Source organism: Lontra canadensis, unplaced genomic scaffold, assembly GCF_010015895.1.
Source record: "Lontra canadensis isolate GAN:19392208 unplaced genomic scaffold, GSC_riverotter_1.0 scaffold188, whole genome shotgun sequence".
Taxonomy (NCBI): domain Eukaryota; kingdom Metazoa; phylum Chordata; class Mammalia; order Carnivora; family Mustelidae; genus Lontra; species Lontra canadensis.
The window spans coordinates 1-139,598 of record NW_022631182.1 but is presented as its reverse complement, the minus strand read 5'-3'; the positions used below and the strand labels follow the sequence as shown (position 1 = coordinate 139,598).

Below are 139,598 nucleotides of genomic sequence, written 5' to 3'. Positions count from 1 at the left end.
GCCCAAAGCCAATCCAAGTCTTCCAAGGGATTGTCTCGTCAGAGCTGGTGGAAGACACTGTTTCTCTCCACGGTGGTTGTTAGGAACCTGGGAGTCTGGGAAAAGGAAGGACCCCATTTTCTGCCACAGGGGAAGCACCTGTCTTCAGAGCAAGGTCAAGCAGGGATGTGCAACATCAAGGGCAGGAGAGACTCTTCAGGATCCATGACTGAGCCTGTCTCTTCAATGGATTTCCCGGGACATTTGCCGATTAATTGGATTTTTGTTTACATTAGTCTAAGCTATGTTTATGTTATTTGCAACTAAAAAAAAAATCGATGAATACAAAGATTTCCACACATCCCAAAACAAAGCTGTGGCTTAAATCCATGGCACGTTGGTTGAGGGGCCAAAGGAACCGGAATGGGTTGCTTCTCTCTCCTATTGATAATCAGGGCCCCAAATTTGCATTATGACAGTGTTTGCAACTATTCTCCCCTAATCTTTTAGGAATCTGCTCAGGGGTATCCAATGATTAAGTAAGAAGATAATATGCATGCAGAGAGGGTTGTTTTAAATAGCATCTTTTAAAATTTTTGTTAAGATTTCTTGGGGGGGACACAATGAAAGGACCTAAAGAGAAAAGCAAGCTGGCTTGCTCTGACTTAAGGGCTTAGGAATGGGAAAGACCCAGGTATGAGGCTATAGGACCAAGCCAGGGTGCCAGGATACATAGCAGGAGCTTGGAGGCAACCCTGGGAGCAAATCTTGACCCACTGGTCAATGCCAAAGAGGCTTATACGTAGTATGGCCCCCCACGTGTGCCTCCACGTGTTGCTAGTGCTATTGTTCTTACTGGATTAAGAACACCCTGGTTCTGCACTTCATGAATGGGGACCTATAGAAGCAGCCAGAATGAGACCAGAATCCCTTGCCTTGTGGGCAAGTAACTTATTTTTTCCAGTCTCTGGTTCCTTACTAAAATAGAGATAATTTGTCTCTCAGGATCTTTGTAATATCGAAGATAATGCATATAAAATTGGCAGTGAATAAGTTATTGCTATCATCATTTTATTGTTCAACAGCATTTTAGGAAAGTTATAGCATTACCATAATGTATAAAAAGCATGGCTAAATCCAAGCAAATATGGGTGCCCATCACCAACACAGTGTCTTCATTTTGGTTTTCATTCAACTACAAGTAACAGATACCCAACTGGCAGGATCTTAAACAATTAAAGGTGTTTTGTTTTTGTTTTGTTTTGTTTTCTGTAATGAGATATCTAGAGTAGGTGGTTTCTGGCATTGTTCCAACTGCTCAGAGATGACACAAATGACCCAGGCTCACTCTTTCTGCTCTGGCATCATTACCATGCTTCTTGGTCCCCCGTGGGTGTAACCTCACCATCTCAAGTGGGCAGCTATAACTCAAAGCAAGAGAGAAAGGACAAGGGCAGACCTGGTCACATCTTTCCTTCCCATCAGGAGAGCAAAAGCTTTCCCAGAACCACGCTTCTACTTCTGGATGCTTTTGTGTTGGCGTGTGCATGCAGGCATGTGTGTGTGTGTGTGTGCACATGTGTGTGTGTGTGTACTGGCCAGAAAAGTATCACAGAGTTCCTCTTAGCTGCAGGAGAAGCTGGGAAAGTGATCACTTGTCTTTTTCAGCTCCTCTGTGGATTGCACCAAGGGAAAAGGGGAAGAGAATGGATGGTGGGAGGCTGGCCAGCGCATCTGCCCCACCCTGGAGGTAAGCAGATGAATTAGTGTGCTGCTTTGGAGGGCCATTTGGTAGTATTCTATTGAATTTAAAATGCACATACCCTTCAAACCCAGGGATTCTATTTCTTTGGAATTCTCCTGGAGACAGAGTGGCAGATGTTGCCTTCTCAAGTAGCTTGGGAAATGAGGATCAGAGCGGTATCATTGTAATCATGAAACAAATTGGGGGGGAGAAAAAAAAACTAAGTGTCTATCAACACGGGAGTGATGAAGTGTGAGATACTGAAACCATGGGATGCCATCCACTATCAGAGAAAATGTCATAGACCTTGAAGGACTGACAGGGACAGAGCTCAAAGTCATGCCCTCAACCAGAAAATATAACCCGCAAAATGACAGGCACAATGATCACATATGTATAGAAGAACCAAAAAAGAACCCTACCCTCATTTCAATTTTAAAAATGCCGTGTTCCAGAGAAACGTGGAAGAGATACCACCAAGCTGATCAGAGTCATTTATTTGTGGGAGAGGATGAGGTTGGGAATGTGGAGAGCACACATTCCCTCTGTTTGTGTTATTTGCATTTAACAATAAGGATGACTTCCGGTAGTATTTGTGTCATTTTTTAAATTATGGTACGTATTTCACAGAGCGAAATTTCAAACAACCACTGAAAACAAAGATTAGAAGCCATCTAGAAAACAGGTGCCTTGTCGTTGGAGGAAATCCTTGCCCATCCTTCCTGAGAACCTTGCTTTGGAGGAAGAGCTGCCTTGCGGGGGGAGGGGGATGCAAGGCAAAGGATTCCAAGGGGCTTCCAAGTTTCTGTGCTTCTGTCGTTCTCCAATAAGGAAATCTGAGCACAAGGAAATTTGCCATTGAGAGTTATTTGCTGATCCAGTGGAGGGCAAGGACAGGGAGAAGGATCTCAAGTTGGATTAAAGAGTGGCCTCCCCCACCTTCACTTTGGCCATGGGCCTCCAGACCAGATGTTTTCTGGAGAAGCCTCTGCAGCAACTGGAGATGGGGAGTTTTTGCTGCCAGAAAACATTCGAGAAGAGCCTGCCTGGCTGAGAGCACAGAGGACATCTGGCCAGGTGGCTGTGAGTGTGGCCTAGCCCTGCACCAACAGAGCTGCAGGCAAAGCTGGCCAGCAGGACCAGCAGCCTCCAGGAGGCTTCTAGTGGGTTCTTTCCCCCCCTCCCCTGCTTCTCTTTTCCCACATTCCAAATCCTCCCCAGGCAAGAGTTTTCAAGAAGCAGCCAGACTATGCCTTCTAATAACAGATGACGGTGGACAGAGCAAACGATGCCAGCATCCCCCTCCCCAGGCCCAGAGCAGGCTCCAGACCTTGGGAGCCGTGGGGCTCCGTCCACAGGAGCCAGTCAGTCCTCTGTCCTGGAGACGGGTCAGCTGGGCACAGCCCCTGAAGGCTGCCCCGTGTCCGGCCTCCCAGGCGCCAGTCCTGGCCTCAGAGCCTGCCAGGTGTGACTCAGGAAAGTCACTCAAGGAGACTGACGATGTGGAGAAGAAGCAGGCAACAAAGCCGGGGAGGGCTGCTTTCTGGGCTCGGAGGCAGATGGAGCGCCTAGGGAATCAGGCTGAGAAAACCAACAAACATCCAACAAACCAAGAGTTCTCCAGCAGCAACAACACCAAGAAGGGAAGGTGCAAGTGAGTGTTTCAACATTTTCATAATAAAATTGGGAAATTTTCACAATAAAATGAACAAAACAGCCCCCCATCACAGCACGCTGGTGTGTCCGTGTGCGTGCAGTTTCTCTGGCCTGGAAGGCCCTTCCCCTCATACTCCGTGCGTAAACCCCGCAGGTGACACATGGCCCCCTTGGAATGCCACTTTCTCTAGGAAGCCTTCCCTGCGGCCTCCTCCTTCTGCCCCCACCCGGAAGAACCAATCACGGGTTTCCCTGGGTTCTTATCTCATTTTGCTCGCACCGTTTTGATAGCCGCGGTTCCGTTCTCATTTATAAAACAGTGACCTGCATGCTGATCCCATCAGCCACCCTGAGAGCGCCTTTGAAGTCGGGACCGCCATTCATTCATCTCTCTACCTTACACGTGGTCTAGGACAACGGGAACCATCATTGGATAAAGAGATCAATCATTCATTCCTTTTATACATCTCTGTGGGGCATCGGAATATAACGGGCCTCGTGCTAGGCGGTAATATTAACAAGATAAATAAGACGGTGAACTCGTTGGCCTCTTAAGGTCTACAGCCTGGGAGGAGAAGGCAGCCATATAAACGGATCATTCTAGGGAAGGGCTGTTGGTGCAATCATGCGGAGTATGCACAAGGTGGGAGGGGGCTGTGACGGAGAGAAGGTTCAGTTCTACCCCAGCGAGCTTAGGAAAGTCTGCAAGACAGAGGGGATGCTAATTTGGTACCTTAGTTCAGGTCTGCGCAAAAAGAACAAGAGTCATGGATTCACTGGGGCAGGGAGCAGAGGGTGTAAGGAAGAGCCCTCAGACCACAGGGCAGGCCTGACACCAGTGAGAAAAAGAGGAAGGGGTAGAAGAGCTTCGGACATCAGGTTAGTTTCACGGAAGGTGTGGCCAGACCAACGAGGAGTCCCTGAGCCGAAGCTGCCTGCTGGAGGACTTTCACATCTCGGTGGACGGGGCTGCCTTCATGACCCACTGTGCCCTGCTGTTGGCCGGGAGCAGCCCACAGGACTCATGGCCTTGGCATGAACATGGTGGTCACTGCTAAGGGCCACACCCGTGATGCCCCTGCCACAGCAGAGACGACTGACACATCTTTATATGTAAGTATCAGCAGGCATACAGGTGAGGGTATGTGGGAGAAGACAGAAGGCAAAAAATGCTCCAGGACGATGGTTCCGCATAAGCAAAGACCCCAAAGCATGGAACGGGGTGGCTCATTCATGGCCTGTAAGAGTTGGGCATGAACGCGGTGTCGGCTGGGAGCGTGGGGAGGGATGAGGAAGTGAGAGACGAGGCAGGCTGGGTGGCAGCAGCTCCAGCTTAGAGGGGGGTGGTGAGGAGTCACTGAAGATCAGGAGGTCTTGGAGCAGATCAGGGCTTGCAAGGAGGCTCTGGCCACCACGTGGAAGAGAGTTCAGAGGAGGCAGGCTGGAGAGGAGGCGCTGGCAAACGTTTGCGAGTGACGTACTAAGGAGGTAGATGGGGAGAAGGAGAGGGAGAGAGGGATGCATGAGTGGAGGGACGGAAGAGCAAATGCAAGCGGTCAGGTGCAAGCCGGCGGTGCCTGTCCCTCAGAGACTCCGCTGTATTCAAGTCCCTGCCCCCTGCTCCGAGGCGAGATGGAAACGAAGCTGTGACTCGGACTCCTTGCCACCCAACAGTTCCCATTAAGTGAAAATATGCCCTGATGTATTACCCAGGAGGGAAAAAACCTCTCCCCAACGTCTTGCTCTGCAGAAATGCAGGAACACGTGCCCTCCAATGCTGGCCAGTTTAAGCAGGCATGAACACGACTCCATTCCCAGTCGGAGCACGAATCCCCAGGAGGCGAGGCCATCCTTTCTCACTCCATTCATTTTCAGGGCCAGATGGTGTTTGCCTCATTGACTTTCACTGCTGATGTCGCCTTGTTTGCTGAGTTTTCACAGGTTGCTACGTTTCGTTTATTGCAATCCATTCTTCCACTTGCCCCACTTTGGCTCCCTGTGTCACGTTCATCACGATGGCAGGGAGACAAGAGGGGCTCCCAGCAGGCAGACACCTTCAGGGAGCAGGCCGGATCTAGTTTCCGCAGCTCAGCGCCCAGCCCCCACTCGACCCAACCCCACCTTCCCGCTCTGCAAAACACGGTGGTGGGAGCCCTAACACCGGTAAATGCAGGTTTTTGTTTTTGTTTGTTGATGTTTTTTGGTTTTTTTTTTTTCTTAAACACCGCTAATTAAGTAAGATGGCCAGGCCACCAGTAACAGCCGTGATCAAAAGGATGATTTCCGGTCCAATCTCCTTCCTCTGGCCAAGCTCTCTATTACCATCTTGTATAAAACAGAGTCTAAAAAGCAACGTCAAGGATGTTCCCCACCCAGGTGCTCCGTTTGGTCTGCAGCAAGGACAGTCAGTGTATACACCGGCTCATGTGGGGCCCCAGACCTCAAGCGCCTACCCTGAAATCCAGAGGCTCAATCCTCTTTCTGGTCAAACAACCAACAAACTTCCAACGAACAAAGAGTTCTCCAGCAGCAGCAATACCGAGAAGGGAAGGCGCAAGCAAGGCATGTTCTACCTTCTGCTAGAAGCCATGTTTCCAGCAGTCCTGTTACATCTACCCTCTGTCCACTTGCGCCTCGTTGTTACCTTGATTTGGTCTGAGTTCCCTTGACTATTAGGTGTTTCTGTTCCACTTTTTTCACCACCTCAGATCCTCAAGAGTGGGAACAGAGGCTCTTTCCTCCTTTTGTGTCTCCAAGTGTCTGGGGAATGGCAGGTCGCCAGTATACGATCGCACGCGACTTGCAAGGCCTGGCTTCTGTTTCTCCTCTAGGTCTGCTCTGAGTTCTCAGGCCAGCCTCTGACCCTGTCCCTCCATGGAAAGACCAGCTTCTGCTCGCCCACATGCCTTTTTGGGTGGGGCTCCAATGTGTGTGACCTGTGAAGTGTTCTGAGATCTTAAAAAGAAATAGGATAGTTGGACACCTGGGTAGCTCAGCTCAGGTCATGATCCTGGAATCCCCAGATCCAGTCCTGCACGGGGCTCCCCGCTCAGCAGGGAATCTGTTTCTCCCTCTCCTCCCCGCTCAGGCTCTCTCTCTCTCAGAGAAATATATAAAATTAAAAAGTGTTAAAAAAAAAAGAAAGAAAGAAAGAAAGAAAGAAAGAAAGAAAGAAAGAAAAATAGAACACAGAGACTCATCGTCATTTTCAGAAGTGACCAACACTGGAAAAAAAAAATTCCTGTCTTCCATTTTTCTTCCATTTTCAGCATTCTTGTACACCCTGGTCCTTCTTACTTGGCTCTGCCACTTGCCTTTCTCAGCCCTCCTCCCTGCAAGTCTTTGTGACATTATGCAGCTATCTCACACTTGACTTTAATTGACTCTAAGCGTATTGTTCAAAATCTCTTACTGAAGAACCCACGGTCCCCTGGGCCCTGAGACTGCGCTTCGGTGGCGGTGGCGGTGGTGGTGGTATGTGTGCGGATGTTAGCAGAACTCAGAGAAAGAAACAATCCAGCAAATGCCAACTGGCAGCCCCTCTGGATCAATAATATTAACGATTTCAGAGACTTCCAGAGAGTGATTGCCAGCTCTTTTGGCTTTTTTCAATTCCATTATCACTATTACAAGGACACCCTAAGGCCCTTTTACTTAAAGTCATGACAAAATGCCCCGAGTGAGAGTGCTGTCGAGTTCTGTCTGTAGGGGCTACAACCTCAACGTTTCTTAGGGGGGTGAGTGGTGGAGGCCAGGCTTGACCTTAATCTGGGGTCAAGGTTTCAGAGGGAGGGATGGCACCATCTTCTGAGAGCTCACTGCTTGGCTAGAACCCATGTGACCACTTGCTCTGCCTCACCCTGAGAATTTCCTCTTGCCTTTATGAACACGTGCTTAAAGAGACCTGGGGGCTCCCTGGCAAAACGAGGTGGTGTTTAAATGCCCAGTCTCTGGCCCAGACATTCTGGTTCCACACTCTGCTCTGCCATTTATTGGCTGTGTGCTCCTCTCAAGGCCCTCCATGCCTTGGGGCCTGGTCCCCTGTTCCATGGGGTGTGGCAGTGGGAGGGCCTAATGATGAATGACAGCTGAGAATCCAGGCTGGTCCTTCACTGTGGGGGCAGGGGAGCCTGAGGCAGGGCATATGATCCAAGTGAGAAGACGAAGGCCTGAGAAATCTATGGAAGTCATTTATTCTTTCATCCAACTGGCACACGTTTCTTGAGGGCCTGCTCTGGGTCAGGCCTTAGGTTCTGACTCCAGGTTCCAGACCAGTGCTACCCAATAGACATTTCATGTGAGCGACATATGAGCTTCAAACTTTCTATTAGCCACATGAGAAAAGTAAAAGGAAACAGGTGAAATTAATTTTGATGATCTATTTTAGTCAACCCACGATACCAAAGGTATTATCATTTCAACATGTAATCAATACATAGAGTCCGAACAAGGTACCTTATGTTTTCATTTTCATCCTGACACTTGGAAATCCCGCGTGTCTTACTCTTGCGGCACGTCTCAGACGATGGCGACACAGGCTTTGACATCTGAAGACCTGCACTTGGACACAGCGACGGCTAACATTCATTGAGTTCTCATTAGACGAGAGACATTGGGCTAAGCACTTCCCATACATTCAATAATGGCCTCCCACAACACAGCTAATAGGTACTGCTTCACTGAGAATGACAAAAAATGGAGGCTCAGAAACTAGAAGTTGCTCCAAACCATATGGCTCCTGAGTGCTGAGCCAGGGAACCCGGTCCGTCTGACGCCATGTACTTGGGCATGAATTTACCATCCCATTTACTGTGTCCCTTTGGGCCAGTTAGCGCATGTGAATCTGTTAACAGCATGCGGCTGCTTCTAGCTCGCAGGGCCATTGTGAGGGATGAAAGAGGACTGTTGAAGGGGGCATGAGTCACTTAATCTCCCTCACTTGGGACAGCCAGAACAGTCAAAGCCCTTCGGGTCCTCCAATTTACATGAAAACTACCCATACACTAACAGGCAGAAATTCCGTGTCAGCCTTTTTGGGGCCTCTTGGTGCCCTTGGTCATGGAGTTCTAAAAGGACATCGCCCTGGCCCCATGGCCACCTGCCGCAGTCCCCGTGTGTCCTGCGGTGCTGTGGAGTGCTGGGCTTCCCCCAGCGCTCGGCTCACCCTGAAGTCGACCCGAGCTAACACTACAAGACACCACCCTCCACGGTGGGCTTTTCAAGCCACAGCTCAGGGGCAGCATGTGAACTTAAAATTTCAAACTTCGGATCCCACATAAAAAAATCACATTAAAAATCTTTCCACGTAAAAATTTAGATTTATAGTTTCTCTCAAAAAAAAAAAGAAAAAAATGAGGACACTCAGTCCCTAGTCCCACAAGACTACCACTGAGTAGCAGCTGTCCCTTTCAGAGGGGGGCATGTGTCACCACAGGCCACCGTCCTCACCACTCCCTACTGATTCCTGGCACCAAAGAAGATGAGAGTTTTCATTTATCATCACATGTTCGCCATCACTTTAACTGTGGAGACCCAGCTGTCCATGTCCGGGTCTCTGCAAGCTGCGAGTCCCCTAAGGCCGGCGGCTCTACCCTTCCCCCGCACACTGGCACACCGGCACACCGGCTACACCTGCCTGGTCCCCCGGCCCGGGCCTTCAGCTGCACACACAGCCCCTCTCCTCCCCCGGCGCTGTGCCAGGGATTCAGCCTTCCATCCCTGCAGAACCTGCAAAATCGCAGCTTCCTTCCAGTTCTGAAGAGCCTTTAAAACACTGAGCATGTGGTCAGTTCTCCAATGATACCACGAGTATGTGAACGCATCTCTATGGGGGCTGACTGGAAAAACCCCGGTGGTCCACATCTCCTCTGCAGGGAGTGGGGGGAGCAACCACGGTGCCTCACTGAGTTGTCCTCCGAAGGAGACCGCGGAGGGAACATGCGAACAGCATGTATTCGGAAACCAGGCCACCTAAACCTGAACTTGACTCCCAGCCCTCCCTACGTGTGTGAACTTAGGACAGTGACTGGGTGCCTGTGGACCTCGCACTCCCATAGGGGACCGCTGAGGTAGAAGGTGCTTGCATTGGTCTGTCCCTGGAAGGCAGCGCCCTTGTTCTCACAACAAGGCAGATCGGGTGACCTGCTGTACTATCGCACATGGGAGGCACAGACAAATTGTTACTGTCTTCTCTCCTAGTACCATCGCCCCTGAATGCCAACTCCAGGAAAGGCTTGTTTTAGTTTTGAGTTTTATCTCAGAGCAGGGAGGAAAGGCACCTCATTGCTTTCTTACACTAGGAAATATTCACGGCGGTCAGCAAGGAGACAGGCCCAACCGAAAGTCCCCGCCCGTGTCCTCTGTGTGGGCCCAGCAACGAGGGAGAGGTGGACCGCAGGGTACGGACACTCGGACCCTTTGGGCAAAGAGAGGCCCAGGCCTGTCTCCACATGTGAACACACATAAGGCGGCAGCCTGGTGTGGTGCCCAGAGACACCCACCGAGTTCAGGCTACCGCGGGCGAGGGGGAGCTGGGCAAAGGGGCTCTCCCACGCACACTCTAGAGGGAGACTAGAGGGATTCCGCCCTGCAGACGGAACACAGGTGCCAACACGAACGGCAGGCTAAGCACAGTGAGGGACCAAGGTCAGGGGCACCCAGGGGAGCAGGTTGCAAAGGGGATTCAGGAAGCCTGGAGGTCTGGGTCCGAGGTGTCCCAGTGCCACCGACTAGCGGAATGACCTTAGTTAGGTGAACCCTCCGCTCTGCTCTGCCTCCTCAGCCACGAGGGAATGGAGTAGGTGTCCTCTACTGTCCCTCTGGCTGTGACACTCTGTGCCCGTTCCCTGGTCTTCCATACTCGAGTCGCCATGCTTGCTGTGTGTTCTGTCTGCCTCGGTCCTGGCAGAGGCATGGGGTCATCTCCCCAAGAAAGAATTAGGTCTGTAAGGTCAGGGGCTCCTTCGAATCGCAGACCCAAAATGGGCTCAGTAGAAGCTCCCCTCCCCCGCCCCCCCACGGTGGCAGCTGGCACTCCACTCTTCTGTATTTATTCATTGATCCACCCCCCTTTTCCTCAATAACAGTACATACTCGTCACATGTAACATGGAACGGGCACTAGGGAGAATGTGTAAGACAACCTGGGACATAAAATCCAGCAACTCATCCACAGGACATGACCCCGGAGCTCTGCGAACTGGCGTGTCAACGCATCCTGTCATGTCCTTGCTTCAGAATACACGTCATGGCTACCCCACGCCACCCTACCTTCATGAGGCAGGTGGGTGCAAGGGGGACCAGACGACCTGGCCAACCTAGTGCCATCAAAAGCACCAGGCTCTCCACTCGCTTCCTCCAGCCGGAGCCACCGTCCCTGTCCGTGCTACACTCATCCTCCCTCCGTAGCGGCCGGTGGACGGTCTGTCACCAGGGCATTTCCAGAGACTCTCCCTCCGAGGCCCGTGTTGTGGGCTCTGGTGTCAGGAGCCTTCTCTGCTTTTCCCAGAAGCCTGCGTGGCCTCCCACTGATGGAGGCCGATAATAAATGAGTTCATTACCCTGGCTGCTGGGGCCCATGACAGCCCATCTGCTGGCGTGATTAATTAAAACTTTGGCGAAGGAAGTGCCATCTCAGGGCCGGCAAGTAATTCACTGGAGCAACTTCGAGCCCGTCGTTTCTGACCGATGCCTGAAAGGGAGTGGGGTCTTGGGTCAGTTCTGTCGCCTTCCTCTCCTTTGTGTTCCCCGCAGTCTCCTCCTCCATAAGCCCCCCGCTCATTAAGGTGAGGCAGATCTCGGATTCTCCAAGTGGGGCAGGGAGGCCATTTCCTGAGAAATGGATTTTTGCACTCCTCCAAGGAGCGGAGAGTATTGGGTTTTGACAAGAGGGTTTCACGCTCTCTTCTCTTGACCTGTGTGTTCGGGGACGTTCTCGTCCGTGTCTCTGTCTGTCCTGCCGACTGCGTGGGAAGCAAGTCTGCAAGGTAAGGCCTCGGGCCCAAGCAGAGCTCTTCAGCCCGCGGCACCAGAAGTCTGCATTTGGGGGGATGTTAGTGGCTTCCTGCTCAGAAATAACACTGCCCCTTTGGTCCCCGATTATCTGTGATAATGGTCTGCTTCCCTCCACGTCAGAACCCAGAGAAGGTGTCTCGGACTCCGAGAACGAACCCCACTGCCTCTGGGACAGAGGCACCAGACTTCTTTTTTGGTGGAGCCCACAGGTCCTGCGATATCGGACTGAGATCCAACCTGGGCTTCTCGCTTGAATGAAGCCATAGTACGTACCGATTTGCGCCCTCACAACCCAGAGCAACCTGTTGCCTTTGGTCCACTAAAATTCTGCGTCTAGTTTCTCTGTTTCTTCCCCCATGTCTGAGGCCCCAGTGCTCTCCCACTACCCCTGAGACAAAATTTGCTTGGGATCTATCATTCACTCCAAGATAGAAACAGCTGGTAACAGTTTAAACCATTATCTCTGTTAGGAGCGTCTCCATTTTTAAGGACCAAAAGCATGAGCTGTGGTAATGAGACAGGTGCACTTTCAGAAAAGGAACCCGAGAATGGAGGGAGGGAGCCTTGGACTCTTTTGAACCTGCTAGGAATGAACTTTCATTCTCGAAAACACATTAAAACAGTCCCTCTGTTTTTCTATATCCTCAACGGTATTCTCCCTCAAATGGGTGTCATTTCACCATAATATTACCAGGAAGAAAGGGGGGTGGCTGGGTCCCTCCTCTCGATGGCCTGTCATGTGAGCCTCACCTACTCTCAGGAACAAAGATGGAGATGTCCTAGAAATGACCTTGAATTATATATTCAACTGCTTCCGGTCAGTGTTTGTGCTTTTTGCTACTTCAAAGAGAAAAGGACATGGCTGAGGGGCAGGGTGTGGGTCTGGGCTGAAACGAACCGTGAGTATGATGAGGGAAGGTGGGCAGGAAGCCGGGGTCACCCATGTGGGACACTTGGACTCACTGAGAGATGGCTTCAGAGGTCCAGTTTTGCCTTCCCTACAGGGTCACTGTGGGATTGTAAGGAAAAGTCCCGAGCTCTCTGCATCTGTATCTTTTACGTGTCTGTTTGCCTCCTTGTATGGAAATGGGGTGACAATCAGGGAAATGGCATGTGATCCAAGGGCTGAATTTTAACAGTGGAGACCTGTTCCTTTGTTTCAAAGTCTCAGGGGCTCCCTGAGAATAGTGAAGGTGCTCAGTCTTGGATACTAGGATATTTGTCAGTTTTATTTATTGATATGTCTAGAACAGTGCCTGGCACACGGTAGGGACTCCATAAATCTTTGTGGGGGAAATGAATGAAAATCAGCTAGGAAGTACCCTTCAAGCCTTCAGGTACTCCAGTGTTTTTGAACTTTGTAAAGTCACGGAGCTCTATGATCAGGCAGTATCTTGCGCGTCCTCCTAGTAAAGAAAGCGGAGAAGGAGCTACTCTGGTTCAAGTGTGTGTGGGAGGAGGGAGTTCCCTCTCCCGCCTCCCATTCTGAGTTTACAGGTAAGAAACTTGGGGCCAACAGACAGCGTGACCTGTGGAGCTAGCTCCAGACCCAGGGGCTCCTCTCCTCCCCTGGTGACTTCCCCACTACTCTGAGGCTGCCAGGCTGCCTGGGGGCGTGGGGTGGGGGGTGGGGGGCGGAGGTACCCTGCCTGGCCACCAGGGATCTTTTCAACTGGAACAGCTCCACCACTAGCTGTCATATAGGTTAAGCTTCTACGCAGGCTTTCATTTGAGGGGAAGGATTACAACACTTAAAAAAGAAAATCATTGCTGGGGAACCAAAGTTGGGGGCAGACAGTATTGAAACAGAGGTTGGTTTCCCTTTACTGTAATAGGACTCTCAAGAAGTCAGAACAGACATGCCCGAGGCAGGGACTAGACAAGCACTCTCCCCTCTGCTTTCTTTAGGTGTGTGTGGGGTTGTTTTATTCTGTCTGGGGAGGAGAATACTCTTGCCTCCCTGGCCAGGACTTAATTAGGTCAGAGAAAGGGAAGAGGAAAGGAGAGGCCGGGAAGGAAGGAGACAAAGGAAGAATCCCGACCTTGTGCCCTCCTGCTCTGAGATACACGAGACCGAAAGCCTCCAAGCTACCTAAGGCGCAACCAGCCAGCCCACTGCCAGCGTCCTTCAGGCAGATATCTAGAGGCAAATATTGCCAAGAGTAGGAGGAAAACAGCAGTTTGGTGCCCAAACTCGGCCACATGTGGAATCAGTTGGTGATCTTTATGCACAAGGATGCCTGGCTCCTGAATTCGAATTCAATCAGCGGGTCCATGACCTGGGCCATGGGGTTTCTAAGAGCTCCCGGGTGGGTCTATGTAGAGCAAAGTTTGGGGCCCACTGCCGGGGGAGCAGGGATCTGTAGCCCTGCCCGAAGCTTCCCCAGTGAGCAGCCCCTGTGATTCTTACCCCACTTCTCACGAAGCGTGGACCCCAGGGGACAGGACTCCAGACAGGACGGAGTGCACAGAGGTGGGCCGGCAGCCCCGTGCTTATTCTGCTCCACAGGCCGCAGGGAAAGGTAGAGAAGGGTGACGCATAGGCAAGAGCTTTGCAGAGGTGGCAGATTGTAAGCGTGTCCCTGAAAGGGGGGGGGAAGGTCAGAGAAGGTTGTGGCTGAGGTAGGAGGGAGAGGGACAGGTGTGTCAAGGTGGAAGAGTGAGCAGCCAGGTGGCCCGGTGAGAGGAGGAAAGGAAAGAGGCTGGGGGACAAGCTAACTCCACCTGGCACGTGCACAGAACGGCGCAGAGGGGCACATGCCCTTGACACCGGCCGTGGTTCCCCACCATGTCAGGACCCAAGGGGGAGGGGAGAGATGGACTTCCACTGCCACGTGGCTGTTGGTGGCTGCCCGAGGGATGAGCTCTCGGCCACCCCTCCTCCCCACTTCCTGGGGGCCTGTCTGGACCCTCACTCTCTCCCTGAAGGCTTTCCAGTGGCTGCCCACCAGTTCTCCCTGCACTGTCCCCATCCTTGCTGCACGCCACTGGGCTGCACTTCTCTTTTCCAAGACGGCATTTTCCCACCACTGCCCATCATTGTTCATCATGCATCCCCAGCCAAACCAAACCTTCCTGAACTGGCCTGAACCCTGCCCCGCTCTTCCCTCTTTACTAGATTCTGTCCTATTCGTGGTCCGGCTGAAACGCCACCAACTCCAGAAAGTGTCCCCGCTTACCAAGACTGAACATCATGTCTCCTTCAGAGCCCTTAGAGCTCTCTGGGGTCCCTTCTGCAGCCTTTCTCAGCGGGCAGATTCTGGCTGTCCATGAACTTCTTCAGGACTAGCAGTGCCCTGTCCCGTTCTAGTCTCCTGGGGGTGCAGGGCTGTTTTGGAGACCATGGGTGCTTAGTGCATGTTCACTAAACTGAATATCGAAGACAAGGATCCTAGGACACAGGTCAGGGAGAGGGCATGCATGGGGACCTGCTTGTAGGGTAGCCGGAATGTCAAGACAGGCACCCCTCTTGCCAGATGCAGTCCTGGGTAAGATCTCACACGATGCGCAGAAGAGCGAACGTGAAGGGACAGGGCCACAGGGCTGGGACTAGATACTGACTGGATGACTGTCTCCCTCACGTACAAATCCGTGAACCACAGGACATGAACCCATGTGCACGGCAATCACCGCCAGCATTTATCGAACACTTCGGCTCACATTCACGTTCTCAATAAACCCTTCACAATGGCAGATCCTTCATAATCCAGCCTTCTGACCCCTTCCACTCACACAAGACGCACAAATATTACCTCCCCATTGAGCGAGAATAGCAAACTCATGAGTGTATGCACACGCCTTTTTTTTTTTTTTTAACATACAGACTAAACTTCCTGAGTGCCTTCTGTCCTTCAGGTGCTGTCTAGATAGCTGACAGACACAAAAACACACTCCCCAAAGGCCCCGCTCACACATGCCTCTGTGTGTATCCGACTCAACCCACCTCCTCTCCGCACCACGCTGTTCTTTCCTGTTGACTCCACGTCTGTCCCCTGCAGACATCATACCCAACCTTAGTGGCTCTTATGGGTTGAATCTGGTTTCCCACAAAAGCGAGGTTAAAGTCTAATTCCCAGTACTTCAAAATGTGATCTTATTTGGAAGTAGGGTTGTTGCTGGTGTAATTAAGATAAAGTCCTATTGAAGAACAGTGGGCTCCTCACCCAAGGACTGGTCCCTGATAACAAGACGCTCTCAGAAATGAACGCAGTGGCACAGCAAGGGAATGTGTGCAAGGACGTGTGCCTGCGGGCACAGGCATATACCTGTAGGTGTAGTGCGTGAGTGCACGTGTGTGTGGTGCCTGTTAAGTCAGGAACTGTTGTCGCCCCTCTTCCTTCCTTCTCTCTCTCTCTCTCTCTCTCTCACACTCACACACACACACACACACACACACGCACACACCTTTCAGTCCTAAAACTCTGAATGTCGCCTTGGCCTAAACTATTAATTAAAGCCGTGTTCTCCCTTGCCTCCCTTTGCCAGGGGGCCCATAGCAGCTCAAGAGTGGTGCTTAAATCCCTATCGGGACACTAACCAAAATAGCCTATAAAAGGCATCCAACCCTGAAGCTGTTGGAGGACCCAGGGCCCACGGAGCTTGAGATGGGGGAGGAAAGTCGTTAAACCAAGGAGCCAAGTGACACATTGTGATGTGACCAACCTACTGAGGTGCCAAGACTTGAAACACATAACACACACATGTGTACACACGTCTCTGCCCATCTAGAACCCAAGCTGCCCTTTCTCTGAGGGAGCTTCCCATTCCTCGTCTTCTGCTCCCACACTCCTGGAGAAGCAGCTGTCCATTCTATAGGAGGAAGCAGACGGCGTGCCAGGGGATGACCCTAGACCACAGAGCAAGGGGAGGACAGAGATGGAGTCGTTTCTCTGAACATTGTCACTGATCCACACAGGACTGGGGTGCCCAGTAGTGCAAGAGCCGGGCATTTGAAAGCCGGACAGATGCTGGTGTAGAGGAGGAATATAAAATTGGAGAGGCTGGTTATGGGGAGTATGTACTGTGCACTTACCATGTGCCAAGCATCCGTGGGGGTCATCCTCCTTCAGCCTGGCAGTGCGGGACCACAAACCCTGTCTGATGGTTCAGAAACCAGGGCTAAGAGCCCGTGAGTAACAGGGCCACAGTCTTAAGACCAGGTGGTGGTAGAGGCAAGATCTGAAATGTCGTCAGTCTGATGTGGGGCTCAGCTCTTACTCGTGACTTCTGGTAGAAATTAAATTCTAGAGGGAAGACGGATGGAAAAGGACTTGTGAAATCACCGAATGCCCAGACTGCAGGCGCATGAAGCCCTGGACGACAAAATTGAAATCCCAGGTCTGTATGCTTTCCTCCCTGGCTCTCCAGGTCCCACAGGTGCCCGCCTTGGGCTGGTGGCTGACACAGGCGGGACAGCAGCACCCTTTCAGGGCACTCACCCACGCCCTGGTGCAGGGACAGCACAGGTGGTGAGGGGCATGGCATGCCCCCCAGTGGGCCCTAGGGATGGAGATCCAGGAGAGGCCTGGGTGTAGTGGCAGGCGGCAGGGCCAGCTGCAGCTCTATCCAGAGACCTCTGCAGACTCTCTCTCTGGCTATCACACAGGATGGGGTGTGTATGCGTGTGTGACCAGGAGGCTGGGAGGCCTGAAAGGGAACAATGGCTTACTCTGTGCAGAGTGTGACTTCAGTGAATGGAGTTTAAATCTCAAAGCCACCAGTGGCCATCCATCTAGCAAAATGGAAATCTAGAAGGTACAGCAACTTCTCTTGAGTTCAGAGCTAGTAGTTGGAAGGAGCTGGATGATAGAAACTTCTGGTTGGCTCACTGTTCTCTTCCCACCTTCTTTCCTGCTTTGAATAGGAACAAGGGGAGGAAAAGGCCTCAAGAACCGAGGTCTCTCCCAAGACGCTCCTGAGCCACAGAACCACCCACAGCCACTGGCTAGTGCCAGCCTTCTCGTAAGCAGAGAAAATAAAGCCTAATTTTAAGCCAGTGCTAGCTGGGATTCCCAACACTTACAGTCCGAAGTTCTCCAGACTGTTCTGTGAAGCGCACATCTGTGCTATGATGTCAGTGAGGGGAGCAAGGGACAGGTCCTTTATTCACCGCTCCCAAGAGAAGATTTTAATATTGTAAGAAGTGGTATACAGCCTAAAGAAGACACTGTTGTTTTTTCCCTTTCTTAACATAATTAATGGTATTTTGGATTTGAAGAAATACTGTATTTGAAAAGATCTCATGCAATGGACTGCTGGACCCATCAGGCTTCTGGGTCCCCAGAGATCTTGTTGCCTCTAAGTTGTCCAAACCGAATGGACAGTGGGATGGGAAGGTGAGTCTTTATTTCTGGGATGAGTCCACACATCTGTTTAAACAAGGCCCTAGCAATCCTCCTGCTGCCTTGAGAACGAGGTCCTTTTGAAAGGAAAACTTAAGCCATTTATGCCAAAATATTTATGCTACCAGTGATAAAACTTTTTTCAAATTGTCTTTGAACCTATGATACATCCTTTTGGATACCTGAGGTGTGGTCTCCAACTTTTGAGAGTATAGTTGATGTTTGAAAACACTGAAAAGTCACCTCTGGCCAAACCCTGTGAATAAGGATCAAAACAGGGCAGATGGTTTGCTCTAAGTGGGTGACGAAAATGAGCACGTTGCCTCCCAAGATGACTTTGAAGAACACCAGAAGTCTAGCCCTTTGCTTCTTTCTTGAGTCCCTACCCACCACCATTGGCTCTGGACAATCTGCAAACATTTGCTCCTCAGTGTCCCAGCTTTTTCCCCTTGTAGGACCTGGAGGCACAACTATCTTGGTTTGGAATTATTACTATGCTTAAATTTTTATTTAAATTCAATTTAGTTAACATGCAGTACACTATTAGTTTCAGGGGTAGAATTAGTGATTCATCAGTTCCATGTAACACCCAGTGCCCATCATATCCCATGCCCTTCTTAATGCCCATCACCCCGTTACCCCATCTCCCCAGCCACCTTCCCTCCAGCCACCCTCAGTTTGTTCCCTTGGTTTAAGTCTCTTATAGTTTGCCTCCCTCTGTTTTTACCTTATTTTTCCTTCCCTCCACCTATGTTCATGTTGTTTCTTAAATTCCACATGTGTGAAATCATACGGTATTTGTCTTTCTCTGGCTGATTTCACTTAACATCATACCCTCCAGTTCCATCCATGCAAGTGGCAAGATTTTTCTTTCTGATGGCTGAGTAATATTCCACTGAGTGTGTGTGTCTGTATACATACCCCATCTTCTTCATCCATTCATCTTTCGATGGGCACCTGAGCTCCTTCCATTGTTGGCTGTTGTGGACGTTGCTGCTATAAACACTGGGGTGCACGTGCCCCTTCGGATCACTGTTTGTATCCTTTGGGTAAATACCCAGTAGTGCAATTACTGGGTCGTACGGTAGCTCTATTTTAATTTTTTAAGGAAACTCCACGCTGTTTTTCTGAGTGACTACACTGGTTTGCATCCCCACTAACAGCGTAAGAGTGTTCCCCTTTCTCCGCATCTTCGCCAACACCTGTTGTTTCCTGACTTATTAATGGTTTGGAATGATTTTTCCTCTTTTAGTAAAAAAAAAAAAGCCAGAAGTAGACTAGTATTTCTATGTTACTTCTCACAGATCTCATTCCTCAGCTTTCTGTCTGGTCCAAGTTAGACTCTCACCCTCTCAGAAGTGAGTACGTTCTCTTCCACTTACTTCATGGGGAAAACGTTGTGATGCAGGCCACGGGAAGTTGGGGTTGACAAAGATGGTTCTTGGGTGTTGAAGCTGCAGAAAGGATGGGTCACACTCAGGCAACTTCTGCTGGTTTTCTCCAACCCCCATCAGACATTCCCAGCTGGGGTCGGGTTTCATACCACCAGGCAGCAGAAAGGCCTCATGACTCCCTTTGACCCCCACCTCTGCCAGCTGCCGTCAGTGCAAACGGATAAGAAACTGAACATACTTTCCAATCTTTCTACTAGGATTGTGATGGAGAAAAGCCACACATATTAGATGGTCTAGATTAGATGGTCTTGCTCTGCCTCTGAGCAAGGCTGTTTCTAAGGCAGACCAGCAGAGAAGGGAACGCATCTCCTTCCTGTTTTCAGAATCCCTGGAGATCCGTCCACAGGGCGGGAAGAGCCTTGGCGTCGGAACAAAGCGTCCCGTGAAATACACAAAAGCCACGTGGCCGCAGGAAACGTGTGTCTGCATCTTTGAGGAGGTGTCGGATCTTGCCCCTATTTCCCCCAGTTAAATAAATCCACACCCAAGAGCTTGGAGTGAAACTTTCCAACTATGAGCAGCAACAAACGTGTCACACACGCTACCCTTCTGTGTTTTCCGTGCCAAGCTGTTATGGACGGTTACTTTTTAGGAGTCATTTGTGTGCTCACTTCTGAAAAGGGAGTAACAGATGTTTGCTTCTGGCCACAGAATCAAGGCTGGGGGGGCCACAGTGTTACCTAAGGAAGGGGCCGGGTTAAAAGTCGCATACATGTGACTGATTTCAAGTTGAAACCTTAAGGAATCCATGTCATCCAGAGAGGACTGGACCACCCCCGTGGTCAGCCTGTCTCACCCCTGCCTTCCCTGAAGCAGGTCAGAGGTCACAGCTCACGTGCAGCCCTGAAATAACCGACTCCAGACACATTAGTGAGGAGTGAGTATTTCACTGAATAGAGTGGGGAGGCGGAAGACTCCCTCACAGCTTCCACCAGACAGAACTAAGAATACAATGCCTTAGGGACGACTGTGCTTCCCTCATCACTGAAGTCCCCCTTCCTGCCAGCTGGCCAACCTCTCCTCTTTCTCTTCACCACCCTCTACAACTCCCCCCTCATTTATAACATAACGTTCATCAAAAGAAAGGGTGGCAATTAGCCAGAACATGACCATTGCCATGTCTGTTTCCTCAAGCTTTCCTGCGGCGTCATCTTCCTCCAATAGGTCTCTCCCTACCCTGCTGTCCCACCATGTGCTCACGGATCCTCACTCTAGCCCTGCAGGGGCTCCCATCGTTCCCAGCATCCTGAAATGGTGAGAGGGCAGAGAGAAAACCAGAGGTTCGCCCAAGCTAAGACATGATATAAGACACATGCTCTGGGGCTTGGCAAAGCACTTGCCCACCCGCGATGCTGCAGAGCAAAAGGCAGGTGGGCCTGGGAAATGCAAACTGTAAGGCTGGGAATGAGACATGTGTCTCGGTTGCCTCTTCTCTACCTATGGCACCTGCTCTGTTCCCATTATTCAAGCAGCCCCTGCAAAGCTATAGATATGAGCCCCCCCTTTGACTGAGAAGGTCCTGTCTTCTCCTAGGCCATCCTGCCCACAGATGAAACACAAGTGACTCCATTATTCTGTTGCTCACAGAGGTTAAGGGACTTGCTAGTGCCACAGAGCTGTCAAGTGTTAGTGACATTAGGCTTTAATAAACTAGGAGTCTCGAACATGCAGCACTATGGAAACGCTATGGCATTATGTCTCTCTAAAGAACAGAAGTAAATTGAGTCCGGAGTTAGGTTCAGATGGAGAAAAGAGGTGCTTCCTTTCTTTCCAAGGTGACCGCAGGAAGCCAAACTACCAATCTGGGATTTTAACTGCTGATCAGGGGGACTGACATACATGGAAGGGCCAGTGTGGGCTGGAGGAAGCCCCATGTCCCCATCACCCTCCAGATACTCTCCCGCTAGAGGGAGGAGGACTTACAAATGTGACTGGTGACTGGAATGTGTTTATTAGGGGTCATTAAACCCGACAGGTTATATGTACACTAACCTCCATAGGCATTTCTACTTCTGCTCCATGTTGCCGGCCAGACAAGAATGATATTCCTGCTCTGTCCCAGGCCTCGCCGCCAGCTGGGGGCAAAACCTGGATGTAGGCAGCAGACTATAAGATGAAGCCCTGAGCTGTTCTTCTGTGCTGGTTTCCACTTTGCTGTCTACTCTATGTACTGAGTTCCCGCAGGGCATTAAAGGGAAAGGGGTATTTGGCAAGGCAGGAGGATACGGCCATTCCTTGGGCCCTGGTTTTGGTACTAACTTAATATGGTCAAAATCTAGGAGGACAATATAATCTAAAATCCCTATTAGAAGGCCACTTTGGAGAGTGAAAAGGGGCATTATGATGATGATGATGACGATGATGTCAGGACAATAATGCCCAAGTACACATGGTTACCTTACCAAACCATCAACACTTACCCTGGGTCCTAACCCCCTACCTTAATCACACTGAGACTGTAATTTTCAAGTAATAACTAGAAAGAAAGCCTAAGTAAAACAGCAACAGATAATTATGAAACTTAGCGCTGGTATATTCAAGGTTCTAAAAGAAAGAAGACAGAAATAAAGACAGGAAGGCGGACCTACTCTAAAGTTCTGCCCGTACCCTCTATTTTGGGTTTTCATAAGACCATAAGGCTTTTTCTGAATAAAGCATGTTGCAGTTTACAAAGTTCGCTCACAGGCATGCTCTAAGGCCGGTAACCAGTCGGGCGCAATGAGAATGGTCAGACAGCACGCACCAGAGGCAGAACCGATTTCAGATCTGGGCTAGCCTAGTGTCTTTCCCTACCCATGCTGCAACCCCTCCAGGCAGCGACTCTAAATGAGTGACCAGCTTGGTCTCTGAACCTACAATACTGGGAGCAAAGGGGGCCAAGGGGAGACAGTGGACCAAACAGAAAATCTGTTGCTTACATCATATCAGCTGCAAAGACAGTCATTACCACCGAACATATTCCAAACAGAAATATGTACGTGTGCACTTATTTTCAAAGCCATCAGGGACTAGGTTAAAAAAAAAAAAAAAAAAAGCCTATTCTCAACATGGTTTTCTAAATAATTTTCCAAGATTCTAATTTTATATGTAAATTAAATGGCAATCAAACTCCAACATTTAGAAGTGGTTCTTAACAGGGGGGCATGTACCCTTGAGGGGGCATTTGGGTTGTGACTGAGGGGCCGTGGGGAGTCCCCTCCTTTATCTCACCTCCTCTCTAAGTCAGTATGTGTTGGTGCCACAGAAGACCAAAGGTGGCAGAGATGATGGCCCGTGACTTCCGACCGCCACGCAAACCTATCATCTGTGGGACAGACAGGCTTCCGAGGCCTAGCCGTGGCTGGCGGACGATCCTGTACTACCACTTGCTACTCTCTAGGTCACAGCGGGCAGAACACCAGGGAGTTCTCCAGATCTGCAAAACTCGTCTCAGGGAAATGGGACCTCGGGGCGCGCAACCGGAACATCACGCATGCCGCTCCTCACAAGAGTGTGTTCTGACTGAAGACACACAGCCCGTACACTGTGCCTACAGGACATGGATTCAGACTCTGCATGGCTAATTTTATCCTCTCTCTCCCTAGCGTGTTAAACTCACCTCTTTCTTCAGGTATTCAGATAATTTAGGTCAAAGTGGGGTTAGAGAAGCACAAATAATCCCACAATGCACAACACAAATCAGCAAGTATCAGATCTAAAGGACTAACAGGATTCAAACTCTTCCCGGTCTGAAGGGCTGGAGACAGAAGGGCTGTCTCCAAGAGGGAACTTCACAAACTGCCAAAGACCAGTGATTCAATCTTATCAGGCCATACCCACTGACCTCATTCATACCCCCAGGTGGATCCGATGAGCATAATACAGAATTTAGAGTACAAAGTTTTCCTTCTTCATATGAAACGGTTCAGATCTGTCCAGGTCACAAACATCCTCTGGGCTCCAACCACCCACTAGACAGTAAGATACAGATGGCATCCTTCATGGGAGTTGCTTCGAATGGGCACCTGGATATCAAGATTGACTAAGGTGGGGGCACCTGGGTGGCTCAGTTGGTTAAGCAGCTGCCTTTGGCTCAGGTCGTGATCCCAGGGTCCTGGGATCAAGCCCCTCATCGGGCCCCTTGCTCAGCGGGGAGCCTGCTTCTCCCTCTCCCCTGCCGCTCCCCTTGCTTGTGTTCTCTGCCAAATAAATAAATAAAATCTTAAAAAAAAAAAAAAAAAGAAAGACTGGCTAAGGTGTGCACAGTATTGAGGGGGTGTCCTAGAGGCTCAAGTGAACCACTCCTCTCTCAACTCAGCTGACTGAACAATGTTCTGTTGTGGAGGGTTGTTTTCAAGCAATGCATAGAGGATCTCTAATTCCCAGCACAGCACTGAAAAATTCTTTTGCAGATGATTCATAATGAGCGACAACCATTTATCTATACTTATATCCAGCCATTTATACCTTTAATATTACCTTTGCAAAATGAAGGGGAGCAGTGACCTTTTACAGGGGTGCAGAGGGTAGGGGAGACTGGGCACCGTGGAGTTTGGGATACAAAGAAGGAGTTAGAACTCGGGGAAGGAATGAGGTCTGGGGGAAAAAAAGGGGAGTTTGCTATTTTCTTACTTTAAGAAAGGAAACATCACCCAGACAGAGCAGAAAGAAGACTCAGGTAGAAATGGAAAAGAATGGGAAATTAAGGAAGAAGTGTTTGAACAGAACCATACTTTCTCTCTGTGAGACTGTTAAGTAGGCAGTAATGAAATGATAAAATCCTAACTAGGGGGGTGAATCTCTGCATTTTGTTTTCTTTTCTTTTTTAGAGTTTGCTGATATGTCAGAGGCTGGGCCAAAAGGGTGTCATTTCTTCCAGAGAGCACTGCCACAGTTCAATACGTGGGGAAGTGGTGCTCCCCCCTCCCGCCCTGCTTAAGGAAACCACCTATACACACAGCTGACGTAATGTGGGACTCAAAGGCTTAAATAAAAAGAGAGACCAGCCCTTAGCCGTGATTTCCCAAACCCACCCTTCTGCTGGTAAGAAACTAATGCCACCATTGGATCAACACAGTTGGGACTGCCACTGGAGGGTCTGACTGAGGACTCCACCTCTGGGGGAGAACTGAGGAACTCACCAGTGACATGCCATAGTTCTGGACAAGACGGCTTCATGGGGGCCGCAATCCTCACCAACATACCAGGTCAGGAGGAAATCCATTTTCCAGAAACTTCAAAGTATGGGCATTATACACTGAGATCAATAAAGACCACAAAAGAAATAATACACCGATGAGAAAATAACAAGGATTCTTTATAAACGTGTATGGGATCGAAATTATCCCTTACATATGTAAATATTCATTCCAGAGAATTAGGAGAGTCACTGCCACATGACCTATGGGGACCATCTCCAGAGCTTCCCGTTCCCCTTGAAGGGCCTCCTCTGGACAGAGCTCCCAGCGTGACAGCGACGGCAACTCTCCTCGATTCCCCACGCAGCCACGACCTAGATCAAGTCCAGCTGTGAACAAAAACAACACTTTTAGAAAGGAGCCAACTCTGGACCACTGCCTCTCCGGTGGGAGACCATCTAACAACAACGGCTCTCCTCACCAGTGGCAGAGCTGGACTTGCGCACCGACTCGCTGCTACCTATTGTAGGCATTAAATACCAAGTGTCTCGTTACCAGCTAAGGACTTCCCCACAAAAAGACTGAGAGTGTTTACTGGAATCAGCTGTCACGTGAGGCTTATAGGCAGGAAGTCTCCACACGTGAAAGGTGGATACAAAGCCAACACTTACACTGCCTCCCAGGCACCCAGACGTGGCTTGAGAAGGTCCAGAAACCCCCAAACGCCTATCAGCTGATTTTGTTTACATTAAGTTAATTGAGAACATTCAAGAATTAGGCTTCTGAAAAGCTGTTTTTATTTGTCAACCCACACAAATTGCATGTTGTATTGCTTATTTGGGTTGAGAGCAATTTCAGTAAATTATGACATTCTGCTACTAAAGGAATGGCCTCGCCAGCTCTTTCCAGTCCTTCATAGGAGAGGATTAAGCTGAACGAACAATATAAGTGAAACCAGAGAGCACAGGAATTTCCATTATGAAATTACCTATCTGATTAAATTTATAATGGCAATAAATAATAGTGGAGGGAGCTTCTGGTGTGTCAGCAATTAAAACCCAAACAAGAAACAAGTCCACGGTAAGCAGCGCTGTGGCTGTGTTTACGGCTCAGGCAATGTCAATCCAGAGAACACCTGGTATGTATTAAAAGCACTTACTAAATCATCCACGTCACCACCTTCTGCAAATACGGCTGCTGTGTCTTCATTTGGATTTTCTTTAGGCTCCAGGAACTGTGAAAAGAAAGTTAGAGACACCACAGTGACATTTTTGCCTCTTTGGATGGAGGGCACAGTCTCCTAGCAGTGCCACAGGCAGATCTAAGAAGGGCCCACTCATCCCCAAAGTGTCACTGCAATGGCCTCAAAGAAACCACGCCTTCCTCTGGCCCTGGAGGAGAGGAATGATTTTGAAGTTGAATAGCCCACACTCACTCGTCACCAGGTGAGTCACTCACTCCCTCTTGTGAAGACGGAGGAAACAACATGGCTCGCCAAGGCAGTGACCCCAGGGAGGGCCCATATCAGGTGCAGAGGACACCCAATATTCCCATTTCTGCTTCCACAGGGGATATGTGTGCACATTAGGGTTAGGAACAGAACCAGACTCCCCAAACCAGTATGTCTTGGTCTCTCCTGAAAGGAGCATAAGAATCAAGTAGTTTGAACTCAGCAATTAGAATCTCATTCCTCAATTCTACCGAGGACAAAAGGAAGGACTTCCTGTAAATGATGTGAAACACAAAAATGGGGGAGCTTTTAGGAGGCTGGGCAATTCCTTTTCTGGAAATCCTTCAAATAGCGTTAGGAAATATATGAAAAGGAAGGTGGATGAGGAAGTTTCTAGTGCATGCTTCTGCTCAGCATTAGTATTCTAGACCTGGAGCTTCTAAACAGCAGATGTGCAGAAAAGCAAGGGCCTTGAATTGAAGTCTGCAAGGATCTAGGGATGAATTTCAGGTTTTGAAAGGGTACTGGGTGCCCTTGAAAATCATCTGAACACTTCTGCTCTCTGTCCTGTCCCTCTAGGAAAGAGCAGTGGGGTCTCCTTTCCTCAAGGCATGTAGTCACTGCATCTAAGAGCTAGGTTTTTGCGAACCACTTATCTAACACCCGAAGGTGATCTACCTTCCGCTATCATGTCTGAAATGGCAGCAAAGCCAAACCTGAAGGAGTGTTTTTAAAGGGGGGAGCTGGAAGGTGGGGCATCCCGCTCCCTGTCAGCATTCCTCAGGGTCCATGTGCACAGAGCACGCACACACTGAGCCAGCTTTCCAGCCCCCCCACCCCAGCCCCCTCTGCTCCCCCACAGCTGCCTCCACCCAGGATGGAAAGGTGTAGTTCTACTCTTCTCACTACCTCAGCATGAAGATGTGGCAAGAACTGCCTTCCCTGTACATTCCTGTAATGATACAATGGACACCACTGAGGCCTCTGAAACCTCACATATAGGTTAAAATATGTCTCTGATGAACCGTGAACTCAAGTCTCTCTTAAACTTTAGGCTCGAGTGCCGCAAGTCTCAAGTGCAAGTCTCAAGTCTCAAGTGCAGACTTGTGCATCAAGTCTCAGGAAGCAGTGCTGCAGGTCCTTCTGTCCCTCGTGTCCAGAAACTCACACACACAGGGAACAAGAGGCGACAGTGGAGGCTGTACTGGCAGAACTGGAACCATGGACATGGCCATGACGGTTTGCTTTTGACTCAACCTCCCTCCTGGACTTTGTTTTCCCTTGGTCAAAACCACCTCACCATTCATTAATTTCAGTTTTGACTGAGAGAGCAAGGAATTAACCTTCTTCTAAGGACATTTATGGATCTCTCCATAGCCCTTGTTGACCTTAAATTGGACCATGCCCAACACTGGGAATCAATGGTATGAGAGGCAGGAAAGGCAAGCAAGGGGGGTGGAGAGGTCTAGTCTGCAACTGAACTGTAAAGGAGCTTCTGTATCATTAATCCTATTTATTTACTTTGGCTGATGATTAATAAAGATATCTGAGGGCCAAGTACAGATAAATTATTCACACATGTATTTGCATGTGGTGTATATCTAAAGATTAAACTGTTCTAGCCTAGATTCCAAGATATCTAGGAAACTCTAGACTGTGATCCTAATTATCATTACTACAAGTGGTTTTTACTTTGTTCTCTCTCTTTTTTTTTTTTTTTTTAAAGATTTTATGTATTTATTTGACAGAGATCACGAGAAGACAGAGAGATAGGCAGAGAGAGAGGAGAAAGCAGGCTCTCTGCTGAGCAGAGAGCCCGATGTGGGGCTCAATCCCAAGACCCTGGGATCATGACCTGAGCCAAAGGCAGAGGCTTTAACCCACTGACTCAGTGGTTCTGCCGTCCACCACATCCTTTATCATCCCAGGTAGGAGGCGGCATGGTAGGTCTCAATCCAGGAAATCCCAACGTTTCCTGGCACACAGCCTCTACAAGCCCCCAACTCCATCCCCTCCCCACCACACAGCCCCTTTCCCAGCTGCCAGATAAATGAGGACAGGGCTGTCTGCACGGTGTGACCACGCTACATACAGTTAAACGCAATGGCACATCTTGGAGACTAGGCCAAGGTCCTAGGAAGGCAGGAGCAGCAGCAGGCAAACTCTCACTTCCGTCAAGTTCTAAACATCTGCAAGTGATTTTCCTGGCAGATCCGCTCCGTACTTCTGTGTAAGGAAATGATGGCTAAGAGCTGGGCCGCCATCCGTTATCTCCTCAAATCCCCAGGCAAGGCTGATCCCTCACACATATCACTCCTCTTCATCAGTTTTTAACTGCAAGTAATTTGCAGGCTGTGCGGTGTGACGGGAAGCTAGAGATACAGCAGAGAATTCAATGGCTGGCCTGCTTTCTCAATAAAAGCAGGAGATTCTCTGAATGCAGCAGGAAGGGGCAGGAGCCAGCTCTCATCTTCTCTTGTGTTCTTTCCCTCTGCAATGCTCAGAAGTCGAGAGCAAACAGAAAGGACACTTGTGTGACACACTCCTCCTTCCTCAAACCACCAGGATTTACTTGGGGTTACCAAGAAAGAGTATCCTTACTTGGAGAGCTTTATGAATTGGATGAACTATTACTTTGCAAGCACACTAAAGTACGATCCTGGACACAAGCAGAGAAATGGAGTCGATACCACCTGTATAGAAATTTCCAGTCTAATCTCTCCAGAAGACTAAAAACTAACAATCACCTCATGCTCAGATCGTTACCAATCCCAAATTAAAATCACATGGCTTCCACTGGGCTGACTCTGACACTATCAGGTGATTCCAAAGACTCACCCATAATTCAGACATATAAAAGCATCAGGAAGGGCAAGTCTGTTTGCATATATTTTGTCTAAAAGGACATACATCTGAGTTCAATGTTCAGTGTTATAAAGGCAGCATTGCATAGGAGAGAAATCCTACAACTTAGTGTAGGAGAACAAAACCCTAACCTTAGCTGTGTTAGTTCCTCAGTAACCCTGGGCAAGCTGCTTGACCTTTCTATAATTAACAAAATAAGACTACTACTACTCACCCTATCGCATAGGGTTGCAGCGAGTCTCAGATGAAATAAAGTATGCAAACTTGCTCTGTCACATTGTAGACTGTATGTTCCAATTCCTAGGAAAATGCCCAATACATGTCCACCAAATGACAGGTGCAAGAGTATCCATAGCATTTTTAGTGGCACCTGGGTGGCTAAGTCAGTGAGGTGTCCGACTCCTGATTTTGGCTCAGGTCATGATTCAGGGTCATGGGACTGAGCCCCATGTCAGACTCCGACCTCAGTAGGGAATCTGCTTGAGATTCTCTCTCCCTCTCTCCTTCTGCCCCTTCCCCTGCTCTCTTTCCCCCTCTCTCTCTAAAACAGATAAATAAATCTTTAAAAAAGTATCTACGGCATTTTTACTCATAATTGCCAAAGTGTGGAAACAATCAAATGCCCATTATCAGGAGAATGCATAAATACATTGTGGTATAACCATAAAAGGGAGTAGTCTATAGTCATAATACAGAAAGAACAACTCTAACATCATGGATGAATAAAGTTAAGGATAGGCAAAACTGCTCTCCAGTGACAGGTGTCAGAAGAGTGGTAACCTCGGGGGCTGGGGGTTCCTGACTGTGAAGGGCACAGGGAGGCTTCCAGAGAGACATAAACGTTCTGTGTTTCGATCTGGATGGCGGACGCCTATAGCCGTGGGCTTTTCCAGGTTGCACATTTGAGATCCGTGCATTTATTGCATGTTATGTTCTACCTCAACAGTATTTTTATAAAATTGTGTATTAAAAGCACTGGGTGAGGTACATAAACAATGAATTTTGGAATATACACACAAAAAATTAAATTAAATTTTAAAAAAGTATCAAGCTCTAAACAAATATGAGGTAAAATTGTGGTACTTTCCTTATTGCTTTTCCTTGAATTAGCATACAGAATAACTCCACCAGAGATTTACAGCAGAGAAGGAAAGTGGAAAAGAGCAAAGAAAAAATATCATGGGGTCAACGGAAGACAGTAGTTAAAGAAAACTGATCTCAAGAAATGATTCTTAAACTTTATCTTGTAACCCTCACAAGACTTCGAAGATCTCTTACAAACTCACACACTGAAAACCGAGGGCACTCCTGCGAGAGGGACCCCGAGCATCTTTCCTGTGTGTAGATGTGGCTGGTAGCGTTCTAAGGTGGAGGCATGGAGAGGTGGCATCATGGTGTGGCAGGAGGAGGACTGTCCTAGGACTGCAGGGCTCTTGATTCTAGTCAATTCTGCCAGCCATCAACTTGCCAGGAGACACTGCAAGTCAACGTCACCTCTCTAGATGGAGTCTGTAAAATGACCAGACTGCTAAACTCCTATCACCTATGAGGCTGCAGGGGAAAATCAATGTCAACAACAATAAAGAAGGCCAGACTGGGCAGCCACCAGGAAAACAGGTGCTAAAAAGATACCTGCCCCCCTTCCAAGTTCAAATCAAATGATTATTTAGATACAGCTTGGCCCCTTGGGATCCTGTGAGGTACAATACGACAAAGCCACAGGGCTAGTCCTCTCTCCCCTCTGTGCTATTACGATGGAGTAAAAAGAATGGAGGACCCGGAGTCAGTCCTAGAACAAGACTCCTCGCCAGGGACTTACTAAGAGATCTCAGCCACGTTATTTTCTTTCTCGGGGCCCTCAATTTCTTCCTCTGCAAAATAAGGAGTTTGGACTAGATCAGTGTTTTTCAGGTTCTGTTCCTTAAGGTCCTGAGTGTTCTTCCAAGCCCCCGTGCATGGGTAATCCCACCCTGCCGCTCCCACCACCCACGGACTGAGAAGCAGCACCTTTCTCTGTTTCAGAGATCAGGCCTCCCTGTAAGCTTTAGTTTTAAAAATAAAAAATCCATTTGAAGATCATTAGAATTCTTTCCAGCTGAATAAAATTATATACAACTTAAGCCAATTTCCTCTGCCTGAGTTAAGGATCTGGCTTGTTTTAATTCTTCTAACCCAGGGCTTCCTAACCTCATTATCAACATATTGGGCCAGATTAATTCTTGACGTGGGTGCTGTTCTGTTTCCCAACATCCCTGGCCTCTGGTCACTAGGAGTCAGTGGCAGCACCTGTGTGATCATTCTCAGTTGAGAGTCACTGTCCTAACCCTAACACAGGTTAGCAAGAAGAAACTTATTTTAAAAAGGAAAAGAAAAAATTCTTTGATGAAGAAGATAAACTTCAAATGATGAATCAGCCTCTTCTAACCTCCCACAAGTTCAGGTGTTTTACTGATAGTGGCCTGAGGCAAAGAACCTTCTGGATGCTCCTGGAACGTGCCAGGATTAGCCGCACGGGACAAGTCCACCACAGAGCCACGCCCTGAGAACAGTACTGAGATTACCAAACACCAAGTGCTAATGGTGCGTCTAACAGTAACAAACAGAAAAAGTGAAATGAAAGAATGGACAGGTTATAGCGACAATAAAAATGTGAAAATGGCATCATGGTTATGTCCAGGCTTCAAAATGAAATGAGAGCGGTCAGTGAATTTAAAAGAAAGTGGCTATTTAAAACTTACGTCGTGGAAGAAATTTCTATTTCTGTAGCAGGACTGACTTACCTAGGTTTCGCAGAGTCATAAAATCTATTTTCTCAGAGTCATAAATTCTATTTTCTAGAATACACCAAAGACAAATGGCCCTCCTTAAGAGGTGCAAGTGTAAAGTTATGATCTAATTTTCATTAAAAATGGACATCTCTGGATAATTATTTCCTTTCAAATCATCAACATTTAACACAGATGATTTGACAGCTTGCTAACTTTAAGTAACTTACGTAAGTGTCTTGGAAGACTTGAAATGGGCTGTGAGTACTGCTCTTCAACCTCGATTATAGTCAGGTTTCCTTAACTGATTATATGGGGATCGACCAAACTTGACAAACGCCTCCTTTGAAGGCGCTCTACTGCAGTGCACTGTCAGAAGGGACTCCCCTCCCTGAGCGCGCTGAGGTGTGTCCTCTCTCCTGGAAACCACATGGAGCGGGCTGCTCTGAGCCAGACTTGCCCCCAGTGATTCTCCCCATCACCCCCGACGTGGGCAGACTCTCTTCCACACTTCACTCCAAAAACCTACAGGTGCCATTTAAAAACATTTTTGATACAAAGGATTATGCCTCCCCCCTGAAAAACAAAATAAATGTTTTGGAAAGAAAAAAGATGGCAAGTTCTCAAGAGTTGTCTTCAATTACGACCAACTGAAATCAGTGCCGCTGACACTGGAAGCATGCAAGGACACCTCCCCAAACCTCGTCATTAACTCAAAGTCCTCTCTGCAGCTGAATGGACAGCACAATTCCCCACGGTTAGGCTCTGGGCCCTCAAGTTCCAAAGAAGACACTGTCTTTGCAGCACAGAAACAAGCCTCAGACAATTTGCAAGAAGCACGTCATCCCTTCCTAGATTTCTTGCCTCTCTACTATTCTGGACTCACTTAGCTATGACACCTTTGGTTAAGATGCACTATACTGCCGAGAGGAAAAATACGACCTTTTTTAGATTGCTGCTCTCCTCTTCCTTCAATAACAATAACATGTACTTAACTCTCACCTCGGTGACAATTTTTTAAATGCAATAATGACTAGGCCAAGTGAGTGGCTCAATCAGCTGAGGCGACTGCCTTCAGCTCAGGTCATGATCTCATGGTCCTGGGATCAAGCCCCACATCAGGCTCGCAGCTCATTGGGGAGTCTGCTTCTCCCCCTGCGCCTCCCCCTGCTGGAGCTCTCTTTCTCTCTCAAATAAAAAAATCTTTTTAAAAAATTAAAAATAAAATGCAATAATGACTAAAAATTAAATTATTTGTCTTGACTTATTTTACTTGTTTAGCAAAAGCTGACTGATAAGCCTTCATGCTAAGTGATAGTTAATTTTATGTGTCCACCTGGCTTGGACCACAGTGCCCAGTTGTGGTGCTAAACCCTAGTCTGGATGTTGCTGTGAAGGTATTCTGTAGCTATGATTAACATTTACAATCAGCTGATCTGAAGTGAAGATTACCTTTGGTCATATTGGTGGGCCTCATTCAATCAGCTGAAGGAAACCTGCCTCAGGACGGTACCATGGAAATCTTGCCTGAATTTCTAGCCTGCTGGCCTGTCTTACAAATTTCAGATTTGCCAGTCTCTACAATTTCATGAGCCAATTCTTTAAAATAAATAAATCTCTTCCCAACCCACTCACACACACACACACACACACACACACACATCCATATATATAGTCTATTGGTTCTTTCTCTCTGGAGAGCACTGAATGATATACTCCAGTTCCAAGGGGAAATATTATCATGCCATTGTATAAGTAACAAACAAAATCAAGCAGTTAAATGACATCCTCTCGAGTACTGACATATTTATAGCACTGACTGGTGGGAGAGGGTACCGACACAGTGGAGACCCTTCTGAGACAATCATCAGCATGTTAGTGTGTGCTTCTAAAATTCCAGGATTTTACTTCCTGAAAGCAGGGACCATATATGTTCTTTAACAAAATGCTTTTGCCAGGCAAAGTATACTTAATACAAATTCTCATATAATCTAACTTCTTTCCCAAAAAATACTATGGTTTCTGCCAAACGCCTTTTTGAGTTGAAACTATAAGGCATTTTTAAATGTGGCCTGAATTCCGCCCTAAGCGGAATACTTCTAGCCTTGTTACTGCCATTCCCACTCCCTTAACAGATTCCTGTCCGCCAGCCCAGACCAAGCTCTCCGTGAGGATGTGTAGTTAAGTTTTTGAATCTCCGTTATCTTCCTCTGCAAGCCTATAGTGAGTTTCTAGAGGGCAGGAGTGCTGTCTTATTACCCAGCACAATGCCTAGCAGACGGCTGAGGCTTTAGCCCGTGACTGAAAGCTGCTGGGCGCTGTCCCAGTAGGACTGGCTCAGTTAGAAACCGTACCTGAAGCTCAGCGTTATGAACCATATACTTTTTTTTTTTTTGAAGATTTTATATATTTATTTGACAGAAAGAGACACAGCGAGAGAGGGAACACAAGCAGGGTGAGTGGGAGAAGGAGAAGCAGGCTTCTCGCTGAGCAGGGAGCCTGATGTGGGGCTCGATCCCAGGACCCTGGGATCATGACCTGAGCCGAAGGCAGACGCCTCACGACTGAGCCACCCAGGCGCCTGAACCATACACTCTTGAGGTACTCTATTTTATTTAACTGTCATCACAAACCCGAGGTATAATGAAAGATCACTAAACTCAATGGCCACACGTACTTGACTCACAGCTGAATCCGGTTCAGACAGGGAGACCTTGGTCTACTTGTGTCAATACATGAGTCTTTTACTAAACACACCTGTGGACGTGCCTTACTCTGGAATACGAGGGTCTCTTTATCTTGCTTAACATTATAATCACCTGAGGGGCTTTAAGAACTCAAACCCTGCCCCCAGAACTCCATTGTGGATTACCAGAATCTTTAGGGCGGGGCCTGGTCAACAGTACTTCTTAAATGACAGCTCCCCAGGTGACTGAAGTGTGGCCTTATGGGAATCACTGGACTACCTGGATTTCACAGCCTTTACCAAGGTTTCAGCTATGCTTGGTACGCACTAAGGACCTCAGGAGCTCTAGAGCTAATGACACTGTGGTTCCGGGTGAGTTCTAGAAACAGGACTGAAGTCTTTGGAAGACTGAGGGAGTTTACAATTTCTCCTACAAAAACACTGCGTTGAAGGAAAAGGAACTGGCCAATTGGTCAGTTAAGAATGTTGGGAGTACACTAATTCAGTTACTCTTAAAATTTAAAATTTTCAAGGAGGAACGGGCATCAAGAAAATAATATTCATTACAATACTTCATCTAAAGATGGCGTTATTCTGCAATACCTTTTTGGCTTCCTCAGCTGTGACGGAACTTCCAGGGGCTTCATCTTTGGTGATCAGAGTAATTCCATCTAAAAAGTAATTCACAGAGTGAAATCCCAGTGCAAAGAATCAATCCTGATCGTACCTTCCTCTCCATCACACCCACCTCCCATCTTCCCAGTAGAGATTTTTAAAACTCCACAGGTGCTCTTCTCTATAGAAATGAAGTCTGTGAAGGCACTTAACTCACACTGTTCCTTCCATCTTATATTATCCTGTTTCCTACTTAGCCTCTGTAAAATAAAGGCCACATCTCAAGTGCTACCTGATGCATGAAGTCTTCCCTGATTAAATCTCTCCTTCAGAGTTTTTAGCTCACTCTGTTTATGCCTTTGAAATGGCTGTCATCATATCTTACCTTGTATAAACTACGTGTACACATTTTTTCTCTCCTAATGGACCATACTTTTCTCAAGGGCAGGGAATGGGTTTTATTCATCTTTCAATTCCCATCAATGTGGGCATGGACAAGCTTAGTAAATAAATAACTGAATGACTATATACTTTGGCCCAAACCCATTAGATACCCAATATAGGAATCTGCAGACACTTTGACTTCTAGTAATGTCACTAGCTACTGATGGAATGGCAAGAGGCTCCAGGTTGGGAGGAAACATGCTCTCACAATGGTTATGTCTATCATTTAGCACATACATCAATTTTAGCTCAGTGAGAGCAAATCAAGGATAGAAAATCTACCCTTTAGTTTTCTTTTCTTCCTAAGATTTTCTTCTGCTTCAAATGGCTGATGCATGATACACTTTCAGGAAAGCATATACATTTAACATCCATTTGTACCTAGAAATGGCACAGGTCATGTGTATTCTCTCAATAGGATATAAGCTCTCAGGAAATGCATACCTTGTGTATGCCCTACAAGTTTCCTTTCAGTCAACAATATGCTGGAGGGAATCAATAAATACCAAAACCAATCTCCTTCATCTACTAGGCTGGCAGCAGAGACACCAGAGTGATTTGAGTAAGTCCCATTCACCACGTATTCTAATTGCTTTTGCTCCCCAGTGTACAAGTTAAAGGGCTGAAAAATTAACTGTCAGGGAAATAGTTGCCTGAGTGATGAAACGCTGCCCCTTGGAAGCTGGATAGATAGATATGCAACTCCTTTTTACAGAGTTTGCCCAGAAAGACAGGTTCGAACTAATCTGAGGGCCCTACTTCAAGTGAAAAGTTTCATAATCTTCAACATTATTGTTTTCATAGGAGGTATTTTTAATAGGTAGTATCTTATACTTGGTTCTGAAAGAAAATCAAGTCAGGTGAAAAACACGGGGCACAGGGCATGAAGGAAATCCAACATCAAGCCTAACACTGAAAGAGTGTGTGTTGCCTTCTTTCTAGGTTAAGTTTGCACTGGTCTCTGTGAATAAGTGAGGGAATGGCTTTGGTGCACGAAGACGCTTGTCTGCTGATCTGGAAAGCCCAAGAACATGCTCACGAAAGGTGGCAGAAGGGCAAAATGTGGGTGAGGTCAGTGTTAGTGCTGTGGGTCCGGCAGGATGGAAGGGTCTAAGAATCTGAGAAAGGGGGCAATGTTTGCCCACGCGGGTTCTTCCAGCTAATAGAAAAGGTACCATCTTGGAAATGGGTCACGCTGCACAGAGTTTAAGATAGGACCTACATTTTCACTATTTATCACTTTTTATTTATGTTCATTAAGCTTGCTTCTAAGCCTTGTTATTTTCATTCACTGGATCCTAAGCATTTTCCCAAATCCACATGGAAAGTCACCAGGTTGCCGTGTAACACACCATACAACATAATTTATGTTTAGATTTAGGAAAAAACAGCATAAATATTTGAAGAAAATGACAAAAGACACCTTACCCTGAACGACAATTTCCCAGAAGTGATTTAACTGTTTCATTTCCACTTTCTCTCGAAGGGCTCTCAGGAAATTGTTAAAGCGCTGCTCCTCTGAAAACTGGGGTGGCATGTGGGGGCCGAGGGGCATCAGGTCAGAGCAAATACAGAAACAAGTCACTCCCAGGACAAAGCACTACGTATACCAAATCCACCGTTATTTATAAGAAAAATATATAATGTCCTTCTTTGGTAAATGGGAGATCTGGTCTGGCATTCCAAATTTCAGCTAGGTTTGCTGGGAACCAGAAATCCTTCCATCTGTGGAAGGCACACAGCTGCTCAGAGCTGCACCGGTTTTTTGGGGGGCCCAGTGCTGTGCTTTTTAACTTTCAATATAGACATAGTCAAACAAAAATAGAAGAGTTTCGTGAGTTCTCAATATACCCAACATCCAGCTTCAACAACTGTCAAATCAGCCAGTCTTGCCTCCCCAAACACCGACCTTCCCCCACAACCCTGGGATTGTTTGGAAGCAAATGTCAAGCATATTATGTCATCTATAAATATGTTGGTATGCAGTTTCTAAAACACAGAGAAGGACTTTTTAAAAAAATACCAAAAACTACTAAAAATTCCTTAACAGGAGTAAATGACCAGTCACTATTCACATTTTCCCAATGAGAAAACCCTTTTTCTGTTTCGTGTGTGTGTGTGTTGTACAGTTTTACAGCATAAAAAGTTCTCTACATTAAGAGTGGCTGATATGTCTTCAGAGTCTCTTTTGATGCTCTTCTATCTCTCGTTTTTTAAAAATTTTTATTTTTTAAGAAATCCAGTGACCTGGTAATTTCAGCTGGTGACAACAGGGCACAGAAGTGTTACTGGGTGCCCCGTCTAATGGGGGCAGTGCTGAAAAAGCAATACATTTTCACCACCTTTTCCCAACTTGCCAGATCCTTCTTTACCTGAAGGATCCTTAGTCTTTTACTGACTTAATTTGGCCCATATTTTGTCTTTATCTGTAGGGCATCTGGATCATCTACTTCTATATCTTCTAATTTTAACAGTTTTCTCATTTTCTTATCATTCTTTGTAAGAACCTAAACAACTCAAGAATTAATTTGTTCTTTCACCCAGCCAATACTTACTAAGCACCCACATGAGAACATACAACTGTGCCTACTTTAAAAATATACTTTCTAATTTAAACTTTTTCACTCTTGCCTAGAGCTTACATATAAAAGCCTAGAAATAATTTGGAAGATTTTCACAGTGTTTTCTCAAAATTCCTAATAAAACAAACAAAAAACCCACATCAAAAGTAGGGTGTGGTTCTGAGTAATTAATTTTCAGCATTCTTAATTTTTCCTGGCATTCCAGATCCCTACTCCCATCTTCATAACATCCTTCTCAATAGTTATACCAATATATATTTCCCATCAATTTCTTTAAAATAGTTAGCCAGTCCTTTAATGCATGGGTCATTAGAGACTACAATGGAAATCTCCCTGGTTCCCTAAGTAGGAATCGTGCAGCCTTGGCTCTAATGTCATAAAAAGCTAACTCCCAGGGATGAAGCAACCCACTCATCCCACCCATCTTTATACCCCCTCAGAAATGACAGTGATAGTAAAAAGACTTCGTCATTTCAGCATCTCTTGGCCAACACGGCTATTCACGGTGAGAACAATGATCTGCAAAGCCTGTGCTTACTTGTGGGGTGCCGTATGTCTTCCGTGTGATGATGGCTGTTTAGGAAGAGGAAGACAAGCAAGGATAGAGTTACCTGAATGGCTTCTTCCCGGAAGACTGTGATGCAGTCCATGCTCTTCATAAAATACGGTGTTTCATTAGTTTCCAGAAACTGCTCAATGCGATTTATTAGTTGGCGACTTGCTGGAAAAGACAACAAATTTACTTTCTTCGTTTTGAGTGATGCTGGTTAGAGAGAACATATGCTCTGTGTGCCTGTAAGTACGTACTATGGTTCACGAGCTTCGTGGTCAGTAGGCACAAAAGCTATTCTTTGAGAGGGGGTGGATGGGAAGGGCAGGTGAGATGCGAAATGCTGATTCCCAAAGTCTGTATTTGAAAAGTTTGGGTAATACTTACTGGTATCTGTTAAGAAATAAAATGTAATTTCTACAATGCTTAGAATTATAGCTAAATGTTCATTTTGGGACTAACACTAAATGGTTTTTGTTTTTTTTTTTTTTAATTGTGGTTTTTATTGCCCTCCCCCAGAATTTAGGGGACAATTGCATAATTCCAAACTATCTTTCCTAATATGGTCACAGGAAATAGATCCTCTAGTCTCTCCCCTAATCCCACTCATGATAAATGTCAAACAGAGCCAGACAGAGAAGAGTAATGAGCCAGGGACATGCCATCTTCTACCAATCCGAAGTCAAATTAGAAAAGACCAGCCCTTGTCTTAATTTAGTAATATCCCTTTAGAACGAGGAATCATTGCTACATATCTTCTGCCCCTGAACCTGAATATTCTCTCTGTTGCTCAGTACTCTACAAGCCATGAATACTTAATAAACAATAACTGTCAGCAAGCAATGTCATAAATTCTACAGAAACATTAATAATGTTATTGTTTCTAAGATAGGTTGCAACTTGAGGCTGCCCCACACACAAGTATTTTTCAGTGTGAAAAAAAATAGAGGAAAATAGAAACAAAGTCATTAGGGAATATAAATCACTGAGCAGATTGAAACTGACCCTTAACGACTGGTATAGAACAAACCGAGGAGATGTACAGATTCAGGGCATAAAGGCTCACTCTCAGTTATGCCCTGAAACCACTTACTTGCTGGCTGGGCAATTTATGCTGAACGGTCAAGGTGAGGTCCCAGTCACAGCCTCATCTGAGCATCACTGTAATTATGAACGGGTACTGCACAATACTAATGAAACTACTTTCAAGGCTCGCCTATAAAAGCTCGAGGCCACTAAGTGAATCATAGTGACCTGAGCACTGTTCAGTGCCTTATGAAAAACAGGAAACTCAGTGCCATCAAAATTTACTTCCTAAGGATCCTATAGCCTATGGAAAAGATTAAAATACTGGGCAAAGTGGGGCACGTGGGTGGCTCAGTCAGTTGAGCACCCAATCTTGATTTCAGCTCAGGCCAGAGTCTCAGGGTTATGAGACCGAGCCCTGTGTCGGGCTCCACGGCAGGGAGACTGCTTGGGATTCTCTCTCTCCTTCTCCCTTCCCCCCACTCGCATGCTCTCTAACTGAGTAAAATCTTAAAAACAAACAAACAAAAACTGGACCAAGAATTTCTCAATATAATCATTTTGCAGCAAGAGAAAAATATCCCCAGTAACTATTGCATCTCTGCCACCAACTAAGAGATTATGATCTCCATTATAATAAAGTACTTAGCAAACTTGAGGGATTAAAGAAACACTTTCTTGCAATTTCTGAAATCTTTACCAATGTACCCTGCAGTGGTAAATTAATACCCAACAGTACCAAGGAGAGAAAGGATGTCTGGATGAGTCTTTTAAAACAAGGTAAATAACAAAGCCCTGATTAGTAGGCAGAGCGGAAAACCACCAAGAAGCTCAAAGCAAGAGAAGCTCTCTCCATTTTCAGCTTGGAGAGGTGAGGTTTGACGGTGCTCTCCACCACTTACAGCAACCCACTTGCTCTGATGAGCCGGACATAAAGGTACTCAGAGTTCCCAAACTCGCCAGCAGTAACAGCCCTCATCAGCCATGGGTAGTAATCCTAGAGACTCAGCTCCTCATTTCTTTTGAAATGAGAGTGAGGGATCTTAGTGAGCTACAATGTAAATGTTTCTCTTTATGCAGTGAGTATTTTCATTACTTCAACCTAGAACATATTTACTGTGTGACTGTTACAGGGAAGACCCTGGAGTATGTTCTGTGGAAGACATGAGGTTGAAGTCCTTGCTTTGAAGAGCTGATAGTCTACAAGAAGATAAAAGACATATACAAAAGTAATAATAGGAGGTAAATGTGAAGAGGACTATGACTGGTACGGAAATATGTCAGCTGATGTGAATTTTTAAAAATCTCTGGTGATCGATTATAAGATATTTTCTTTTTTTTTATTTTATTTTATTTTATTATTATTTTTTTTTTATAATTTTATTTTTTATAAACATATATATATATATATATTTTTCCCCCAGGGGTACAGGTCTGTGAATCTCCACGTTTACAAACTTCACAGCACTCACCATAACACATACCCTACCCAATGTCCATAACCCCCCCCGATTATAAGATATTTTCATGAATTAACATGGCTTTTTCGCTGAGCAATGAAAAATGGAGTTGGCCATCATAGAGCAGAAAACAGAATGAGCGGAAGTATGAAGAAGAGATGTGGGAAAGCACAGGGTGTGTCTGAAGAGAAGCAAACGGTTTAGTACATGGAGTCCAGACAGGAGGAGGGGAAGGAGGAGGAAAAATCAGCTAGGGGAAGGTTGGAGGGCAGGTGGTCCAAGAAGACAACAGTCTGTGTGAGGGTCCTAAGGCAGGATGGAGCTTGGCTCTAGAGCAACTGTAGGGGAAAAGGACTGAAGACCAAGCCTTTAGGGAACTGCAACATTTAGAGCTCGTAGAGAGGAAAGGGAGCTGACAAAGGAGCTAAGAAGATGTATTAAGAGAGACAGGCAAAAACCAGGAGGGTATAGCTCCATGGATGCCAAGAGATGAAAGAGGAGAGCTATCTGTTGTGTCCAAACACAATGACATAAAGACTGCAAGAAAAAGAGTATAAAAAGCACAAGGGATTAGGTACTGAAGCTTAGGAAGTCCATATATCAATTAAATAGGGACTTAGCTGCTTTGCAAAAGAAAAAAAAAAAACAGTTCCTTGACCCATTTTATCTTGACATGTGATGGAACACACAAACGCACACACACAAACACACACACACAGAGTTGCCATCTTACAGAGAAAAGTATTCAGGAGACTAAAATAAAGCAAAAGCAAAAGTCAATAACCCATTTGCAGTAATGACACAGTTAAGGATATAAGGAAAAGGAAGTAGGAGTCTCAAGATCTACTTTCTATTTAAGAATGAAGTTCTTATGTATTTGTGGGCCTATCTGGATTGAGTTTTCTGATTTATATGTTAGACTATCTGTGTTTTCCTCCAGAAAGTTCAGGAACACAGGGAGATAAGCATATCCAAATTGCAATAAATCCAAAGAATATGAAGAACCAGATTTCACCCTTTCAGGAATCATCGGTTACGTGGCCTGTGCCTCTGGCCTATGATTCTGAATTCTGTCGGTCTATCCAGACTATTTTGTGGTTCACTGACTATCATGAACCATTTAACACCAGCAAATACCTGTGATGGAAGATGCTTTAATATCCTGAATAACATGTGGACGAGACTTCCCTTCTCAAGTTTGGTGGCACTTCATGTTTTCCTGCCATTTTTAATAAAAGTAATCCAGAAATGGCAGACAAAATAATATTCTACTTTGGCTAGATGACGCTTTTGAAGCCCCCGTCCTCCCCGCCCCACATAAGGGAAATGCTGATCATCACGGTGCTTGTCTCTGCTTCTACATCAATTATAGGGTATGGAACGGCCTGTCAGTCTTCATACTCAGTAAGTCACAGCCCCAATTATAATTCACCAAAATGCTTTTCAGAATTAGTCAGAGGCTCAATAATACTCATTAGGAGCCAATATAAAAGATGACCAGTGAAAGGGCCATCCATCTTAGGCAAGGGCTGTCATTTATTTCAAGGAGTCTTCAAAATCAAAATGGCCTAAATTTTGAGATTTTAAACATGGGCATTATATATTAGCCCAGCATCTCACATATGTACAGATTGTGGATAACACAAAATTAGTCTCAGTAATACTTTAGTGTTAACATTAAAAAATGCAACCCAGATACAAAACTGTTATGTATAGGGAAAATGGCAGGGTTTTTTTGTTTGTTTAATCTGAAATGTATGCTCTCCCCCTCTAGAGAAAATATTCACCACCACCGAAAATCCCCCAAAATGAATCACCTCTCTTCTTAATGTACAGTCACAGGGGCCAAAATACCCCAGGTCATGTGCTTGTCAGTTTCCAACCTGACATTTGCTTACTACCACTGTTCTCTGCAAAGATGTTTCTAACAGAATGAAAGGAAGTCATTTATTATGGGTTTTTTCCCCTCCATCGGACAGAGCCAAAACAGCAGTGGGTTCGCTCATCTGTCACACATTACTTATAAAGGGCTATAAAGTCATCTCAAATGATTTTGCTCAACTCAGGCATCATTCAGGACATTTCCCAATTTAATCCTTCTCACTATCTCAATGCCTCCTGTGAAATGTACTTATTGAAAGGGTACACACTTTACAGAAATCGACAGTTAAATTATTTGTAAATGTTAAGAACAGATTTATGCAATGGCAGTAGCATCTTCACAAAACAAACTTAAAAAACGATGATATAAATTAAGCACTTAAATAAGGATATGGTCAGGTCAGTAATTAAGAGAATAAAATAATAGTATCTATTGGCAAACAAAACTCAAAGCAAGTAGTCCAGTAGTAAATACAATGACCATTTTAAGCCAGAAATGTGTAAGAAACATGTGCGTGATAAGAAAATGAGTCTGTGTTTTAATACAGGCAACTAGAACAAAAATGGATTGCCAACAGGCTTATGGCTCTTTACTACAGGATATAAACTGGTCATTGTTGGTAGAGGTTGTGTTTCTATCAGTCAGGGTCCAACCAGAAGAACAGAAATCACTCTGAGTATTTAACAAAGGAAGCGTAATGTGCACAATTGTTAAACAAGTGATGAAGGGCTATAAAGCCAACTGAGAACTGTTCTGTCATCCAGAGATCAGAACAGCAAGAAGCCCTTAGCACCCCTTGGCAGCTCAGGGTGGGCGGGAGAAAAGAGCAGAGGGAAGTGCAACAACTAGAGCTCACTCACAGGTCTGTCCAATGGGAGCCGAAGCCATGGAGGACTGGGGATGCTGCCTAACACAGACAGGGAGGAAGAAACACCCCAGCTTTTCCCTCCCTCCTCGCCTCCTACCAATTTCCCACCAGGGTCTCCTACGGGCTGAACCCTGTAGGAAGCCAGGAGTCATGGGAGGCTGGGAAGTACAACCTACAGGGGATAGCTCTGGCCCGTCCCCACCCCCACCCAGATCTGGTGCACACAGGGGAAGGGTGAGAAATGGATCCAGGGGCCATTCCACACAGTGTTACTATGAAGCCATAGAGGGGGATGGATGCCCCATTTTATGCACTGGATATATCTTGGAGACACAAAATTAATAAAGAATTCTTTAAATAATAAAGGAAGATAAAATGTGAGGTTTTTTTTCTTCTTTCTAATGATAGGATACAATGAAATTCAATAGAAACTTACTGAAAAGGTTCATAAGCATTTACTTAAATCTTTTCTCAGCCAATTTTGTATATATATTGTAAATATATATAAAAATAGATATACACAATATATATCAAATTTTATTTACACACACACACACACACACACACACACACACACAAGGGGGTACCTGGGTGGTGGCTCAGTCAGTTAAGCGTCTGCCTTCAGCTCAGGTCATGGTCCCAGGGTCCTGGGATCAAGTCCTGCATTGGGCTCCCTGCTCAGCAGAGAGTCTGCTTCTCCCTCTCCCTCCAGCCTCCCGCCCTTGCTCATGTCCTCTCTCCCACGTGCTCTCTCTCTCAAATAAATAAAATCTTTAAAAATACATATATTTAAAGTATACTTCTACAAAACCAGAATTACATTAAAAAAAGAGAGAGAGAGATTGATTTTCATGTCTACTTGAAACATCTTTAGAGCTACAGACACCTCCCTTTCCTTCAGGTTTAACCCTGTGAAACCCAGTGCACAGTGGCCACACAACTGTGTGGACAGCGATGACAAACCAGAGGAACCGGAAGTGACTGAACCCTTCCCATGGTGCTTCTCTCCTTTCACAGAAGTCAAAGGATCTTCTGAAAATTGAAGTACGAAAAACTTACCCCAAATATTTTCCTCTCCATGACAAAATATATGCTGACTTATTTCTTAAATGTCCTTTCTGCTTCTATTCCCAAAAGAGGATGGATATAAGACCCCAGGCAGAATCTGCCCTCAATGCGGTTCTCGGTCTGGCAAATCTGGTATTCCTCGTTTTATTTTAGTTTTGTGGTCTTTAATGAAATATATTTTGTTGGGGGAAAAAGAAATCACCGGGTGGCACCAAAAAAAACTGAGAATTAGGAAAAAAGCTTCACGTAAATGATGTGCAAACGTCTTACTTTGAAGCAGCTGGACTGTGAAGCGGACACAGCTCTGTCCTGCTCTTTGCCTCTGCCCTGATCTTCCCCCTTTTAGAAACTATTGTGCGAGACGATTTGCCCCAGAATTCTCCACTGAGCAGACAGAGCTGCCTGCCTCCCTTCTGAGAGCAGAAACAGTCCGTGGCCCTGACACAGAGACCACCACAGCCACAGTATCACAGGTGACCAGTGGCACAGGAAATCGAACGAAGGATATAAAATGCGGACCACCTCAACAACATACATACAGCCTTGGCCGGCTTTTTATTATTATTATTATTTTCTTACCAATAACTAAAAAACCCAATTAAAATCTCACCATTTAAGCTCCACAATTTCAGTCACAGCCCATTTTTTCATGCTTAACGATTTTCTCATTAAATGCAGTAATTTCTTACAAATTGCACTAATAAAAGTAAGTCCTGCTGGGTGTTCCCCCCCTTTTAAATGTTGCCTTTTCATTGATGTGTTAAATTAAAACCCCAGGCACAAGGAGCAGAGTAAATGCAAAGTCTTTATTGTCAGAATCCATTCCTGCAGACTGAGATCTCTCACGTTTTATTTTTGTTTTTACTTGAGCTAACTGTGAGTCCTACTTTATAGCCACAGAAAGGTTTCTTGGTCTTAGCTCACTCTAGAAAAAAGGTGATAGTGCAAGCTAATGAGAAACTAGAAAAATGGCATCCAGGAACCCCACTAGTAGTAAGGTCACTTTATGTAAGAGAACATTACAACAAATCTCCATTCTGGATGAATAACAGCTCTCATCTTAAATAATTTGATGAGATAAATAACTCAGGATTACAAAATTTTAAGTTTCCTGGTCAAAGGGTGGGTTCCATGGCATTCTATGGTCTTTTTATTTTTTATTAACAACATTCAATTTAACTACTGAAGACCCCACTGAGCATGTCCCACAAAACCTGAAGGTTATAATGCATATTTACAGATTTACAGGGCATATAGCAGTTTGCTTAAAAAAAAAAAAAAAAAAAAAAAAAGGACATATTTTGGTCTTTAAGTATAACTAATTTCCCCAATTCCAAAATGCAGTGCATTTAAAGTCCAAAATTGGGACATGATGCTAACATAAGAAAGAAGCTAAAGGAAGACTTTTTCATCTAATGAAGTGACTTCTTTGGCTCCTTTATGTAATGTATATGCCATATGTCTGGAGGTATGTGTTTGGTGTGGGGCTAGGAGTATAGAAAGAGGGTCTCCATAATTTTCTAACTCTAAAACTTGGTGAAGCTTCCTAAAATAAAAGTGATATAGAAGAATTAATAACCTTACCATGTGGACTTGATCCCATTCCAGATGGGCAGTAGGAGGGAGGCAGAATGCAAGACGACGGTGTTTGGTACTATAGCAATTTTACAGTATCTGTCTAGCTTCATACCAGAGTGGATGTCATCCACCGAATGCAGGAAGTAAGTAGAAGGAACCAAGTAGCCATAGTAACAGTGCAGCCAAGAGGAAACACTCTGGAACAGGAGACCAATCTGGCAATGGGATCCAATTAAAAGTTGGTAATTGAATGGAACTGAAATTCATGTATCAGCTGAAGAGATACAGTGAGTGGTGACTCAGACTCCATAGAAAGGAGGGAGAGGTTGGTGGCCACTGCTTGAATGTGCTTTTGTGAACTACGGTGGGATGGGTGGCACAGTGTCTTATGATGCCGTAAGAATCCGAGTCACTCTTAAAAGGACATATCAAGTACCAGAAAATTTAAAACAACTATGTTTCATGTGGTAAATCTTCCTACGAACTGATAAATAATGATGCCCTGTGTTTATATGGCATCCTTCCTTCAGATCCTTTTTTTTTCTTTCATTTTCCCCCTCTTTTTCGATTTTTGTGAAGTTGTATATTTTAGAGCTCAAAATATTGAGATATTATTCTTCTCCCACTTCTCCTTCAGTGGGGCTAAGATTTATGAATTGATCCAAAGAAACTAAGAATTAATTCTGCTTTAATTACTACCATTCCCAAGCACTGCTTTGTTAAAATCAATAATAGAAACAAAAAAAAATTACTTAGCAGTATACAGAGAACATAAAAGCAGATGGAGGTTATCTGTCCCACTGATGGCAGACCAACAGCATCTTTGATAACGTATCACATTACAATAAAACCATTACTGGGCGCAGGTATCCCAGGATACACTAGTTCTTAAATCACAAGCATCTCTTTAGACTGGGATTCGGGGTGAGAAAAAAGAATGGGCATTTGTTGTGGAAGGAACATCATGAGCAAATATAAAGAGGTAAGAAAGCCAGTGTCACAAGGGTATGAGCGGGAATACTGTTTGGTCTGAGTACAGAGTTCACAATGGGGGCCTGCAATGGCAGAAAGGAACCAGGCTGTGGAAAGCCTTGAAATGAGGGACTAATTTCAAAGACATGGTGAGTGATTAAAAAGGGCTGACCCTTAATCAACTCTGGGCTGTAAGAAGCTAAGCCTGGGGGATCCTTGCTGGCTCAGTCAGTGGAGCATACAAGTCTTGATCTCCGGGTTTAAGTTCGTTGGGTGTAGAGATTACTTAAAAATAAAATTAAAACAAAAAGTGGGGGACAGCTAAATCTGTACCAACATATGGGATGAGCTGAACAAGAACAACATTGAGGATAATTAATATAGGATGTTATAACTGTCCAATGGTGAAGTAATGAAAGCTTGAATTAGGATACAGGTAGTTAGGATGGAAAGGAAGAGACAGATCCAGAATACGACAGAAATTAAAAGAGAATTACACAGGGGTACAAAGTGGCCAGAAATGCTCAACGGTCACCTCAGCAGCAGTGACAGAAAACCCTTACTTCTGGGGAAAATCCTGTTAGCACGTAGAGGACCAGGACACCCTTAGGCTGCTGCATCACCTGGGATGCTTTTCTTTGGGCTCTCTCCTGTCCAGCCTCTTATGGCTCAGGTTATGCCAGACTGGTCTATGAATTCTTCCTCAGACTGGTCACACACCTGCATCTGTACCCACACTGCCTTGTGTCCCACTGCCTTGGATGAACTATCTGTGCCTCTAAGTGACCCCTTCCACTGGTGCCCCAGACACCATACCTCTTCCCTTCTCAAAGATCTCATCCAGTCTCGTGCCTTCAGAGAACACCTCTAGGTGACTTCTTCCAGATTTATATTTAGAACCCAGACCTTTTTCCTGACGTCCAGACCTGCATAACCCACTTAGCATGTCTCCCCCTTCTCAGTAAAAGGCAATTCCTTCTAGTTGCTCAGGCCAAAAAGCTTGGGAGTCATCCCTAGCTTGTTTCTTTCTCTCACACCCTACATTCAAATAGTAAAACCTACCAATTCTACTTTTAAAGCGTATCAAAAATCTGACTTCTTCTCACTTTCTCACTTGTATTACTATAGTAGCCTTCTAACTCATCTGTCTACTTTCACCTTGCCCATTCTCAACATGGCAGCCAGGGCACTTTTAAAACATAAAGTCAATCAGATCAACCTTTACCTGGAATTCCTCAGTGGTTTCCCATTTCACTGAGTAAAAGCAAGAGGTCTAGGAGGCCCTATTGTGATATGTAACCCAGCTACCGCCCACCCCCCACCCCCCGCTCGCCCTGATCTCATCTACTTCTTTACTTCAGCTACACTGGCCCCCCTGATGCTACTAAAAGAAGCCAAACACACTGCTTCAGGAGAACATACTGTTCCCTCTGTCTGAAGAGTTCTCCCCAGGGATACCCACTAGGTTCTCTCCTCCACCTTCCTTAATTTTCTATTCAAATGACACCCCAAAAGTAAGCCTTCCTTGATCCTCTATAAAATCGTAAGCCCATCTCACCCCAGCACTCACTATCCCACTATCCTGTTTTAATTTTTTCTGTAGTGCTGTCGTAAGTTGAATACCATTCTCTGAAAATTCATGTCCTTTCTGAAACCTCAAAATATGACCTTATTTGGAAATAGAGTCCTTGCAGATGTAATCAGATTAAGACAAGATCATAAGAATGGGCCCTAATCTAATCATGACTGGTGTCCTTATAAGAAGAGGGAAAATTTAAGAGCACCTGGGTGGCTCAGTCAATTAAGCATCTACCTTTGTCTCAGGTTATGATCCTGAGGGAGTCCTGGGAATGAGCCCTGCAGTGGGCTCCCTGCTCAATGGGGAGTCTGCTTCTCCCTCTCCTGCACCTCCCTCCCTCGTGCTCTCTCTCCCAATCACTCTCTCTCCCTCAAATAAGTAAATAAAATCTTAAAAAAAAAAAAAAAAAAAGGAGGGACTTTTGGACACACACAGTAAGAGAGCTCCCTGTGAAGAGGAGGAGCCAGAGACTGGAGTGACATGTCTACAAGCTAAGGAACACAAAGAACTGTCAGCTGTCACCACGAGCTAGGAGAGGGGCATGGAACAGATTCCCCTCAGAGTCCTCAGAAGGAACCAACCTTCTTGACAACTCCACTTTGGAATTCTAGCCTCCAGAACTGTGAGAAAATAAACTTCTCTAGTTTTAAGCCAGAGTGGTTTTTTGTTACAAAGCCCTTGGAAACAAACACAAGTCCTTACCACCATTTGACATTTATTTTCTTATTTATTTACTGTCTGTGTTTCGCTACAGTGACTAGCACATAGTAGGATGCTGGTCACTTACTAAATGGATAAACGAACTGCCTAAGCCTCACTGGTTTACTCCTGCAAAACCTCTACAGAATGAAGATGTCTTTCTGAATGCCTTCAATTTAACCCCCCACACTGCATTTTTACAACTGGTCACCACTAAGGAGAATGGACAGTCCAGAACTTTTTTTTATCTCCACCCTTCACTTTAATTTTACAGAGATGGAGATGGTGAAAAGAAAGCTCTATGGAAGGGGAGTACACAGAAAAAGAGTAATAGGCTGTGTAAGAGAGTGTGCAGGCCTGTGTGGAGAAGAAACCACTTTTTTTAATGGGGGGTGGAGGAAGAGGAAGAGGGAGAAGGAGAATCTTAAGCAGGCTTCACACCCAGCGTGGAGCCCGACACAGGCTCGAGCTCAGAACCTCAGCCGAGATCAAGAGTCAGATGCTTAACCAACTGAGCCACCCAGGTGCCCCAAAGATACCATTTCCAGCACTGCCCTGACTAAGCACACACAGGCATCTTTGTTGTTGTCACTTGCTATTACTCAGCTCCATCCCATTTTGCTGGAAGCTCTTTTTTCTCCTCTTAGATCATGCTGCTTGATATCACTGGGATTTGGGGTGTACTGGGGGGGTGTTTTACAAAATGTACTGTCTATGGCTATAACCCCAATTTAGCACACCCTAAAATATTAACCATCTTGACTACAACACAGAGCATTGCCAGTGATTAACAGGCTTACTCCTAAGGGGAAAGAGTAAGAAAGCAAGACAGAATACAAGCTTGTCGAGGGACTGGAAGAGAAGGGGACAATGAAGGAGGAGACTTCCTTTTCTTAACTTTTACGTACTACTCTATTACTATTTGATTTTTTCCAATGAGCATGTATTTATTTTTTTAATGAGGAGAAGTCTAAGGAGCAATAAACAATTGTTTCTATTTCTAGTGAATCTTAAACGGATAGAGATTTTTCATGGGTTGGCATTTACTGATGATGAAACTCAGAATACTTCTATTTCATGATTCTTTTATTTCTTTTTTTATTTTTTGCACCGTATACTTTCCTCATTCTTTGTTTATTACTCATACACCTAAAGGACTATATTAAAAAGGACCTTCAAATTACTTAATTTTACCCACTGTCCTCAGGAAAGACTACCAATGTGAATACGGATTTGCTACAGGCAAATCTTATCTCTGGTTTATATATTCACCTCCCCCAGCCTATACATTTAAAGTTTCAATGTATAAGTCTCGTTGGCTTCATTACAGTCCATCTAAGAGTAATCAGAAATGGAGACGATTAAAGGATAATCCAACCTTAGTTATTCCACATATTTTCTTCTCAATGTATGAGACAAAGAATGAATCAAACAAAATAAACCCATGCTTGAGAAAAATGGCACAAAAGAAGAAACAAAAGAAAGGAGGGAATAATGAACGTAAAAAATTTCCAAATCTGTAAGCACCGACCTAAGAAAATAGAGACTTAAATACCTACTGTCAGGGCACTTGGGTGGCCCAGTCGACTCTTGGTTTCCTCTCAGGTCCTGATCTCAGGGTCGTGAGACTAAATATTGGGCTCCGAGCTCAGCGGGAAGTCTGAGAGAGATTCTCTCTCAGCCTCTTTCTCTGTCCCTCCCTCGACTAGTGCTTTCTCCTCTCTCTCACTCTCCCTTTCTCTCAAATCTTTAAAAAAAAAAAAAAATACCTGTTATCACTAAACTGTAAACTGACTTTTCATTACTTACAACTAATCGTCTTCTGTGCTCCAACAAGTTCCTGAATCTATGGTTTTCCTGTACAGAGTAAGGTGGTCATTTGTTAAAGTAAATTAATTCCTCTCATGAAGCAGAGGATTATGAAACACAAACATAATCTTGTGATAAATGTATCTAAGTTTTGGGTTTTTTTTTTTAAGTCCAATACCTGAAGACTTTTATTTAAAATATACGCCATTACCTGAATTGACAATATTTTCTTCAATGGTACTCTGAAGAAATTCACTTGGGTCTCCAGATTTTTGTTTAGCTAGGGTCAGGTAAAAATTATAGAGGTCTTACCAGTCCATAAGGTCTCAAGGGGAATAACTTTCAATACTCAAAACATCATGGAGAACAATTAGACAGAAAATCAATAAGAATATAGATGTGAATAAACTATCATCTAAACTCACCTGACTGACATTTGCAGAACCCTCGACAGTAAAATAAAATTTTTTTTTTTTTTGGAATATACATTATTTTAAAGGGCATATGGAACATTTGTCAGAACAAAGTATAGGTTAAGCCATGAAACAAGTCCCAATATATTTAAAAGGGTTGAACCCATTCAAACTATGTCTTACAACAGAATTAAAATAAAAATCGGTAACAGAAAGAAATATTTCAGGTAACAGAAAGAAATACCTTCCAGTATCTGCAAAGTAAACACTCTTCTAAATAATCCAAGGTCAAAGAGGTAATTGCAAAAGAAATAAGAAAGCATTTGAACTAAGTGACGATAAAAACATGATGTATCACAATTTACGATGTGCCGCTAAAGAACTGGTCAGAGGGAAATGTATGGCTTTCAATGCCTACATTAAAAAAGAAATGAGGTTTCAAATCAATAATCTAAGCTTCTACTTTAAGAAACTAGAAGAAGAGGATCAAATTAAATCCAAAGTGAGCAGAAGGAAGGGAATAAAAAGGACAAGAGCAGAAATCCATGAAATAAAAATAAAATAATGGAAAAAAGTCAATAAGAGCAGAAGTTAGGATCTTCTACAAAACATAGGCAAAACCATAAACCTTTACTCAGATTGACCATGAAAAAGAAAAGATACAAGACACTAAAATCAAGAATAAAAGAAGGGAAATCACTATCAGCCCACAGAATTTAAGAGAAAAATAATACGAACAATGTGAGGCCAATAAATTAAACAACTTAAATGAAATGGACAAATTCTTGTAAGGACATAAATTACTACAACCGACTTAAACAGAATGGAAGATCTGACCAAGCCTATAATGTGTAAAATAACCAAGTATTAGAAAGTGTCCCACGAAGAACCCTGGCCTAGGTTTCACTGGCAGATTCTATCAAATATTTAAAAAAGAAATAGTATTAATCTTGAAGGGAAGTAAGAATACTTCTCAACTCATTCTATAAGGCCTATATTCCTCTGATATTGAGGCCAAAGATGTTGCAAGAAAGGAAAACTATAGAAAAGTATCCTTCGTGGACATATATACAAAAATCCTTACACAGTATCAGCAAAATGAATTCAGGAACATACAAGAAAAATTATACACCATGATGGACTGTAATTTATCCTCACATGCAAGGCTGGTTTAACAACTGCAAATCAGTGAATATAACACAGCATATTAATAGAAGAATCAAACACAACGTAATCATCTCTATATAGAAAATGCATAAAAAAAAATGCATCTGACAAAATTCCACATGCATTTGTAATGAAAACTCTCAACCAACTAGGAATGAGAAAAGAAAATCTTCAATGATAAAGGAACTGAGAAAAACCAGAACATCATATTAATGGTAAAGAGAAAAGCTTTCCCCTTAAGACGAGGAACAAGGATAATCACTTTTATAATTCTATGCTTGTTGGCTATTCCAGCCAATACAATCAAGAAAAAGAGTGTTAAGGCACACAAATTAGAAAATAAAAAATAAAACTGCCTTTATTTGCAGACAGCACCATCTGCATGTAGAAAATTCAGAGTACAGGGCACCTGGCTGGCTCAGTCAGTTAAGTGTCTGCCTTAGGCTCAGGTCATGATTCCAGGGTCCTGGGATCAAGCCCTGTGTTGGGCTCCCTGCTTGGCAGGGAGTCTGCTTCTCCCTCTCCCTGTGCCACTCCTCCTGCTTGTGCTCTATCTCTCTCTCCACCCCCCCCCAAATAAATACATAAAATCTTTTAGAAAATTCAGAGTATATAAAAATAATTAGAAATATTAAACAAGTTAATAAGATTGCAGGATATAAGATCAATACACAAAATCAAAATTCCTATATATTGGCAACAAACAATCCAAAAAATAACTTTACAAAATTCCAACCACAATAGCATTAAAAAGAATAAAATACTCACAAAAATTTAACAAAAGAAGTGCAGGACTTGTGCACTAAAAATTACAAAACACTATGGAGAGAAAGTAAATAAAAACCTAAATAAATGGGAAAATATCCTATGCTCATGGGTTTAAAAATTCAATATTGTTAAGATGGAAATCCTCCTTTAACTATTCTATATGCTCAATGCAATCCCTATTAACACCCAGTGGACTTTTTTCTGTAAATTAAAAAGTTGAATCTAAAATTTACATGGAAATGCAAAGGACCTAGATTAGTCAAAATAATTTTAGGAAAAAATAAAATTGAAAGACATATTATAGTATATCAGTGCTTACTATAAAGCTGAAGTAAGTAAAATAATGTATCAGTGAAGAACAGACATAGATCAGTGTAAGAGAATTGAAGAGTACAGAAATAAAAGGATGGTCTTTCCAATAAATGATATGCTGGGACAACTGGTTACCCTATGAAAAACAATGAATCTAGGACACTCACCCTCATAATCATTTACAAAAATCAACTCAAAATGGATTATAGACCCAAAACTTTCAGAAGAAAATCTGTATGACTTGGCTAGGCAAAGATTTCTTACATAAGACTACAAAATGATAACCCATAAAAGAAAAAATGATAATCAAGAAAATAAAAATTAAGAACTTTATACTTCAAAAGACACCACTGAAAAGATAAATCACAGGCTGCAGAAAATATTTGCAAAACACATATCTGACAAAGGACCTGTATCCAGAATATATATAGAATTCTCTATATCTAGATAAGAAAATTGAATTAAGAAATGGGGAAGAGATTCAGATAGACATTTCACCAGCGGAAATAAGACATATGAATGGCCAATAACCATCTGAAAAAAGGTCAGCATCATTAGTATTTAAGAAACTGCAAAAAAAAACCCCACACAGGGATGCCAAGACATCGCCACCACAATAGCTATAATTGAAAAAACAACACAAGTGTCACCAAAGATATGGAGAAAGTGGAACTCTCATTCACTGCTGCTGAGATGTTAAGTGGTAAAGCTGTCTGAAAGGAGTTTGGCTATTTCTTAAAAAGCTAAACATAAACTTCACAGCAATTCCACTCTCACCTAAGAAAAACAATAAAATACAAACACTTGTAATTTTCATAGCATTATTTATAATAGCTAAAACCTGGAAACTATCCAAAAATACCCATCAATTAGTGAACTGATAAACATAATGTGGCACATCCGTAAAACAGAGTATTATTCAGCAATAAGAAGAAATCAATTACTCAGGATGCCTGGGTCGTTCAGTTGGTTAAGCGTCTGCCTTTGGCTCAGGTCATGATCCCAGGGTCCTAGATCGAGCCCTGCATTGGGCTCCCTGCTCGTGGGGGAGCCTGCTTCTCCCTCTGCCACTGCCCCTGCTTGTGTTCCCTCTTTCTCTCAAATAAATAAAATCTTAAAAAAAAAAAAAATCAATTACTGATACATGCTTCATCAACAAACTTCAAAAACATGCTAAGTAAAAGAAGCCACATGCAAAAGACTGCAGATTGAGTCATGCCATTTATGTGAAATTTCCAGAAAAGGTAAACCTATAGAAACAGAAGTGGTGACCTGGGGTGGTGATAGGAAAAAAGAATGGACTACAGATGGTCAGACCTTTCTGGGGTGAGGGAAAATTTTTAACTGGATCGTGGTGATGATTACATAACTTTGTAAGTTTACAAAAGATCACTGAGTAGCACACAGAATTAGTGGAGAGACTTGTGGAGATCTACCACAGATGGAAAGGAGTCTTCACTATGTTTCCATGATAGAATAACTGCTGAAGCTCAGACGGTGAATTTTATCCTCAGTGCCCCAAGGAAACACTATTAGATTCCAAGGGCAAGGGAACTGTCAAAAAGATCGCTCCCAAGAGAAATGGCTTCTGACTCCAATGGCCTACAAAGGCTATCCTCAGTGTTTCAGTTGCATCTCATCACCACTGAAAGACATGAGATAAATTATAGGATTTCAGCAGTTTAATCTGACAAAGGAAATGAAAATGGGCCTGTAGCAGTCAGCTCTGGCTGCCATAAGAAAACACCACGGGCTAAGGAGGCTTCAATGTAAGAAATTTATTTCCTCCCAGGTCTGGAGGCCAGTGCTAACATGGCCAGGTTTGGGTGACGGCTCTCTTCCTGGCTTGCAGTCAGTCACCTTCTCACTATATCCTCAGATGGCAGAGAGAAAAGACAGGAAGAGAAGAGAGAAGAAAAAAGCATAAACCTGATGTCTCTTCTTAGAAGGTCTTCAATACCATTGTAAGGAGGGATCCCCCCTCATGCCATCTGAACCCATGACCTCTTCTAAGGGCCCCAAATCCAATATTATCACATTAAGGGTTAGGGCTTTAATGTATGAACCTTGGGAAGACACAGTTCAGTCTATAACAGGACCTTTAATCACTATTCACTAAAGATTTTTCTCCAACTGTCCATAACAAACCACAAAAGATTAAAAAAAAAAAAAAAAAAGCTGGGGCGCCTGGGTGGCTTAGTCAGTTAAGCATCTGCCTTCGGCTCAGGTCATGATTCCAGGGTCCTGGGATGGAGTCCCGCATCAGGCTCCCTGCTCACGGGGGGGGGGGGGGGGGGACCTCCTCCCCCCCCTTCGCCATACCCCCCTACTTGTGCTCTTATTCTCCGTGAAATAAAAAAGCAAAATCTTAAAAAGAAAAAAGGAAAAAATTGTTAAAAAAAAAAAAGAAGAAAAAAAAGTTAACTATTCTCTTTTGCCCAAAGGCATCCATGCTGACAATATCCTCAAGCCCTCCTGAAACTGTGCTCCACATCTAAACAAACTCCCTTCCTTTTTCTAGCCTAAAAAACAAGCCATTTTTAAAACTTTCATGCAGGCGTGCCTAACAGACAGGACTAACTGTATCAAATTATACTTGCCACTTCTTTCTGTGTCAGCGTATTTTTTGCCTTGGGCTTGCAATTTGAAAGGGGAGGGCCCAAACACTTTTATTGCATTGAAGTGGGACTCCAAGCTGTTTCTAGGCTCCTCTTAACACATTTCAGCTGATTAGTGACTATTTTAACAAAAGCCTAACATCCTTTCCTAAACATCTTAATTGGTTAAGAGCTTCTGTTGTTTGCCACGAGCAGTCACTTTAAGTCATTGATTAAAGCAGTTTGCACATCAGCACAATCTGAAATCAGTTTCCTTCTTTTCAAACAGCTGGGCGTAGGAAGCAATCTTGAGGACAGCCCAATTCAAGGAGAACCAAGTGCAACGCCCTGCGTGACGGTCACGCACCACGCAAGCAAGAGGCTCAGAACGTATAGGAGGTTGAGGGCAAGAGCCCAAGAGCCCTAAGGAAGTACTTGCCCTGCTCCCTGCCTCCCACATCGCGCTCATGAGCACGCAGCGCCAGCCAGCTGGAGAACATACCCTTTCTGGGAAGCACCCGTCACTGCTCCGAGCCCGAGCGGAGCCGCCTGTGAGCACCCTCCTCGCAGCCCAGCAGGCCCGGGTCATCGCCGCAAGCCGACGGGTCCCACGTTCAGTGGGGCTTCAGACTAGGCTCTGCTCTTCTGGGGGCTCTGACGTGGGGAGAGTGCTCATGTGAGTTCCCCATTTTCAGCCAGAGGGAAAAATACCCTTTCCATGTTTAACACAAAAAGGAGGAAAAAACCACCCAGCAGGTTGAAGGCAAGAACTTCTGCCTGACAGCAGAGAACCAACCGCTGGAGGCGGGGCGCTGCGGCAGAGCGCATCTGGACTCCCTGATCGCTCTCAGAAGAATCTCCGCGCTCACTGACAACAGACCCACAGCAAACAGCCTTTTATTTTTGTGCTACCAGTTGGCTCTCTTTCTTAACGGATAGCCAGGCTACATTTTACAAGAACCATACCCTGTAATTAGACATCTTCTGATTCACAGATTGACAGGAACTTGAAAGAATTTTAAAAGCTGAGTAAGGATGGATAGCAGCCTTTTAGGAGCGTTGATGAAAACCGAAAAGATCTGCAGAGTGGTTATGTGTGCATGATGGTCTTTGCTTCCTGTGTCATGTCTTTTTTCTTTCTTCTTTTTGCCTTCATTCAAAGAATTTCATTTTAATTATTTGGTTGACGAGTTTTATGATATTAAAATGTAAACTGCAGGGCAGTGCTGTGCCATTTAATGAAATGCATGCAACCCATGAAGAAGTTTAAGCCATAAGATCCAGTGTCCTCCCCACACGTGCAGTCATCAGTGGAAAGTCAACGACTCCCGGCCTCAGGCCCCCTGCATGAAGATCCACGAGTGAGACCCTCGGGGTCACGGCTGCATAATCATCCTGTCAATTACTCAATTACTAACACACCCTTGCAGGAGGTCTCCTTTATACTTCCAAATAAATGGATCGCTGTTTCCAAATATGACTTGTCATCAATAAATGAGACATAAAATAACCCTAACAGTCAAGTTCCGGGGTTTAACAATTTAAAACCAAATCAGTCAAAAGGGAATCCTGGGAAGAACAAATGGCATATTTAATAAGAAAGATGAAGTATGGACTAAGCCTCTAGGACCCATAATCATGTATTTTCCTCTCTCCTGACTAGATGTGTCACAGCTGTTTTGTGAAAGGACTAAGAAAGTGTGTCACACTGCTAAAAAAATAAGACAGAACTTTATAGGGCTGAAGATGTTTACAATTTCAGTTACTATTTGTATTTCGTATCCTTCTTTCAAGACATTCAAGGTATCCGACAGAACTTATTTTTTTTAATTCACCAGCTCTGTGTAAAACAACAGAAAACGGCTATATTCTTATCTTCCTATGTTTATATGGAAAGAGAAGCTACATAAACCATACCCAAGATTACATTCACACACACACACACACACACACACACACACACACACACCCACCCCCAATGGGAAATTTCTCCTAGATCTCAATTCTTGGGGATCCACAGTTTGGGTTTGCCTCATGGCAGAGTCATTAATGCATGTAAGTAAACAAAACTGAAAAAAATGTCTATTTGGCTTTGATGAATGATGTAATTTTATCATGAACTGTTATCACTTTCTACCCAGTGTTGGTAAATTTTAAGAAACACCCTAGGTGGCTCAGTGGGTTAAACCTCTGCCTTCGGCTCAGGTCATGATCTCAGGGTCCTGGGATCCAGCCCCACATCGGGCTCTCTATTCAGCAGGGAACCTGCTTACCACCCTCTCTCTGCCTGCCTCTCTGCCTACTTGTGATCTCTCTGTCAAATAAATACATAAAATTATTTTAAAAAAGAAAGAAACACCCTTTAACACTTAAGGGATATTGTTTGATAATCAATGAATAAGAGGTAGACGGGAGAACAAAGGCAGAAAGACTTGAGGATGAAAAGTGGTCCAAAGAAAGTGAGACGGAACAGATACAAGAAAAATAATGAAAGGCCTCAGAGCCAGAAAATAAACTGATCATCACCTAAGCAGATGGGTATGTGCACACTCTTGCTCCCTGTGCTAAAATCTAATGGTAAATGTCCATACTGGTACCGCTTAGGATGGCTCTTCTTGACAGGTTTGTTTTTTAAACCACCCATGCTCCTGTGAGCTCAGGTGGGTGGAATGGAGCTCTACCACCCTGTCACTATTCAGAAGCCTAATACAGAACCTACAATTATTTTCTTAAGTGAAATTTTTTCTAAGTTTTTATTTATTTGAGAGTGCGTGCTCGTGCGCGAGAGAGCATGAATGACAGGAGGGACAAAGGAAGAAGCAGACCGCCTGCTGACCAGGGAGCCCTATGGGGAGGGCTCGATCCCAGGACCCTGGGATCATGACCTGAGCCCAAGGCAAACACTCAATCAACTGAGCCACCCTGGCACCCAGAACTTATAATCTAAGTAGCAAAAACAGGGCCCAGGGAACAAAGCCTCATTCCATTCTTTTATCTGTCTCCACAGATCCATATTTCTGATCCATAAGGTCCTCAGAGAACCTATTTTTGACACACCAGGTACATTCAAGCTACTTGTCATAGTATTGCATACTTCGTGCGTAAATCTCAATTCAGACCTATCTCGATCACAGGAATTTAGAGAGTTGAAATAATGTGGCTCTTCCTCCTCCTCTAATTTACTGTCTTTCAACCATTATAGCATTCTTCCTAAGTGAAAGCAGGGAAGGGACAAGGAGTTTGAAATCCATGGTGTTCCTCCAACAGCTGGTGTTGGACTGTTCACATAAAGGGATAACCTGGCTTCAAGGAGTCTCTGAGAACGCTTTGGACTCGGGTTCTTCCAATAAGCCGTAAGTGCAGACTGGAGACATCCATAACCCTAACCCTAACCGGATGAGGGCGCGCATGCAGTTAGGACTACCGTGTGAGAGAAACAAGTCTACTTTCACCACTGAGAAATGATTATTATGCATATGGCTGTGGTCAAGAATTTTTCTCTTATAAAACTGCAGTGACAGAATGGTGCGGTGGGCAGGGTGGGTGAAGGAAAGGGACCAGAAAAAGAAGAGCACCTGAGAATCAAAGACAGCTTACAGAAGCATCAGCAGCCAGAAAGAACACGTTCCCGGGGTTCAGCGTCATCTCTAGGCCAATAAGCTTAAGACAAGAAATATCCCTCACACTGAAAACCAGAAGGTAAGAAATTGTGTAGATGCCTAGTTTTAGACTGCTGGTGTCAAGGGGAGGATCACAACATTCTTGGTATGACTATACTATTAAGCCAGATGGAAAGAAATTATACCCATGTTTCAGTTTATAATAATAGGTGAATGGGTCAAGTTCTAAGGGTAAAACTATCTTACTCTCTGTTACTGATCATGCTTTTGGCAACTGAATTTAAAAAGATCTACTGGAGATGAGAGAAGAGCTTCTCCCTCCCTTGCCCTAGGCACAGATTCCTGGCAGGGACAGAGAAGAACAATACCAGAAAGGTAGCTTGAAGTTTGGAGGACAACTTTGGGCTTTGGGGAAAGTGAGTCTTCACCACAAAGGGCCTTAGTAGAGATGCCCATGCAGAACAAAGGTAGGAGAAGTAATGAACAAATAAAACTTCTGGATCTTGAAGCAAGGCAAGGAAGGATAAAAGGGAAGCCAGGTTAGGACCACAGAACAGAATCGGTTGCTCACAGGTGGGCAGTCTCATTTCCCCACAAGCTCTGCAGAAAGTCCACCTTTGTGAGGTCACTACGGAGCTCTGACTGACCCAGTCCTAGACAGAGGAACAGAGGGACACCATCATCACACCACCAGCAGCGCACCAGGACTCAGTCACATTCAACATAAAAGGTTGGTCTCCTCCTCAGAAGTCCTACCTACAGACACAAGGTTGAAAATACATGACCTTATTATGTCTGAAAAACAACAAAAATGTGTAGGAAAAGAGGACATTAGGAATCAGGAGAAACAGTCGGTTAAATTGAAAAATCCAGTATTTGAAAAAGACATGGATTTGAATCCCTGTGTGATTTTGAGGGGGAAGTTCATTTCTCCTAGTCGTACAGTTTGTCCCCCCAAATGGGGAGAATGCTACCTATTGTAATTTATATGCCCTGTAGGGGTCACCTGCCCTTGTCACTTTCATAAGATTGCTTTGAATTCCCAATTCCACGGCCTGGCGAAACACTGTTTTCTGGACATGTGCGCAAATTCTTAAGAATTTACTCTCTTCATGAGCTCTTCAGACTCTGGTCTCCTATGCTCTCAGGTCCTTTCTCTGCTCTGCCTGAAGTAATTCCAGACCCCAAACTCTTGTCTCTTTACTGGTTTCCCCAAATAGAGCTCTCAAACCAAGGAATCCAGAATTTTATTGACACTGAATACTGGCAGTTATGAGCTGGGAACACACTGCTGAACAGTGTCCTTATATACATTCATTCACTTCCTCTCTACCTTTTCTACTCACCCCTTTCTTTCCTGAACTAGCTCCAGTTTTTCTACTTCTATGATGTTAATAGATTCCCTCTTCTCTGAACCCTAACTGGCCAACCACCAAGCCCAGAGACAGAGGCTTAGCCTCTACCCTAAGCAGTTACCAAAATACTTTTCCAATTAAAAACAAAAAAAAAGACTTTTCTCAGAAAATTCTAGCACCAACTGTTAAAGCTCTACCGTCTTCTCCGCTTGCTCACATGACTGCAAGAGTGCTATGTGGGGTAATGGAGACAAAGAATATAATAGCTCAGCATATGCTATTACATACAGAATATGCTGGCACAATGACTTTAACATAGCAGACACTAGTGGCTGCCTTTACATTCTTGATCATGCCAGATTTAGTCCCTAAAGAGACCACGCCTTTACCAGCCGGAAAGACTAGTCACTTCCAAAGGGAGGACCCCTGCCTTTGGCCGAGGTAATCGACAACATACAATCGAAAGCTAAGAAGGCCTCCATCTTTCTTCAAATACATGATAATCATGATAAACGACAGCTGGCTGACTTCTGACAGTAATGACTGTGCATTCTTCCAAACACAGTCACAATATGCAGCCAAGCAGAAAAAGCACAGGTATGAATGCTGTGAACGCTCCCTTCTATCACCCCATACATGAAAAAAGAGAAATTCTGAAGTACTGTTTCCACCAATCCTCCTCGAAAGCTGTCACTTTAATTTTAGAGCCCATTCATCTACTGAGTTGTAGTTTTGTTTTGTGTTAAACTCAAGAGCTTTTCTCTTATATGGCAGCTTTTAACAGGGCAAAAAGCTCTGTCCCCACCTCAAAACACAAAACACATACTGAGTATCACAGTAACGAAGCTTGTCTTCCTCCGGAAATTCTCAGGGGCTGGCTTGCGGTGTCCCTGCCAAGAGGATGGTCCAGGAGACCGTATGCTCTGGGGCTCAGCTGGTCACGACTACCTTTGGGCAACAGCACAGCAAGCTGAGGCATCTGGCTAGGATTCTTGGAGTCTCAAGTAGTAACCTACACCTATGCTATGCACTGCAGAGATCAAACTAGAAACTGTAGATTTTCCTAGACATTTGGGAGTCATTTCCCCTGCTAAAATGTCAAGAAGCTGGGAGAGAAGTTCTGTGCACACGTTCACATAAACACAGAGAAGGCAGCTCAGACAGGCCTGACCCCGGGTGGCAATAACGAACACAATGTTCTCGTACGCACAAACCCGCAGGATTAGAACTGCCAGTCACCACTCCTTAAAGAGTAAATAAACACAGGAACTGGAACAGTCAAGTGAATGAATGTTGGTCCCAGACCCTCTGTCCTTCTAATATTAGCCCAAGCCTAAATGCAATTCCAGGTTATAATTCATAAAGAGAAAGTGTGAGGATGTAGTCAATTTCAGAAAGATCCAATCTAGTTGCAGCAGCAGAGTGTTCTGGGACTTGTGTAAAGAGGCTCAAACCCTTAGGCCTAGAACAAGAATTATGGGTCACTGAAAAGAGGAAGATATGACACAAAAATGTTTTATTCCAGGGGCACTTGGGTGGCTCAGTCATTTAACCATCAGAATCTGGATTTTGGCTTAGGTCATGACCTCGGGTTGTGGGTTCAAGCCCTGCACTGGGCTCTGTGCTCAGCTCACGGTCCATTTATCCCTCTCCTTCTGCTCTTCCCCCCCTCGCTTTCACTGGCTCTCTCTTTCTCAAATAAATAAATAAATACAAAATATTTTTTTAAAAAATGTTTTATTCCGGGGCACCTGGGTGGCTCAGTGGGTTAAAGCCTCTGCCTTCAGCTCAGGTCATGATCCTGGGGTCCTGGGATCGAGCCCCGCATCGGGCTCTCTGCTCAGTGGGGAGCCTGCTTTCTCCTCTCTCTCTGCCTGCCTCTCTGCCTACTTGTGATCTCTGTCTGTCAAATAAATAAATAAAAATCTTTAAAAAAAAAGTTTTATTCCAAGCTCATTCACAAGACCCCAGAGAACTTCAATGAAGTGGAACCAAAAACTCTAAGGTTCTGGCCTACAGTGTTCTTGATAAAAAGCCCTACAGATTAGCTCTTTCCCTGCTTGGGCAGACCTGTGCTGAGTTCACCCTGTGCTCAGAATGTTGCTCTGATGATCTCACCAGAGACAATCACAAAGGCCCACCAGGAAAGAAACCCGCTATATAAGGTTATCAACAAAAGGCTACATACGCTTCTTAATCTAGATTATAAATCTATCACCCTAATTACATATCTTCCCTTAAATGCAGAGCCAACAGCACAGCACTCACCTTCCTCAAAGCTGGCTTTCTTCTGCCTCACTAGAACACAGAAGTTTTCAGCAGGATTCACACTTCCAACCTAGAACACATGCACGGACAATAAACCCACAGATCACTTCTCTCTCTGGCAGCACCCCAGGCAATGTGAGACGGCTTAATGTAGTAAGTTTGCTCTTATAAAATAAAACCAAAGACAAAAAGAAGGTCCTTTCTATTCATTTCCCTTTCTGGGGTTGTGTTCCAAGCGAGCAGATTCCTGTGGCCAGAGAGCTGCCATCTGTACTTCCACTTACCTCTCTTTCTGGAAGCTGACCTCTTTCCAGAGAGGTCAGAAGTATTACAACCCAAGTCACCAGTCAGCTCAGCTGGAAGGCTTTATGGGACACAACGCTGGTACATCCAGACACCCAACCAATTAGGAAGGGGAGGATTCTAGCGTGTGGGGTCTGTCCAGAATATATTTGCCTCACGGAAGATGACACGAGGAACAACTGCCTGATACTTGGTTTGCTGAAATGCCCTTTTGTGGTGACTGCTGAGGTCTCTTTGGCATTGAAGTTCTGGTAGAACATGCAAACATGTCCAAGCTGCCCATGTCCCCCCAGAATAAAAGCAGATATTGTGTAAAGATTTACCATAGTGCGAGGGGGGAACGTTTCAAAGATGAAACTATGCCACACTATATAGCACTTCCTGATCCTGGTCTTCAATCTTCCAGTCCCAACCTAGAGGCACCTGGATGGCTCAGTCAGTTAAGCAACCCACTCTTGATTTTGGCTCAGGTCATGTTCTCTGGGTTGTGAGATCGGGCCCTATATGAGGCTCCACACTGGGCGTGGAACCTGCTTAAGATTCTCTCTTTCCCTGGGTGCCTGAGTGGCTCAGTCATTAAGTGTCTGCCTTCAGCTCAGGTCATGATCTCAGGGTCCTGGGAATGAGTCCCACATAAATCTCCCTGCTCTGTGGGAAGCCTGCTTCTCCCTCTCCCATTACCCATGCTTGTGTTCCTTCTCTTGCTGTGTCTCTGTCAAATAAATAAAATCTTAAAAAAAAAAAAAAAAAAAAAAAAAAGATTCTCTCCCCCACACCCCCCCTGTCCTACCCTCTCCTTAAAAAAAAAAAAAATCAACAGGGGTGCCTGGGTGGCTCAGTGGGTTAAAGCCTCTGACTCTGGCTCAGGTCATGATCTCAGGGTCCTGTGATCAAGTCCTGCATTGGGCTCTCTGCTCGGCAGGGAACCTGCTTCCTCCTCTCTCCCCCTGCCTGCCTCTCTGCCTACTTGTGATCTCTGTCAAATAAATAAATAAATTCTTAAAACAAAAACAAAAACTTCCAGTCCAAACCTAACAGGCCCAAAGTATTACTCAGTTCACAGGGGAGAAGACGACAGGCTTCTATTATCCATGGTAAACTTTGGTACAAAATGTACTAAAGTTTCCAGGTGGCTCTGGCATAGCAGTCAGAAAAGCTCTCAGAACAACTAAGGTCATGATCTTTTTTCCTTTACTGTAAAACACTGAAATAAAAATCGAAATCATTTTAAGATGTTCAGTTTTCCTGGGAGCCTTTCTTTTTAGGGTGGAAAAAAGGCATGCCCTAATGCTAACTATCCTTCCTAGTGCATTTGGCTAGTAAGGGACAATTTTTAAGATTCACTGATTCAAAATAATGCCACTTAAGAGAAGGCAATATATTCAAGTTCCAAAACCTTCTCACATTAAATAAAGTGTCAAAGGATTCCTGGTTTGGGAAAATCTTAAACTTGTGAAACCTGTTCTGAAGTTATACATCAGAAAAGAAATAGAGGAGTCATGCTCTTAAATTTTACATATTCGGAGAATAAGACTCCTCTCATCAACCTCCACTTCTCCTATCATTTTAACTAAACAGAAAGCTGCAAAGTCAAGCCAACCAAAAATTCTCTCCCGGAAGTGCTACTGCTGAGCTCTTCCAGGCGCTGCGCGCTACACGTGCTCTGCGCACATGCGTCACGGAGCTACTTCTGTAATTCATTCCCTGACAATAAAGGAAGCAGTGTGGCAAGGAGGTACACGATTCATATATTAGAGACACCAGAGAAAGTAAATTACTAAAGGACGAACAAGAATTGCTGCGGTCCTCCTCCCTCCCCCAAGTCCGGACCTTCCAGGAAGGCGGGAGCACCCTGGGGCAGTTCTGCTTACACTGGTGACGCTGCCTTCAGCCAGGCTGGAGACGCTAAAGCCAGCCGCCCCTTCCTCAGTCTTCAGTTTTTTAGAAGTGGGTCCCTCTTCTTGGCTGGAAAAGAAATAAATGGATTTTTTTTTCTCTTAAAACAGACTAAATAATACTAAAACCAGACTTGGTTGACCTGTGAAGTATACATTTATTTTTCAAGGGTCAAAAATCAACAGCCCCGCTTAGTCCTTCTTGACAAGGAGCCTGCCCCCCGCCCACAGGCCCAGAATTTCTGAAGGCCTGCCGGGAGCAGCCCTGGCTCTGCATCACAGAGCCAGAAAAGTCATAATCAGTAGCCGCAGCACAGAGCCCCCTCCAAAGGCGAAGCTACAAGCAAAAGTAAAGGAAACCCGGCATTTCAGGAAGAGACCCGTTTGCCCTTCAGATACCATTTGCTAGCTTCTGTCTCAGAATCGGTATCTATTAGCTTTCCATGGACATGGATGACCTTTGGGTCTAATACCCCATCTTCTCCACCATGTACGCGATAGCTTTATAAGCTTCTACTCGCAGCCGTCAAACCTTACTAGACCATCCCTAATTAAATATGCAAGACCTTGTTCTTAGAGAAGTCCTTAAACTATAAAAAACTACTTTCAAAAAAAGCCTTTTAATTTGTTCTTTTATAGACCTAATTCTGTTTTGGGCAATATGTTAACAGTCCAACAGCATCTGTGTAGTAAGGGAAAGATGATTCCAAGGAACCATATCAAACATCTTGTCTCAAGTAACATGCTGGCTTCTACAGCCTGCCTTAAAGTCAAGAGGAGGACAAATTCATTGCAAAGGAGAAGAAAATCAAATCCAAAGACTCTGCCTATAATCTCCCTTAAGCTGCTGGAACATAGAGATACAAGAATTTTTCTCCCAGACAAATAATCAATCTGGGGCGAAAGCAGCTGTCGAGAAATGGCTGAATGAGAAGGAAAGTTAGCAACCAAGATCTAGTATCTCTAAACATGGTGTGTTTCTGTTCAAAAGCCCAACCTTCAGAGAATGAGCCTTGAAGAGGTTATCCTAAAAACAAAGAAAAATGAGGCATAAGCTGGCTTATTCAATGATATTTCAATAAAGAATCTCTTAGCGTGAGATAAAAGAACTGAAGTAATTGTTATAGCCTCACAAACATGAACTCAAACTTTTATTACTTGACATCTTTCCATTCACCACTTGCCTTTTTCCCTTTGAAAAGTAAAGACAGAAAGATAGAGAGCAGGAAACATGAAAAGGGGTGAGTGATTCAGAATAAGAAATAACCACACAAAGCCTGGACGGCAAAAATGGGAGGAAAAATGCCCAAGCGCAAGGAAGCATGAAATTCCGTCAGAACTGGAGTCCTTTTAAAAAAGTCACGGCCATCTCAGTGAACCTTTGCCAGTTCTTCCCAAGAGACAGACAATGCAGTACTCCTGGATTCAAGTCTCACATTTTCCACTAACCCTGGACCCTTTATGCTGCCCTAAAGGTATCGATTGGTATTTTAATTTTTGTATATCTAGAATATCTAGTCTAGTAAGTGACTCCCCTGGCTGGTCTTCAGTTTGCTCCTCAGAAAAACACTACGATGAAAAGTACCATGAGCATATCGCTACTCATCAACAGTTTCCAAAAATAAAAATCACCTCATACAGCGCTGTTAAGAAGCATTAAATATATAAAAGCTCTACGCTAAGTTCTGTGAGAACACAAGGCTGAATTGCATGAAGAATTTCTTACACCTTCCAAAATATGGTTCTAGTGATGGAAGGACAAAGAGACCTATATACCAATCCTCCAGGACTGGGTAGGTAAAGGCAGTAAGCAGAAAGTAGTGAAAATTTGAATATGGTTAATGTTCTCAAGACTGAACCATTTAACAGCATTATTAGGAATTTAACATATATTAAATGAATAATGTCTCTCTCTAGTGGGAAAGGGCAATGACACTCATCCTAAAATTATCTAAAGAAGCCGAGCTCCAGGAAGGTAGAAATTATCCACGCAAGACCCTAGCAGACATACAAAAGTCAACAGCTGCTGCAACTGGATGTCAGAACCATGGACAATTTACTATTCTTTCTCATTTTATTATTGTCTTTTATAAGTATGTATACATTCTGTAATTCATCTATTGGCCAGACATTTACCTAATAGTTACTATGTGCTGGCCACTATACTAGGCTCCAGATTGTAAATGTGCAAAACGTAATGCCCAACCAACACTTTCAGGAAATTCAGCCAAATAAAAGAGATAAAGATACAAACACGCAATTAACAAACTACTGTGGTAAGCAGCAAGTCCCTCTAAGAGGACGGCTAGTTGCTGTACTGGGCTGGGGGGCATGAGAGGCAGGCTGGGAAGCACTGAGAAAGGAGGATGGGAAATAACAGCAGTCCCCCCTTATCCATGGTCTTGCTCTACCGTTTCGGTTACCCGCAGTCAACTACAGTGTGAAAGCAGATGATCCTCCTTATGACTTATGGTCCAAAGGTCAACAGTGGCCTCAGGCTACGTCACAATGCCTACCTACATCATTCACCTCACTTCATCTCATGCAGGCATTTTATCATCTCACAGCATCACAGGAAAGAGGAGTCAAGAGGGACCACATTCACAGAACCTTTATTACAGTATATTATTATAACTGTTTTCTTTGATTATGATTGCTGTTGATCTCTTGCTGTGCCTAAGTTATAACTTAAACTTTATTGTAATTATGTAATACATATATAGGAAGAAAACTTAGCAAGGATAGGGTTCAGTACCATACATGGTTTCAGGCATCTTCTGGGGGTCTTGTAACATATCCCCCCGTGGATAAGGGGGGACTGCTGTATTTAAATCATGGACACAGAAACTGCAAGGAAAGAAAGTGGATCTCTAGGGAGCTAGACTATGAATAAGTACTTCTTTTCTTGCCGCTTACTAGGTTTTCTCATTTGTGTAACGGAGTTTGATCTTAAGGCAATGCTAATGGAAAGCCACTAAAGCAAAGGTTTTTAATCAGGGGTCCAAAGATAGTGACAAGGAATACGTGAATCACCTGAAATTATATGCAAAATTTAGTATATTAGGTCATTTTCCTGGGAGAGAGGGTTCACAGTTGTTTGTTATTAACATATAATGTATTATTTGTTTCAGGGGTACAGGTCTGTAATTCATCAGTCTTACATAATACACAGCACTTGCCACAACACATACCCTCCCCAATGTCCATCACCCAGCCGCCCCACCCCTCCCACCACCCCCTCCACTCCAGCAGAGGGTTCACAGTTTTGATCAGATAATTGAAAGGGTCCATCATATGCACACACATACACACAAAGATTTAAGAATCACTGTGTTGATGTGATGAGATTTGTTTAAAAAAAAAAAAAATCACTCAGGTCGCACGATGGATTGGAAATAGGTAAGACCTGAAATGGAAATCAGTTCAGGTTTTATCTCAGTAAAGCAGGCTAAACTGAGGCCTGTAGAAGGGCAATGGCAGTGGGGGAAGCTAATAAGAGCTAACTTTTTTTTTTAAACATTAACCACAGGCTAGTCACTACACCAAGCATATTTAAAATACCTCAGTTAAACTTCGCAACAACCTTATAAAGAGTTAGCTCTCATTACTGACCTTTTACAAATGAACAAACCAAGGTCCAAAAGTGCCTGACTTCGTCTAAAGCACAGTTAGTAAGAGGGCCCACAAAGAATCCTGTACTCTAAGCCACTCTCCCGTAGGGCTCTGAAAGGTACCTATTTGTTACCTCAAATAGCGCAGAGCAACTTGTCAATTTTTATCACCATTGAAGGGAAATGCTTCAATTTGGATCCAACTCTACTTGATTGCAAAATCAATGGTATTAGCAACTATACTAACCGGAAGCAAAGGAGGAGGTTTGAGGTAAAGCTAACACAGCTTGGTACACCAATTAGACATGGAAAGTAAAGGAAAGGTATTGACTCCCTGAAAATTAAGCGTCATTCACTGAAACACAGAATAAAGCATGAAGAGGGTTTGAAGGGAGCATGGAAGGAGACAGACGATGATGAAGTCATTTCTGGACACACTGAACTCGAGGGATCTACAGACACTTCCGATGTCCAGAGCCTAGGATGAAAGTATATTAGAATAGACAGATACTCAGTAGTTTTTGAAAACCTGTATGTGAAATAACAAAAGGTCCTGGGACATGCATTGCTAAGGCAACATGGCATAATGGTTGGGAAGGTAAGCTCTGGAGTCAGACTGCATGTAAACCCTTTCTCCCAGTATTTAACCTACTGTGATCTTAGGCAAGTTTCTTATCTTCTCGAAGCCTCAGTGTCCTCAGTTTTAAGAGGGAGTTAACAAAAGAATCTACTCCCTAAGACGGCCAAGACGGTCCACACAGGTAAGGCACGTTTACAGTGCACACACCTGTGTCCAATATATGTCAGCTCTTTCTGAGGAGGAGTCCTACAGGACAGAACATCAACACTTAAGATGGGGCGGGGTGGGGGGTTGGGGGGTTGCCAACCCCAGAGGCATCTTAGAGGAAACTGCAGAGGTTTAGAAGGAAAATTCTGGAGAAGTTAAAGTTAAGGAAGATATAGGAGTCCCAAGGAGGAAAATAGCTGACAATGTCAAGTGCTACTAGGAGGTCAGGAAAGGACCGCCAGGCTGAAGGAAACTTCACAGTTAGTGTCTTATGGAAGACAGAGTGCAGGGAAATGGCTGGGAAAAGCAGCAGTGCAGACTTTTCTTCCAATATGCCTACCTTATAGAAGGAAAGAAGACGGTGACAGGCAGCAATCAGAGGGAGAAAACTGAGGGCATGATTGTATTTTGACTTAGAGGAAAGAAATACAATCCCAATGTGTGGAGGCAAAGGAGTTGGTCAGAGGGAGAAGATGAAAATACAGAATGAGGGAGGAAATCATTAGTGGACTAAGGCATCAGATGAGACAGAAGATGACATCCCAGGACACAGGTGAGAAGGACGGATTTTGGATATGACAAGGCACACCCTTCCACTGAGACCTGAAAGAAGGAAATAGGGGCGCCTGGGTGGCTCAGTTGGTTAAGGGTCTGCCTTCAGCTCAGGTTATGATCCAAGCGTCCCGGAGCTGAGCCTCACATTCGGCTCCCTGCTCAGTGGAGAGTCTGCTGCTCCCTCTCTGTCCCTTTCCCCCACTTGTATGCACATTCACTGTCTCATTCAAATAAATAAAATCTTTAAAAAAAAAAAAGAAACAAGGAAAAAAGTAAGTGAAGGCAGACGCAGCACAGGTATATTTTTAGAGGAAATGGGTCAGAGAACTGACGCATTCCACCTACGGGCCTCTATCTTCCTTATGACATTGTTATCACCATCAGAGTCATCTCGAACATGCCAGGGACATGACAAAGATTTTGTAAATCGTTTCCTCACCAACATTTATGCTTTCTATGTGTTAGGCACTGTATTGGGTTCTAGCCCTCCAGTAGTCAACAGCATATATTACTCAATTAACCCTCACGACAACTCCATGAGAACTATTCCCAGCAACCCTATTTACCCAGGTGGAAACTGAGGCTTAGAGCGGACAAGCAGCTTGCACCAACAGTCACACTGCAGAGCGAGGGGACCAACTCACACTGTCAGACTCTGGAGTCTGAGGTCTATACCAGTAACCAGGTGAGGCTGGTCGCTGAGGGTATGTGGGGGAGGATGTTAGGGGACTTGAAAAGAGGAGAAAAGTTTAGACTGTATCTGCACAGAGACAAAAAGAAATCAAGATCACATAGGAGTCAGGTGCACAAACAGGATTAGACCTCCAATGTCATAATTCTCACATTCGAGTTCTCTATCCAAGAGCCATTATCGTTTCAAGGGTGTGCAGCAACACTGAGAGAAGCAATGCTTTCATATGGTAGGGGTAAAAGTACATTTTGGGACTACATTGTCAGATGGTGCTCTTACCTTCTTGAAATGAATGAAATCACACCTAACACTCAGGCTTCAATAGGTCCAGCATGAGTACTAGATCTTCTCAAATATTTGATGTTTTATTGGATAATGATACTATTACCGCTTTGGGTTCTGACTCCTGCCTTCCTTTCAAATAGTTCAAACAGCTTCAGTATCTGTAATTTCATGGTTAAAATATCTCGAGATGAGGCTGTTTTTACGTAGAGAAACTCTCGTAAAGGTAAATTAACCAAAATCAGATCGAGAGTGTCAAAGCTGGAATAAAAACTGGTGATTCCCAGTCAGGACTCCTGTCTTGGCCTGACACCTCCTCACAGACATTTGCCCACTCTCCAATCTTAGCCCCTCACCTCTACAATGGAACTATGTACCATGAAAATGGAGGGGCTGAGTAGACACAAAAACACAGCTGTTGTTAGCAATTTTTCCCTGGTAGGGAGACCACCTCTAAAGCTGACTGAAGCCGCATCATTAAAATTGAGGGGTTTAAGAACCTTGCAGAAAGGACTGAGTCATTCTTCATAAATACAGGAACGACTCAATAAATATTTGTTAAATGAGTCATTTCTGCAGTTCTAAAAAACCTGGAAGATTTCTGAGAAGAAAGGGCTGAGAACAGGCGTGTGAGTAGGTGTGTGCGAGCGAGATAATTCCCAGGCCCCCAGCCGATAACTTGGCCCTGTCACAAACCACTATGGGAGGAGAGCACCAGAGGCCGCGCGCTCTGGGTTCCTCAAACACTGAGCAGGAGGAACAGAGCTGAAGGTGTAATCACTGCAGGGATCAAATCACAGAACAACAGTCTTCCGGGCCTTCGTGGTGTGTTTTTTAACCAGCTAATTTACATTTTAATCAACGAGAGGAGGGAAAAAAGGCCCATTTCTCTCCCACAACACCAGAAGGTAATCAAGATCATGAACTGGAGCTTTAATACACACAGAGAGAACAGCCACTCGACTGCAGTGAAACCACAGCAAACCTGTCTCGGGCAGAAAGTACACAGAGCTGTTTTAAAATCCCAATCCAGAGGGATACACTAGATGAGGAGAGGAGAAGGAAAGTGGATTTTTAGTGACAGTCTTCCTGTGTAAAGAGAAAGAAATACCTCTCCAGGATGTGTTAGGAACACATATGATAGAATACACCAATGCCATGATTTTTTATTTTCAGTTCCGACAAGGCCTGGGGTATTAACCTCTATAAAGAGTCACAGAAGACGCACAGCTTTCTATTCGACTTGGAAAGGATTTCAATAACTTAATAATTTACAGAATCCTGTGATGGTTTCTGAAAATTATTCAGTACTCTTCCAATGGGGTATTTACAAACAATATGCTTTAGTTTGTCAATAAAGATACATGTGTGGGAAAGAAATCAAAGAAAAAAAGGGAAAAAAAATTATGGTCTATAACTGACTCTTAGAATGTAACCTAAAGAAATGAATAGATCATTTTGATTTGGGGAGAAAAGTCACTAATAACTGAGCCCACACCTGGCAAAAATCAATGTTATACACCCAAATGATTCTGGATCATCAACCATAACTTCTTATAGTTTTTGTTTTGGTTTGAATGGAAACTGACACAGACTGTGAACAGAATCTGATGAGGGAAAAAACTTTACTCAGCTACTTCAAAGCTTGACCATAGGAAAAGCATTTTGCAGTCCTTAAACTACAAATCCCTTCCTCCTGGCATACCCAGGTACATCACTGATACGGTATGAGCATAGCTAAAGAAGAGCTAGGTTTGCATCCTCCCTTCCACTTTTCCTCCAAAAGTCTCACTGCTATTCTCGGATGCCAGCCTCCCAACTGAAAAACCTTATGACCTTGACTCCTGTCCTCTCATTCCCAGCACCCTACTTTAAAAACAGTAAAGGTTAGTCTTCGATGTTCAAAAACTGTTTAGCCTTCCCATTAAACATAAATCACCCAGACTGTGATGCTGATCAAAATATCAACAACCTAGAAGACAGCTCTAAATTCCAGATAGAAAAAAAAAAGAAAGAAAAGAAATTCCAGGTGAATTTGTAAGGGTAATAGATCTACAACGGACAGATAAGAGAAATGTCTACTTTCAATGCAAGGGTCAAACATCAAAAGGTTTCCTCCTTCAAGTACAGACCCATAGGCAACCCTTAATTCTAGAGGTCCTCTAAGACCTGCCCAGTCTCACATGCTCCAGTGTTAAGTGCAACTACATCGAGTACTTACTTGTCTTGGAAAATGTCCTGAGCAGTCACTTGATCCTTTTTCTTGATGGCTTCAGTCAGTGGGAAAACAGTCTTTATTTTAGAGAGCGGAATTTCACATTGAGCTGCCACCTCAGTGGGGGGGTCCAGCATATTCAAAATATGCTGCTGAATTGGGGGCAGAGGCTCCCGGGGATGTAAAGCTCTGTGTAGCAGACACTGTGGAAAAGGAAGAAGGGTTTTGAAACGCAGATGTAGACATCATACATGACTTCACTGCAATTTTTGATCAGAGCTCCTGCATGTTTAGTTTGTGAGAGCTACAGGATTCCTACCACGTGTAACAGGGAACAAAGACGTGGCCTTGGAAGCACCCGGGTTAGCAGGACACCAGCTCTGAGCCTGGCAGCGCCATCAGCTGGAGGCCTCTTAGAGAAAAGGCTCATCTTACAGAAAGAGGCTGCTGTTTCTCCCACCTAGACGATAGGCGAGTCTCCCTAAGAACCATCATTCCAGAAGTGTCTAATCCTTCTAGCTCCCCTCAGCAGACTGCTTTCTCCCTTGCATAATCTTAGACGACGATGTGTTGGGGGTGAAACGGGGCTCAGGCGGAGCTGCCAAGCTCAGTGAGTCCCAGGAGGAAGTCTGTGGGAGAGACAGAATACTGGTCTGTCCCAAATCCTCCCAGAGTGCTGAGTTTGGTCTCTTCTTCATCGGTCGATCCACTTCTGTCCATGTGCTCTCCCATCACTCTTGTCTGGGGACCATCTCCTCTCGTGGGATCCACCGCGATCACCTTCTAACGGGTCTCCCTGAATCCATTTCCACCATTCTGTGAAGCCGAAGCTGTCTTAAACCAAGCCCTTCCCACACCTGAAGAAGTGACACACACCGCAGCGCCTCCCTCATCTGCCTCCCTCCTCCCTCCCTCTCACACCCCAACTAGGCCAGGCTCTTCCTGCTTCACCCCCATGCCAGTGCGACCCAGCCTTTGGGGCCTATGTTTATCGCTCCCTCTGCCTCATAGGGCTTCCCTTAGATCTCCATGGAGTTGGCCCTTTTTCATCCTTCTATTCTCTGCTCAAATATCGCCTCCTCAGAGAGGCTCAACCTGACACTCTATGAAGGAGCCCCTCTACTCCCATCCTGCCGCCCAGCTATTTCCTGTCCCCCTGTTTTATAGTTTGGAAAGCATTTATCATTATCTAAAGTTATCTTATCCATCTTATCACTTATTATTTAACCTCCCTTCTTAAAAGCAGAGATCTTGTTTGTCTTGTTAACTGCTGAATGTCAGGTACCCAAAACAGTGGGTGGCAATGATAAGCAGCCAACAGGTACTGGTAGAAGGAATAAAGGATTCTTTCCTAGGACTCTATTTGTTGACACAAGTGTCAGGAAGCAGCCCCAAGAACAAGGCTGGGATAGAGTCTAGGGCTGGTTCTGCCCTGCTCTGGTGAGTGGAGACCTGGACAAACCACTTATACTCAGTCCCTGATACTGCTTTCCGGCTGTGAATGCTAGCGTCTGCCCAGAAAAGCAAATACTATCAAAGGAATACAGGAAGGTAAGCAACAGGAGGAGTAACAGGGACGTAAGCAAAATGAAACTACCAATTCACTGATCTTTCCTTTCCTTTGCTCTACATTCCAAAATTCAGTTGGAGAATAAGACTCCTATTATTCCCACCTTCAAAGACTTAAACATCGGTAATTTTAAAGAAAAAACAAAACAAAACTAGAGAGTTGAAAAGTTCTTATAATTCAAAATACTGTTTAATATTCCAAGGTATATGATTCATACTGCCCCACTGTTTTCCTACCCTATAGAAAATGTAGGCTGACGTATCCATTCTAAAGAACAAAAACCTGCAGCTTAAATAGTAAATATTGTCTAAGTTGACATCCTCTAGAACTTTCATGTGCTACCCCCTCATCCCAATACACCAAACCACACTCTTCCTTGCCCATAGTAGATTCATTTGTCTCAGAGTCTGATTCCCATTTTCCTCTTTCCCAATTACTCAACGTTCCCTTGAGCAACAATAACATCAACTCGTTTAATGTGAAGCAAAAGGAGAAACCAAAGTGATCCCAAACCCTGTGAATCTACCCCCAACCTTCTTGTGCATGATTCTTAATTCACAGTGCTCTCCCTCAGGTCATTAAATTATCTACAAAGCTTAGAAAGCCCTCAAGATGTAAGCAGTAATCCAATACCCAACATAGCAGACTGTTCTGGAAGATTCTGGGATATTCAACTGACATTTCTGGGAAAAGAACTAGGGCAAACAATGGACAAATATCCTACCCAACCTCCCCACCGAACAATATTCCAGATCTTCAGTATGAATTCCAGGCAATTCTTTCAAACAGTGTCATCACCCTACAGGATGTGTTCTTAAGCATCAACCACTCATGTTTGTTCAAAGGATATGTTTTAGATAAAACTAAGCAAGATACTTAATCAAATTCATTCATTCAAAAAACCTCAAATTCATTTATATGAGAAAGTAACACTTTTTAATAGCAGAGGAGCGAGATTACAATCTTAAATTTATTTCTCTTTTACAAACTGTTTTTACTTCATGTGATTTTTACAATTTGAAAAAGGAAAAAATCCACAGGCCACATGGTTAGCTTATAAGCTACCAAGACGTTGATTTTACCAACACTGTATCAATGATTTAATAAGAGGCTGGTGTTAGGGTATATTTCCCCTAAAATGTATCTTTCAGCACTTTCCAAAATTAGAATTAAATTAACCTGTTGTCAACAAATTGATGGTAAACCTCTCCATCCTTCTGCCCCTTACTCCCAGCTCATTTTCTCTCAGCTATGAAATGTTTCATTTATAAAGGGAATGTTCCTGGACCCCACATCCTTGTTAGCTTCCCATGTCCCCTCTCCCTTTCCCTCCCTCAGTGGAGCCTTCTTCCCCAGCAATGGACTGTGCCACTACTGGTGCCCAGCCCCTACTCCACTGACGCCCCCACCCCGCTGCCCCCGGCCCTCAGTCAGCAAGGGCCCTCAAGGTGAGCGAAGGCCCTCAGCACGTGCTCACCCCCACTTGCCGGTGTGCAGCCTCTGACTTGTCGTTCTTTCCCTCTGGACACGCTTTACTCCCTGTGCTTTCCAAGGCACCAGCTTCTCCCTAGTTCTTTCAACCTCTCTGACTTTTTGTGGGTGGGGGTGGTGGTGGTGACAGGAACATTTCGTTTTGTCTCTTTCACAACCCTTATTTTTCTGTCTATCCCTAATTATTCACTCATACATTGGTGTTCAGGACTCCATTCTCTTTTCTTCTCATGCAACATAGTATCCCCAGGGGATCTCGTTCACCTCTATTTCTACACGAACGAAGAGGACTCTCAAGTCCCTAATTCTCTCCTGGGCTCTGTACCCCTACTTCCAACTTCCCACTGGGTGCCTGTACCGGGATAGCCGACAGCTCAAATTTAACCCCTGCAAAAATACACAAACTGCTTTTTCTGTCTGTTCATTCTGTATTCCCCATTGTCATTGACAGGGAGGCCATCCTTCCACACTTCTTCATCCAAGCTAAGATCCTGTTCTCTCCAATTCCGAGTTCCTCTGCCTTCACATTTTCCCTCTCTGCTCTCCCTGTCACTATTTAATTCAGGCCTTCACAGGGCCCACTGCACCTTTTCTAAGGGGTCTCTGCTCCGTCTCCACGTCACGGTCAAATCCCATTTCTACAAATCTGTCACCCACCTGCTGACAGAACCCTGCCGGGACTTCCCACTGCCCTCAGGGTAACACCCAGGGGACTGGCTCCTCACGATCTACCTGCCACTTACCTTCCCTGACACCCTTCCCACCATCGCCCCACACAGCCTATCCTGCAGCCAAGTGCAACTATCTGGGGGTCCCCAAGTCCACCTACCTCCTCCATGTTCCCATGCTTCTGCACATGCTACTACTTCTGCCTGCCATGTCGCTGTCACATCACACATCCCCTTCCTTCCTCAGTGAAGCCTCCCTTCAGTTACCCACTTGTAAGAACCTTTTCCCCATAGTGTTTTATACCCATCACTGTTGTAACCTATTGGTTTTGCATCTCCGTTCCTCTCACTCTTCTGGGGGCAGGGGGGCTCCTTTCAAGAAGTGAACTTACTCTATCTTTAGCTCGTGGCACAATGTTAGTCCTCAATAAATATTTGTTTTAAAAAAGAAAAGTGAATTCAATTTATAAATGCTGTAGTAGTAATACTTCCTTGTACAGATAAACCATGTTAAAAACTCCACAAAGAAAGCAAGGTTGGTAAGCTGTAAAAATCAAAGTTGCCAGTGCCTGCAGCTTTGAAAGGTATCAAATACCTGTGCTTATGGCCTGTTATCTGTCCATCGACCCAAATAAACGCATATTGAGGCAGGCAGAACCCACCTGAGATAAACCTGCCAAGGATTAGACGTTTCCACTTTTCACTACAGTGACCAGATACTTTTGCAAGCTTCCCACACCAAGTGGTCTGCTCCTCCCTTCCCTACAAATGACAAAGAGCTTCAGGTCTTGAAGTCCACTTGACAAAAACACCAAAGAAGTTTATACAAGTAGTGTATACTTGACTATACTTAGAATACTGGAGAAGTCACTGAGTCAGCCTTGTACATGTTAAGCTTTATACTCTAATTTTAGAAGAAAAGATTTTAATTCACTACTTAAAGCAAATGTAAGCATCAAAAAAACAGGCAGTTTCTTCTGAGCAGGAGATCCCTTAAAATTACAATAGGCCCTGATAGAGACTTGAGACAGTTAAAGATGCTTTGAGAAAGGAGTAGAAAGGGATAATCAGTGGTCTCTCCCTCACCTTCCCCAACCCTGCAAGAGTAGGTCCTCCACTCCCCTGTGGGGAAGAGCATGGCTGAAAAAGCTGTGTGTGAGGTCTGTCAGCTTTGTGGGGTTCAGAAAGGCCTATACTACTGCCACCAACTTCACCTGGGACTGGAATAGTCCTTCAGTCCATCCCTCCCCTGTTTTAGCACAAGTCAGCTCTCTTGTCAGCCTTCTGGCTCCCTTAATCCAATCTCCACTTTCCAACTCCTTCAGGTCAAGACTCAAAAATTCCTATTTTACAGTTTTCTATATTGTAGATACTCTTTAAAAATTTCATACTATAACCTTTTGATCTGACCTCCATACTAACTTTAGTTATGAAATTTTGACAGATGTGGTACTGAAAAACTTCTTTTCTAATACTGTTATACAGTTCACAAAAATTCTCCAACTATCTGGATATTAAAAACAAAGCAAAGCCTCATTCATATAAAACAAGAGGAGGAATTCCTAGAAAAAGCATAAAAGAAGAATCTGCTTTTTATTAAAAAACTCCCTTTAAAAAAAAAAAAAAGAAAGAAAGAAAACTAGGCTTCCTCCAGAAAAAGAACTTTTCTTTTTAAACATTTTTAATTTATTTATTCGGGAGAGAGAGAATGTCTGAGAGCACAAGCAGGGGGCAGGGTTAGACAGAGAGGCAGACTCCCTACTGAGCAGGAAGCCCACAGGGCTCAATCCCCAGACCCTGGGATCATGACCTGAGCCTGAGCCAAAGGACTGTTAACCAACTGAGCCACCCAGGTGCCCCGAAAAATAATTTTTCAAGTATCCTAACTTTTTTTTTCTTTTTTTTTCTTTCTTCCTAACAGTTCAGAGTATTCTTTTCTTTTTTAGAGGAAGGTTATTATACTTCCATTAAATAATGCAACTGAAGCTCTCAGAGGACAAAGACGCTTGTTTGGGACTGGCCAATTACACTAACTTTTCACTCAGCTCTCTTTCATTTAAAAAAACAAAACAAAACAAAAAAAGACTGGTTCATCTTTTCTCTCTTACCTGAAATAATCTCTGAAATTGAGGATTTGGGATTTTGCTGGTTGGAAACAAGTCTTCAATGGTGTCCTCCTTGTCACCTTTCTTTACCAAGCTCATGGAGTCAATCAGGGCATCTACTGCACTCAACTGAGCCTCTAAAACAAGCATAAACAGAGTGCACAAAGGAAAATTATTACCTCCACTGCTCTCCACTAAAATAAATGCTTTCCATTCAGAGATCCAGGATTACCAGCAGGTTATATACAGTCCGGGCCTGGCCAGAAAGTAGTCTCTAGTTACACAAGTCACTTAATCTGAGTCTTGGTGTTCTCTTTTGTAAAAAGAGCTATTTAGAGTAGCTGCTCTCCTAGGTCCACTGAGTGAACTTCTGCATTATAATTTCATCCCGCAAGCCAAAAAGTTTGTTCCAGAGGAAGCACCAGACATACAAAACCCAACATCTATATGGAGACTCAAAATATTCAGTATTCAATGAGTTAGTGATATTCAAAAAATTAGTAATTAGCTAAAAGAGAAAAACATGAAGAAGAAAAATAAAATACCTTTGGTGACGAGACATAAGCTTTACAAGGATTTCCTATAACTTGTATCAAGGTAACTAAGACGAAGACAGAGAAACCTAATGGGAAGACACCAGTAGACCCGAGGGAGTGGACTCTTTCCCAGTCTCCCAAAGTAGAACAAGCTTTCTCCCCTCACAGACTTCACAGCCTGTATGCACACCTGCGCTCCATTCAAACTGTAGGATCCTTGAGAGCAGAAACATGACATCTTCGTTACCTCTCTCCTAATACCTAACAGAAAGCAAGTGCTTCTCCATAAAAATCTACCAACGCAACAAAAATGGCACAGTCCAAGGCAGTGGGGATAAAAGGCAACGCTTTCCAGAACACGTCTACCTAAACCACCATTGTGTAGCTTCCATTCTGCTGATTCATACAGCTGCTAAAAGCTGGAGCGCTGTATTTGGATCATTCACAGCTATTAGGCAAAAGGTAGAAAAGAGTAAGCCATTCCTAAAAAGCCCATTGTGCTTCTGTTCTTCACCTTTTCAAGTATCTCTTGTACTACAAAATGAAAGCGCATACTACAGATTTTTCTCCTTATACGTTTCTATCCCATTTTCGGACTTTCCAGGGGAGGTTTCAGACACTGGCATGGCATCACCATCTTAAACTGACTACTGCAGAGCCCCCCTGGCGACAGGCTGGAAGCTGCACCTGCGTGTGTGAACATTCGGTGACTTTGACCTGCTACGTCAAACGAGCATCAGGACACCTCTATGTAAATATCTACCGGGGCACTGGTCCAACAGTTTCAACAATCCATTTCCCAATGGACAACATGCAAATAAAAATATGCAAACTCACAGAAAATAAATCAAGAGACTGAAAGATACTCCACATTTTAGATCCCAAGTGAATGATTTATGTCCATGCGATAATTTCTCAACAAAGTTCTCTTTTTCAAATGTCTACTCATTTAATGTTTGAAATTATCAACACGGAGAGAAATAATATTGTAACACAGTGGAGGCTTCTATACATTCAAGTCCATGCCTGGCCTCACCATGATGCAGAGGGACTCATTTCTAGAAGGTGAAGACACAAACCCTCGGGCCTACTGGATTTTCGGCTTTTCTACAGTGCCCTGCTCCTCAAGGATCTAACCAAAAAACCAAACAGAGAACCCATCTCTGAGACTCAACTCACAACTCCCTAGTCCTACAATGACACAGATTTTAAACTTTCAAACCAAAACATCTACTCACTATTTTGTGTTCTTTTTGGTATATATATAATCTACATTCAGCCCACTTTGATATTTTATTGCAGCTGTCTTAAACTACGACTAAGATAGGATTTGGTATCTGTGTGAACCATTCCAGGCGGCACCCTGACACTCATTGCCAGATGCATGATAAAGGCCTCTTCTCATCACGCTCAAAGTAACTCCAAGAAGCAAGGAACAAAGCAGCCTGGAGGGTTAGTATAAACTGCAAAGAAAGAACAAAGAGAAAAGGTAACTTCCAGAACTTAACTTTTTGGTTCAGTTAGTTACATCATATTTAATGTAGGACACTACAGTCACAGCTTTGACACTGCACATCAGCTCACTTCAGCAGAGGGCAAACTGGTTCAGCACTAGAGAATGCACATCCACTTCCAACAAGCTGCTCCCTAGCTACAAGCTCTGAGTCAGAGCGGGACACCAGACAGTGTCTGGAGAGTTCAGGGCAAACCCATCCCCACTACGAAAAAACATGATGCATCCCCTTCATCACCACTGTGTATGAGCACGAGCACGGCTGGAGTCCAAGAAATTCCACCCTGTGGAGGCCCCTGGCCCCAATCAGTGACTGCAGGCAGGTGATTTCCCAAGGACAGTCTGCCTTCAGAGCCAATTAACGAGCAAAATGAAAATAAACTCACCTGTAGGAATGTATTTCTTATTATTTTTCAAAGATGAAAACATGTATTGTCGCAAGTCTTCCATAAAAGGCAGCTGCACATATATTAAACACTAAGGAGAAAGAGAGGAGGTAAAAGCAGAAACCAAATTAATGGAAAAAATATAAAGCTGGTCCCAAAAGCCATGCAAGTGGTGCAACAAAAGTATTTTCAAAAATCAGACAAGTCCAGTCTGGTACTGCTTTGCTCTTTCTGTTTTCACTGCATACAACTGTGAACGGTACAAGAATATTAAACATAAAAAAATACTTAACAGAAAGATTATCCAGAACACCTGCAAAATGTGTGACCAATACAACAAATAGAAAAGTCACAGTGACTAGAAGGCTGATTGGGAAGTCAAGGTATTTGCCTTCTCTTTTCCAGTTCTACCACAGAAAGTTCCCTGAGAAACAGGAGACGGTCAAGAATCTAGACCTGTATTTTCAACAGGAGAACACCAAATAAACTGAATTTTTCAAGGACCACAAAAAAATCATACCCTTGACCTTCATCCATACTCTTCATTTGTAAAAGTAAGGACGCTCTCTATCCCCATCAGGTTCTGCGAAGTCAAGAAGGGTGAGAACTGAGAGGTCACTGGACTGGACAAGCAGAATGTTACAGGTCGCCTTCACTGATTTGGTTTAATAATAAGCTCCTTACATTTACGCTCTTTCATTACAACTGGAAGTGTGGTTCACAGACCATCTGCGCCAGCCTTATTTGAGAATTTGTGAGAAATGCACAATTTCGGGCAGCACTCCAGACCTACAGAATCTGAACCCCAAGTCATTCCCAGGCACATTACGAGCTGAGAAGCACTGTTTGGAATAAAGAAACTGATGGAAAAAAATTAAAATGAAAGAATTATGGGTTTTACCTCATAGGTGTCCTTGATATAAGGAAACGCCATGCCAACTTGAGGATTAGCTCTTCTGTCATAGGCATATCGAACTACGGCCACCATGTCCAATTCATCCAAAGCATGAATCAGGGAGGAAAGTGCCACTGCTGCTGCCTGATAAGAAAGCCGCTGCATGAACACAGAGCCAATGTGTGTGAACTTCCCCAACACACCTAAATACAGCTGACCCTTGAACACACGGGTATGAAATGCACAGGTCCGCTGGCACACAGATTTTCACAGTACTATAAATGTATTTTCTCTTCCTTATGAGTTTCCTACTAACATTTTTTTCTCTAGCTTACTTTACTGTAATATAGTATATAATACACTCAACATATAAAATACATATTAAGTGCTGTTATTGGTTAGGCTTCTGGTCAGGAGTAGGCTATTGGTAGTTAAGTTTTGGGAGAGTCAAAAGTTACACTGGATTTCTGACTGCTTGGGGTGTCAGACCCCCTCACTCTCTATCCTCGTCCACTGTTCCAGGGTCACCTGTACTTACAAGATTGTTATCTAAGAAAAAGAAAGTCCTTTTGTCTTTAAATTGTACGTTAAATTATACGTCATTTCTACTATGCTTACAACCTATATTATAGCCTTATTATCAATGCTACTGAAAATGAAAGTGTTCGTTGGCAGTTAGAGATTATCAGTATAGCAAACTCCTGAGCTCTAGTGCTGTTAACATTTTCATAAAGAATTTGAGTTCTGAGCAAGTTTTGTGCTTATAAAAATTACTCTTGGACCTTACTGTTGTTAGCTAGATTAAATATATAGACCGAACAGGAAAATACTGAGTACTTTTAGTGTTTCCAAAGCCTCAGATGGAGTTACTAGTATTGTAATATGAAACTGGTAATAAAATAGAAAAACATTAACTTCTTTTTTCTGGATCCTTTTCATGCCAGACGTTAAAGAGGTTCTGCTAACTCATTTCCTGGCTGTCTCCAGAATGAAAATATTTAGAACAGTGGTCCTAAAAAGCCATTCATGCCTGGTTCACATTGATTTTTGAGTCTCTTCAATATATATTGATCATGTATTGATTAATGCTTTCCCGCATATTTTGGTCAGATAAATTCAGATGTATATAACAGAATAGCTTTTCTTAATTGAACTACACTATGATATCTACATGATTATACAGTAAAGAAAAATAACTATACTGAGCCTAAAAAAAAAATTGTTATCCACCTTATTCCTGTTTCAGATTTCTTAAGCGCCCCTCTGTCTACTTCAAGGCCACACTGTACACACCTGCATTTGATCACACTAACTGTAAGCTCTTCTGGAACTTTACTTCATTATGTGGCTCCTCTCTGTCATCACTTCAATCTTTCGTCTCTCAATTCATACCCTCATCCTCCCAATAAACTCCATCCAGTCTCAGCCTTTCTAAACACAATCTTTCTTTGGCCCCCTCTCTCCATAAATTACTATCTATATCTTTCCATTTACCTCTAAATTTCATGAAATTTGGTATTTTCACCAAATGGTGTTGGTCTTGGTGTTTTCACAGCTTAGAACATAATTATTCTTCAATCTAATCCAGCTCTTGCCCTCATTTTATTTACTGAAATTACTCTCTGAAGTCAGCTATGACCTCCTAACTGCCAGTCCTTGGTTCCCATTCTATTCATTTGACCTTTCAGCAGCATCTGACCATGCCCCTTTCTCTGCACTTTCTCGCTGGCTTCGGAAACAATTCTGTGATTATTCTACTTTGTGGATCATTCCTCCCCTAACTCTTCTCTTCTTCCACTAATCTTGAAATTCTGTTCTTGGCCTTTCTCACTTTCTCTCACTCTGAAACTCTACTTGGGAATTATTTTATTCAGTCCCATGAGTTGATGAATCAAAAATCTGTATATTCATCTTTAAAACTCTAAGATCCAGATTTACACTGCCCACCAGCTGGTAGTATATCACAGGTATTGAAAATGTTCATGACCAAAACTAAACTACTATCTTTCCCCCATTCTCCTCCAGTACTCCCTACCTCAAGAACTCTACCTCCCATACAACCAAATGAGCAGCCCAAAGTCTTCAGTAATGCCACCTGACTCATCCTTCCCCTTCAAGTGTTTACCAAATTTTACTAATTCTACCTCTATCTATCTCTCTAATCTATTTCTTGCATCAATGCCTCTCCAGCTCACAGAGCTGATCACGTCATTCCCTTCCATAAGAAACTCCAATGGTTCGGGGTGCCTGGCTGTCTCAGTTGGTTAAGCATCTGACTTTTGATTTGGGCTCAGGTCATGATCATGAGATTCAGCTCTGAGCTGGAATCTTGCTCAATTGGGATCTTGCTCAGCATGGAGTCTGCTTGTCCCTCTTCCACCCCCTGCCCAAGTACACATGCAAACTCTGTCTTTCAAATAAATAAATAAATAAATAAAAATAAAAATAAAAATAAAAAAATAAACGACATATCAGATAAAGGGCTAGTGTCCAGAATCTATAAAGAACTTAGCAAACTCAACACCCAAAGAACAAATAATCCAATCAAGAAATGGGCAGAAGACATGAACAGACATTTCTGCAAAGAAGACATCCAGATGGCCAACAGACACATGAAAAAGTGCTCCATATCACTCGGCATCAGGGAAATACAAATCAAAACCACAATGAGATACCACCTCACACCAGTCAGAATGGCTAAAATTAACAAGTCAGGAAATGACAGATGCTGGCGAGGATGCGGAGAAAGGGGAACCCTCCTACACTGTTGGTGGGAATGCAAGCTGGTGCAACCACTCTGGAAAACAGCATGGAGGTTCCTCAAAATGTTGAAAATAGAACTACCCTATGACCCAGCAATTGCACTGCTGGGTATTTACCCTAAAGATACAAACGTAGTGATCCGAAGGGGCATGTACACCCGAACGTTTATAGCAGCAATGTCTACAATAGCCAAACTATGGAAAGAACCTAGATGTCCATCAACAGACGAATGGATAAAGAAGATGTGGTATATATACACAATGGAATACTATGCAGCCATCAAAAGAAATGAAATCTTGCCATTTGTGACGACGTGGATGGAACTAGAGGGTATCATGCTTAGCGAAATAAGTCAATCGGAGAAAGACAACTATCATATGATCTCCCTGATATGAGGGAGAGAAGATGCAACATGGGGGTTAAGGGGGTAGGAGAAGAGTAAATGAAGCAAGATGGGATTGGGAGGGAGATAAACCATAAGTGACTCTTAATCTCACAAAACAAACTGAGGGTTGCTGGGGGGAGGGGGGTTGGGAGAGGAGGGGTGGGGTTATGGACATTGGGGAGGGTATGTGCTATGGTGAGTGCTATGAAGTGTGTAAACCTGGCGATTCACAGACCTGTACCCCTGGGGAAAAAAATATATGTTTATAAAAAATAAAATTAAAAAAAAAAAAAAACTAAAAAAAAAAAAAAAAAAGAAATCTCCAGTGGTTCTACTATCCTAGCCTCAGTTAGCTGACCATTATTCCTAAACAAGTCTTATACTCTCCCTCCTCTGTAGCTTTCTACTCTTAAAATTTCCTCCTAGCTAGAATGCCCTCTCCATATCTCTGTCTCTTGAGCTTCTAACCTATTCTCAAGGCCCAGTAAATTGATACCCTCGCCATTTTAGATTTGCTTTAGTCTCTCCATTTCCATAACTCCCCAAACACTGTCTGAACTTTTCTCAGTATTATAGTTACTCTTTACCCAAGTTAGCTATGTACATTTTCATTTCCACCACCAAAAACCTATGACCTCAATACCCTGTCATCAAAATCCTCTATAGGTTTTGTGGCAGATTCATTACCTTTTTAGTTCAATTCGTGGAATATTTACTTAGTGCCTACTCTTTGCTACACAGTCTTAGACCCTGTAAGAAAACAAAGATAAGTCCCTGATTTCACTGAGCTCATACATTCTTTACTAGCAGAAGTGAGATCCGTACCAAATACAGAATGTGTACAGTCTAGCAAGTCCCATTAGAGACCAGACAAGCACACACAATGGGAGTCTGAGGACAAGATTACTTCCAATTTGTTTGCAAATTTCTATCTGGGTGTCTTTGATAGAACCAACTGGGATATTAAAGGAAGGAAGGAAGGGGTCAGGGATGATTGTGACACTATAAACACAATGCTACCTCTGTGGGAAACTCAACTACAGCTCCATTTCCTTTTCTTCCTTTTCTCCTCCTCCACACATAGTACAAATTATGTGCAAGTATAGATTTCCTATACAAAAAAATTGCATGCTAATGACCAGAGAAAACATATTTTTAAAAGGAATTATTGAGAGTCATGGAATATTTGAGCTGAAAAACAATATTTATCTAGCTTAACCACCCACGTGATGATGAAATTCCCTCCCCCAAATCTGACTGGCACAAATAAAGACCGTGCTGAGAAATATTCAGGAACAGAGACCTGACTGTCTCACAAGAAACCAATTGACCTGGAGGTAGTAACCCTTTTGATAAAAATAACTCTTTATTTTGAATAAAACTACCACCTGTTGGAAGGAAAACTAGTTAAATTTCTATTCCACATGATAATCCTCTAATGTAAGAAGGGGGCTATTATGTCTGATGTCCCATATCCCTACTACTTCCTTACTGGCCTACAAAGTTTTCTTGGAAGTCATCACCTGACATAACTTCCCTATCCCCCTGCCTATCTCAGCAGCTCCCACCATTAGTACTGTCCTTTGACTAGGACATCAAGAATGATACCAAAGAGTAACCCTTTGCCATTAGCAGATGAATTTTTTTTTTTCCTTGAGTGACCTCAAAGTAACCCAATGATCTATAGGGTCTGTATGAGGTTGGGCTGGAAAGATGCATGCCACAGGCTGCCCTTAACTAGCCAGTTTAGATAATCACATAGGTCCTAACACAAAGGTGCTGACAAGAGTCTTTATGACATACTGGCAATCACATGAAGTGATCAGAGTTTTCTATGTGCAGGAATGGTAAGCTGGAGTTAAAATTCAATTTAAAATGCTGTCAAGCTATGATGACAACATATACTACAAATGTGTAATTCCCAAGAGGATTTGACTTGGGAAAAAATCCATGAACAAGGATTCTCATGTAAACTAAGATTCACATATGCTTACTATGCTCTGACAAATCCATTCAGTATTGACAGGAAACAAAGCAATTCTCCTAAGTTAACTATTCCAGTAAAATGGCACCGCCACTCATTAGATCAGCAGCCAGGTACCCCTCAGAAGTGAGGAGAAAAAGCGGAAAAGGAGACCAAGAGGACTAGATCACTTCTACCACCACCCTCCCCGCACCCCAACAAGCCTTTGACATCCAGTTTACTAACTTCAAATGCAAATATTTCCGGAACTTGGATCCCTGCTTAGGCGGTCTCAAGCAGACATGAGACTGCCATATCCCAGTTAAGATCAGTATCTCGATAGGACAAGTTCCAGCTTGGAGGCTGAACAGGAAACATTTACAGAGAGGGCAGATATGACCAGGTAGGATGCAATGGTCATGGGTTGTTAGCCAGGCAAAAACCAGCCTGAAAACAGAATCTCCTGGGGAGGTGGGAAAAAAGTACAAAGAGAGAGAAGGAAGAGGACAAAGACGAATTTCTTAATGAGGGAAGTGGCCCAGTGAATCACTAACACTCATCTCCAGGATGCTAAAGCTAAGCATTAAATGTTCAGTACTTAATGACAATGAAAATGTCACCCTGACCCCAAGCCTCCTCAACATCTGACCAGGAGATTCTCACATGTAAATGCATTTGTTCAAATGTTCTTTTTAATACGTACCTGGTCTCCAGCGGCAGGACTATGTCCTCAGGCCTTGTGCTCACGCTATGACAAATTCATTTATCATTTCTCCATTTTCAGAGTTAAGCTCAGTGAACTTTCCCACTGTTGTTGCAGGAATTAACATCATTTTAAACCATAAAAGCCCCAAACAACTCACTTAAAATGACATTCAATTCTGTGGCACTACCTCAAAGGCCCACTGTCAACTCACCTCATCATCATTTTCTGCAAAGACCTTTAGGACTTGATTTCCCATAAAATATCTCCTGTGGACCTACAAGAGTTAAGTGAGGAAAACAGTTGGTTTTGAGCCATAATAAGTAACACCTATAGCCATTATGTCACAGTTACTAAGAAATTCTCTTATCCTCTTAGTTATTGTGCCACAGTTACTAAGAAATTCTCTTCAAAATGTAAAAAAAACTCATGGGGACTAGAAACAACTTTTTATTTGAGGTTCAATTCAATTAAACACAATACATCTCTGAATTCCAAGGACATGCCACACATTGTTCTGAGAGCACTGTATATAATAATGAACAGGACAGAGTCTGGTCCTGAGGAGCTTGGACAAATATGAAACCAACTGCCCTGCAGGTTTAGGGACCCGCACTGCAAAGGCACAAGAGTGCAGCATTCTAGCTCGGGGCCCTGAGAGCACACAAATAGGGCACCCAGCTTGGTCAGGAAGGGTGAGAGCAGGCTTCTGCAAACGGTGACACCCAGGTGAAGACTTCAAGGATGCACAGGAACTAACAAAAAAGTCTAGCACAAGTGTGCTGGGCAGAGACACTAGTGTGAATCGAGTCTGGAATGACATAAGAAAATAGAGCAGGTGCAGTACCCTAGCATGAGGGGAGAGGTGAAAAATTAGAGTAGCAAAGATCATATCGTGAAGTATCTGTGAGCAAAGTTAAGCAATTTGGACTTCATCCCAAGAGCAAAGACGAGGCACTGCTAAACTGCAAAGAGACCAGAGTGAAGAACTACTTAGAGGGGCAGGGGCCATACTGGAGGAGGGGAGACTATAGAGAAACCAAAAATAAGTACTGCATGTCCTCCTGTCCCCCTTTTAGTTCAGTTACTTCTCTGGCAGGGTATCAGAGGAGTCAAAGCAGCACCACTGATACCTGTTTAGAAATGAAGACTGAAGAGTTCCCAGCATCATAACCAACCCCCTGCATCTACTGACCAAGACCAACTTCTCTCTGCTCTGGGTAATCCTGACCCTGGAGCTTAGCTGCAAGAACATGCCATGTGCTGCACAGGGCAACGCCCCTCAAGTGTTGTTCTGCCCTCCCACCTCTGAAGCCAAGACACTGAGCACAGTTACTCGGGTCATGACTTTCAGATCAGTTGTTTTGGATAGGTCTTTTCTAGCTAACTGGAATTAGGCAGACCCACTTCCCAACAAGGCCAGTTTTTACACACAGGCCTGAACAAAAGTTCTGCTTCACTGGAAAGACCTAGAGGCACTGCCATTAACAACCTAAGTTTTAAGTCTGTAGAACTTCCAAGGTGAATACTTTCGTTTTTAAGAAATATGTATTTAGTGTAATTTGTTAGAGAATTGTTAGAAACTCTCAACTTCCAAAAAGTATTTTCGCCATTAAAATCATATCAACTTTCAGTAAGTACTCCCGATTTGCAGCTTAAGAAGTTTAAAAACATATCCATTGGTTCGGGCATATCATGGAAAACATTTCCGCACCCTCGTGGAATTATTCTAACACCAAAGCATACAGGGACTATATCCCAGAGCAACACAAAGAAGCTCAAATCCAGTATGCTGGGTAATATTTATTTTCATTACAATTCTCACTTGAATTTCTTTAGAACCAACAAACATTGCTTTATCCCTGTAGAGCCTTAGAAAACATACGCTACAAGACATGCTTATTCATTTTCTCTGGCTGCCTACCTTAAGAACATTTAATCTAAGATCTCCAGGAATCTTTAATAGCCCTTTCTAGAGTAGTATATGATAGCCCAGAGCCCTCAGTGAGTTACCGCATTTCCCGCTGTGTGTTGTGTGTATCTCTGCATCTGTGTCTAAAGAATGTATGACTTAAGGACAGGCTTCAGATCCTAGACCTCTTTGTTGGGGGTAGAGAAGGGTGCCCAGAATAAACCAGTGACATTCTAAGAGGCCTGGGATCATTCAAAACCCAAGCAGACCTTCATTCCTCTAAGACACTCTATTACACACAACAGTTTAGAGAAAGCAGCACAGTAGCAGAGAAATGAATGACGTTTCTTTAAGGCTACTGTAAGCCAAGACTGACTAAGAAGACTCTCAATGGAATATATTCTGATTCATGCTAAGACTGCTCGACTTTTCTGTATCTTGGTTTCTCTATTCAAAAACTGAAGATAGTTGACACTAATCCCCAAACTACACTCAAACAAATCTAAAAGTGAAATAAATACACATCATAAATAAAAGGACCAACTGAAAGCAAACCCTCTCAAATAACACTGAGAAAAGTTCATTTCTTTTGTTGACAACGAGTAAGAGTAAGTGCCATACCTGAGAAGATCTACAAAATCCCAAAACAGAGAAGCACTTCCCCTCCGATTTATACTTCATGTGTTCCTCATCCACTTTAGAGAAAGGAACGATATCACTTCCATAGCGGAACCCTGGAGAACAAGAGGAGAGCATCTGTTAAGCATATGGGGCCTCATTTTCTACGAGTTGAAATTAGCCCTACGCATACATTAACAATAATTGCATACTCCAGATCAAGCCTCCATATACTGTTCCCTGGAATCAAATTACTGCCCCTTGTGATCAGTGGGGAAAAAGTAGTGGCAGATACAGAAACAACATACACAGTATAGAGGTGATTAAAATCTAATTACATTTTTTAAGTAGCATCTTCTGCAATCTAGTTACCTTAATGATTATCCAGCCTAGAAGAAAGAATGTAGCAAATGTAATGTATCAGTTATCCTCCAAAGATAAACTATGGTTGACTGAAGTACAAGTGTGATTTGTAAACATAATAACAAGAACACATTTATTCAGAAACCTGGAGACCCGCAGAGAAAAATGCCCAAAGGAAATTTTCAGAATAAAATGTTCTCCAAAATGCATGCTGAAGACATACAAAGGCCTAATGGGAGAAGCCAAAACTCTTCTATTTAGGAACATTCAATTGATAAGTTGGCTATTTCTCTGCATTTAAATTTACTTCATTTCTGGGATTATATTACGTTTTTTCCTTTATAATTACTTGGTTATTCATACAAATTCATATAAATACAGGCTCTTAGTTTCTTAAAATAACTCCAGTCCTGTTCCAAGGCCTCTGTTCTATGGAAAGTTGTGCCCTTTCAATATACAGTCTTCTGTATTTGGTGGGGAGAACAAGTATCAAATCTCAAGGATTCTGGCCTTGGGTAAATGGAAAGGAAAAGCACGTGCACCTGTATTTCAAGAAACAAAGAAACTTATATGGATAAATGGGTAAATAGAAAGGAAAAGCACGTGCACCTTTATTCCAAGAAACAAAGAAACTTCTTTGTTTGGGGCAGAATCTGTGATCCAGTTTATCTGTTCCTGTTAATCCGCTGATGCCACGCATTTAATTAAAAAAAAACAACAACACATTTGTATTTTCATATATGTCTTTTTAAAAAGCTGGTGATGAAAACAAAAACGCCAACAAAAAATTATCAGGGAGGGGTGCCTGGGTAGCTCAGTTGGTTAAGCGTCTACCTTTGGCTCAGGTCATGATCCCAGAGTCCTGGGATCAAGTCCTGCATCAGGCTCCCTGCCCAGCAGGGACCCAGCCCAGCAGGGAGCCTGCCCGGCAGGGAGCCTGCCCGGCAGGGAGCCTGCTTCTCATGCCTCCAGCTCCCCCTGCTTGTGCTCTCTCTCGCTCTCTCTTTCAAATAGATAAATAAACCTTAAAAAAAAAATTATCAGGGAAATGTATGGCACATGACTAATAGTGGTAACTAAACCAAATGTTTTTCCTAACTCTTGCCAGTCACGAGTCATCTTACTTGAATTTTTTAACTTGAAAATTCTAATTAAAACTGCCTTGTGTTTTCTGGTTCATCTACTGAAAGGAAAAAAATCAGTACCTAAATTTTGTACATGGCAAAAAGCACAGAATAGACTGCAACATAAAACCGTATTCCTTTGCACACATAGGTCTGCTGGGCCTGTGTCTGCCAACAGGGGGCAGAGAGCGGAGGACCGGCAAAGGAAGTATGTGGGTAGCTGCACCAAGGGACAAGACAAAAGCTGCCTCGGTGCCCTCTGAACTCAATATTTACTTCTTCCCTCTCCATTGCTCCAGCAAGAAGTGAATAAATGTCCTTTTTGCCTAAAATAAACAGAGCTGGGTTGGTTTTGTTTTTTGGTTTTTGGCTTTTTTGCTTGCAACCAAAAGAACTGGCACCTTATCTCCATCATATTAATCCTCCTAATACACAGTCTCAATGACACTCTGCTCCTCCAAACTAGAAACAGCTCCAGGTTGCTTTCACGATTAAGCATCAACTCTTCAGCCTGTCATTCAAAGCCCTTCCTAATTCAGAACAGTCTGCAGAAACACAGACTCTGAAGTAGGGCAGTCCTGGGTTCGAGTTCTGCCAGTTGCTAGCTGCAGGACTTTGAATACGTGAATGAGTGTCTTTCAGCCTCAATTCTCTCATCTGTAAAACGGAAACAAGAATGTGATGCCTGTTTCATGAGGCTGGTCTATGGGATATCACTTCAAGTACTAAACTGTGTAGGCGGACACACCAGCCCAACTACCTGCTGTCCCTGAGAAGCCCTCTACTTTCCTGGTCTTATGCCTTTAAACATCCTCTTCTTTCTTTCAGTCATTATAGAAGGATCATACAATTAGTAACTGATGGAGGCGTGATTCTAACCCAGGTCTGACTCCAAAATTCACGTTTTGTAACCACACTATAATATGGAACTGAATTAAAGAATTAGTAGGGATTGCAGGATACTAATTACATTTTCTACTCATAATCGATCAGGAAAAAGAAAGGAATCACAACCACTCTCCTCCACACTACACACAAACACTGAGAGTTAGTGCCACAGACGAAAGGCTTTTCTTCAAGGCTTGCAAATTAACACAAAGCCTGGCAATGAATTTATCTAAAGACTGGCTTCTATCTTAACCATCTTGGTATCTTGTAATTTTAGCTCTTGAAAATTCAGACACTCTCAGCTAACTTGTAAGCCCTCTGGAGAGAGGTGCCCTCCAGACATACTACACAGATTGAATGTATCATATGTGAAGCACAACTGTAAACAACCTCGTGAACATAAAGCCATATAATGGACACAAACGTTTCTGATCCCCTAAACTACCTGAAGGGAGCAGAGCAACCAAGATCTGCAAGACCTGAAACTGGCACTCAGAAAAATAATCACCACGGAAGTAAACAAAGAAACTGGCTTTGGCCACATTAATAGAAGTATTCTCTTAGCTAGTATGTTTCAAACTTTAAAATAAAACCAAGTATTAAGTCTTGTCACTGGAGGACATGTTGATCCCAGAGGGAGTACCTAAGTGCATCCTGGGAACCATCCTGCCTCGGACCCAACAGATGAGCTCAATTCAGGACCTAGTGCCTCATGGTCCCTCCCATGGTCATGTCTCTAGAACTGAGAAAAACATCCACCAACACTACCAGCACAAACCCAAGTCGGCCTCCCACCGCCCTGAAGCAGCTCTCTCATAGGCGCACCTTGAATAGTGTCTTCCTTTGGGACCTCTGTTTCATTGTCATCATTTAAGCAATAAACGGTTTCTTTCTGTAGATCTTCTTTCTTGAGGGTTCTGGCGTCCACGACGGTCCAAGACTTTTTAACTCTCTCCTGTATAATCTTAATTCCAAAAAGAAAAATAAAGGGAAAACAAGGAAAGCCAGGATTCTAATGAAAAAATGAAAACCCCACATATTCTCTGCTTTATAAGAAAAAATCTGTAACAATTACTCTAGCTAAACCATTCTGTTTGCTCTGGCTTACTGTGGAAATTTTCATTTATTTCATAACTCTTTCTGCATTTCATGTTTCCCCCCAAGGTAATCCACATATAAATATTAATTATTTATATACACATAAGCATTTTCTATACAAAACCTTCAGACTCATAAAATGGGACCACACATTGTTACTAGTTTTCCAACAGAGAGGAAAGGGAGAGCCGTCTATCAGGAGCCAGAACTCAGTAAGGAAATCCAGAAAGAAAACTAGGAAAAAAAGAAGAGGAGGGACGCCTGGGTGGCTCAGTAAGTTAAGAATCTGCCTTCAGGGGTGCCTGGGTGGCTCAGTGGGTTAAGCCTCTGCCTTCGGCTCCAGTCATGATCTCAGGGTCCTGGGATGGAGCCTCACATTGGGCTCTCTGCTCAGCGGGGAGTCTGATTCCCACTCTTTCTCTGCCTGCCTCTCTGCCTACTTGTGATCTCTCTGTCAAGTAAATAAATAAAATCTTAAAAAAAAAAAAAAAAAAAAAAAGAATCTGCCTTCAGGGGCACCTGGGTGGCTCAGTAGGTTAAAGCCTCTGCCTTCGGCTCAGGTCATGATTTCAGGGTCCTGGGATGGAGCCCCGCATCAGGCTCTCTGCTCAGCAGGGAGCCTGCTTCCCCCTCTCTCTCTCTGCCTGCCTCTCTGCCTACTTGTGATCTCTGTCAAATAAATAAATGAAATCTTTAAAAAAAAAGAAAAAAGAATCTGCCATCAGCTCAGGTCGTGATCCTAGGGTTCTGGGATCAAGTCCTGTAGTGGGCTCCCTGCTCGGCAGGGCATTTGTTTCTCCCTCTGCCTGCTGCTCCCCCTGCTTCTGCTTGCTATCTCTCTGACAAATAAATAAATAAAATATTTTAAAAAATTTTTTAAATTTTTTAAAAAAAAAAAAAAAAGAGAGAAGACTGTATTCTATTCCAGGCCTTGATGGCAGCTGAAAAAAAGAAGCACCCTCCAAGGTTTTCATGGATGTAGCATGTGTTTTAGAATTAAGGCCCTGAATATAAAAAGAATACTTGAATATATAAACATTTTTTTGTGTATTTTCTACATTTAGATGTATGTTTGTATATATTTAGTTTGTATGTTCATTTAAAGAAAACAAGCAAGAAAGGTCACATAGAGGCACAGATCACAGACTCCTACTCAAACTGCAATTTCATCAAATAATCACCAATAGCAACTTATTTTTGAAAGTGTGCTTTTTCGTACAAATATTTCATCAAATAATCACCAAAAGCAACTTATTTTTGAAAGTGTGCTATTTTGTACACATATACAGAGATTACAAAAGGCAATTTCACAGTCACAAGTCAATAGTTTTTGATAGTTTGCAGATGCTGTTACTTCCAGATTGTTAATAATGAACTGGGTGAGACTGAGTTTTCAAAATTCTGGACTTCTTTGGTGTATATCTGTATTTCTGCTATGATACTACAGTGACATGATTTCATGCATTCCATTTTCTTTCAAAAAAGAAAAAAAAGAGAAAGGAAGGAATCAATCTGGATTACAGATGATTTTTAAAATTTTCTATCCTAAATGCATTTTACATAAAAAAGCTAAAGAGAGATGAGATGAACAGGGAAAACAGAGAGGCAATAATTATGGTAGTGAATAACTCACAAATGAATTGGTAGTTCCTTATATAAGCATATTTGCCTGCCTGATGCATTGCTTTAAAAAATATGAGTGTGGGGGGGTGCCTGGCTGGCTCAGCTGGTAGAGCGTACAACTCTTCATCTTGGAGCTGTGAATTTGAGCCCCATGAGAGGTGTAGAGAATACTTAAAAATAAAAAAATTTTAAAAATTAAAAATTGAAAATTAAAAATGTGTAAGTATCACCTACCGATTTATAAGCCACGATCCTTATAGACAAACTGGAGCCAATGGTCAGTGTGCAGTGCCAAGGAATCGAACGCTTCTCAGTTTTCTTAAAGACACACAGTTGTCTCAGACTCTCACTTAAATAAAAAATAAACATATATGTAACTCTCACTTAATAAAATGTGTATTACATACACAACGAAAAAATACACATGTAACGAAAACAATTTTAAAACATTAACTTTGCTGGGTGATGCAGTTAATTTTCCAGAACAAGAAGCGAGTTGTCATTGATCATTATGAGAGGAACAGCAAGGGATGGCAGGAAAATGACAACCACCAGTTGGGAGAGAGCCAGAATACAACTGAGTTGGCTTAGGAGGAAGAAGTTGAATTACATTACCGACAGGTGAAAAAGAACTTCTCTATCTTCCCCTACTCAATCTTCTCTTTCAACTCAGCCCCTGGTTCTTAACGACTTTTTCAAGACCAAGGACATGTTAAAGATACGATAAAAACACACTTATTAGAGTTTGCCCACAATTTAAAGGGATCACCAGCTCCCTGAAAACCATGGACCTAGATATAAGAACCCCTGGCTTCAGGATATTAAAGGGTGAGTCCCATTCCAAAGTATCACTGCTCATAACTCTCTAACTTATTACTTCATTCCAATCACCTTATATAAAAGTATGTATATATACACAATGGAGAGAGTTAAATAAAGACCCTCCAGGGAATAAAGGAATTTAGTCCATATTTAGTCTTAAGATAAAGCAGGTTAATTCCAAGTTTTCTACTGGATGGGGATGGGGAATTGGGAAGAAACAAACACAATGTAGAGGGTTACTTTATTTGAAACATAAATGAAGATCAATTCTATTTGTATCTGGTCCCTAATCAAACACAATAGACAAGATTATAGGAAATACATGGAATTTGCTATATTCACTAAGAAAGAAACCAATGACCAAACACATTCAAAGCATATAATCCAGGGATGCCTGGATGGCCCAGTCAGTTAAGCATCTGCCTTCAGCTCATGTTATGATCCCAGGGTCCTAGGATTGAGCCCCATGTCCAGCTCCTTGCTCACTGGGGAGCCTGCTTCTCCCCTGCCTGCCACTCTCCCTGCTTGTACTCTCTCTCGCTCTCTCTTTCTCACAAATAAATAAATAAAATCTTAAAAAAAAGGGGGGGGGCATATAATCCAGACCAAGATCAATTCCCTTGGCACAAATGCAAAACAAATCTACAGAAAGGTAGAGAATTATCTGACATTATTCAGAGTTATGGACAAAGAGGTTTCAAAAGATTCCAATTTTCAGAAATAATCCATAACAAACAGTAGATATTCTACCTGGCACCCTACTTCCAGTCTATGGTAATAAACAAACAAATAAACAAAGTTAATGATATTTCTTAGCTTTGGACTGTTGAGGAATGAAGGGGTCTGAAACAGATCTAACATATCCATAGGACATTACTAGTTTGAGTCACATGTAAAACCACTGTAAGTTTTGAATTCAGCTCCAAGAGAATTTCTAAAAATTAGCATCTAATACATAACATCTGAGAACAAGTGGATCATTTCTGCAGTAGACCTGAATCTCCCCAAGCAGAAGTCTAGATGAGGACAAGTCTGGCCCAGGGCTGTCCAGTAAAACTTTCTGCAATGATAGAAATGTTCTATTTCTAACCATGCCTGTCCAAAAGGCTGCTGAGCACATGAAATGTGGCTAGAGTGACCAAGGGACTAAATTTTTAATTTTATTTAATTTTAATGTATTCAAATTTAAGTAGCCACATGTGGATAATGGCTGTTGTATCAAATCAAAGTATCTTCAAATTGTGAGGACAATACATGGTAATTTCCCTCCCAGCTATGATACAGGAAAATAAACTTTTAAAACATTAATTTGTTTAGGCCTACAATTTTTATTTATCACGTCATGGTGAATTTCTTAGTTTAAGACCTATAGTCTGACATCAGAGCAAGCCATGTCCAAATTTGAAAGAAAGAAGTTAGAAGCACGTATCTGCGCACAGTACAGTAAGAATATTATTATGATAGATAATATTATATCATACATATTATGATAAGAAACGTCACTTTACAGGATTCCTTACTGATTCCTTTTCCAACCCCTATGGAAACTACAATTCAATTTCTAAAATTCCCATTACCTACAGTTTTTCAAGGGTGTATGTATTTAGAAAATCAGGATTACTGTTTGTATTTCTTGTAATATACTAAAAATATTAAAATTTCAAAATTATGGCTGAGAAAAAATTGGGGTATGTATCACCTAACTACTCAAAAATATCTCAATTGCTGAACTTTTATTTCAATTTAGAACTTTGCTCAAAATGCCTGTATTTTGTGTGTTTATGGATGAAAAGGAATTAAGTAGTGCTCTCCTGCAGAACATGAAATTCCACAAGCCACACTATACAGTGTTCTACTGCTACTTTTCCCAAGTCAGGCTCCTCAAACCTTCTTGGGTTCTTTGCTCAGAATAAATCCATGTCCAATTCCAACCAAGAATACTAACATGGAGACTAACACAGTTTCTCCCATTGTCTCTAACTGAAAGGTTGCAAAGGCAGTTTACTTTACTGTTAAACAGTACTTCAAGGATTTCACATTTTTAAAATTGTTTTGCCTTTACAAGACCCACATAAAAGATATAGATTATAAATTCATTATATTTTGGATGTTTTGTTTTGTTTCATCTGAACAAACTATTTTCTGACCAAAAATTTTTTTTAAAAAGTCTTTTAAAGAAAAAAAGTCTATTACAGTTAAGTATGCCATCTCTTAAAACTTAAATCAGAGATTAAGAGGATACCATTTCAGATCTGAAACCACTTTTCAGAACTAGGAACGTATTTTGCAGGTGAATAAAAAGAAAGGGCCCACGAACTGCGCCCCAAACTTGGCATAAAGGAAAAATCTACTATCTCATCTTTTACATTTTGACTTGTTAAATCTTTTGCGGTATCTATACATTTCCAAACTTCAAACACACTGTCCTGGAAATAAACCAGAAGTCTTGTTCTGACCACACAAACAGAAAAGGGTATAGGGGGTTGGTGCACTGTTTCTTCAATAAAAGTCAGAACATTTATTGAATAATGGCAGCTAATTCAAGAGTAGCTAATTAGGGAGCCCCAATCAAAAGAGTCACTATTGAAAGTTGCAATCGATGTTTTCTCTTCTTACCTGAAGGAATAAATTTCATCTAGCCCATCTTCACCTTCTAAAGACATCATCACCTTTTTCACCATCCGAACACCTTCTTTTTGCTGCTCAGTAATTCCTTTTAGAGGAAAGGAGGGTCCATGGTGGTCTGAGCGTGAGTTCCCATCTCCCCTGTCCCCAGTTCCATCCTCCTTGCCAACGGAGAAAGGCAAACTATCAGGAAAAAATCAGCAGTAGTTAAGAAGACAAGCTCTGAGGCCAAGAAATAAACTGGGCTCCAATCCTGTGACTGTGGATCACTAGCTACAACAAAACGGGCATGTCGGTCATCAGAGCTTTAAATTTCTCATCTGTCAAATGGCACTTCCCAAACTTAGTCAATATTCTATTAGTTTCAAGTGCCTGAAGCCTTTTTGGTTTGCTAAAGGGGGGAATTCGTTGGTTTACATAACCAAATAATTGGAAGTGCAGGATTGCACATGCCTTAGGAGGACTGGATCCAGTCTCAACCACATTAAGGACTACCTGACCCTCTCTGTCTCTGTGTTGTCTCCATGTGCCTTCATGCTGGCTTCACTCTCTGACTGGCTTCCTCCACAACGTCTCTGAGCACATTCGAGCACGCACTGTCTAGCTCTACTACCAAAGAGGAATGGACTTAGTATCTAATGCTCTGTGCATCAGTCACAAATTCGAACAAGCCAGGTAGCAGTGGTAGCCTGGGGACGAGAAGATGTTGGCTCTCAGCTGAGCCATGAGGTTAAAGTGTAGGAAGAACTGCTTCCTAGAAAGAGGTGGGCGCTATTCTAGGCAGCCAAAAAGAATAATAGAAAATAAAATAAAATAGCCTTTAATGATCCCTTGATGTTATTATGAAGAATTAAATGACAGAATGTGTACAAAATACTTAAATACATGTTACCTTTATTACTGTAGATCTAGAATTCCCATATAGACATCACTTAATTGCTGGAAATAGGGCAAACCTATTTTGTTCTTGTGTTCCACTCCAGTTGCTTGAAATGAGACTAAAACTAGATTGCGATTACCAGTCACAGAGATATTCAATAATCAATATACAAAATGAAAAGTCAACCAACCAAACACATTTTATGGTAATACTGTATATGGCACTCTCTAAATGCTTTCAGGTAAACAACCTCATTTAATCCTTTTAAGTGGACAGAGATTTCTACCTCCATGTCCTAAATAGCAACTGAAGCTACAGAGGCGGATCAATCGGGCCAAGCCACACAGCCAGTGAGTGACACAGCAAAGACTGTCCCCTGATCAAAAGATAAAGTTCTTTCCCAGGCAGCGTATCACCTCACTCCCCCTGAAACCCAAAGAGCAGACTTTTCAGTTCACTCAGCGTCACCTACTGGTCACCCCCATGTGGATGGTTATTTTTACGGTAATTTCTTCACTATTTGATTTGCTATAATGAAAACAGCGCTCCCTGTTTAAATGTTTTCTACATGCACTCCGCATGACAGGCACAGATGTCCTGTGAGACCCACTGGATAAAGAGCCTCCAGGGAGCGGTGTGTGGCACACAGGTTCGGTACCAGGCCGCTGCTGTTCCTACCACAGTAACCTGAACAAAGAGGGGAGTGAGATGAAAATCGAGAGTCGGGGAAGCTCTCCTAGAAAAAGAAGTTACAGTAACAGTTCTTTCTACCCTGCTTTTGACCACATAGACACTTTCACAACAGCCAATAGAAGAAACTAAAACAAGGTCCAAGGAAAGAGAGGAGCCTGCTCAGAACGCAGTGCTGCTTGGGCCTGTCCCAACTGGAACGAGCAGTCATATCTGGGATACATCAAACAATGAAACCAGAAACCTCACTTTGTTATGCTGGAGATGTATAGCATAGGAATAGAGCGTAATGCCCAAGGGGAAAAATGCAACCGGTCAACTAAGCAGGGATAGACGACAAGGCTATATTCCTTCTTCGACACACTTTACAGTATCACTCGGGCAAAAAAGCCCTTTCCAATGACATTGACAGAAGTGCGGTAGGCTTCAACCATGTAAAGGCATCCTGAAATTATGAACAGGGAAGAGGAGCCAGGCAGGGCTTTTGAAGTACTGTGAAAACCTCAACTCAATACGAAGAGAAGTGTCACTTAAAAAGCACTTAATTTCTCTGAAGTACTATCTTAACAAGTATCAGTTTGATGGGTTACTCTGAACTATTTTTCTACAGTTCTACAGAAAGGAGATGCCCCTCTGCAGTCTTAAGAGGTACATACATGCAAGAGAGGTTCTTAATTACCCACGACGGGCCTTTCAAAGAAGCCAAAGGCTTACCGTTCTGAGCTGGAGGCTTCCCGGTATAGCTCTCAATCTGGAAAATGAGTGTCCCCAGAAGACTAATAAGTCAACATCCTATACTATCACTCTGCTTTCACCAAAAATAGGGCAAGATAAGACAAGTTTCAAATGCAGCAGGAATGATCAGTGTGGTAAAAAAACAAACAAACAAACAAACAAAAAACCCCTTTCTTGTTAGGGACAGAAGATAAAGAAAGTAAATGCCTGGGGTGGGAAGGGGGGGCATTCAAGTTATTGGGCAAGGAGAGTTTCTGCCTTGCAATAAATGGTGAAATATTTTGTGAACTTTTTTTTTTTTTTAAGAGACAGAGAAAGTGTGTGCTAGTGCTGGTGGGGGTGGGGGGAGGGGCTGAGGGATGGAGAGAATCTTAAGCAGGCTCCAGGCTCAGCACAGAGCCCAGTGCAGGGCTAAACCTCACGACCCTGAGATCATGATCTGAGCCTAAATCAAGAGTCAGAGGCTTAACTGACTGAGCCACACAGGCACCCCTTCTTTGAACATTTTTGCCTGGAATCTGCATACCCCATTTCTAAATACACAAAAGCAAATTACATTTTACATACATGTGCATATCCTTTAGATTTGAAAAAGACTTACAGATAAACCTTCTATGTGTTTAAAATGATTCTCATGTTGAGATTTGTCTTTACCCTAAAAACAGCTACTGCCTGCAAAACAGAGTACTCTAGAGCTATTGCACAAAAGAAACCAGCAATCTGGGAATTGTTTGGATAAAGTCCTCTACATAGGCAGGGGATAAACTGAGTATCCTCAAAAGTTTCCTCACTTCTTTGAGTCTAAGAAGAGCCAACAAACAATCTGCTATTGTGACTTTCATCCCTTCATCATTAAAACTCAAGGGTTCCTGGAACAGCGGGTACTCTCGTGAACGTTTGCGGAAGTCAGTCATCTGACATATTTCGACTCTAAGCACAGAGAAACTCCTGGGAACCAAGCACTCTAGAAAGGGGCCCCACTCCCTGTGTTATGGGAATGCAGGACTGGTCTTCAGACATTATTCTCATGGTCTTACAAGAACTGCAGGGAGATGCCAAATTTCTTCAAGTTATGGATTATAACATCCAGCTGATCTTTGCTGAATGGGCTGCTGAGGTCAGTGAACACTTCAATATGCCTCTTCTCAAACTTCTTTCCTCTAAAAGAGAGAGTTAGTACAGTAAGAAATCATTCTCTTGAACTACTACCCACAAACCCAAATGTACTTGGTCAACGAGCAGAAAGAGGCTAAGAAATTAACCTAGATAGTTAACAAATGTGATTACATTCTAGAGTCCTACGTATCACTGATGCTCAGTTAAGTTCCTACTAATATATAATCAAGTAACTACAACCTACGAAACACATAATCAAAATTTTTGAGCAATATGGAAATATTAAATCCCTGATTTTCCAACTCTAACTTCAGTTAATGATGTGGTCATTGTGATTAGAAAGGATCCCTTTTTCCAGCCTCCACTTAGCCAAAATGTAAACAAGGAATTCTCCCAGTAACTACATCAGCCTTGCAAGGGTTCACTTTCCAAATACCCTGGTCAGATTCCACTCACAGGGCCAGGGGCAGGACTTTACACAAAATGTACAGAGATTGAGAAATGATAATACAAATCTAGGCCCCAGATTTTGTGCAAATGTTCTTCCTAACAGTCAAGGGATGGGTGGGTGTGTGTATATTCAAAGACCCACATTTTAAAGGCACAGCAATTAAACAAGTAATGAATTAAAATTTAATTAATTTTTTTAAATTAAAAAACCTTTAATTTAAAAAAATTTAATTTTTTTAATACTACAACTTTTAAATTTTTTTTTAAGTTTTTATTTTAATTCCAGTTAGTTAACATATGGTGTTATATTAGTTTCATGCATTTAATTCAGCAAGATTAGGAACAATACCATCTAACTTTTTTTTTAAGTTCCTGGTAATTAACTTAAGTCAAATAAGGAAGGAACTTAAAATAAGCCAAATATTTATTTCTCCCAGAGACATTCCCATCAACTATAGCCCTTCCTCTTTTTAAACTTAAAAAATAAAGGGCGAACTGGACCGCTGAATTCTATCAAATGTTTCCTTAGCCACACAAACATGCAGCTCAATTACAATGAAATCACACAACGCACAGAATACATCAACATGTAATTTTAGCCAAGAAGCTCATTTCCACCTCTCTTCAGTTGAGACACTTACACAGTTTCTTGTTGAATCACATCCATGCACACAATGAGTGCATCCAGGACTTGGATAGTTAAGGGCAGAAGATAGCACTAAAGAGTCCCTTTATCTCAAGAACACGCAACTTCTTTCCAGTGAGGTCCACAGGGCTTGAAACTGTGGACTCTGGGCTGACTCTGTGATGATTTAAAAGTACTTGCCAAATTTCCCTTCTTCCAAAGTTTATTTGGAAGGTAATCTACCATATTCCCAATTATGGAGACAAAAATTATGATTCCATTTTACTATCTCTAGAATCCATTTGTGGTGATTACAGTCTACTCTTAAAGATGAAGTGAGGTATAATTTAGCATTTGTAAGTCACTCAGTGCAAGAACACCTCCCAGTGACCAGGGATACCATTACTGTTTATAAAAGTAAGAGTAAGCCCTTAAAATCATAGCATCTGTGGAAGAAATTGCAAATCTCGGTTTAGATATCATTTATCTAAATACACATTTAGATGATTTTTGCAACAAAAATACCCTCTGTCCAGGAAAGCATTGAGAACACTACTGCTTTATTCTACTATTATCTTCTCTGCATCCAAACATTTCTAACCATCACCACCACCAATCCTTCTGCACAAATCAATAGACAAATATACCCACAGGTATCTTCCCCTTATGGTACCTCCCAAGTCCCCAGTATCACTAACAGAGAGAAAGGGTAAGTGACTGGAGGGCCCAATCCAAACTGATTAATTTCACATTAAATCCTAACATACACAACCTCCATGTTCCTAGAGCCAAAAACATCCATATTCTCGAGCTGGGACTCTAGGGAGCCTCACCAAACTAGATTATGATTCCCCAGTTTAAAGGAAATTTCCTAAGAGTCTTCTCTGGCTGAAAAAGGATACAGTCAGCTTGTTGGGAACCTGGTTGGATTTTTCTTTCAATGTCCTCCAGCAAGTCAAAATCTGGTAGCATCAGGTGTCTGTGCACTGTGATGTTCTGATACTGATCCTTACCAGCAAGGGCATTCTCAGTGCCATCTGTACCAAAAAGGACTAAAGCAATTTCATCCCTGCTCTCAGCAAACACCTAGAGAAGAACGTTAAAAGGTTAAGAATCATTGAGTACCACCCGGAAGCCAGTAGATACCTAACTTTTAGGGAGTAAGACAACCATACCTCCCTATGGCATGTCCCTGGGGTCACTGTCAACAACAGAACACTAGGCCAGATGGTCCACGGGATGATGATAGACAAATCCTAGCCTCTAAGAAGACGTTCACTGAGTATAGATCCTATCATTCATTTCAACAGAATTTGGATGTAGGGGAGTGGAGACTGGTAACTGCTCTTGGTGTCATCCAGCCAAATCAGACTCTAATTCTCAATGAAAATTAATTATGGATAATTTGAAATTATTTTAATCTATCCTTCTGGAATGATGACTCAAGGTTTCAATTTTCCAGAGGATTAGAAAAATAACTGCTGGGGGGCGCCTGGGTGGCTCAGTGGGTTAAAGCCTCTGCTTTCGGCTCAGGTCATGATCCCAGAGTCCTGGGATCGAGTCCCGCATCGGGCTCTCTGCTCAGCGGGAGGCCTGCTTCTCTTCCTCTCTCTCTCTCTGCCTCTCTGCCTACTTGTGATCTCTGTCTGTCAAATAAATAAATACAATCTTTAAAAAAAAAAAAAGAAAAAAGAAAAATAACTGCTGGTTCATGTCCTGTATCCCAGCAATTTCACTCACAGGTATGTATACCATAGAGAAATTGTCGCATTATGTACTCAAGAAGAGAAGGACACGAACATTCACTTCAAGAGAGCTCACTTCACACTGTTCATAACAGGAGAGAAGTGGAAACGAACTAACTACCATACACAGAATGCAAAAACACACTACAGAATACTTAAGAGAACAAAATATTACACCTCAGTGAAAAAATGAATAAATTTGTGCATGCTTATCAGGATGAGTAAATCTTAAAAATATAAGGTTGAGAAAAAATAAGTTGCCGAATTATATGTGCCATATAAAAACATTACACACATTTTTGAAAGTTTCATATGATACTAAATATTATTTATGAATATGCTTATATCCAAAAGTATAAAATATGCATAGTAATTACTGCAAATTCTGAGGAAAAGAGGAAAGGAGAGAACTGGGAAGGGATATACAGAGCGCTTCAAGTTTATCTGTAATTATTCTGTGTGTGTGTGTGTGTGTGTGTGTGTGTGTGTGTTTAAGATTTTATTTAATTATTTGAGAGAGAGAGAGCACACACGAGCAGGGAGAGGGCAGAGGAAGAAGCAGACTTCCCGCTGAGCAGGGAGCCCAACACAGAGCTTCATCCTAGCACCCCAGGATCATGACCTGAGCCGAGAAGCTTTAATGACTGAGCCAACCAGGGGTCCCTATTTGTAACTATTTTTAAGAAAAAAAGAAAAAGAAATCAATCAAATGTGGCAGAACTTAAGTAGTGTACAGTGCTAGATAATGGAAAAATAGCTTTTCATTATATTACTCTCTATATTTGCCTCTTTTATGAATAACTTCTTCTTTTTAATTATTTTTATTTTATTTTTAAGATTTACTCATTTGAGAGAAAGAGATACAAAGATAGTGAGAGACAGCGAGAGAGAGCAGGAGTGGGGACGAGAGGGAGAAGCAGGGAGCCTGACTTGGGACTAAATCCCAGGATCCTGGGATCTTGACCTGAGACAAAGGCAGACCCTTAACCAACTGAGCTACCCAGGTGCCCTGAAACATTTCATAAGAAAATGTAAAAATAAAAAACAATATCTGACACAAAAGGCAGTCCTGTTCCCGCCTACCTAACCTAAGACTTTTCCATCAGTGGGAAGAATGCTGCCTGGGAAGAGGATGGAATTCTATCATTCTTTATTATTGTTTGGTCTGTTAAAGCACCCAGCATGCTAATAATTCCAGATACAATTCCCAGTTGCACCAGGCAGAAAAAAAATCCTAGTTATTGAGGTTCAAACATGTTCAGCAATGGGGCAGCCCAACTAGAATTCTACCTCTGTCCTGGACAAGACTTCATCCTAAAGCACGGTAATCTTGCTCAACAACAAAATCTCAGCCAGGAAAGGGAAGGAAATTTTGAATGCAGCATGAGACTGGCACCAGGTGCTGTTACCCAGCCTTCCAGATTCAGACTCCCAAGGAAGAGGCAGAGCCAAAAAGAAAAACTGCAAGAACGGCTTCTCTTAAAAAAAAAATTCTAGGGGCGTCTAGTTGGCTCAGTTGGTAGAGCATGCAACTCTCCATCCCAAGGTTGTGAGTTCAAACACCACAATGGGCAAGGAGCCTACTTAAAAAATAATAATAATGAATAAATAATAAAATAAAAAACAAATTTAAAAAATCTACACATTGAGACATAGGACCATTACTTAAATGCAAATAACACAAATTACTAAAACTAGGAATGGGGTTAGAGGCATTCTCTTCTTGACACATCGAGGACTCCAGGTCATCAAAATTTGTTAAAATCAAGGGTGACAGGTGGGATGTCATAGTGCTTAGTGAAAAGGGCAGCACCCAGAAGAAACAACAGAGGTGTCCAGGAGGAGTAGGAGCTGCCAGTGAATAAGGCAGAACTTCATGGGTTTAGGAAAAGTAGCGGTCATACCAAGAAGGGACAGAAATCAACAGGGGAGTCTTATTCATCCCATTCCTGACCCCCCTGAATGTGAGCTAGTCTAAGTGACTTGCTTGGCTCCTAACAGCAGAAATGACCTTCTTGGATTTCTAAAGCGAGGTCATAAAAAGCCATACAGGCAGGTCTCTTGGAATAACCACTCTTAGAACCTTCCTTCTTAGAACCAGCCGCCGCCACCCTGTAGGAATCCCAAGCTACATGGAAAGACCACATGCAAGGGTTCTGATGGGCAGCCCCAGCTGAGCTCAGAGCTACCAGAAGATTTAACTTCTAGCCATGAGGGTGAGCCGTCTTAGGCGTCCTGCTCGGTTTAGCCTTCAAGTGATTCAGCCCAGCCAACATCTGAATGCCCTTGCACAAGCGACCACAAGAAGCCAAACTGAGCCACCCAGCCATCCCTTAAAACCAGGAAAGATAATTTAAAAAAAAAAAAAAAAAAAGTAATTTAAGACATTAAGTTTTGGGATAATGCGTTATCAGCCAAAGGTTACTTGGAATAGGCACAAAGTAGCTGAAGTACTTATTTAAAATCACGAGGTTAGTAAACATCATGACAGAGCAAACCCGGGCCGCCTGGCTCTAGAGACTATTTGTAAACATTTTTACTTTGCCTTGTTTCTGATACAAACTATAATATCTAATGGAGGGATCAAAACAAAGGAAGAAAAAATGTCAGGCTCTAGTGGCAGTCGGACTTGCACATAAGTATATGTTAAAAAACTCCTCAGATTCCCAAGACACTGAGGTTGGGGGTGCCTGGGTTGCTTATTAGTTAAGCATCAGACTCTTGAGTTCACTCCAGTTCATGATCTTGGGATCCCTGTGCTGGGCCCTGTGCGCAGCATGGAGTCGGCTTGGGATTCTTCCTCTCCTTCTCCCGCTGCCCCTCCCCAGCTCATGTCCTCTCTCTAAAAAAAAATTGAAAAAATATAAAGTACCAAAAATACTGAGGCTGGACATCATAAGCAGGCTGGTATCTTGCATTACTAAGTGGAGACAACAAGCAGTGAAAACAAGAGTTGTAAGCTCAAAACTTACCTGTCGCTGCACAAACATGGTCATCACCTTCCTTGCTAGTTCAAATGGGGACTCTTCGCCAGGAAGGGAGTTACTCATGGCGGAGCCCACATCCATACACAGTACAACAGCTGCCTAGAAATAATGTCCCAGAGAGTGAGAAAATGTTAATAATAGTCATTAAAAATAAAAAGAAAAGAAAAACAGGTATGGCCTTTGCTTATTTCACTCAAAGAACCTGTCTGTACTCTAGGAGACTTAGGGACTACAGGACAGAGGGAGGGGGACTGTTCTACTTAAAGAATGTATATAAGACATATAAATGTTTATGACAGCGAAACTTTAAATAGTCCTAATATTTTTTGAAAAATAGAAAGGCAGGACAGGAGCATGCTCCAGGACGCTGCTGTTCCTCAGCCTGAGCCCAAGAATAAACCCAGAGGGAGCAAACCTAAAAACAACCTACAGGCCAGAGCAGTGGACCCCAAAATACATCAGACTGTAGTTGATGTGCAGAGCCACAAGCATGAGAACAGATGTTTTTTTCCTAAGCCTCTGATTTGGGGGTAGCTTGTTATGAAGAAGCATTTTTGAGGCGATAGGTGACAGCTACAACCTACACATACTGAAATGCTATACCCCATCAATTTGAATCAGTTTGTAAACTGGGGTCTAAAATGAAGACTAAGACACCAAATCTATCCTAGTAGAGGACAAAGACACACAAACAAATAATAGCAGCAGAATATTCCATGACAGATGCATGTGGTGGGCACTGAGAGAGTACACAGGAGGGGCATCTACCCAAGACTGGTGGAGGGGATGGTAGAGGGGATAAAGGAGGGGTAAGGAGGCAGAAAAGGCTTCTGGATGTGATCTTTGCGTAAACCTTAAAGAAGAACAGGATTCAAACATGAATATGGGGACTTACAGGTAAGGGAACCATGGAGACGCCTAGTCATTAGACAGCAATTGCATACATAGGGACTAAGAGAATAGGAAAACAAACTAAAATAAAATAGTTACATGCAAAATTTTACATTTGGCATCCAGAATTCAAGTGAATATGAGTTGGACCTGAACAAATGGCAACCCACGATTTCAGTGTGGATTATAACGTGAGTCACCAATATGACATGGCTACAGCACTACATTCCCCACACCTATTTCATGTTTTTAGGCTGTATCAACAGTATATTGAATTCAAGGAAGGAAAACCAAGAGTAGATTAGCAATCTGGAGATTTGAGATCCAGCCCCACCTTTTTACCAATTAGCCTTGAGTCCCTGGGTGACTGTCACTTAACCTCGCTGTTAATTCCAGGCAGGAAGCAGTTGTTGGACTAGATGAGATCCATGGTTTTTTCCAGAGTTAATGTTCTTTGACAGTGAGTCTCACCTGTGCTTTGTACTAATCAGACCACAGGTGACAAACCGCGAGCAATTCTGAGCACATCTTATGAAGATTAATTACAACAGAACATGAGATACGCAGGTTAGAGAAGGATCTACAGAACAGGGGATGCGAGGAACAATTTGAAAAAAACTAGATATTTGAGCCAAGTGAGAAGATTTAGGGGAACATGATAGTTCCTCCCAAATATTTGGCAGCTGTGTTAGAAAAGGACTGGTCAGAGAGAGAGAGATGGAATGGATCAACAGATGGAAGTTACAGGAAGACTGTTATGACTCCATACAAAGGAGAAAAATAACATTAAGAAGTGATCAATAGGGGCGCCTGGGTGGCTCAGTGGGTTAAAGCCTCTGCCTTCCGCTCAGGTCATGATCCCAGGGTCGTGGGATGGAGCCCCATGTCGGGCTCTCTGCTCAGCGGGGAGCCTGCTTCCTCCTCTCTCTCTGCCTGACTCTCTGTCTGCTTGTTATCTCTCTCTCTGTCAAATAAATAAATAAAATATTTTTTTAAAAAAGTGATCAATAAAAGAACCACGGTCTTCTGAAGCAATGATCTCCTGACTCTAGAAGTGTTTGAAAAATCTGGGGTGCCTGGGTGGCTCAGTCAGTTAAACGTTCAACTCTTGGTTGATCTCAGCCTCATGAGTTCATGCCCCACATTGGGCTCTACACTAGGTATGGAGCCTACCTAATAAAAAAAAGGGGGGGTGGAAAATCTGGATGTGTTCCTATGAGAGAAGTTACAGATGATTTCTAAATTTGGTTATATTTCAGACAACACATGGAAAAGAAAGACTTCAAGTTTTTCCCTAGTTTACAAAGCATAGAACATAATGCATTAATACTGAGAGATTTCTGGAGTAAAGATAGTATGTTTGAAAAAAAGGTGATAATAAACTACAAAATTCCTTTGCAAATGATAAGGTTTACACCCCATAGTTTCAATGCCCTGAGCATAAGAATCTCAAAAAATGTAAGGGTCCCAAAATATGTCATCCATTTATCTAATAGACCAGAAAAACGGTTTTAACCAGAAAACTCTAAGGTAAACCAGAAAACTCTAAGTTAGAAGATTAAGTCTTTTTAGTCCAGAGAACTTTTTTTGTTAAAAAGAAAACTATTTTAAAACAAGAAAATTCTAAGTTAAAGAAATAAAAGCCCTTTACTAGGAATCAAGTAACCAAAAAATGGCCATCAAAGGGTTTTACCATACAGAACTTCTTTCTGGAAGCAGAAGAATGGTCTATGTGATACTTTTAAGTTCCTATCCCGCAGCATTAAGAAAACCAGGAAATGGAAACTGAGCAGCATAGCAATTCTTCATTTGCACAAGGAAACAATACAGGCTGTTAGAATTTTGCTCCAAGTCCACCAGCCATATACAGCTGCTGCAATGTTTTCAGCAGCTGACAGGAGGAACAAAAAGGTAAGTAACATCAAATGTTCATAATTGCTTTAATCAACATTTCCCAATGGGAGTCGTGGGGACTAGGGATCAGCTGCCGAAACATCTATCTTGCTTAACTATACCAGATGCCTACTTAAAGGGCCTAGCCTTTCCATGTTTGGATGAACAAATAATTCTCTGGAACACACTTCCCTCTAGTGATCATTCAGAGACAACCATCACTTTTTGTCTATATTGAAAAAAATCATTTTAAAAATTCATCATAATGTGTATTATTAATCTGGGACACTGAGGGCCATAGGTTCCTAACAACACAGTAGGGCTCTAAAACGAGACAGCCTGGGTTCAAACCTGAATTCCATCTCTTAGGGACCAGATAACCTTGGGATAATCATTTCACTTTCTTTATGCCTCATTTTTCTCAACTGTAAACTGGGAATAATACTTGTCACCTCATGGGCTTGTCGTGAAGATTACATGCAATAGGAAAAGCGTTTAGATCACTGCCTCACAGAGTAAGCTTTCGATAAATTGAAATATTAGATTATGATAGGGGTAATAACATGCCGCTTTACATTTTAAGATAACGTATTTTGGGGGCGCCTGGGTGGCTCAGTGGGTTAAAGCCTCTGCCTTAGGCTCAGGCCATGATCCCAGAGTCCTAGGATCGAGCCCTGCATCGGGCTCTCTGTTTGGCAGGGAGCCTGCTTCCTCCTCTCTGCCTGCCTCTCTGACCACCTGTGATCTCTGTCAAATAAATAAAAACAAAATCTTAAAAAGAAAAAAGATAACGTATTTTACTCACGGTCCCTCTCTGAAGTTTTACAAATCTGTGGGTACCAAGGCTAACTTTCATTCTCCTACAGATTCTAAAAACCCAGGCTCAAAAGAAACGGAGGAGGTGGAGGAAGTAATGGAAGAGAAGGGTGGACTATGAGAGTAAGAAAGGAGGCAAGCGGAGCGGGGAGAGTGGTGGGATGAGGAGGTGAAGAGGGAGTGAGAGGTTGGGAGGGCTAAGGAGGCAGAGTGAATGGGGAGTGGTCGAGGCTCAAATTCAGGTATCCGGACTCCAGATCCTCAGGTTGTCCCTGCGCGGCCGGCCCTCTGGACCCAGCCGTGGCCCGCCGTGATCCCACGATTCCTGCTCCCGAACCACCCTCTCCGGATCCCCTGCACCCGCAAGGCCCAAACCCACGCTCTCTCTACCTTACTCCCGGGCCGCGCCATGTTGGGTGCGCCGGTACCGCGGCCGCCTCTTCCGGGCGGGAACCCCAAGCGCGGCTACTGAGGTCCCGCAGAGTCGGAGCCGGAGCGTCGTAAAAAGAGCCGCTTCCCACGGAACCTGGAAGGGGCGGGGAAACTGGGCCCCTGAGCATGCGTAGTCCCTGCGTGTCCCAGCCACACACACCCCCCCCCACCCCCGTAAGGCGTTTGTGGACGTTGAGTTGCTCGGGTCTATAAAACTAGATTAGAGCAACTGACTTCACGGAAACCGTTTCCGTTTCCTGGTGTTGAAATCACCAACACCAGGGTCAGAGTTCTGGAGTTCGATTTCCCTGAGTATGAATATGAATCCAGAAAGTCCCTTATCTTCTCTAAAAGCCTGTTTGTTTTTTTTCCGAAAAGGGAGGATAGAGGAAGGCTTCACAGACGCGATGGCATTGGAACCAACTGCCGAAAGAACGGTTTTCCAGGCTGTCAATAGTGGGATCGATTCCTTTCTTTGCAGAGGAAATGGAATGTGCACTGGCCACGAGGTACAGAACAACACCTGCGAAGGATCTCCCGATAGTTTGAAGCGTCGCCAGTTTGGAAGGAAGGATATTAAGCATTAAGACTTAAGGATTTAATTTGAAAGTCCAATCTAAGGAATGTTCTAGAGGTGGCGGTGATCAATCATAATGCCTGACGGGCTCGCTGGTTTAAAAAATGGTTGGGGTGGGGCACCTGGGTGGCTCAGTGGGTTAAAGCCTCTGCCTTCGGCTCAGGTCATGATCCCAGGGTTCTAGGATGGAGCCCCACATGGGGCTGTCTGCTCAGCGGGGAGCCTGCTTCCTCCTCTCTCTCTCTGCCTGCCTCTCTGCCTACTTGCGATCTCTATCTGTCAAATAAATAAATAATCTAAAAAAAAATGGTTGGGGTTTTTGAATGTGGGTACGTGAGACCCAGACCCCAGTCCAAGAAAGAATTCTTGAGATGTCTTTGGTGCAAAAAGGTTGATTTATTAAAGCATGGGGTCAGAACCCGTGGCCAGAAAGAGCTGCCCTGGGATTGTGACAGGTGACTGATGACATATACTTTCAAGTTGGGAGGGGACTAGGAGTAGCGTAAGTCTCTAAAGAATTTTGGAAGCAAGGTTTCCAGGACCTTGAAAGGGCTAGGTAGTGTTAGGAAAAGGTCATTTATTACTGTTTAGTAAACCCTCAGTCCTGAAACCCTACAGATGTATATTGGTGCCTGGGGGATGATTGCAAACATGTATCATTTAACATATGAAAAATCCCTTTTAGAAACTTCCGTTGTCTTTACCCTTCCTCCCACCTTAAAAGTATATAATGAATAGCTCCTCACAATGCCTGGGCAGCTCTTTCTACCCACAGGTACTTTCCCCAGGGTTTAATAAAAACACCATCTTGGGGTACCTGGGTAGCTAAGTTGATTAAGCGTCTGTCTGCCTTAGGCTCCAGTCGTGATCCCAGGGTGGTGGGATCCAGCCTGGTGTTGGGCTCCTTGCTCAGCAGGGAGTCTGCTTCTCCCTCTCCCTCTGCCTGCTGCTCCCACTGCTTGTGCTCTGTGTGTGTGTGTGTGTGTGTGTGTGTGTGTCAAATAAATAAAAATCTTTAAAAAAAAATACGGATGTCAGGGTGATCTGGCTACGACATCTGTCACCCCATTGATCGCCAGGGTTGATTCAGCTGATCTGGCTGGCTAGGCAGGTATCCCCTTCCTCCCTCACCACTCCATGTTCCTGCCTCCCAAAGCTGCCCGCTCAGTCGAAGAGGATGACCTTCCCAGATGCAAGAGAGGACCGTTCTTCGGTCAAGGGTGTACAAGAAGCTGCGCTCCTCTGCTAGAACCTCCAAAAAAGCTCTCAGGGTCCTTTTGTAGGAGAACGTAGGGTAGTCAAGCTTCCAAGACTCCAGACATATCCAAATGAGGTGCTGTATGTGGCAGTCTGCCTTTCTTAAAAAATAATTAATTAATTAATTAAAAATTTAAAGAAGTAAACACCATCTTTTGCGGGGGGGAGGAAGAGAGAGGAGGGAGGGAGGAACAGAGAGAGAGGAAGAGAACCTTAAGCAAGCTCCATGCCTAACACAGAGCTTGATCTCACCTCCCCAAGATCAGGACCTGAGCTGAAATCAAGAGTCAGACACCAAACCAACTGAGTCACGCAGGCACCCCTAAGAACATTTTTTTGTATGGAAAATGTCTCAAGAATTATTCACTCCTGGCCCACGTCACATCACTTCAAGCTTTTGACTCAAACCCAAGGAGTTCTTTTAAAACTCAAATATTTTTTATTAATTATCTATATAAGAGATAAATCAAATTAGTAAAAATTCACTATGGTGAAGGAAATTTGTATGTTTCATGTTGATGAAAAAAAAAAAAAACCCACCTCTCCAAAGGCCTGATATACAAGGGAAGCCATTTCAGATTTCTAAGTCACTATGACTGTGATGTAGTTTTTGAATGTATATAGGTTAGATCCAAAGCTGATGGCCAACAAAGAATTCTTGAGATGTCTTTGATACAAAAAAAAGGTTATTTTATTAAAGCACGTGGACAGAACCCTTGGGCACCACCAGGGTTGTGAGGGGTGACTGATAATGTACTTGGGAGTTGGAGGACAGAAGGAAAAAGTTTTTCAAAAGAACTTTGAGACGCTAAAGAGGACCTACAAGGTATTGGAGGCCTTGCCATGGTCAAATGAAGGATGTTTTTCCCTCTAATAAAGCATTAACAGTAAGACAGTTGGGAGCTTCCTGGAGAAACATTATATCCTTCCTATCACAAGTCCTTGGCTGTAGGTTATAAGGAAATTTTATATTTATGTTCCCTTTTACCTTTGTTTCCCATATCATTATGGATGGGTGGGTGATGTTAGGGCTCCAGGAAATTGAGTCTATGGGTCTTTGGAAGATAGGCTATGGATAAGAATACTTTTTTCTCGTAAAACACTAAGACATTTTTAAACTAAGGGAGAGATCATGTCCTCTTGGGCATGATCTCTATTGTTAACCTTTGGTTTTGCCTTCCCTTAGCTTTAGGGAAGCCAGGAGTTCCCGAGGAATGCCAAAGACAACACACCTGGGGGTGAGCGGGGGAGGGAAAGGGTAGGTTGTGGGGTGTCAGCTTGTGCTTTGTCCTCAGCTGGCCTTCTGCTCTCTCATTAGTTGTATATGACCTTCGTTCAGACCCAAAGCCTGATTTATGGGCCGCCACACATGCATTGTACATCTGCTTTGCGAATGACAAAAAATATCTTGTCCTTGAGTTACCGATCAATATTCCTATTCCCTGCATCCCTTTATGACAAAGCTTGTGATTCCTGCCCATATGCTAATCTATAATCTCAGTGAAAAAAGTACATAACCCTGTAAAAACTGTTAATTTCCCAGAGCACTTTCTTCCCTGTGAAGAGTGTGTTTCCCTGGCAGCTGTCCTAACTTGGGCTCGAATAAAACTCTTTCTCACTTTCAGAGATTCTGAAAGATTTGTTCATTTGGTGTCAACCATATCAGGGCCTTTATCTTGTATGTAGTTTCTCTTTTTTTTTTTTCCTCTCTCTCCTCTTCTCTCTCCCTCTCACCCAAACTCCTCCACTACAGGTTTGTTTCCTGGGAGAAATAAAAGAGATTCTAGTACCTCTGCTTGTTTGCACCTCGGAGGGGAAGGTGGGGAGGTGGGCAATGTTAGCCACTAAGCTTTTGCAACACTGCCAAACGTAAGTCCGGGGTGGCCATGAAGGGGACAATGAAACTTTCAGGTCATCTAAACTTTTAAGATTTAGCATCATTTTATTGAAAATCCTGGAGGATGAAGGTTTTATTCCCTCTTGGACTTGAACTGATATGAAAATGCTGCTCAGTGTCAATAGACAAGATGGCTTAGTAGCAGTGTCATCATGGACCAGATATGGTTTACCCAGATTGGCGTATTATGGCTGCAAAGCCATTGGAACACACAGTCCTCCTTGATGCTCACCATAAAGATTAGGCAACTATGAGCTAACAGAATGTCCATAGATGGTATTAATTCTCTAGGTATTTGCTGATAGCAAAGATGAGATTCCTTTTGATCTCTTTGGTTAAGTCTTCCCCAACTCTAGACTAGGCTTTTATATACCTTAGTAGAGCCCTTGTGAAATGATTTAAGCTTCTTCCACTAGGTTTTGAGTCTAACTAGTCTGAGAGCCATGTCCACTTCATCTCAGTATCCCTTAGGCCCCACCCTCACCCCATCCTCCTCCATCCCACCACAGCCACCATACCCTAGTCCTAATCATGATTATTTTTGGCCTTGGCCATTGGTTTCCCTAATCCCAGAAAAATCTGACAAATGCGGTTGCAACTTCCTGATGTAGGCTTAGGTAAATATGTGATCTGCAGAAAACAGTCCACCTAAATGGACTCACCATAAATGAGTGGTATGTGGGAAGAGTCAAAACATAAGGATCCGTATTAAGATCGTTATACATACACAGAACAGTAATCAGCGCACCCTTTCTCGGCAAACAGTAGCATTCAAAGCAATTTTGGAGAAATTCAAAGACCATCTGAACAAAATTAATTTGATTTTATTTTTATTTTCTTTGTCATCATTTCAGTTGTTTACATTTCTGCAAAAGCACCAGAGAGCACCAAGGTTACTTTCAAAACGGTTGGGCAGAGTTTTGTTTTGTGTGAAACTAATAATAGTTTTTGTTGTTGCTATTTTTAAAGGGGGTTCTTCTGAAAAGGGTGTTCCCCATACTTTAGGCCAATGTCCGTGGCCTTCTGTGGGAGAGCGGTACTGACCTGTCTGGTGTGATTCACAGCCATTCTGAACGTAGCTTCTTCCTGAGACAGGAACAAGAAATGGGCACCAGCTGTTCTTGTGAAGACCCAAACCTCCAAAATCTGCTCGATCTCTTGGGATTCGATTTTTTTGACATTAGAAAGACACCCTCAGGAATAAATTTAAACAGAAAAAAAAAAAAAGTTCAGATTCTATTCATCTAGATTCATCTGGTGTTCACCCCCCGGTGGCCAGGAAGACATGCTTTCATGAAGCATGTAGATACAGTGAAGACACTGTTGGTTAAACTCCAATAAGGTCTGACTAAGTGAGGCTGTGAGGTCTTGCCAAACAACAGAAACCTAACCCTGTCTTCTCCATGCTTAGGGCTACTGATCCCTGTCGGGGGAAGTTTGCAAATCCTCCCTACACAGTCTTTAATATATAGATTAAATTAAACATCACAACCCAGTCCTGCCTTCACTACCAGGAAAAAAGTTATGCTACTAATTGTATTCAACTCTCCACTCTTCCTTTCTAAAAACCCTGAAACCACATGACATTACAGACTAATTGCAAAGTACATGAGATGCTAATTATCTACTGATAGCATATACATAGTATATGTAACTAGTATCTATGTAGAAAATCTCTGTGTAACATTCAGTCCTAAATAAATAAATAAATAAATAAAACAAAATAGCAGTTTGGGATCTGAATATATTTAAATAATTACCGTGAGGCAGAGATTCTTTTATGCCTACCAAAATTGTCATGTTTCTTTTTTTGCTTAAATTAGCAGAACCCAAATATTTAACCTGAACTATAGCTGCCTAATCAAAAGACTACATTTCCCAGCCTCTTTTGCTTGCAAGGTCACGTGACTAAGGCCTAGCCAATGAAATACAGGAAGTGTTGAGCTTGAGCGAGACTTCTGGGAAGTCTCCTTAAACAGGGAAAATATACATGTCTTTGCTCCCTCCTCTATTCTGCAAGAACCATGGATGCAAGGGCCGGAGATGTGGTCACCACTGAGGTTTTGAGGACAAGGACAAAGAGGGCCATATCCTAATGGTAGGGGAAGAAAGCCTAGGGTTTGGATGACTTCATCAGGTCCCTTGATGATCAACCTTCAGATTTCTTCTATATAAGAAAGAAAGAAACTTCTACTTTGTTTAAACCACTGGTATTTTAGGATTTGAATTCTATGCCACTAAACCAAACTCTAAGTGATACACTCAAATCTTTACATTCTGCTGCACTACGGTAGCCCAGCTTCCTAAGCGTTTCTCTCCCACCTACGTATTATCTTTTTGGTGAGCTTGGTCTCCTTTGGGCCTCATTTTTCTACCTGTCACATTTAGTCACATCCTTCCCTGGGTTCCAGTCACCAGTAACATCTTCAAGCTCCTGAGCTTAACACACAACTGCACTCCCTGTCCCAGATAAATGGTCATTTTAGGATAGGGAATGAAAAGAATTCGTCTGTGGATAGACTGCTTTGGCACAAATTGCTTTTCTGTTCCCTGCCCTCCTGAAACCACCAAGATGGTAGAACAGAACAGTGTGTGCTAGAATTTTCCAGGACTGAGAGGGGAAAGGGTTTAATTTAAAGAAAGAATCTCCTGGAATTGGGAGACAATATATAGGCTACTAGGACCAGAGAAGGATGCAAGTTGTTGGAAGTTTAGACAGTGGAAGTTTCTACTTCCTGGGTGGGGTCCTTGTTGGAGAGATTGCCTGAGATATTGTCAGAGTCAAGCAACTCTACAATGCTGTAGGGGGAACAGTCCTCCAGACCTAGCTTGCTGCACAGCCAGCCACAGAAGCCTTTCTCCATGTCCCGGGCAGCTTGCCACCATGCTCCCCAGGACCATGAGAGCTGGACCACAGCAGCATAGAGGCCCAGGGAAGAGGCCATGGCCATGATGAGCACTGGATAGAAGAGAATGAGGCAGGGGCAACATGAGATCTTGTGCCAGAAGGTCCTCTCCTCATTGTACACAAGGAAGATGTTGTACCAGGTGATCGTGCCATAGTAGAAAGAGACAACAAAAGAGAGGATAAAGACCACAGGCAAACAGACCAGTGTCCAGAGGACCACATGGGGCCCACGATCTGCTCCCATTTGGCAGGCCTTTCTGTCTTCAGGTGTTATCTCCCTTGATGACCCTTTAGGCTTCGTCAATTCTTGCAGCTCCCTCTCTGTCAGTGTGACATGGATGTCCACCATCTGGCCCTTTTTCTTTCCTCGTGTGATGGTGCCAGTTAACGTGACATAGCGGCTGTCCAAAGGCATGTTCCACATCCCTGCAGGGCATCAAGGATGTGACGTTAAGGTCAGAAGAGTGGACATTTAATTACGGGGTCATCTTCTGAGCTGGAGGCTGAATACCACAGTTCCTGTTTTTATAGCACCTGGCACAGTCCTGGAGTCAGTGACTGTGTGAAGACGAAGTGGGTGGACCTCCCTCCCTCCCTGATGTTATGACTCCCCCAGGGAACTCTTACTCCACACACGTGGGCTCTGAAGAAACTGTGAAACAGGTTAACTTGCTTTTCAAGTTCTCTCTCCACTTTGCTGGGCCTCAGTCTTGGCACGATCTCTGTAATATGGAGGGGTATGAGGAACTTTGCCATAGACACCAGTTCATAATGACCTTTTTCTAGTGTATAAGTGCGTGAGTATCCACTGATGTGTGTGAAGATTGTGCTGCATATGTGTCCTACCGATGGGCAGTGCACTCCCCTTCCCTGCTCATCTCTGTCTCTATGCTTCCCTGAGACGAGGCTTCCTCACATGCCTATGGTCATCTCAGCCCTCACGTCCAAGCTCTGGACACACACACCACACATATCACACATGTACACTGTCCTCATACACATACCCACACATTACCACCGCCACCACCGAACTGCCATCTGGAGTGACACCAGAGCTACTGAAACACAGAAGTCTGTGGCCCCTTGGTATGTGAAATATAGTCTACAAGGGGAGGTTGGGCAGGGTGGGGGGGTAGTATAGGCAGGAGTCTTTCTTCCATGGCTGGAAGAAGTAGGAAGGTTGTACTGTTCACCCAAAACCTAATGATCTCAAAACCTCCCTCATCTCACTGAATAGTAAATGACACCACCACGTCCTTCTCTGTTGCTCCTGTCAAAACCCTAGGAGTCATTGCTGACTCCTCTCTTTCTCTCACTCCCTACCTCTGATCCATCAGCAAGTTCCAAATCGGACCCAGAATCCAGCCTGTCGGGGCGCCTGGGGGGGCTCAGTCAGGTTAAGCATCTGCCTTCAGCTCAGGTCATGGGATCGAGTCCCCCATCAGAGAGCGTGCTTCTCCCTCTGTCTGCTGCTCCCCCTGCTTGTGTGTACTCTCTCTCTCTGCCAATACAAAAAAATCTTAAAAAAAAAAAAAAAAATGAATCCAGCCTATTTTCCCTAGCTAGCTTTCCTGAGGTCACCCTGGTCCAGGCTTCTACATTAGTGCTATTGTGGCCTCAGGGATGGGACAGTCTCTTATCAGCTTCTACTCTTGCCTCTTAGAATCCACTCTTTATAAAGAAGCCAGAATGATGGTTTAGAAATAGAGGCTATCTCTCCTTTGCATAAAAGTCCTCCACTGACTTCCACTTGCACTTCAATCAAATCCCAAACTCCTTACTGTGACTTGCAAGGCCCAGCATGAACCTCTCCACCACTGCTGCTCGTCTTCCCTGAGAACAGGGGAATAGGCCAGTGGTGCTTCCATCTTAGGGTCTTGGCCTCATTTCATAGTCGGCTCCTTCATTTCATTCAGATCAGCTCAAGGGCCACTTTCCAGAGGTCCTTGCACGGCCAGGCAATCTCCTCCCCCACGCCCTCCTCCGATCATTTCGCATCACTGTGGTTTACGGTCTTTGCAACACATACCACTCCCTGAAATTAACTTTGAATGACTGCCTTGTTCACGGTCTGTCTTCCCTTCACTAGAAGGCAAACTGCACAAGAGCAGAGACGTTGCTGGTCTTGTCCACTGTGGGCCTATGTCTTAGAGGACAATCCTGCTAAAATCGATCTACCTTACCCGTCTATTGCTGCATGGTGATGCTTAGTCCGGACACTCCACGGCTCCGTTAGCAGCAACAGGTATTCCCACACATGCATCCTTATGCCCATGGGCCTAAGTTTCATGGGCTACTGAGCATTTCTAGAATGTAAGATACGCAGTCTGAATTTAATAATTATTGATAAATGTCCCTACGAAGTGGGTAAAACAGAATTCCATTTCCACTGGAGGGACATTGATAGCACAACTATTTTCTCACATTGATGTTATCCTAGTGTACCCAATTTTTGGCCAACCTACACGTAAAGGAATATTACCACTCACTGCTATTGTAATTCGCATGTTCCTGATTATTATAAAAGTCAACTATTTGCTTCTTTATCTTACGTGTATTAAGGAAATAGCATAGTCTTAAAAATAAATAAATAATTAGCATAGTCTGCTTGTATTACTAATTTTTGTGTATAAATCGGTCTCTTCACTTACACTAGGAGTTCAGAAAGGACAGAGATGATCTCTGCATCACTGCGAACAGAACAAAGTCAATGTTTAATAAATACTGCTGATCTGTGGACTGAAGACTGTGATATTGCCAAAAGAAAGGTGTCAATAAGTCGAAGTAGGTCAGTGAGCAAATCCCTGCCTGTCTTCTGGAGAATCCTCATTCTTTCCTGTGGCTTTAGGTAAGGAGACTCACCTTCATCTGCAGGATAATCTAGGAAATCGTCCCCCTCCTCTTCTTTAGGCCGGTCTCCACTTTCGGATTCCCCAGGCCCCTCATCTAGTTTCTCATTTTCTGACCGGTAGATGATGATAGATTCAGGGCGGGACTCTTTCCTCTTCTTTTTCCTGCGACCCATGGTGGATTCCCCATCCAGGGCCAAGGCAGCAGCCACAGCCTTCCTCAGAGAGCCCTGGTGGTGAGGGCTTGGGAGCTGGCCCTCCCCTTCTCCTGGTGCCAGCTCATCCATGCTGCTTCTCACGTCTAGTTATTCCTTGTGAAGAGTCTGACTTCCTTGCATAAACTCACTATCCGCACACCACAGAGCTTCTTCCTGGATGGGGCTAAGCAAAGATGTTCCATCAGTGAATTCCACAGGAAAGATCGGCAAGCAAAGCCATCAACAGGAAGGAAAGAGGATGAGACGGAAAGGGGTCTGGGAGATGATTCTCAACTTGCCTGAAGGCTTCTCCTCCCTTGCCTTCTCATATCACTGTATTTTGGGAATACTGCAGAAATACTCTTACAAGATTGGATTGTCCTGAATAAAATTTTATTTGTATTGTAATAATATTTGTGTCATTTATGCAAACTTATAAATTATGCAAAACCCATCAGTTCAGCTGGGAGATGTTGAGTATGACAAAGTTGGGTGAGGAAGCCTTAAAGATAAATGGGATTTACGAACTACTCTTGCTCCCACCAAACATGACAATTTGGATGGCTGTGGCCAGTAATCCAGTCATCTGGCTGTTGAGTCCTGCAACCATACTCAAAAGGATGAACGGAACTTTTAGAAAACTCCCCAAGGATGGCACAATGTCACCAACCACGTCTACCATGGTATTCTATGAAGAGCACATGCCTCTTGGCTTCTTGTTAGCCCAAGACCCCAGAAAATTCCTGGGTTCTCTCCTATCACATGTGGGGAGACCAGTGGAGAGGATGCATAGTTGCCCACTCTTTTTTTTTTTTTTTCAATTTTATTTATTCATTTGACAGACAGAGATCACAAGTAGGCAGAGAGGCAGGCAGAGAGAGAGGGAGGAGGAAGCAGGCTCCCTGCGGAGCAGAGAGCCCAATGCGGGGCTCGATCCCAGGACCCTGAGATCATGACCCGAGCCGAAGGCAGAGGCTTTAACCCACTGAGCCACCCAGGTGCCCCATAGTTGCCCACTCTTAAGATTCCCTCTCCTTTCTGTTCTCCAGGTAAAAAGAGATGGGGAGAGAAGAGAGTCTATGTAACATCCTTTAAAGACACTGATTGGCCGGTGATTTGGGTGCATTGAACCATTGAGAAGACATAAATGCTTTCAGTGCTGCTACTGAGCAGGGAGAAATTAGCAAATACCCAGCTAGTCAAATTCAGGCAGCTCGTTGCTTAGATGCTCTTTTTTTTTTTTTTTTAAAGTAATCTCTACATGCAACATGGGACTCAAACTCACAACCCTGAGATCAAGAGTCTCATGTTCCACCAACTGAGTCAGCCAAGTGTCCCACCCATAAGCTTTTTATTTTTATTTATTTATTTATTTATGTTTAAAAGATTTTATTTATTTATTTGACAGACAGATCACAAGTAGGCAGAGAGGCAGGCAGAGAGATAGAGAGAGGGGGAAACAGGTTCCCTGCCAAGCAGAGAAACCAATGAGGGTCTCGATCCCAGGATCCTGAGATCATGACCTGAGCCGAAGGCAGAGGCTCAACCCACTGAACCACCCAGGCGCCCCTCATATGCTTTTTAAAACAACAGCAAACAAGAACAAAAACAAAAACTCAGAAGCATGTTATTATGGACAGTTTCAAACATACTAAATGGAGAACCTTTTTATTATGGAAAGAGGCATACTGTACAAAAGACAGAGAACAATTTTAAGGACCCCTCATTGTCCCTATGATGATAGCTTCAATAATAATCAAAATATTCATAGCCAACTTATTTAAAGGCAAACCTCAGACACCATTTCATCTATTTCAGTTTGTTTCTCTCCCATATAAAGAATCTTTGGGGAAAAAAAAGATACCCACAATATCATCATACCTCATTGTTTTTAAAACAATTCTTTAATATCATCCGATATCCAGTCAGTTCAAATCTCCCTGTTTGTTTAACAGTTTAAAGTCTATTTTCTGGAATTGGGATCCCAATAAGATCTATGCAATGCACACGGATCCTATGCCTGCTTGTGTGTGGTAGTGCTGTCCAGTAGAATTCCTGCATTACACCTCGAATGATGCTAGTGCAACTGAGGAAATGCTTTTCTTTTTTTTTTTTTTTAAATGAATTCTAACCAATTTAAAAATAGCCATATGTGGCTAGGGACTACTCTATCAGACAGGTCCATATGTTTGTCCTCCAATTACTTTTCTTCCAATTTCTTTGTGTAAGAAAGCAGGTTATTTACCTTGCAGGTTCTCCCAGCCTAGGTTTTGCCGACTGCATTCCCACAGGGGTGTTCTGAACCACACGTATTTCCTGTATACTGCTAGCTAACTAGGCTTGATCGGATTCATGTTGGAATGTTTTGGGTTGGTTGTTTTGGCCAGGCAGTGTTATAGAGGGCGTTTTGTACTTCCATCCGGAGACACCTAATGGCATTCTGGCCATTTTTTAAAATGAAATTAGTAGCCATTGATAATCATTGGCTAGACCCACTAATTCACTATGAGTTGCAAAATGGTGATATTCCACTGGATATCAGGCACTGTGAATAAACTCAGTTTTAAACTTGGTAGAGGAGACAAGTGGCCCTATTATCATCCATTATTATTGCAAATTATATTGGGAAAATATCTTTCTGTCATGACTGTAGTGATAGCTTCTATTAATATGAAAAATTTCTGAACTACTTACCTCATAAATTCCCCATTCACAAATAACTGTATTTACAATGAAGAATTGCTAGATTCTACTACAATCCTGCCACCCCAGGATCCTGGAGACAGGCCACTCTCCAGTAACTCCAGGTTGCCTTGTTCTCAATTTCCAATTCCTCATTTTTTCCCAGTGGTCTCTGAGTATTTCCTTCCTTTCAATCCCACTTGCATACCCTTTGATTTCTCTTTATCCCCAACAGTGAGGCTTCTCCTCTCATTTGTCTGAAGCGGTCCTAATGTCCAGTGGGCTGGCCCAAACAGGGGAGCAAAAATAAACAAACAACAAATCGAACTAGGCTCTAAATGCCACTCAATTTGAAGCAAATCTCATGTCTTAAAATTAGGCATCTTTGACATTATGTGACAGGGCCAACTCTATATCGTATTTCTTCAAATGCCAAAACACATTCTTTTCCCCTCATCTCAATGCATATTAAGACCAATGAACTGACTTCTCACCCCAAAGCCTGAGCTACCTTCTGGGCAAGTAGCTCTGCCTGACTATCCTTTGTCCAAGTTCTTGTCTTCTACAGTTTATTTTCTTATGTATCTCTCCACTGGATTGCAGGCACTTAAATTCCACCACTTTTGTGTCCTGGGCACATAGCCCAGACTGGAATAGAGAGGTGTTGACTGACAGAAGTGAAATGCCCCCAGGTAGAATGGGAGGGTTATAGCAAGTCCTCACAGCCTGTCTTTGCCTGGGGTGGGCTATGCTGTTTGAACAGGAGGAGCGTCTTCCCCATCTTAGGCAAGGAACTTGCCTATGACGTGTTTCAGAACACAAAAATCCAGAGCACAAAGTCTTCCCAAGATAAATTGATTCAGAACACAATGAAGCCACCTATTAGAAAGATTAAACCTCAGGTCATGATCCCGGAATCCCGGGACCGAGTCTCACATCGGGCTCCCAGCTCAATGGGGAGTCCGCTTCTCCCTCCGACCTTCTCCCCTCTCATGATCTCTCTCACTCTCTCTCTCAAATAAATAAATAAAATCTTAAAAGAAAAAAAAAGATTAAAACACCTAAGGGAAGTCAGAATTTGGAACTCAATGATAAGAATGCTGAATTTGCCTTAACACATGTTTGCCTTACTGGTGTCAAGAAGCGCAAACAGTGCTCTCCTACCAAAGGATCCCCAGGGCAGAAGAATGGACAGCCAGCGAAAACGGACTGGAAGAAGAGGCTGTGTGTGCATCTCCCTAAGGTTAGAGGTTTATTGTTAAGAATGTGCATGAATTTTGAATTCTACTTTCTAAGATTCTGTATTTAATGTAAAAATGTTTTCCCCGCTGTAAATCCTCTAGTAAAACTGATGCTTGGTAAGTAATACCAAGGTAATTCTATGATGCGGGTGACCTCTGAATGCACCACTTTATATCTACTGAAAGGGTACAAACATCAGAGCTTGATAGTGTGAAAATAAATTAAAGAAATTTCATCTAAAATAGACTCAGGAAGGTCTGGCAGGGGAACTCTCATTCACATACCATTCCTTGCAGCCTACACAACCAGCAGAAAGAGAAAGTTAAGAATTATCTTGACAATTGCTTTTTTTTTTTTTTCTTAAGTCTTATTTATTTAAGTAATCTCTACATCCAACGTGGGACTCAAACTCACAACCCTGAGATCAAGAGTCTCATGTCCCACCATTTCATCACCTGCTTTCAAGAAAAGTAAGATTCATCCCTGCCTCAGCAACAAGGCACTAACCACTACTTGCAGCCAATGTGAAATGACCACAGCCTTGATCTCTCTGGTCTTCAGTGAATTTGTGTTCAAAACAAGTCTCTCTGATTTCCTCTCAAAACTTACTAAAAGCTGATCTTCCCTTTGTCTCTTTGGACTTGTCTATGGTTCAACACGCATTCACAGACTAATAATCACTCTTTATGGGCTTGTGCAAATCGAATAATGTGTGGTGTTCTAAGTCTTCTGTTTGGTTGGCCACAAACCAAAACAAACAGGGACAGAATGGTGTTAGGTAAAAAGAAGAATTTCTGGATCCCCAGGACAGAATAATAAAGAAAACGAGAGTCAAGAGAAGCATTTGTGTCTCCTGTAAAAACAAATATGACTATCTGGTGAGCTGATGAGGTGTGGGAGGAACAATTTGATCTGTAAGCTAGGAGGGCGATGACCCTTGGAGACCCCATTCAAATCCTTTAGAGGAAGCAGGAAATAAATAAAAAGAATTGGTGAGCTCCTGGTAATTCACCTTAAGGGTCTGTTCCCTGCCTCCGGTACAGCTGATTTTACACAGGTGCTCAGCCAGTGTGTACTAGCAAAACATGTAACTGCCCCTGATTCACCTCAAAACATGATCTGAAGGGCTCCTGGCTGGCTCAGAGCCCCACGCTGGGTGTAGAGCTTACTTCCAAAACAAAACCAAACAACAACAACAACAACAAAAAACTCCATGATCTGAAAGTACAAAATGGCCCAACAAACTTTAAGATGGTTTGTTTGGTAGTTACAATAAAAGATAGCCCTCAGAAATGGTTTTAAACCTGTCCGTTGATCAACAACTTCCCTCAGTGGAGATGTTTTTGGAAACCAACCCATCAGAGTCCATCCCTCATTTCTAGAAGTCAATCAGGTCAGTAAATTTGCCTGTCAGAAGCCAGGGGCTTCCACGGATGAATTGACTTTCAAAAGTTTATTCATACAGACGGTTGTTGGTCAAACAGGTTTAAAATTACTCCTGGTGACTACCTGTTATGGCTAGAGAAAGTACTTTTTTGTTCTATTTGCCGTGAGGCTGAAACGAGATCAGGTATGTTTTAGAACAAAGTGTATTATTCATTGTCCTGTAACAAATTACCACAAGCTTCGAGGTCTAAAAAAAGAACTACATATTATCCTACTCTGTGCCAGTAATCTGCAAGTGTCTCAGCTGGGCAAGGAGTCATCTTCTCAGTCTGCTTCCCACCTACAGAATTTGGAGGTCCAAAGGCCTTTTTGCTTTTGGACAGTCTCTGAATTCCTTAGGCATTCTGTCAATATAACTCTCTTAAAACTTTGTTGCTCTCCTGTGAATAGTTTTTCTGGGTCAGAAATGTGAGAGTATCTTAGTTGGATGATTTTGTCTCAAGGTCTCGGAAGATGGCAGGGCAGCCCTCATTTGGAGGCTTGGATGGCATCAGAGGATCCGGTTCCAAGATGGCACACTTGCATGGTGCTGACTCAGTTCCTCCCTATATGGGCCTCTCCACAGGCTGTTTGGGAATTCTCACAACAGTGCCTGGTTTCCCTCAGAGCGATCTGGGAGCAGATATTCTTCTTGACCACTTCAACTTTTTTTTTTTTTTAAGTTTGTTTGTTTGTTTATTCATTTATTGAGTAATCTCTATACCCAATGTGGGGCTCAAACTCATAACCCCAAGATCAAGAGTCACATGCTCTTCTGACTGAAGCAGCTGGGTGTCCCTCAACTGTACTCTTGATCCTCTTATCTTCCTCATCCTTGACTTCCTTCCATTATAATAGCTCCAACTTCTTCCCTTTGCTGATTACTTTTTGCCTGTAAATAAACCCAGAAGTCCCTATGTGGAAAAACCAGCTTTACCTTGCCACTTACTTAATGCAATGTCCTGTTCCTTTGTTTCGTAACTATGCTTCTCTATCAAATAGTCCGTTGCCATTATCAGTTCATCCTTTCAATGTCCTGTTCTCTTTACCATCTTTTTCTCCCTTCTCCCAAACCCCTTTCTAACACACACACACACACACACACACACACACACACACACACTCCCCAAATGCACACAAGTAAGTCATGTGCAAAGATAAGGAATAGGTCAGGAAAGGAGCATTTACTTAAGCCTTATGTGCCAGGCTATAAGCTCAATTTTTAATGTATGTTACCTAATTTACACATCTCAACAAGCTCACTATTAAATAAAGTTAGAGAACCTGGTTTTAAGCCTAAATTGTATAACTTCAAAAGCCCAGAATTTTCCCACCAAGATTAAGAAGTCAAGTGTTCGTGGTAGCTGCAGTAGACAGTTGATGGGTTTCTGTTTTGTGTGGGTTTTTGTGTGTGTGTGTGGTTTGGGTTTTTTTTGTTGTTGTTATTGTTTGTTTGGTTTTGGTTTTTGCTATCTTAGCCTTATTCCTCCTTCCTTTGGTGATAGACCCACTTTTTTCTATGTTGAATACAGCCTTAAAAGTCACCAGAGTGGCCCCAGTGATGATTTTACCATCCTTATCCTCCCTTCCCATACCACAGCCCTAATGCTGCTTACTTCCAGGACTTTCTTGAACCTTTCTTTACCTTCTTTGACTTTCTGTCTTCAATCTCTTGCTACCTCTCAAATTCTTCTTTGGCCTCCTTTACTCCCTTATCTATCTCCTCCACAAACAATAGCCAGCCCCTTGAGACTCGATTCTCAACGGATTGCCCTCTATTCTCAACAGTATATTCTTTTCCTCCTGTTGAAATATGCAGCCTTCCTGCCTACTTCTGCAGGACACCTCTATGCCAAGAATGCCCAAATATGGATGTCAAGAATTAATGTATCCTCCAGATGGATTTCCAGCAGCCTAGGGGATATTCTCCACTTAAATATCTCATCAGGGGTGCCTGGGTGGCTCAGTGGGTTAAGCCTCTGCCTTCAGCTCAGGTCATGATCCCAGGGTCCTAGGATTGAGCCCTGCATCGGGCTCTCTGCTCAGCAGGGAGCCTGCTTCCCCCTCTCTCTCTGCCTGCCTCTCTGCCTACTTGTGATCTTTGTCTGTCAAATAAGTAAATAAGATCTTAAAAAAAAAAAAACTCATCATTTCTAGCTATGCATGTTTAAACCAAACTCATCTCTTTATTTCTAGCTGACTTAACCTCTTAGTGTTACGAAGAGGACAGGTAAAAGGGGAAGGGAAAGGAGAATGGGAAGGGGAAGGAAAAACCCCACACCATTTATGTTGTGCCTATTCTCATAAAAGAACATTTGCTTACTGTATCATTTGTTAGTCTCTGTGTTACTTGCTTATATATGGTTTTCTCATTTCATTACATTCTAATACTTTTTGGACAATACTATGTGCCAGATATTGTACAATTGTCCTAGGCACAATAATCCTAAGAAACAAATACTATTTTACAAATGAGGACATTTGGACATAAAATTAGTAACAACTAAAACTTATTGGATATTTACTATGTGTCAGATGCTGTTCTAAGTGCCTTACAATAATCATATTATTTAATTGTCTCAGCAAACCAATGAAGTAGGCACTATTATATTCCCATTTAGAGAAGCAATTTGCTCCAAGTTACGTGGTAGTGGGGCTGGGACTTACAGCCAGGTTTGCTCATTTCAAAGCCTATGTTCTATTCATGGGGCCATGCTGTCTGCCAGCATTTACCCAAGATTCTATACTTAAACCCTTAGAATTGTCTTGGATAAATCCATTTCCCATGTTAGAGATGGATTCTTATGTCTCCAATAGTAATCAGTCTCTGCCACTCATTCCTAGGAAGTTTCTTAGATAATGTCTTCACTTGAATGTTTACTACCTCCATATACCTCTAATACTAGTTCTTCCAAGCTGGTCTCTCACCTTCCATTTCAGAATTCTTCCTCAACCATGTTAAATGGTGATTAACAAAAATACATCATTTTTATGTTGTCCAGTAATCATCACCATCTTGCCATGACTAACTAAACTAAACCTAAAGGGTCTGTCTGGAGTTTGAGGCTCTCCCCATTCATGGTCCATGCTAGGCTTCAGTAGCAAATTTTCCCCTTCCACACAACATGACTAGTCAACACATGTACTTATGTTAGTTCCATCACCATCTTCACTCTCCTCAACCTGTTTCAAGCCTGGCTCAAGACAGACTCACTCACTCATGTCCCCCTACTCCAGCCCACCCATCTGTCCCCACCCCAGTCCTACTGTTGCAAAAGAGTGGGGAGAATGGAATGAGTGTTCAAGTATAAAATGGCTACGACGGATGGATACTTCATAAATGCTGGTTTCCAATCCCTTTCTTTTGCCTTCTTCTACTCTGTATTTTAGTAGCATTTCTCCTCTGTGCTATGCTCTCTCAGTGCTTAATTCTGCAGCATTTCATATCATCTGGCATTGAGTATGAATGGCTTCATTATTTTTCATTCATCTTCCCAAGGAGATTACACAATTATAGAAATCAGGACCTTTCTTATACTTCTTCACCTCCAATGGGAAGATCCTATGGTTAGACATGTAGCAGACACTCAACATGTCCTTGTTGACCCGATAGGGCAGAGGGGAAGGGAAAGTGCCAATCAGACATAGGATATAAATGGTAGTGCCTGGATGGCTCAGTCCATTTAGGATCTCACTCTCGATTTCGGCTCAGGTCATGATCTCAGGGTCATGAGATTGAGCTGCTGTTGGGCTCCCGACTCAGCGTGGAGTCTGTTTCTTCCTCTCCCTCTGCTTCTCCCCCTGCTCATGCATGCGTGCTCGCTCTCTCTCTCAAATGAATAAATAAAATCTTAAAAAAAAAATAGGATATAACTGTTAAGAAAGGAAGGCTTAATTATCTTCCCCATTTTTGTACACTTTATTATGCTGTTAATATCTGATCTGAGAAGCAGTTTCTGACCATTTCTCCTTCCTTTTAGAGTCCATAAAAGAAAGAGTAAAACAAATTCCCCAGTTTCCAAGGCTTTGATCAATAGAATTAAGAGAGGAGATAGGACTTTGCTCTTTTCTCTGGAAGTTAGGCCTTGCCCATCCCTCACTTCTACTGCGGTCTGAAGATTATTAATAAAGGTGATACAGCAGAACACTGACTTCAATCAACCACTAACTCTAAATTCTTGGTCATCCTAGAGGAAAAATAGGTTTTTAAGAACAAGCTTAGATTCTCATGCATTAAATAACTGGTTTTAAGCCACTCTTGAAGGAAATTCTCCAGATAATTTTTAAATTCATCCACCACTTTTTCCCACCTCTATTGCTACCGTTCTTGTCTAAGAGGTCTTGCTTTGCTTTTCTTTCTTCTTTCCTTCAAGATTTTATTTGTATATTTGAGAGAGAGAGAGAGAGAGCACTCATCCCTGTGTGCGTGGAGCCTGATTTGCAGGGCTCAAGACAGGGCTGGATCCCAGGGCCCTGAGACCATGACCTCAGCTGAAACCAAGAGTAGATGCCTAACCAACTGAGCCACGCGGACACCCCAAGGTCACCCTTTCTTATGTGTGGTTCTAAGAAATGCTCCTTGTCTTCCAGCTTCTACTACTGTTGTCCTCCAATCAATTCTCCACTCAGCAGTAAGAAAGAACTTTTTTTTTTAAAGATTTTATTCATTTATTTGACACAGAGAGAGAGAGAGAGAGATCACAAGTAAGCAGAGCAGCAGGCAGAGAGAGAGTGGGGGAAGCAGGCTCCCCACCAAGCAGAGAGCCTGATGCAGGGCTCGAACCCAGGACCCTGAGATCATGACCCGAGCCGAAGGCAGAGGCTCAACCTATTGAGCCAACCAGGCGCCCCAGAAAGATCTTTTGAAAACATAAATAAACTCGTGCCATTTTCTGCTTAAAACCTCCAGTGACTTCTTATTGGTACAAAACAAAATCTAAACTTTTTCATGTGGTCTAAGGACCTACATGATGTGGTCCCTCTCCATCCTGCCATCCTATGTGATATACCACCTCCTTCACATATACCTTCTATGCTACAATTGCAGGGGCTGCCTACACATTCCTCAGGAGCACCCAATGTTTTCCCACTTAAGGCCTTCAATACTGTCTGCCTTGCCTTGTTTTTGCTCCAATCTCGCCCTGTCACATGGCGAGCACCTTGCTATTTCCCAAGTCTCTGTTTACTTGTCAGCTTCTCCATAGCTTTCCTGACACCAAGCCTAAAACTGGCTCCCTACCCTGCTTTTCATGGTTCTTTATCACAGCAGCCTGTTTCCTGTATAAGACTTAACAACATCCATAATCAAGTTCTATTTCTTTCTTTTAATTTAATTTATTTGAGAGAATGAGCACGAGCAGGGGGAGGAGCAGAGGGAGAGGAAGAAGCCGACTCCCTGCTGAGCAGGGAGCCCAACATGGGGGCTTATTGTGACCCTGGGACCATGACCAAGCTGAAAGCAGATGCTTAACTGATGGAGCCATCCAGGTGCCCCAAGTTCTCTTATTTTGCTTGTTTATTTTCTATCTCCTCTACTAGACTATAAGGTCTAGGAAATAGTTCCATATAAGTAGGCCAACACATACATGTTCATTCAATAAACAAATTTTTTTTTTCAATAAACAAATTTTAAGTGACTGAATTAATGATTTGGGCTGGGGGAGCAGTCTGAACTGGTAGTAATTAAAGATTAGTCTGATTTTTGTCAAAGACTGAGACTGAAGAAAGGTTTAATAGAAAGACATTAAGGGGCACCTGGCTGGCTCAGTGGATGGAGCATGTGACTCTTGATCTCAGGGCTATAAGTTCGAGCCCCACATTTGGTGTAGGGAATACTTAAAACTTTTTTTTTTTATCTTAAAAAACAGAGAGGAACATTAAAAAGTTCCTTTATACTTAATAAACAATTATGGTATAATTTTATCAGTTTTCACCTCCAGTAATGGAGGGTTCTTCTGGTCACATGACTCTCCTCCTAAAGATAATATTTCCCAGCATCCCTTGCATCAGGTGTGATCATATGACTAGTCTCTGGCCAAAAGCATGTGAGCAGCTGTGATGTGTGCAACTTCCCTGCTTGGCCCTCTCTTTCCTCTTTTCACCTTCTTGAGACCTGGAATGTGAACCTGATGAGCCATCTTTTGCCAGGCAGACAAAAGCAACCCAAAAGAGATGGCAGTGGACTGACACAGAAAGAATAAAAGCCACTAGAACAGCCATAAACCCTCTTCCTCTGGATTGTAATATGAGAGAAAAATACTTATCTTGGTTTTTTGTTGTTTTTTTTTAAAGATTTATTTAGGGGCACCTGGGTGGCTCAGTGGGTTAAGCCTCTGCCTTTGGCTCAGGTCATAATCTCAGGGTCCTGGGATCAAGTCCCGCATCAGGTTCTCTGCTCAGCAGGGAGCCTGCTTCCCCCTCTCTCTCTGCCTGCCTCTCTGCCTAGTTGTGATCTCTCTCTATCAAATGAATAAATAAAAATCTAAAAAAAATAAAGATTAATTTATTTTGGAGAGAGAGACAGCACAAGCAGGAGGGGTAGAAGGAGAGGGAGAGAGAATCTCAAGCCGACTCTACCCTGTGCCCAGAGTCTGACATGGGACTTGATCTTACAACACTGAGATCATGACCTGGGCCAAAACTAAGAGTCAGCGGATTAACTGACTGTACCACCCAGGCCCCACAATATTTATCTTCCTTTAATCCAGTATTATTTGGGTCTCTTAAGGCAGCCACACAGAAATCCTACCTAATATACTGGAATTGCCCAAAAAGTTATTTGGTGTGTTCTAATTTGTCAGCCCTAATGCATAGGCAGATCCTGACACACATTTCAAAGTTAGAGCATAAAGTGACATCATCCCTGGTAATGGGTGGTTTAAGCAGTTTTTATTTTCCCGGGGTAGGGGGAGCCCAGGAATTCTAAAACTCAGCTGTCCAGTACAAAGGACATCACACTGATGTTGGCTCAGCGCCCACACCCTCACCCATGAAACCCACTGGAGAGCTCAGTACAGTCTGTACTACCATGGCTAAATGTCAGCCTACATTCATATGTTGAAATCAAGTTTCATATGTTGAAATTCATAATTATTGAATTTATATGTTGAAATGAAGATTTTATTTTGTGCTTGAAATGTCTTCATTTCAACAAATGAATTCATGTTTAAATTCATATGTTGAAATATTTGTATGTTGAAATCTTAATCCCCAAGTGAGGGTATGAGAAGGCGGAGTCTTTGGGAGGTGATTAGGTTATGAGGGTGGAATCCTCACACATGAGATTAGTGTCCTCATAAAAGAGACCCCAAGAGAACTCTCTTGCTCTTTTTGCCATGTAAAGACACAGCAACGAAATGGTCATCTACGAATCAGGCTCTCACCAGACCCTGAATCTGCTGGTACCTTGATCTTGGACTTTCCAGCATTCAGAGCTATGGAAAAAAATATATGTTATTTACGCCACCCAGTATGTGGTCTTTTCGTTACAGCAGCATGCACAGACTAAGACAGCTAGTATTCTCTGCTTGTAGGGAGTTAGACAGTAGTGTCCTAAAAGGAGTTTTATTAAAAGAAAATCAAGAGCTCCTAGGCATTCAGTTAAAAACCCAAAGACTCACAACACCACAAAGTGAGCATACCTGTCCAGCTATGGGGCCTTTCTCGGGCTGAGTCATCACAAAAGGCTCGAGTCCTTGCTTTCTGCCCGCCAGTTTCCCTTCAATCACTCAGTCACTAACCGCTGCCACCCTCCCTGCCCCCCCGCAACCCCTGCCAAAAACACACACCTCCACAGCGGTATTACACGACTCCTTTAAGGACCTCTCACTATCATGCATGATACGGATAATTTCCCTGGAGTCTGCTCCCAATTCTCTGCTCCCAGGTGGTCATGGGAGCAAACGTGATCCAGTGCCTTCTCCAACCCCATCCGGATACCAGCATAACTTGGGGGATTTGGTGGGTGGAGAAACCAGGAAGCTTTGAAGCCTCTGCCATAGTGTCCATTGCAGGAAAGAAAATGACCTGCATGGATGGATTATGGCTGGAAAAAGCTAATAAATGGCAAGGACACCAGGCTTACCTTCTGGATACAATAAGGAGTGTGTGGGCAGCAGGGGAGGGATGCTATGGTAAACTAAGACCACAGATCTTTGCAGAAATAGGAAGTTGTTTCCCTCTCTTCCACCCACCAAGCCAACTGCTTTCACAGAGAAACACAGGCCCATTTGGCATGGGTTGTTTAGAATTTCCTGTTGAAGTTCTGGATTTTAATTGTTGTATTTAGTCCAAATTTAAATAAATTTCCACATAGACAAACCACCAAAACAAAGCAAAACATAAACTGTCTGCTATTTTGCTACCTTTGGTTTATAAAGCTTCAAATCAAGGCACCCTGTGTCATTGATTTAAGAACAATCAGGGGTTTTGTTTGTTTGTTTTGTTTTTTATTTCCATACTCCCGCAGAGTTGTTTGGTCACATATGTGACCAGTTGTGACCCATATGGTCACAGTTCCCTTTCCATGGAATCTGAATTGGGTCCGGAAGGGTAGAGTATGATCATTTTCAAGTTAACCTACTACTATTACTACAGTGAACTGTGCCTTGCTCCTGCCTTACTGCTCTTTCAATTCTCATGTCTGTATCTGTCACCCAAAGAGCCACATATCCCCTGTCTGGGGTGGCCATACCCTTCCACTAGCACTGTGATTTACCACCACGAGATGCACTATGTCAGCAAGGAAAAAAAATGCTTACCATCATACCACCAAAAATCACCATTAGCCCCTCTCAGGAAGACAGTCTCACCAGTGTAAAGGTAGAAAGGAATCTGGCTCAGGCTGATGTCCGTGACTGGAGCCATGATGGATCAGCAACTTGAAACTTCTAACCTCTGGCCAGTAGCTGTGACTCGGTTATGAGTTAGACTGTATCCTGTTCCTTCATGGTCTGGTGAGCAGGATCTCTCAGTCACTGCCCAGCCTACCTGACCTGAAAGGCTCTCACACTGAGGGCTGGTTCATCATCTAGAAGCATCTGGCTTGCCTGCAGAGGAAATAGCTCCCGGTAGCGAGGGTAGTGGGTTACGAGGAGCTTGAGCATCTCCGTACTGTTAAGAGCTATAAAATTGGCTCTTCCCTGTCTGAGGTTTTGTTCGTTTACAGGAAACCAGGGGTGGCCCTATTCTCACTCCTATCGTATCTACATGCTAGAATGAAAACTCTACAAAGGCAAGGACAGGGGCGCCTGGGTGACTGTCAGTTGAGCTCCTGCCTTCGGCCCAGGTCATGATCCCATGCAGCCCCATGCACGCTCTTTCTCTCTTAAGTAAATAAATAAAATCTTAAAATAAAAAGAAAAAGGCAGGGACAGCTAACTGCACCATCCACTGTACTGCAAACACCGTCAGAATACTGGTTAAGAGTCTTGTTTATGTAAGCTGGTTCAGTTCTGGACTCTTACTTCAAGGTGAGGGCATGGGCTGGGGGTGACAGATGCCTCCCTGACATTCTTTTTTGCGCCAAGAATCTGTGAGGCCGAATGCTGAGAATCTCACAGGCCCCCGTCAGTTATGAGCCAGCGGCTGCTTTGAGGCATGAAGAGAATGAAGTTACCAGGCAGATGGGGTGGGGGAGGGGTGGGGAGATGGGTGAGCAGCAAGCACACCCCAGAAGACAAGGCAGTCGGTGCTAATAGGGGACGGCACAGTGGGAGTGTGGAAGGATCACGGCCCAGGAGACGCCCCCCTCCCCCCGCCCCGGGAGCAAAGCGGGCAGTGGTGCAGAGCGTAGGACAGCTTTTGATTCAGCCAGAGGAGCATCAGTGTAGCATGGCGTGGATGCCCTGTGAAGAGATGGCTCAAACCGGAACCAGAATTAAAATCTAGAAACGAGGACCTTGTGGGGTTAGCAGTCTTTCAAACCCTGACCTTGGTGAGAGACTAGGCAAAGAGCACATGCCTTTTCCTTTTAACAGATCTCTTAAAGAGACCTCAACATCTCTCTCTCTTTTTTTTTTTAAGGTTTTATTTATTTATTTGTCAGAGACAGAGGGAGAGAGAGCGAGCGAGCACAGGCAGAGAGGCCGAGGCAGAGGGAGAAGCAGGCTCCCCGCCGAGCAAAGAGCCCGATGTAAGACTCGATCTCAGGACTCTGGGATCATGACCTGAGCCGAAGGCAGCCGCTTAACCAACTGAGCCACCCAGGCGTCCCCTCAACATCTCTCTTAATCACAGACTCTCTGGACCGTGAAAAAGAGCCTTTCTGATTGCTCAGACTGCAACTTCCTTGTAGCCGGGAACGGCTCCTTATCATCCTCAGCGGGTGAAACTGGCTTAAAGCCAGCCTTTTCAGTGGAGGACTTCGGAATCCCTCAGTCCCCTCTGCTGCCATACGAAGGCTGCAGGGCATGCAGGCCCACAGGGACCCACCCTGGCAGAGCTCTGTGAATCCACAGGTCCAAACCAGATCACCAATCACATTAAATTACACTTTTGATAAAAGAATCTTTAAAAGTAACAAAGTACTCTTTGCTCTCAAGAAAGAGGAATTTTCTAGAATAAGAAAGCTCTAGAACTGAGTCACTATTTCTCATCCTACTAAGAAACAAATACTTTGTCATTGAAATCAAAGCACTCTTTAGCAAATGGGAAGCAGAATGTGGAAGTGGTGTCTTCCTTTCTTTAATGAGTATAGAATGGAATCCGTCATCAACAAAAGAGAAGGGCAAGTTTTCTTCCTTTCTCTTTTTTTTTTTTTAGAGAGAGAAAAAAATGCAAGAGGGTGGGGAGTGGGTTGCTGCAGAGGGAGAGGGAGAAATCTCAACCTGGCTCTGTGATCACAACCCTGAGATCAAGACCTGAGCTGAAAATAAGAATCAGGCTCTTAATTGACTGAGCACCCAGGGGCCCCCAAGGGCACCCCCAGGGCAAGTATTTCTTAAAGGAGCTCAGAGAAGAGTAAGGTAATGGGAGATCAGAGAGGAAGTAATGTCTGATTCCACTTTATTTTTCTTTCAGTATTTCCTTTTTTTTTTTTTTTAATAAACAGATAATGTATTATTAGCCCCAGGGGTACAGGTCTGTGAATCGCCGGGTTTACACATTTCACAGCCCCCACCATAGCACATACACTCCCCAATGTCCATCATCCCACCACACTCTCCCGATTCCACTTTTAACAAGATCCATTTCTAATCTGCTTTGTGAAGAAC

The 139,598-nt window shown here is 43.4% G+C and overlaps 2 protein-coding genes across 2 annotated transcripts; both read right to left on the bottom strand.

Moving 5' to 3' along the window:
- Positions 1-24,461: 24,461 nt before the first annotated feature.
- XRCC5 (X-ray repair cross complementing 5) lies at positions 24,462-113,415 on the bottom strand. Its single transcript, XM_032847459.1, has 21 exons — positions 113,310-113,415; positions 109,305-109,418; positions 105,490-105,673; positions 104,604-104,652; positions 103,434-103,556; positions 100,083-100,274; positions 96,879-96,993; positions 94,749-94,887; positions 91,552-91,664; positions 89,233-89,295; positions 83,211-83,348; positions 82,310-82,400; positions 79,878-80,011; positions 74,047-74,243; positions 65,876-65,969; positions 63,702-63,771; positions 38,322-38,431; positions 36,557-36,653; positions 34,673-34,740; positions 25,463-25,537; positions 24,462-24,692 (listed from the first exon to the last, which is right to left on the bottom strand). Exons 1-21 carry the CDS (start codon positions 113,328-113,330, stop codon positions 24,678-24,680), a joined length of 2,202 nt encoding a protein of 733 aa, XP_032703350.1. The 5' UTR covers positions 113,331-113,415; the 3' UTR covers positions 24,462-24,677.
- A 4,487-nt stretch (positions 113,416-117,902) lies between these two features.
- On the bottom strand, positions 117,903-123,193 carry TMEM169 (transmembrane protein 169). Its single transcript, XM_032847456.1, has 2 exons — positions 122,853-123,193; positions 117,903-120,416 (listed from the first exon to the last, which is right to left on the bottom strand). Exons 1-2 carry the CDS (start codon positions 123,124-123,126, stop codon positions 119,794-119,796), a joined length of 897 nt encoding a protein of 298 aa, XP_032703347.1. The 5' UTR covers positions 123,127-123,193; the 3' UTR covers positions 117,903-119,793.
- Positions 123,194-139,598: the final 16,405 nt, after the last annotated feature.

Excerpts from the sequence above, each read along its gene's own strand:
- XRCC5 (XM_032847459.1), bottom strand. The coding sequence starts at position 113,330 with ATGGCGCGGCCCGGGAGTAAG. Across the intron at positions 38,432-63,701 it reads GAAAGCCAGCTTTGAGGAAG|CAAGTCGCCAACTAATAAAT; the intron begins GTGAGTGCTGTG and ends TGTCTTTTCCAG. Across the intron at positions 36,654-38,321 it reads TCCGGGAAGAAGCCATTCAG|TTTTCAGAGGAGCAGCGCTT; the intron begins GTAACTCTATCC and ends ATGCCACCCCAG.
- TMEM169 (XM_032847456.1), bottom strand. The coding sequence starts at position 123,126 with ATGGATGAGCTGGCACCAGGAGAAGGGGAGGGCCAGCTCCCAAGCCCT. Across the intron at positions 120,417-122,852 it reads AGATTATCCTGCAGATGAAG|GGATGTGGAACATGCCTTTG; the intron begins GTGAGTCTCCTT and ends GATGCCCTGCAG.